At 43.0% G+C, this 119521-nt stretch overlaps 1 protein-coding gene and 1 pseudogene across 1 annotated transcript; both read left to right on the top strand.

Moving 5' to 3' along the window:
* The first annotated feature begins 9766 nt into the window (after positions 1 to 9766).
* Positions 9767 to 115405, top strand: CEMIP (cell migration inducing hyaluronidase 1). The gene is made up of 29 exons (XM_008491983.2): positions 9767 to 9868; positions 66726 to 66833; positions 69204 to 69356; positions 69966 to 70104; positions 70884 to 71120; positions 71513 to 71692; positions 74565 to 74635; positions 75360 to 75455; positions 76083 to 76204; positions 78314 to 78455; positions 79242 to 79433; positions 87734 to 87909; positions 88485 to 88694; positions 94161 to 94366; positions 97625 to 97694; positions 98531 to 98659; positions 99365 to 99450; positions 102153 to 102284; positions 104001 to 104036; positions 104116 to 104271; positions 105789 to 105969; positions 107597 to 107812; positions 108898 to 109109; positions 109581 to 109766; positions 110454 to 110658; positions 111464 to 111550; positions 111837 to 111994; positions 113905 to 114005; positions 114884 to 115405. The coding sequence occupies exons 2-29, from the start codon at positions 66758 to 66760 to the stop codon at positions 115009 to 115011; spliced, it is 4083 nt and encodes a 1360-aa protein (XP_008490205.1). The 5' UTR covers positions 9767 to 9868; positions 66726 to 66757; the 3' UTR covers positions 115012 to 115405.
* Positions 10176 to 59478, top strand: LOC103526914 (annotated as a pseudogene).
* Positions 115406 to 119521: the final 4116 nt, after the last annotated feature.

Here is a 119521-nt window from a genome sequence, read left to right as displayed (position 1 = left end):
AAGTGTGAGCCTCTATGTACTGCTCTGGGGAATTTTTATTTCATTAGGCAATGGTTTTTGAAACCCACTTTGTACTTTGTGTTGCTGTGAAAACTTCAGCCAACAATTTTTTTTTCCTCATGCCCCCTGAAGCTACCATTTTACTTCAACGAACTGGTACTTTGAACCTTTCCCCTATCATGATTTTTATTTAATTACTAGTTTCATTCCTGTAGTCATTTTGTGGCTTGTCTTTGCATTTGCTTTGCTTTTCACCAGCATTCCTTCATTCTGTTAATGAGAATCCCAAACTTGAATTCAGCATTGTCATAGATGTCCATTGATCTCTTCACATGCAGCCACATTCACAGTATTCAGGCTGCACATGAATTTCCCCTTGTGCTGTCTTCTGTTTGTCCAAATTCCTACCTAACAAGTTCTCAGAGTTGCCTTGCTGTTATTCTGACTTCTCTTTATCTTTGCTTGCTTTGCAAAGTTCATCTACAGATGTTTTGCTGTTTATTAAAATGTTAATGACTAATTAGTGATCCACTGGTATGGATCTTCTTCCCTCTCTCTTAATTCAATTATTTATTTACCAGTTTGTTCCCTTATTTTTTCATTCCCAAATTTTCCTTGTAGCCCTATTTCCATCCAGTAGATAATAACTGAAATCTAAAATGTTTATAGTTTCTAACGTTCCTTTTAGACAAAGTAAAACAGTAGCAGTGAGCTGCTATTATATTGTAAATTTCTATCAAAGCAACCCTGTTTCAGGCATTTCAAAATATTACTGCTGGCCAGCATCAGAATTACTAGCTGAAAAAATTCATTCAGATCATGGAACTACTTATAAGCCAGAGTATTTCAGGTTCCCATTTCCTTAAAGAAAACAAGGTTAGAATGGATATTTTTAAATTATGGAAAAGGGGGATGATGTGAGGTTATGAAAGAAACGTTGAATTGGGTTAAAAAGTATTCTACTCCAGCAAACTGCTGCCATTCTGTCATTTACATATATAATGTAGGCCTTTACAAGAACTTGTTATGCATATTTTAGAGCTACCAAAGTGTCACTGTAAAAACGGCTGTCTGTGTCTGGATAAATTATGCAACGGGTCTTCCAGGGTGTAAATGATCACTAGCATTTTTTTCTTGATGTGGATGCTCTATCCAGTTTTCCTGGGTGACACCATCTTTGTTCACACAGTGCAGCCATGTATGATGCAACAGCTTTTTTTTCAGACAGGTAAGGTGAGACCCATCTGTTTTTCTACCAGTGGTTGTCTTATAGTTGTACTTAGAAAAAAGCCAGAGGAAAATACTTGTTAGGACTTTAAAGATAGAATTTTCTTAAGAGTTTGATATCCGTCCTTTCTAACTTAGAAATTTAACTTGTATTTGCATGGAGACCCCTTAACCCTTGTTGCCTCTTGTGTTCTTCCCTGTTCTTTCATGTTCTTGGTTTTTTTAAGTGATGATAAACATAGAAGTAGAAAACTAATGCACTTTTCCCCCCCCTCTGGTTATTCATTCAGCAGTAAATCTTAATTATTCTTGGAAAATGTTTTCTTCTCTAGGTCCATGAATATGAATTCATCCTATAGTCATGAATATAAATTAATGATCTCATTTATTTCCCTATAAGCTACTTTGTGGAATTTATCAGCCATTGTAGGCCTGAAGTTTCCTTTGTTGCAAATCTGTCGTTTTGTACTCCCAGCCCTGATTAAGGGTGGGGTAGCCCTTTGATGGTGGGCACTCCACTGCTGGAAACGAGGTCAAGCAGAGAAACTCCCTGCTTGCTGTTTATTGCTTCCAGAATCCAGCAGCAATTCTTTGTTCAGGTGGGTGTCAGTATAAAAGGGGGATTTTATGTTTCAGCCGTGCAATGTTTGGATCTCATAACTGTGTTACAGCGGGAAGAAGGACGGGCTGGTGCTGACAGCAGGAGAGTGAGGACCACCACTTCTTGGCCACTTCGCCTCTGGCAACGTCTGGTTTTGTAAATGGGTTCCTGCGGTGACCAAACTAATTTTGCAGGAAGTGTTAAGAGTGATGTGCCTGCTGCCTGCACAGGAAAAAGAAAAGAGGAAAACAACAAAAAAGAAGAAAAACCAAGGCGATCCTCAGAGGTTCAGCACCTTAATTGTAAATTACTTTCTGGTTGCTCTGAAGGCAGACCTGCTGTGCTCTGGGGCTGCTTATGCCCCGGGCATGGGGGCAGACAGCGCGTTGCTTCCTGCAGTAAAACCTTGGGTTGTAGGTCAGCGGGGGAGAGGGACAGCCCTGGGCTGGGCCACCCCATGCCCTGGGTTTGTGAGCTGCCCTGGGGGGGCCCCAGCCCCAAGCGCTGCCCCCGCTGCGCTGCCTGGGGGGACACGGCTGCAGTTTGTTCCCTGGGGCAGAGTCCCGAGCATCTCCGCTCCCTCCGTGCCACCGGGCAGCGCCGGTAAGTGCCGGTGGCCGCTCTCCACATAACCTGCCCTTGTGTCCAGGTTGGGGAGGAATCCTGGGCAGGCTCCCAGACTCCTGGGCTCGGTGCCCCGGAGGCTGCCGGGGCATACTGCAGGGCCGGGCCGGACGGGCCCAGGGAGCGATGCCGCCAGGTCAGGAGCTGCCGCAGCGGGGATGGGAAGCGGGGCAGGGGTGGGTGAGGGTGTCTGCGGGGCCAACCCCTGTGTCTGTGTTGCAGGAGAAGCCCCTCCGCCTCCCGGCTGCTGCTGCTCTGCCGGCCCGGGACGCAAGCGACGGGTGCCCAGAGTCAGTAGTGACACGGTGACAGTGTCCCCGCGGTGCTGGGGGGGGGGGTGGGCACTGCTGGGGGCAGGGGAGGTGCTTGACCCCCCCCTGTCTCCTCTGAGCCTCGGCCGCTGCTGCTCATACCCCGGCTGCCAGCGAGGCTGTGGCTGTCCCGGCTGGAGGAGGAGCGTGGCAGCTCGGGCTAACCCTCATTTTATCTGATGAAAAAACGGAAGGGAAACACGGCGCTGGTTTCCAGTTTGGCTCCAGGACACAGATAGATGGCACGATTTGACTGTGGCTTTAGAGGTGACTGCATGCAACAGGCCCTGAATTTATTTTTTCCTTTAATTCTTCAAGGCTTTTAGAGTTTAAGGGTTTCCTTTGAAGACAAGACATTGATCCAAATTTTTGTTTCTTCTAAATACCGTTTTACACAGGAGTTTAAAAAACAAAGCTAAGAACAGACAGAACTACTTGCCTATCTGCTTAAAGATTTAACATTGCTTACAATTCCGGTCACTCAGCTTCAGCAGTGCCATAAGGTGCATTTAGGGGCACTTTAGATCTGCCCCAAAGCCCTTTCCCTTCGGCTCGAGCTGGCTCCAGTTAGGTGGCAGCAGTGGGTGCAGTTCTCCTCAGCATGGACCTTCTGTCCCCCAGCCCATCTGTGGGGGAGAAGAGGGTAATATGGACCTTGATATTCCTGAGGTCCTCCTGGAGCTGCTTCCTCCTTCGTCTCTCCTCTCTCCTTGTTCCTCCCAGAGACCTTACACAAGTGGTTTGCTCCCCTTCATGTCAGTAAACTGGTGGAAGAGTTCATTGATCTTCTAGGACTCTTATGAATAGGCTGCTTGCAATGGCAATTGATTGCTCTGAATGAAAGATGTGGTAAAGATGCAAAATGCTGCTTGTGCTGTGACATATTCCTGAGTTACCCACTGCCATCCAGTAGTCCTAGCAGTCATGTTTTTCAATTTCTAGGTAATACAGGGGTGTGTTTCAGGGATGACTTACAGCCCAAATTGTGCATTTTGGTATGTAGAATTCCAGTGTAATACTGGAATGCTTACCTGGTATGAGCACAATATGCAAGTAGTCCCCTGGACATAAGTCACAACGACTTCAAGCTGATAACCTTAATCATGAAATTAAATGAAAAAATAGCTGAAGCATCTCAAGCACGCTGGACTGGGATCCACCTCTAGGAAATAGAAGAACATTCTTAAAAATCTTGTTCTCTGCTTAGCAATGAGAGGGAAGGCTTCAGGCACATTCTGAGGCTCCTAGGACTGTTACCTTCAGTCTTTAGCAGTGTGCTGTTATGTTAAAAAAATACCTGTTTCAAATGCTCTTGCCAAGATGCAATTAACTTTTGGATTCTTTGTCCCTTTTAATTGTTAGAGTGTTCTTGTGTGTTTGCAGGTGTACTAGTACTAGTACCAGCCTCTTTATGCTGCATTTAATTGTTTCATTGATCAATTCTCAGGGTGTAAATTGAAGGGGCTTCAGGTTCAGCCCCAATGAAGGAGAGCTTATTAGGGGCACTGCCTCAGAGCAAATCTGAACTCCAGAGGGTCCTGATTCTCCCATACTGGTACCTTCCTGCCTCAGGGTGAGGCTAATGTGGCCTTTGAGCTGACAGAGTTTAGCCCTGGTATACCAGGCTAATGGCTTTTATCAGCAGGCAGAGACCTGAGAGAAACTAAAATCACCTAGGAACTAAAACTAAAGTATTTAAACCCAATCTATATCTATTGGAAACCTGCAGGACCTGATGTGCAAAACAGCCCAGCAGGAGGGTAGAAGGTTCCATTCTTAGTAAAGTATGAAAAAGGCTTTTATAATCTTTAATAGGAATCACAATTTTTCTTAATGTTTTTCAGAAAATTTACATGGAAGAGTACACAGTCTTTTTGTGACTGAGTTGTGGAGGGTTTTTTGTTTGGTTTTGTGGGGTTTTTTTTATTTAGGAATTTGTGTGATTTGGAGTGAATGTATGAATAGCAAAAATAGTTTTCCTGAGCACTACAGAAAACATTAGTTCACATAAACAATTGCAGATAATTGTTACTACTTTATAGAACCTACAAACCTGTGCAGCGATCATGCAGTGAGTTTGTCAAAGCACTGTAGCATTCTGCACTCTATCCAGGGCTACAGCAGAACATTAATATATGTAGATATATATCTATATAAATTAAAGAAACAACCACAACAGGATTTTTTTCTGTTTATATTTAATAAGTTTTACTGTATTTGTGATTATTTCAGAACGTAGCTTGAATCCCAACAGTTCTTTGTGGGACAGATTATGAAGGTCTGTTGCACAGTAAGAAAACCCTTCCCAGGACTTTGGGCTCATACAAACCCTCCATCCTGTTCAGGAACAGCTCTCTCTTGAGTCACCAGGGAAGGAGAAGTTTGCTAAGCCAGCACCTGGGCCAGAAACCAGAAGAAAAGCACTTGTCCCGTGACATACTTCTTAAACTTTCCACATATGTTAATGGATACCTTCAGACCTGGTTTGGCCTGGAATCTCTTTCGGTTTTATAACTGTGATGAAGAAGACAACCTGCCCAAAATTTGTATCAGTCCTCTCAAGGTGGCCCAGCACAAGGTAAAGCCATTCTTGCTACACAGGTTGCTTCAGCTCCTCAGGAATCTGGGAGTGTTGTCTGAAGCTCAGCAGTCCAAGGCATTTTCTCTGCTCAAGAAGCAAAAGCTTATACCAAGGAGGAGACCACTAAAGCCCAAAGTGGAGTGAAGTGGTAGGTATATAATGAGGAGATGTGGCTTTGGATCTCAAGTCCTTTCTGGTGCTGGCTGAAGGCATGGGACTGGGCTCTGTGTTGCAAGGCTGAAGGGTGCTGGTGAGGGGTGGACATTACTGGGTGCAGTCCAGAACACGGTGGTCCTGTGTTGTACTGGCAGCTGTTACTCAGCATCAGTGTTGTCTGAACTAAAGCCAGGGCTCAGATCTCTCAGCCCTAAGCAGGAAGTCTGTGATAGGGTGGGTAGGAAGCAGTAGCTGTCTGCAGAAGATCTGATGCTAGATAAAGTCTGGTAGAACGTGCAGAGGGCAGTGGCCACAGAGGGGCCATTATAAGGAGTCTGTGGGAGTCAATACAGGCACTAAAAGCCACGTTGTGGGAATGCAGTGCAGGGCTCAGGGGGGCTGCCAGGTCCATGGTGGCCCTGAGTGCAGCTCTAATGGTGTTCTGCTTCCTTGGGGTGCCAGTACCTGATGTGCTGCACTTGCTGGCTCCACGCTGAGAGTTCCCTATAGAAATATGGCCATGATATATTGAAATATTGAAAATGTAAAATCGATTATTTTTTAAATTTATTTACTTATTTATATTTAAAGTGGAGGGAAAAAAAAAAAAAAAAAAAAGGAACCTTATTTCTTAATCAGTGCTAAGGTAGGAGCTAATGGCACGTGTCCTCTGCCCACTGGATGTAGTGGGCTGGGAGGATGTAGTGTGGGCATTGTGAGGCAGGGCAGGCAGGGGTGCAGGCAGCGGTGAGGGCAGCAGTGCGGGCACGACAGAGCAGGGCAGTGCAGGCAGGGCAGAGGGTGCGGGTATCAGTGCGGGCAGGGCAGGGCAGTGAGGGCAGAGGGTGCGGGTATCAGTGCGGGCAGGGCAGGGCAGCAGTGCGGGCAGAGGGTGCGGGTATCAGTGCGAGCAGGGCAGGGCAGTGCGGGCAGAGGGTGCGGGTATCAGTGCGGGCAGGGCAGAGCAGTATGGGCAGAGGGTGCGGGTATCAGTGCGAGCAGGACAGGGCGGTGTGGGCAGCGCTGTGCAATGGCGCCGCCTCCCGGCCGGCCGCGGAGCCGCAGGGGCAGGGGGCAGGACGCACCCCGCCGGGCTCTGCTCCCGTTCTCCCGGTGCCCACAGGAGTGGGGAGCTCCGGGCAGGGAGGTTCGGGGGGAGCTCGGGGGTCTGCCTGAGCTGGCGCTGGCCCCGCTGCGAGAGCTCCGCGCCTGCAGAGCCAGCGTTATCCCGTGATGGCTCCGGCTCCCTGGTGTGTGGGAACGGGGTGTTGCCCAGGGGATGCTGACTCCGCTTCTCCTTCCTTTCCCCGAGTAGAGAGAAGGAAACAGGAAACCTTCCGGCGAGGGTGTGTGCCTGGAGAAATCACTCCGAAGGGAGGAACCGTCCTCTGCATTCATTTATGTGCAACATGTGTACCTCTGGTTTGTGGTCCAAAGGGGATTTATTGTGTACCTCTGGGAAGAGGGGTTTGGGCTCAGGGAACTCATTTGGAGAACTCAGTTGGAGAAGGTTTGGTTTCTGCCATGGCCCTAAAATGAAACCTTGCCAATCATCAATACCTGTTACAGACTGTTACAGCGGTGTCTGTAAGGCTATGCATTTAAGGCATGTTGTTGCTGAGACACGAGACAGCCAAACTTGCCTCATACCTGGTAGCCCGACACAGAAAATGACCCGTTTTTTGTTTGTTTGTTTGTTAGAAAGGTCGATTTAAGTTTATAACCAGCAGTTACACTGGAAGGAGGGATTGGTTTGGTTATTTTTGTGAGGAAGCATTACACCAGCCGTGTATGTTTAAGGCAGTGTGTGTTAGTCATGATTTCCCACTCGCAGGCGTGAGGATGTTTGGGAATATTCCTGTGCTGAGGATGCATCCTGTATCTGAGGGCTGTGGAGCAAGCTTTAAACTGGTGCTGCTGCAAATCAAAGATCATCTGAAAACTTGGAGCTTGGAAAAGAGTGAAAGGAAAATAGCTTCTGAGCACCAAACTACAGAAAACAATGTGCACTTCTTTGTTCTGCTTTAAAATGAGATGGAGGTCTTTAGAAAACCAGGATGATAAGTTCAGTCTCAGTTACTCTGAAATTCTCTTGCTTGGGACACAGAAAACTCAGTATGGAACAGAACAGCACTGAAATAATTCACCTGAAAGTCGTTCTTTCTGAAACGAGGATTAAATCAGTGTATTTGTATAGATTTTCAGGCTATAGAGGGAAAATTGCCTTGAAGGGTTTAAACATTGCTTGCACCTTAAAAATACTGGATTCTTGTTCAGGAAAAGGCCCATGTAAACAGATATAACTTTGCTGACTATTTCATAAGGCCTCCACAAAATTTAGCATGAAAAAAAGCTATAGTCATTTCCACTGTTACAATGGTAGACTAATAATTTCTGCCTTTTGTTTAGATTGCAAACCTCTTCCAAAGAGTAAATATTTCACATAAAGATGGATGAGATTTCTAGGGCCACAGCAGGTGTAACATGAAAATTCAGTTCAGCTTCTACCTCAAATTTTGCTTTTATGGAACAATTGAATTCAGATAATTTACTCAGGGGAGTTTAAGGAAAAATACTCCTTATTTGCCTTGTCCTGCCTGAAACTTCCACAGGTAGATATATTTTTCTCAAAAAAAATTTTGGCCCATCCTCCTATTCTGATAATAATTCTGTTTTCCCATGACCTGCATTCATATATGTCATATTCAGATAAGAAGGAGGCTCAATGCTGAGTAATGCTGCTTATTTTGGAAAGAAAAATGACAAAAGCTATTTGAGACAGGAATAGAAGTGCCAGCATTAAATGATAGATGAACAGCTGGTAGCAAGCATGGCAGCTCTAATGTTTCCCTATGTTTATGGAGTATTGAAATGAGGGAGTGTTATCTGGATTTGTTTCTCTAGGCTGGATGCTTAAGTTCAGATTCAGCAATACCCTGGGTCCCAGGACAAGCTGTAGGAGTGTGGATGGTTTCTGTTTAGCATACCCGTGAGTGTTGCTTCTACTCCAGAGCTGTTGGAGTGTGGGGCATGGCTGCTTCCAGTCTGTTCCCATATTTTGTCTGTCAGTACTCGTTCCTTATTAACATGACTATAGCCTCTTTGTGCCTTCTGTCAGAAGAAACCTTGCACCAGAATAAATTTCAGAGGTGGCAGATTGGAACAGTTTGGCCAGATGATGGCATACAAATGTCTCTGAGATCAGCAGCACCTGTGGCTTTGCACCTCTTTGGTTGTGGCCCCGGGCAGGAGCAGTGGTTGGCACTGTTGCCTGCCCACTTCTAGCTCATCCTAGCTGGGTGTTGGTCTGTGATGAGGGATAAGGGATTGTGTGTCAACTCTGGGAGGGAGAAGGCAGTGGCTGCCTTAAGCAATTTTTATGAGCTTCCCCGGGAAGCTCAGTTATGATGTATTTTAAAGCATATATATATATATAAATATATATGTATAAATATATATATATATATATATAAAGTGATATCCTGGTTCACAGGAAACAAACCAGTGTGTTGTGGTCCTTCCACAGGAGGAGCCATGTCCTGTGAGACTAGAACCCAGGCAGGAACCTGCAAAAGCAAGGAATACAGTCTCAGCGCACGAGGGTCAAAGCATCTGGGTTTCCTTGAGGCCATGTCTTGTCAGAGCACCTTCTAAGGTTTTTTTTTTCTTTCACCACCAGCTCTGACTACAGGTACATTTGGTCAGGTGGTGGGCAGTGAAGATCCCGGTACTACTCTGCTTCCTCACTGTCAGGGTAACTTTTGCAACCCCTGGGTTACAGTGTTTTCCATAGATATGCCAGGCACAGGACAGCACAGGTGAACACCCCTGTGTGAGGGTGCCGGAGGGGCCCAGGAAGGGCTCAGGCATGCCAAGCCCTCGTAACCACATCGGGGTCTGGCGTGCCTCAGCCCCTGCCCTTCTTGGGGATGCAGTTGTCGCCCCAGCTGCACACTTTGTGGGGTTTGTGAACCCAGCCGGGTGCTCCGGGGGTCTGCACAGATCCCCTGGGCTGAGACTTTCCCCCCTCCCCATTCCCCCGGGGAACCCGCAGCCCCCGAGCTGGAGGAGACCTTTGCATGCGGGCATCGAAGCGCCCGTGGCAGATATACGTCCAGGCTGGAGGGATCGTCCCCGGCTGGGAGGAGTCAGCAGCTCCGCTGCTGTAAACAGTGCGGGCACCGCCAGCGGTTGGAAGATGGATATAAATAGGGAGGCGGAGGGGAGGCAGCGGGAGCGGAGGAGCGGGAGCTGCCTGCGCCTGCCTGCTCCTGCCTCCACTGCCTGCAGCCGGGGTGCCCAGCACCCGGGTCGGGAGCTCCCGAGAGGCGGAGTACAAAGTTTGCGGCTCGGCGCTGCCAGGAGTAGGTAAGCGGTCCTTGCAGCCGAAGTTTGAAATCCTCCGGTGCTTCTCGTCGATCTGCCGCTGGGGTTTTCTCCTCGCTGGCTCTCTATTCCTACTGCTCTTGCGGTTGCTTCGCCGTGTTCGGGGTTTTGTGGAGCTGGGGAGGGGGGATTTAGGTTTTCCGTCTTGCTACGTTAAGTGAATGAAAAAAAAGAACGCAAAAACAAAACACAGCAAAACAAACAAATAGGAAAAAAACACAAACCAAACAACCCAAACACCTCGAAAGCATAATGTGCCTTTGCGCCGCCTCCGTGCAAAGCTGCGGCGATGGACCCGCTTCAGTTCACGTGTTGCGGGGCATCTGTCCCCCCCCAGCTGGGGTTAGGAGGTACCGGCTGCGGGGCCACTCGGGATGCGCCAACCGTGGGGAGCCCCGGGGAGCCGAGCTCCTCCTGGCCTTTAGCGTCGAACCCGGAGCCGGTCCCGGGGCAGCCACGGGACTCGTCGAGGAGCGGCGGCAGTGCATCAGGTTGGTACCGCACCCTTCTGCGCCCTTCCGCGCCCCTCCGCGGCCGCCGCCTCTGTCGCCCGTCTCTTGCAGGGTCCTGCCCGGAGGCCGTCCCGCACCTCGCCCCGTGGCGACCCGGTTCCGACCCCCGCCGCGCCGATGTGTTGGGCCAGGGGGCGGCCCTGCTCCTGGAGAGCTCCACCGAGTTCCACTCCCTCGTCATCCGCGACGGAGGTAAGCGCGGCCGCCCGTTCCTTCGGGGCCGCCGGTTGCTCCCGGAGCCCGGGGAGGTTGGGGGGGGGGAGGACGGCCCGGCAGTGCTTTTCAGCAGGTAGCACCCCCGGCAGTGCGCACCCCTAGCCCCGCTCTTCTCCCTGTGCCTATCAGGGAGCCTGGTGTTCGCCGACCGCCCCCACGGTCCACCCATCACCCTGCGGGCTCGCTACATCCTCATCCAGGACGGCGGGAAGCTGCACATCGGCTCGGAGCGCTGTCCCTACAGTTCGCGGGCCACCATCTCTCTGTATGGGCGATCTGCCGAGGGGGCGGCTGTGGAGGGCTTCGTGGGAATGGGTCGCGGCGGTGTCCTGGTACTGCACGGCCAGTGTCCCCGCTTCTGGACCTTCCTGGACAAAAACTCGCACGCCGGCGGGCTCCCCTACGGACCCTATTCCTCGGAAAAGCGTTGGGGCAGCCGCGGGCTCAACCTCCGCATCCTGGACTCCGGGACGGGGCGGGTGCTGGCGGCCGGCCGCTTCGACACCCACCTGCGGTCCGGCGAGTGCCGGTGGCTGATCGCCTTCCTGGCCCGGCCGGCTCCCGGCAGGCTGGTGGCGGCCGCCGTGGGAGACTCAGCCGCCCGCAGCCTCACGCTGGAGACGCGGCTGCTGCTGCGGGACCGCCTGGGCCGCCGGTTCATCGCCCGCCTGGGCTACAGGTGAGGCGGGCGGGGGTGCGGAGGGACCCGGGGGCGGGAGGAACGGGGCGGGGGGGCCGGGCCCGCGGTGCCACCATGGACAGCTCCCGGCCCGGAGAGAGAGAGACCCGGCCCGGCAGAGAGCCCGGGGGCTGGGCTGGGCCCGGGGAGAGCCCGGGCTGGGGCAAGAGGGAAAGGAGGGGAGGCAAGGATGCCACGTTGCACCCTCCCCTCCTGTCGCTGCTCTCTGGGGGATGGAGGGTTCGGGGAGTCACTCGCTTTGATCCTTCCTGGTCTCCTTCAGGCAGCCCTGGGCATTGGTGGGGATTCTTGGAGGAGATCAACTTTCCATAGCAGAAGAAAAACGGGAATATCATGGGAATGGAACGGGGTTAGCTGTTGTCCAAAAAGATTTCCTCACCTAAGGCATGTACTGCATGTTGCTGTTACTGCCTTCAGAGGATGGATAAGAGGTTTAGTCTTCCCTTACAGTTGCTAGTCTTCTGCTCTTTGCTCTGATATTTTTTCTAGCTGCTATGAATCTGAGCAGTTCATTGATAGTAATAGCTTGCTCACATTGGTGGTGACCAAGCTAGCAGCGGTGCCCGCACAAAGTAACATTTTGTCTGCCTACAAAGAGATGACAATGACAAATCTAATGGCTATAGCACTTCTATTGCACACAGTTATCTAGATAAAAATCAAATTAGTGTGCTCTTCAGCTAATTGCATAATTCTGTCGTGCACAACTGTAAAAATAATTGCTTCATTTTTCAGGGGTGTCTTATAATGGATTTAGAGTGGAAGTGTCCAAAGGAATAATTCTTCATTTGGTAGATGAAGTTACAAGTTGGTTGCCTGGTGACTGGATTGTTATGGCCAGTATAGATTGTTCTGTGCATCAGGCTGAAGAGTTTAATCTCTTCCCTTGCCCTGAATGTAAAAAACAATCAGGTGAAAATTGAAAAATTGATAGTATGGAATATTTTTATCGAGCTAGTAATTTGTGGTAAACATTTACTTTGTCTTGACTTTCATATTTCACATTTATATTTATTTACCATTTTAGCTTGTTTTTACCCCATGAATACTTGGACAATTTTCATATGAAAGATGAAGGCTCCAATATTGGGATTTTAAAGTCTGATTAGGGCAACAGCCCCTTGTAGAAGTCAGGGGAATGGCTGTGATCTCCTCTGGGATCAAATACTTATAACTGGGTGTGCACTTGCTTAGAACAATGTGATAATGAAGACACTGTGCTTACTCTGAATGAAAACCTGTCTGATTTTCACAGGCAGCCACTTTATCTTCACATTGGAGAAGTCATAGATGGGCAGAGGTCAGTGTGCTGACTAGAAATACAGTCATTCAAGGAGAAATGGGAGACTCCTGTTATGGACAAAATCAATGTCAGTTTTTTTCCTTTGACACGTTTGCTGGACATATTAAAGTGAGTAATTTTTAATGCATATGCCTGTAGGTGGATTCAGATAGTACCTTTCTTGGTTTGTAAACAAGCAATATGTGTGAAACTCCCATGGTTTCTGAGGAGAGAAGTATGAGGAAGTCTGTGAAGGTAAGGAAATGTTGTTAGCAAAACTGGACTTGAGATGAGGCTGTGCCATTTCCTTCACTGCATATACAAAAAAGTGCCCTTCCCCAGGATGGGTCATCGGTGACATCTCTGTCAGTAAGGTCAGTGTGAATTTACATAGTTCATGAGGTGTCACAGAAGAAATTTTCTTTCCTCAGAGCAAGCCTGGTCCCTTCATGGCTCACAGAGGTGCTGACTCTCATCCTGCTGTGCTTTCCCTCCTCCAATTGCCCCGTGTGTTCTTGGTGGCAGTGCAAATGTTTGCAGTTGTAGGGAGCTGGTGTGAAATTACTCCTCTACCACTTGGTGGAAAAGGGGGAGCTGTGCAGGTCTCACCTCAAAATCATTGGACAGAGATAAAACAGAGCCTGATGTTAAGTGCTACATCTTTCTGTAGCTGGCAGGAGCACTTTGCTCACAGCCATCTCAGACAAGGCTGTTGAATGCTGCAGAAAGTGTTTAGCAGTGGTTCCTTGGCAGCCCCGTGCCCTCAGGGATGCAGCTGGTGGCACACAGCTCTGCAGGGGCTGCACTGCTGCGAGTCCCAGCAGGGACCTGGCAGCTCCTCCTGGGATTGGGCCCAGGTTTTCCCTGGAAACATATTGCCTAATGAGGAGGTGGTGGGGGAAGTGTGTTTCTTTTTGCGTGTGTTTATATGGTAATGCCTTACTTGGATCTATGTTTGTCTCAACAGATCCTAAGGAATTTTAGCTCTGTTCACATGGCAGGAGTGGAACTAAAAAATATGGGGCAGCAAATCCGAGGCAGATATCCTGTACATTTTCACTTGGCTGAGGAGGTGGATGAGAGAGGAGGATACAAACATCCAACGTACCTTGATAACCTGGCTATCTACCACTGCTTCTCTAGGTGTGTTGCCAAACATGGAACCCAGGGCCTTCTGGTAGGAGACATGTTTTATTAATACCAAGTTCCTTTTTTTTGATTATGCACTGCTAAACAGTCAGAGCCACTTGTGATGGAGAGAGAAAACAGAATATTGAAGAAAGGCATCTTTTCCCCCCAAAATGTCATAACTTGTCAACTTCATTTGACTGTTGTTCAGACTTTGACTGTTGCTCTGGTAGTGCAGCTCCGTAAAATTAATTTTAGATCATTAGTATTGCCTAATTAATATTAGTAAAAGTGTGTTCAGGTATTGTGAAGTCTTTGCCATGATTTTCTGGACACTTTGTGATAATAAGAACTTCCATTTAAAATAAAACAGTGGACTTTAAATGGACCTGAGTGAAGCAATCAACCTTTAAGTTGCAAAGGAGATAAAATAGGCAGGGGTTGTTCAAGTCAGGGCAATGTGGAATACATCCACAAATACTCACATGACAAAGGGAATGGAATACGAAACGGACAGACCCAAACAGTCCCTTCAGTGCCAGCAAAACCCTCAGAAACTTGGCTTTGACCTAGTTCCTCACAAGCACTTTGTGGAGAATAACTTAAAAAAAACACAAAAAAAAGCCATGCATGTTGTAGCTGGAAAATATAAATTCCCATTCAGCTACTGACATGCCCAGTTGCTTCGTGCTCTGCAGGACCCTGAATGGTGTTTTGGTGTCTGTGGGAATTTCCTCATTTACCTGAGGTGTGCTCAGGCAGAGACTCTCCCTGAACTATCCATGACCTCCTGTGTTTTTCCTACAACTTTTTCTCAACTTTGGACATTAGGCTGTGTAAGATTCATCATAAATACACTCTGGTGGGACCTTTGTGTGAAAGGGTTCCCCCAAAAAAGATGTGTTCATGAAAATGTGATGCTGGACTTTAACAACCATGATCATTTTCCTTGTACCCTCCACTGGATTTGACTTCTCCAGATCACTCACAATTATTGATTGCCTTCTCACACAGGTATTTTTCTCTGGTTGAAGAGCCTTTTGTGTACAGAAACTTTAGGTGGCAGGAGACTTGTCCAAAATATGTGGATATGGTTTAACTCCCTATTTCTTCCCATTGGTATTAAACCTCTGAAATTGAAGGAACCTTCCAAGGATGAAAAAAATAAGCCTTGTGTTAATACTGGTTCTGACAAGAATGCTGTAATCTCTTGCTCTTTCTCAGAAGTGGGGTTGCCAAGGGTTTATCTGTATGCTTGGTATTCAATAATTGCAAAATAAGAATGCAAGAATGTGAGATCCAGTCCCCATCCCATCAGACTGCTGAGGGCTTTGAGTCCATAGATCAGTAAATAGATTTTACAGCAAAGGTTAAATATGTGTTTCAGTGGATGAAACCTGGTTTCAATGCAGTTATTAGAATGAAGAGTAATTAATAGAAAGCCTTTCTTTAAGTTAAATAACATAGATGGGTACCTATGTTATCTATTTTAGCATCAGATTACAGAACTTCAGCCCTTGAGGCAGACTAAAACAGGTGGTTTTCCCCTTTCCTGATTTGAGGGTTTAGAGGATGAAATTGCAGAAGTATGTCACAGGAGTGCTGTGGTTTGTGCTTTGCTGTGCACAGGTCCTGGGGTGCTGTCTGCCAGGCCTTTCTCCCATCTGCTGCTGGGGGTACCAGCCTTGTCCTGGTGCCTGCAGCTCAGGTCCCAGGTCCCTGCCCCTGGCTGGAAGCTGCTGCCACACGTCTCCCACTGCCCTGGCACATGTCAGATGCTCACAGACCTCTGTAAGCTTTCATTTCTAATGTTGCAGTGCATGAAGGTCACTTATATTGTGTTGCTGAACTATATATAATTCAGTGTCTAGTGGCATCTTAATTGTCTGGTGTTGGGCACACCAGAGGGGCCATAGCCTGTATTGGGGGTGATGTTTGCTGCTGCCACAGACAGTAATCTGCTACTGCCACAGTGCCCCAGGCAGCCTGTCCTTCCCAAGCTTTTTGTGCTTTTTGTTTCTATCTGTGATATGCCGGAACTGATCATTTATTGAGGGTTTGAGCTAATGGCATGAGCCCTTATCTTTCAATGCAAATGCAAGTGAGCTTTAAGTTATGTTATTTCTGATTAAGAGAATGATCAATATGGTTTTATGTATGTAAGTTTTCAGGGCTTCCATGAGTGCCTGAAGCTGTGATGAATGATAATGTAATTAGAACTAAAATCTAGTTTTGGTTAGAAGGCTGTTTTCAATTGTACCTGTCTGAAGGACAGGTTAGCCAAACCAGATAAACCCAGAAAAATAACACTCTCCAACTGAAACACTGTGTAAAACAGTAAGCAGTTTGCTGTTTGTTTCTTTCCAGAACAGTCTTCCATGGCTTCCTTAGTGCACCTTTTGCCCCTTGTTTACAAGAACAGAAGTAAGCCAGGCTTAAGGTTCTTAGCAGGTTGGCAAAGAGAGTTGCATTTTTGTCTAAATCCATTTCATATCTGTATTTCCAAGACTCAGCTGGTCGGGATAAGTTCAGTGTGACTGCACATAGGCTCTCTGTTACCCTCCATGTAGCTAACCCTAAGCTGTTACACCAGTGTGCAAGGTCTTAGTGGATTTCCAAAAGTATATCAGTCAAGACTTGGGTACCTGGTTGTGCTGTGCCTTATTTTTAACTTTCTCTTGAACACCTCATTAGTGCAGAAACAAGAGCAGCAGATGAGAAGTTTGAGGGGTGACTGCCAAGAAAACACGGAAATCCAGTAGAGATATCCCTGTGGGGATTATACCTTTTGTGACTTCAGATGTTATGTATGGTTCCAGCCCATAAAGTGGAAACCAGAGGATATGAATCTGAAATGAATTTAATTCAAGTATCCTTCTGTATACAGAAATAATGAAGCAGGTTAATATTAGTTAATCTTGCAGTCTTACATGGACATAATTCTGACGTCAACAGGAATTTTGTATGCCTGAGGAGTGAATAAATATGCTGACAGGGATCATTTGAGTACAAGTTAGGTTTCAGTAAGATTTAGTAACAAATAGCTGGTATTTTAACAGTATTTACATTTAAAAGAAGCATTTCTGAATTTGTCTTCATAAGACTGTACATCAAAGGAGGCTTGTGCTAAGTCCTCTCGGTCAAATTAAGGTTTAAGGCAATATCCCTGTGCATGTCAGTTAATCTTAAATAGGCTGAAACAGTAAAATACCATCTCTGCCCAGGCTGATCACTACAGGAGTGACAGGGCCCTGCACCTCCTGAGAGTGGAGGAGGAAGAACAGAAGCCTTCTTAATACAAATTACTTCATATTGTATCTTTTTAAAGAATTTCTTATTTTATTTGGAAAATGTTGCAGACATGAACGTTTCTGGAGTAACCAGGGTAACTTGTTGGTTTATCAGGCAAGACACACTTAACTTTCTACAGGTTACTCCATGGTGCTGAAATGAAATTTCTCTCCTAGAGCCCAGGGAGGACAGTTTTAAATGCAGTATTTTGCAGTTTTCCTTTAATGCTGCATGTGGTTTTCATCAGAGTAATCTTAGTAGCAGTTCTGCTGCATAAGAAGATAAGCCCACAGTTAGATACAGACTGCCCGTAGTTTGAGGCAGCTGCAGGATGCACTACTTGTTGTGCAGAGGGGTGGCAAAACCACTCCATGAGTGTTTTGGGAATTTATTGATAAGCAAAACACATCAGGTATAGCTCCTACTGCTCTTAGTGTTGCAATCTCTGGCCTCTGTGCTTTCTTTGCAGGTAAAAGACACCATTGGCTATGACACTTTTGGGACACTGTTTCTTCCTCAAAGATGGGACAGAGAGAGCAATGCAATGGGTTTCAGCACAACCTGGGCCTCCTCACAAGGCCAGGGATAATTTTGCCTTTGGATCAGAACGAGGCCATGTCCTGTGACATCCACAGCCACATCCATGGGAATTACATCCCTGTGCCCAGCACTGACTTCATGTAAGTGCTGCAGGACCTGGTTTTGCATCTCCACTGTGTTTTACTAGCTGGGTCCCAAGGATTGCTGAGGTGAAGCTTTTGAAAGGTGCTGTTTGATATTAAACAAAGAACTGTAGTTTTCCCTAATATTTCTCATTTTAAATTAATTTAGCTACTTGACCAGCTCTTGCTTGTGAAGAGACCTGTTAACAGCTGCATGAATCCTAAGCAAGGACTATTTGCTGCTGGTTACTCCTATCAATCTTCCCTGAAAATCATAAACACACCAGAGCACTTTGCTGATTTCTGAAACTTTTTTGGTTTTTTTGTTTGTTTAGGTTTTTTTTTACATAGGATGTTGAAAGCTCCATGAAATCTATCTGATAGATGCAAGTTGCATCAGCTGACAAAAATATCACTTACTACAAAGGGAGCTTTTGCTTTTTCCTCACCAGGACTGAATTGGGTCCGGAGCACCTAGCATTAGCTGGTCACTAGTACCCAAGTGGATGAAGATGTGGAGTACATCAGGAAGTTTAGAGTGAATGCAGAGATCAGCATTCTCACTACATAAACTACAATAACAGTTACCTGATACAGCTGATGAAAGTCAGCGTCTGTTTTGCAGACCTGTCAGCTGCAACATGGGCAATCAGTGGGGGTTGATGGTAAAGTTAATAGAGATCAATTTTACACCTTTTTAGTGGTTCTGTTAATCCCAAGGAATGTGGATTCTTGATTACTCAATAGTTAAGGTGGATAAAAATATATCAATATTTTCTGCTTAGAACAATCAGATTAATTGGTATGGTAACGAGAAAAGATTTAGAGTGTTTTTACATGTGGTATTTATTACTGCAAAAGATGTTGTCAACTAAAGAAAGAAGACAGATGATAATATTTTAATATCTATTATCTGGCTTCTGTTTGTGCCACTGCTGATCTTCCCTCTGAAACAAAAACTCCTTATTTGAACTAACATTAAAATAAAATCTCCTTAGCTTCCTACTTAATGAGCCATTTAGGGTTTGCAAGGACACTTTTCCTCATAGAAGCTTCATGAATCCACAGAGAGTTCCCTGCTTTCAGGCATTACCTGCAAACATCCAAAAAACAAAACAGAAGTTCACTTTTTTTTTTTTTTTTTAAACAAAAAAGAAAAGACACTGAGTTTCCTTAAGCTGCATTTAACAGAGCATGGATTTTATGTTAATGGTCTCATATAATTTACAATAGGTTCAGCATGTGGCTCCATAAATGAACATGTCTGATATCACTAGATGTGCTTTTTTTTTCCTTAAAGAGTATCATTAAAAGGTTGTGTGGAGTTTTAAAGCCAACAGGAGAGTTGTGGCTCAAATCCTGTGCAGTGCTATGAAAATGTATCCCTTCCTGTTCAGTAACTGCTTAGGATCATTCTGATTTTGATTTTTCAGGGCTGTCAGCACATTCTGGATTGCAAATTCAAATAACAGCTTAATAGAGAATGCAGCAGCTGGTGCTCACTTAAAATCATTTAACAGCAAGAGCTGTACTTTGCCTCCAGTTCCCATATAGTCATCTCCTATCGATGTCATTAGTATGAAGGCAATGAATTTTCAGTTAGCCATTGTAAAATCTGGATATGTATTTCTGCAACCTTTGTCTCTGTTAGGAACAGGTATTTGCTTACAGTCTCACAACTGTGGCTGGAAATGGTGTGTGGTGTCTTGTAGAAAAATTTTTTTTATTGGTAGTTGATAGTTAAATGCCCAATAAATTTTAAAAATATATTTAAATATATACTCTCTCCTTTATCTCTGATGTTCAGCCAAATAATTTTTAAAATCATGTTTATGTTTAATGTGCCTGTACAGGGAAGGCCATGTTTGCTAATAAACCACCTGAATTTCACACACAATCCAGGCAGCTTTAAAACCCGTATGTGTGTGCCCCTAGAACCCACTGTCCATGCCAAAGGATAAGTCAGGAGGTGTAGGAGCATGGGCTGAGGGGTGTCCCCTGGGAGTCACACGTGTGGCAAGCTCAGGTTGGAAATCTGGCCAGCATAGTGGGAAACCCTCATGGGAAGTGCCTAAGTCCCTAGGATGTCCTATATGATCAGCCATAGTGTTCCATTTCTCAGACCTCTCTTTGCCTTTTAGGATGTTGGGATATGGTACCTCTTCCCCCTGGTTCCAACTGGACAGTCTGAAGGGCAATATCCAGAGGGCCAGGCTGAACACCTCCCCTTGGGGATCTTTTACAACAACAGAGCACACTCCAATCTCAAGGCATGTAAATGATTTTTATATGTTACTATCAATAAAATAGTATGGTGTTGGGCTGATGTGTCTGGTGCTCTGAAATCCTATGAGCAAGGGTGTTGACAGTGCTTTTATTTTTAACAGTATATAAGGAGACAATCAAATTTTGAGGCTGATGCTCTTTTTAATGATCAGAGAGGATTTGAGCAGAGCAGGCCTTCCATTTCAGGTGCTTCAGTGCATGCCTGTGTCATAGGGGATGTACACCTACTACTGAGTCAGATTTACAGAATGACAAGCAGGATGCTGAGCACTGCTGTTGGCCACAGTGGTTCAAGGCTACAGGGCACTGAGCAAAAGCTATTTGTGCCAGGGGCTGCTCATCACCTTTGAAAAAGGTGACCAAAAATTCAAGGCTAATTCCAAGAAAAATCACTTTCCTCCCTCCCCCAGTATACTATTGATACGAAAATGGAAGCTGTAAGCTGTAAAAAATATTTTGAACAAATTCCTCAGGATTCTAGCTTGAACTTGGTGCTCTTCTCCATGCTCTGTGTATTTTACATCTTGGCCCATGACAGCTGCTGCTCTAGCCCAAAGTCTTCATCTTAGCTACAGTGGCTCATGTTCTCTTTGGACTGATGGGGGGACTCATCACTCTTTATTTAGAGCCTTACTTCTTAACAGCTTTCTTTTTCCAAAATGTTATCAAGAGCTTGGCAGAGCCACTTTTTGCTTTCTGTGAGGACAGGAGAGTGGGGGTTCAGTGCCTTGCTTTGGGTCAGAAGGCTGCCCAAGATGCTGATGCATAACACATGGCAGGGCAGGTTCTGTCCTGACTCCAGCCAGTCATATCCTGTGCTAATGTCACGCTGAGCAGGGACAAGTGACACCAAAAGGGAAGAGAAAGCCCTGGCTGTAGGCGCTGGCCTTGCCTGCATGCACAGGCTGCCTGTGTTCATTGATAAAAATCTGGGATCTCTGGTCTCTGCTGGGAGGTCCTGTTAAAATAACTGGAGCTCTGTGTGTTTCCAGGCTTTGGTTTGTTTATTGGAAAAGGAGTAAAGACAACGAGAGCCAGCGCTGAAGATCCCAGGGAGTATCTCACTGTGGATAATGCCAGGTAAGCACATGCTGTATGGCTTATTTTGGATAGTTGTATTGCTGCTTGGCTTCTGCATTGCATTTAGCAGATCATTAATGCCTCATTATGGCTGGAGCGTCTCAAAGAAGCCCCACACGAGCTATCTCTGATGCGCAGAGGCAAATACTTCTTGGCTCTGCACTGAATTGTTTGTGTTACTCCTGAACAAAAATGAGACACGAGCACTTGGGGTTATGAGGACTAAGCAGTGAAGCATGTGAGAGGGGATCCAGATCCCATTAGTCCATTAGCGGGTTTGTAAACTCCAAAATTTCTTATTAATTACTTAGGAGAACATCCAAATGAAAGATGACGTAAGTGCCTGCCAAGGTTGGTGTAGTATTAATGAGGAAAATAAAGTAGCCTCAAAGCTTTTTTTGTCAGCTGCTTTAAAATCCCTGAGCTCCCTTTGGCAGAGGGAAAGCAGATAAACCAAGGCCACTTTCTGGCTTGTTGCAGCCCTGTGGGGCTGTCAAGAGGATGTGGCAGGAAACAGCCAGTGCTCTTGGTCAAGCCTTGGCTTTTTCCTTTTTTCATCATACCCTGTCTGTGCCACATATGGTGCACCTGTATGGATGAAAAGAAAGGGTGTCTTTGTGTCCCTTTGTGAGCCTTCCCTGCCAGGTTCATCTCAATGGGCACTGAGGAGGCATGTTCCTTAGTACATCAGCTGGAAGAAGTAGGGGGTGAGGGCTGACACAGGAAAAAGCAATGGGGATTTTATTCCATGGCACAGATGTACTATTAACAGCCAGCATGGCAAGAAGTAGCCTGCAAGTCATTGAGAAGTGCCCAGTTCCCAGGGTGAATCCTTTTTTCTTATGACAGTTTCTCTTTCAGCAGAGACAGAAGCACGTGGAGGTCTGGTCTGTGCATGCAAAGAAAGCAGCTCCGATTACTCTGTTATCCTTGTTGAATGAGATTCTTGAAAGCACCTAATTGATTTTCTAGCATCAGTCCAAGAATTCCCAATGGGTCTTGTAAGGACAATTACAAAGGGATGCAAATGACTTGGGAAAAATGTTTTCTATGCCTCTAAATCACACTAAATAAAATTAAGGAGTAGCTGTGAGCCCACTGAAGTCTAGTGAGAAATCTCCTACTGGTTTCACTGGGGCTAGGGTTTCACCCTTAGGAATGCCTCTCTTCTTTAGATCTCTGTGCCAAAGCACAGAGATGAAATCAAGGTGATAGCCTGACTGTGATCCAGGGTATTTCACCTCTTTGGGGCCATCAAGCTGATATTTGGAAGCCAAACAAGCTCTGCCAGGCACAACCTCCTCTGCCTGAAATCAGTTCCTATGTCTCTTGTACTGCATTAAGTAACCTTCTCCCTTCAGGTTTCGCCCACATCAAGATGCCAATCCTGAGAAGCCTTGAGTTCCTGCTGTGATCAATGGTCTTATTGCTTTTAAAAATGACACTCAGGGTAGGTTACTGTAATTTTGTGTTATACCATTTCCCTCACAGCAGAAGTGAAGAGGCCTGTAGGTCAAATTCACTGCAGACATTCCTCATCATTTACACCCTTGTGTTTCTTCTGCCTCAGGTTTCCAGACAATGGAATTGGACTCACTCTGGCAAGGTAATTTCTCACAACCAACCTTCTCCCTGTTTTTTTCCCCTCAATGTAAAACGCTCCAGAATGGAAGCTGAGACACTGCCCTGTAGGACATGAGAAAACCTCATGTTTCTCTGCTAGACCACATCAAGTCTTCCCTGCTCAGGCATTAATACAAGGGGCAATTTAGCCTTTCAATCTCTTTGCCACAGCATGTCTGGGGAATGCATTGTAATTCTCAAATATTTCCTTTTGGATGGTAGGTCCTGAACCATCAGACTAAACATCTGGTTCTGCCTTTAGGGAGACTTTTCTTCAGCTCTAGCCTGGTGGAGTAATATTAACCATAGCTCAAGTCTGGCTGGGTGGCTGGGATGGTCACACGTGGTGGCACACCACATCTCCTGCCTCCTCTACTGGTGTCAACCATCATCCTGCTGCTCTTGTCCTGACCCCTCTTGCAAAAAGACCTGCAAAAATAAACCATATCCACAGCCCACAGCAGACTATGAGATTCAGTGACATTTGGCTCTAGCTTCAGGGGTGTAGCTAAAAATTTGTGAGAAAAATTTCCTATAGAACTATTTTATATATTTACACACATATATAAAAACATATATGTAAGATTGAGGTGTTTGTAACCAGGCTAAGTTACCTGTATTACTGATGCCTGAGTAGTAACCTACCTTGGCACCAACTTGCTGCTTTTTAGAGAGATTTGTAAAGCAGGCTGTTATGTTGGTACACACACTTTTTTCCAAACTAAGACAGAAAGTTTACTGTGTTTGTGGTGTAATTAAAAGTGTTAGTTAATCAGTTGTGCTGTGCTGCACAGTTAACTGGTGTTTCTTTGCATGTAGTGATGGGACTTTCCCAACAGATGAAGGCTCCAGCCTGGAGGGTTACACACTCCATTTTTGTTGGAGAAAGCAGCAACTTTGGCTCCCAGGGAGGCCAAAACAGCTACTGGTGAAAAGGGGCAATTGAAGAATACAGAACACTGCAAATGAAGAATACAGGGGGCAAATGAAGAATACAGAAACAAGTGAGTTGTTCTTCTGCCATATCTTCTTGCTGTCCACCTAAGGTAGAAGAAAAGCCTAAGGATGTGACTACCAATGAGTAATTTATGCTGAGTGTTTAAATTATTGTACAGGCCAGAAATAATAAGCATCCAAATAAACTCACTCTTCAGGCCAACAGCTTGAGAGCATTCTCAGCTGAATGTGTTTGATTTAATTTGCTGCTTAATTTATTAGTCACTGGAGAATGGATTAGAGAATCTGAAAGATACCAAATGGCTTTTGTGTACTGCTTCAGTAACACAGCATTGAGATGATGGAGCAGCTCCCAGACAACATCCTGCTGTTCCTCCTGCCGGTGTAGTTGGGCAGACGTGGATGGTTTAAAAAAAAGGGGAAACCATTTTTCATTATTGCACCTTATTTCTCTTTCAATTAGCTGCATATTTTTTTCTGTTTTGGCAGCAGCACAGCTTCCTGCCTAGCAACCACTGTGCCTACCCACATCCCCATAGCAGGCTGCACTTCCCAATGCTTTAATTCTGTCCTAATGCAGGCTTCTGGTGTTGATCACCAATCATTAATCCCTCTATGAGGGATTTAAAATTAAGGAATAAGCAGTACTCAGCAGACATGCCATGCACTTAGCCCTGTTTATACATGTCTCAGCCATAAGTGACAGAGGAACAGGATCTGTGTAGGACAGCAAGAATAATCAGAGCTCTTCTCCATTATTATCAGTGTTGTTATTTTAATTGCAATTGTAAAAAAAACCCAGCTCCTTTGCAGTTCCAAAAAGCTCAAATCATCTGTGACATTGTTAAACAATGTACTCTTGGAAAGGAGCATGCCCAAAGGTCTTGATATCTGTCCTTTCATTAAGCCATAGTGCAAAATGGGAGGTGGGGGTTTTACTAGACACAGCTCTGGAAACTGAAGAAGATTTTTTTGGCCAAGAACCATTGTTTGTGCCTTGTTTTTCCAATTGGCAATGTGTTTCTGGAGCTCTAGAGCCAACCAGTAAGAGAAAACATCAGGGCTGGGGAGTGGATCTGTGCCTCAGTGACCTCCAGCCTGGAGGGAGCCTGTGTACCCATGGGATGTCCACTTTGTGGCTTTTATGTCTGAACAAGTCTTTCTGGACTTACTCTTCCATCCCACTACTAGCCAGCTTCATTACCGTCTGCAAAGCTGATTCATGCCACCCCTAAATCAAACACATCCAGGGCCAAGCAAAACTTGGCACCTTCTCAAAACAAACCATGGAAGAGGCAGGTCCTTACCTGTGACTCCAGTGGTGTCTCCTTCAACTCTGATGTCCTGACAACATGTCCGTGGACTGATGCTGCAGAAATCACCTTTCTGTATGGAATGCTGTGGGCTAGGTCCTAGGGATGTCCTGTGGAGTGGTGTGTACAGAGGAGAAACTGCTGCAGTGGCTTTCAAGGAGACACTGTTGCCTCCAGGGAGGCAACATTTTTTTTTCAATCAATTTTTTCAATCATGCTGATGCTTTCCTGAGAAACCCACCTACCTTGGTATAGGAAACCTGATGGAAATTCTGTAACAAAGCTCTTTTGGGTGTCCTCGTGATCTTGAACCCCTGAGTTCCTGGGGACATGGGTTTTGAACTGCTTTACCCCATCTTACAAGCCTTAGGCAAGTTGTAAGAGTAATTTTTTTTTGTCCTTGAGCCTTAGCCTATAGAGAATGTTCAGCCAGGTTTTGTCTTGCATTAACTGTGTCAAACATCCAGCTTGCAGTTTTGGAAAAGGTGGTTTAGCTGCTTGTTAATATCTTTCTGTGCCTTTAGGAGAAGATTTGGAGTTTACCCAAGCTTTTAACATAGGCTTCTGTTTGTTTTTAAATATCACAGGACATTCCCTATCCGTGGGTTCCAGATTTATGATGGGCCTGTCAGGATGGCAAAATGCACTTTCAAGAAGTTCACCCCAACTGCTGACAGATACTCAAGGGCCATCAGGTTCTTCATGAGAAACTCCTGGCAGACAAGCCCCCAGAACAACGTATCACAAATCCTGATGAAGAAAAGTGTGAGTAAGAAAAGCAGGAATTCATGCTGACATATGTGCAAGCTTTTGAAGTTTTCAGAAGCAGAGAGAGCTTTATCCTAGAGCAGGGATTTCCAGGCAGTGGAGCATGTTACATGGGTCCAAATCATCGATTTGTCTTTCAAAGCCTTTTGGTTTTAATGAAGGTTATTTATAAGCTAGTAAAATGTGAAGGTAATTTATTTCTGAGCAAACATGCATTAAAAAATTTGGATTAGAGGAAGGTTTCACCTTGTAACCAGAAAATCCAGAACATCACTCTTGAGCTGATGCATCATTATTAGCTTATATGAGGTGAGGATTAGTGAAGATCTGGCCTCACAGGCTGAGGGAAACACAAATGAGATCTTAGGAGGCAGTAAGCTGCAATACACTTCTTATATAGCAATAGCAAATGCACTTAGAAGCAAAACCATGGCTCAGTTTCTGGGATCAGCAGCAAAATTCCTGTTGAGCACAACAGGGACTTCCCTTGAGCAGTGGCAGCAGAATGGGGCTCTGTATCTCTGCCTTGGCAGAAGCTGTAGGATGCTGAGAAGTTCCAGTCCCTGTCCTGGATTCCTGCAGGGATTGTGGCTCTGCAGATTGGCTTGGGAAATGATGGATTCCACCTGGCTCACTCCCAGGGATCATAACCTTTCCTTAGCTTGTTTCAAACAAGGTCCATGCTTGTTAGGATGTCCGTGAACTGCAGTAACTTTGGCTTGAGGTTTGGCTTTATCTTGAGGAAAATTTCCATTGCTCTGGCATTGACCAATATCACTCTTTCTGGCAAGAAGTTAGTTTGTCTGTCCCCTCTCTGGTACACTTCAGACCAACAACAGGAGGGTATTTCATGAAAGGATGATGTTGATTGCTCCTCTAAAGAAAACACAGTTCCTGTGCATTTCAAAAAGGCATCTTAGTTGCCCTAGATGCTTCAGGGAGCTTTGGAACAAAGATAAGGGATAACTTGCTGTACCCTTGTATTCTCCCTTGGGGAGATGGTTATAAGATTATCACAGGGAACATGAATGAGAAAATCAACCTGGAACTGGGGAAGGGAGCTCAGAGAGAAATATATGATGAAAAGTTCAGTGGGTGGATTGGAAGAGAGTGGGATTTTTCCTCCAGTAATAGGTGTAGGACTCTGTCCAACAGAATGGTTTCAGACAGATGATATCCCTGCACATTAGCAGAAAGGGTGATTACCTCTTGAATAGCTGAAAATGCAAGTCTTCAGTACAGTTGCACCATTTGAGGCCAATGAGCCTGTTAAATATCCCAGCAGTTTTTTGTCTGAGAGGCCATTTAGCCCTGAAGGTCTGAGGTTTTCAAGGTAAAAATTGGTCAGAAGACTTACTAAATAGTTCTGTAAAGCCTATTACAAACAACTTATGACATTATCTCAGAGATTATTTCTTGTATGTACCTTTCCAAGAAATATCTGTTTCTGAAGCTGGTATTTTGCCAACTGTAAAACTATTTACGGTTGCAGCCACCTGCATCTCAGAACTTTTCACTTTGATTCTGTTTTATCTGGATTGAACCCAGATGTGCTGACTCTGATTTTGGACTTGAAGGACGAGTTAGTTTATTGTTTTGTTGCTAATTGCTATATGGGACAATACATCTTTGAGTAGTTAAGATAGAGCCTGTAGACCATTTTAATTAATTTTCCATCTCCAGGCTTCACTTTATTACTTTTTAAAGGGTAGCTAAGTAGTAATTCCCTAGAGGACAATCATTTTACAGCTGTTTTTTTAAGAAGAATTTAAACATTACTGCAAGTTATATAGTGATGACAAAACTATTAGTCATGCTGAAGGAATAATTGTATAATTAATCAAACTAATCAGCAGATTGGTTAGACAACAAAATAATAAAGTCAGTCAAGTGTTGTTTAATTCCACTTTAAAAAAACCAGTTGACTAGAACAGAAGACCTAAGCATTACACTCCACAAAAAGTATTTTAGTTGCCTTTCCATTGAGGATCCTGAATCTCTCATATAAAGGTACCTGTGCATTTATCAATAACAGTGTTATTGCTAAGCTGGTTGTCTTTTGTTTGCTTTTAAAAGGGTATTTTAAAAAAGTTATTTTAAAGCAGTGGAAGCTGTAGTTGGTCTTAACCCAGCTGAGGGCATGGCTGATGGTTGGGATCTCCTGTAGATCTGGTTACTGTCAGTCAGCAGGACTTGAAGGGCCCACAGGAAATGGCCCTATGCCCAAACAGAACACTTGTGCATCATTTCTTAAGAAGACTTTACATACCTCTTGTTAGTCATAAAATGGAAACCTATTCATCCCTCTGCCTCTTTGATGCACAGCTCCTGTAGAGTGAGGTGCAAGAGATCTCTCTTGCAAGAGATGTCTCCTTTTGGACTCCCATGAACAAGGCCACCTTCATCAGGTGTAGGAGACACTCAGGCTGTCCAAATCACATCCATTGCTTTGGTTAGTTTGTCCCTGCATCCAGGAGTTAAGAGAAGATTTGAGCCTATTCTGCTTCTGGCTGTGCCACCACTACAGCATCTCTGTAGTGATGGAAATCATCTGAATTACATGTGCCAAAGAAATCCCAGGGGTCGATGTTGAGTGGGTTTGTGGTGCTCAGAAATTCTCTGTGGGGCCAGAACTGGCTCTTGACTGTGATCTTGCAACTCCCATGAGTTTGCAGTTCTGCTTAGCTAAGGGATTGACACTTCCTAATGCTGCCTGTGCTGTGTTTAGTCTGCGTTGTCCTAGTGCTGGGTCTCCACATTGAAGAAGAAGTTGGCGAATAGTTTATGGTGGGAAAAAGAAAAGCAGACACTGAGTAAAAGTGCAAGTCTCTTACCCCCTGAAAGAGAGGGCAGCAAAATAGAGACAACCCAAACCCTAAAGAGCCTCCTGACCAAAGGGAGTGTGTAGGGCAAGGGTTTGTATGACACCAGCAGAACAGAAGCCATGCCAACGAGGACAGAGATGATGATGCTTGAGAGTGGTTTCTTCAAAATGATAACAGTCATACAATGAACAAGCTTTTGTGGAAGCTTGTGCCAACACTTGAATTTTAGAAAGAGTAGCAAGTTATGATGTTTTACAGCACATTATTCATTTTTAATATAAAAGGTGTTTTCCACTGCAGTCTTCAGGATTTGCCTGCAGCTGTGTTAGGTGTGCTGCCTTTGGACAGGTTGAGTTAGCACATTCCTGAGAGATTACAGACTCCCATAGCCATCATCTGTCAGGACTCCCTGTCAGGCTTCAGACAGGTAATTCAGGTAACCTTTATACTGTGTCACTCCCAGGTAGTCCACACCTAAAGAAAATTAGGTGTCTGAATAGTAGTGTGGTAGCTAGACATGACCTGTCTCTGCACCCTCTTCTACTTCATTCCTCACTGCTGATGAGCACACCTGACAAGCTGAGTCTGTTCTCTGTTCACTTATATTCACTTAGGTAAAAAAAAAAAATAGCTATTTTGTCATAGCTGTAATTGCAAACTCATTGCACCCCAGTCATTCAGTGTATAAAAGTAAAGTAACCTTGAGACTTAAAAGAAGTGACACTGCTCAGTAACTTTTCCTTTTCATTTCTGACTTTTTAGAGAATGTTAGAATGTTTTAGAGGAGAATCTGATTAATGTTAGCACCAAAACTCTCTGTTGCTGGATGGAAGCACTGGGTATTAATAAAATATAAGCTGTACTGGCTGTGCTTTAGTTTGTTTTTGAAGCAGGACTGACTTTGTTCTCCTCCTCAGTGCAGTGCCCATTTCCATATTCAACTCCAGAAGTGCAGTGTCACAAATATTTATAATGGAGCTTTGAGCTGCAGCACAGAGTTTACATTTTTTAAAATCTCTTCTTCTATAAATTAAAATGAAAGAAAAAAAATTCAACTTTTGGTATCCTCCTACTTTGCCAAGTAGCCTTTTGGCAAAAATTTCCTGTGGTGCAGTAAGAAAAGGTTTCAAAACACTCAAAAATACACATTAAATTTCCATGTGTATGAGCCTCCTTTAAATGAGACAGCTTCAGGTGTTTGCTTATGAGACTCAGACAAGAAAGTGGCAAAATAAGATGGTTCTAGGCTCTAATTTAATTTTAAAGGAATAAAGACATTTATTCTGCAAGTAGTTCTTGAAGCACTGGTCATTCTTTTTAAGCCAATGGGACTTTCCATCTAACTCAGAAACACAATGACCCTCCTATTCTCCTAAGCTGTTCTGTTTATTATTGTTAAAATAAAGCCTTTAAAGCCCTTAGTAAACTTACAGCCTAATCCTTCTGACCTGAATTCTTACTCATGTGCACAGTCCAATTAAAATTAGTTGTGCTAAGTGGAAACAATTGCAGTTTTTTGGTCGATGTGATCCAGTCACTGTTTCTTCCATCTACTTTTCTACACATTGCTGCAGGATTCATTCAGAGTGCTTGACCTGGAGTAATTATTTTCTTGATTACTTCAGAACTTAATTGTCATACACTGTAATAATTTCCTCTGCAGACATTCTAATATTCCATGTCTTTTTTGCTGAACATCTGCAGTTTCCTTGTTTTGCTGGATTTTCATGTCAGGACAGATTCTTTTACTCAGCTACTGAAAAATCCTGCAGACAGAGCTATGCATAATGGAGATAATGCTGCTTCCTGTTATTTTGCTTTCCTAAAAAAATATATAATTCTTTAGGGGATTTATTAGAATGTGCACAAGAGCCAATTCTGGAAATTGCTGTCACTTTTATGAGTTTTGTAAGTTTTTATGGGAACAATTAGGAAAAAAAAACGGCACTCAAAGGACCACTTAGAACAGCCATTGAAAATGTATGAGAAAATTCCCTATATATTTAGTAATTTTTCTTTCTTTGATCACAGCTGTGACTTTCCTCAGCAAATTTCATAATCCTTCAGTATTTCCCTGCCCTTTGAGTCATCCTCTTCCTTTTGCCACCACACAATTTATTGCTGTGTGATTTCAAGGAATACATCGTTGTGCGGGTGCCTTTCAAAGAACCAAAAATCTGATTTTTGTGAGAATATCTTCTGGGATCAGGAAATGAGGGGTGAGAAAAGCAAGGCAGTAAAATTTTTACTAGATAGATGAGGCAAAACAAACTCTTCCTCAGACAACAGAGCTTTCTAGTCACAGCTATACCACTGCTCTGGCTGTTACAAGAGTGCAAACCCAATTCCTTTGGGCTAACCAGTAATTTTTCATCTTATTTTCTTCTCCTAGGTTGGACTGAAGGTGTTTTTGGCAGATCGGGGCAGTGATTTGGAAACAATGAAAATGATGGTGACAAAATGTCTGCTTTCCATGATCTGGATGGCTCAGTGACAGGGTACCCTGACACTTTCCTAGGAGGGGAGACAACTACCTGCTACAGCACCCCGGGTGTGTCTGACTGTCCCACACTGGAACGGGGTGATGTGTACTAGGAAATTCCCACAGGTAACTGGAGGAACGTTGCTGGGGGTGTTGGGTGGGTGTTCTCAGGGACTGTGCTGAAAGGTGATGGAGTGAAACCTACTTAATGAGGTTATTAAGTAAATAGCCTCATAAAATTATATTGGGTATAATTTTACCCCTCTCAGTGTTTTGTGCCTAATTCCAGAGTCTCAGTAAATCTCCTGTTTTGCTCCTGCCTGCAGCTGGGGGCTCTAAGGGGAGCCCTGTCTCTTCCCATTGCTCCCAAGAAGCTGCAAGTTGAAATCCATTGGGGCAGAGTTTGGCATTTCCTAGTTCTTTCTTCCAGGTGTTTGTCCAACTTATCATGGGGCTCTGCTCTAGAAGTCTGGTGAGTCAAGTTTCAGTGATGGAAGATGTTCCTCCTCTGGCAAATCCCACTCTGTTCAGGATGGTGAAAGGAGTGGCTGAGACACAAGCTCACACTCACTTCTTAATTCCCACCCTGAAATCACTGGCTGAGGGATGGTCAGTCTTAGGTCAGGGTGGTCTTAAACCCTTGCAGCAGTTTTCTTTAATTAGAGACCTTAGCTGAGATGTTAACACTTTGGTAGAAAGGGCTGCAAATTTCAGGTGACCTTTCAGTAGGGAAAGAAGGGGAAAATGGAGGGGAAAAAAATGGAGGGGAAATTTGACCTCAAAATCAGCTTGTGGCTCATGGCATGTTGCTCAAATTTTAACTCCTTAGTATGTAGGTAAAGAATACTGTAAATATGTGACTCACCACAGCTTTCAGTGGCTCTCTTTCTTTGCTTCTAAGGGATATTAATGTAGTCACAAAAAAGGAATCCAGGCCTGTTTTAAAACTCCAGTTCCTCAAAACATCTTGCCAGGTCTCCTCCCTGCTTGTACCGAGCAAGCCAAATATTTAAGACTGTGTGATGTGCACACAAGCACCATGTGGATGAGGTTGAAGAGTTGGTACTGGGAGCCCTCACACAAGATGTGGCTTTGGAAGGACCATTCTGTTCCCCCCACTTCTGAGGACAGCCCTGTACTGTCACATAAAGTCTGCAGTGGGGTGACTGCTGGCTATGAAAGGCAAGCATGAAATATGGAGTGATCTTAAAATAAGACCAAAGTTCATGAGTGAGAGCAGGTGTTACTTATTTATGTTTTTCTTTATTAAAAGCATTCTGTGCACTTGGGAGCCTGCTGCAAACTCGTGTCTCACTGGGAGCTGGAAACACTGCCCAGGCATCAGCAGCTTGGCACAGGATGAAACTGCCTGGAGTCCCTGAAGATGGGGCAGCACTCAAGTTGCCTCAAGAGGAGCAGGCTGTCAGGTTTCCTTCTGCAATTTTGTGAGGGAGTGGATTAGCAGAGGCTGATTTCCTACAGTTGCACCTCAGGATTGGTTTCAAACTTAGACTCATGGATTTTCCACATTGGGAGATTTCTGGCTGTGGTTCCTCTGAGGCTCCTCTGATGTTCAGTAATGTGTGGGCTTGCACTTTGGGCAGTCAGATGCAGCTCTTTGCTCTCCTTTCCCCAAGAAAATTTCTGCATCAAACTTTTAGGAATGCAGTTACCTTTGAGACCCCTATGTACATAGCTATATCCAGATTGTGCATATCTCCTTGAACTGAAGAAATTGTACACATTTGCTTTAGCTATTTAAGTGCCTAGACACTGGACCAATGTCCCCCTGGTTTGGTACTGATTGAACAAAACAAGGATTTGGCTCCTACATTTGCATTGGATTAGGTTTTTGTGCTTGGGACTTATGTTTTGCTCTTTGTCTCTGGAGAAATTATGTTCTTGGCTCTGGCAGCATAACAGTTAAATTCAGAATTGTAAACAAGTAGGCATTTATGTTTTTATTTCTATTAATACTCTCACAGTTATGGCACTCTAGGTGGTGAGGCAGTTTTTCCACCATAGAAAATTTCCTTGGCTAGGTTTGGGCAAGCATAAACATTTGCTTCTCTGGGATCCGTTACCAAAATTTTTCAACTAATCAGCATCCAGCAGGATGAGTAAAGTTCATATTAAAGGCTTCACTTTATGGGTTTTATGGCTAGGGAAACATATATGTGTGTGGGGTAGAAGGAACTGGTCCCGTGCAGGAGGGTTCTATTTAATTTAAGGGTATATATGTTGGAGTGTTTCAGCTTAACCCTGGTTCTCATCTCCTTGAAAAACTGAGGATTTGTTTGTGTGCTAAATTCCGAGTGTCATATTTTAGATCAAAAGCCTAAAAGAGTGAATCCAGTTATGGAACAAGATGGTTTGCTTTAATCTCAGAAACTCTATTACAGAATCTGTTTTTCTTTTCCTTTTCATGTAGCCCTGGTAGACAAGAACTCTTATGCTCACTGGTGCAAACAGGTGAAAATGTCCTTTTGGTCCAAGGAAATACTGACTCTTATATTGCTGCTGAGCTGGGCCCAGGATAGTCAGCCCAGGGATGGGCTACTTGGCATGGCAAAATGAGACCAAAGTCCCTCAGCTAACATTGCAGCCAAATCCTTTCTGAGCAAAGTGCCTAAAGTTCAGTTAATTCCTTTCTGCTTGGTTTCTTTCATTTGCTTTTCATGCTCGTCTTCTCCTGGATGTAATTTTCTCAGGAAAGGAAATGCCTGGGGAAAATCTATTCCTCTGGTAGCTTTTCTTGTTCTGTAAAATCCTGGGAATGGACTTTCCTGAGGGTGTTTTAATCTGGCGACTCAGGCTGACATTCCTACCTTTCCATGGTTGGTTGGTTCATGGCCCTTCCTCTTCACTGTCCCCAAGAAAATTCATGTTTCCTTCCCCATGTGGTGTCCCAGACAGCAGGAAGCACTAAGAAATGCCTCATGCTTTGGCTCTAATGTTGCCTTTCACCACTGAAGGAGTTCTGGCACCAGCTTAAAATCACAACATTTACACAAGCAAGAACTGTCAGGTCTCTTTGTCCTCTCCTTTTGATTCTGGAACTTGTAGGGATGGTGTTGTCCAAACAAGACCAATCCCTTTGCTTTTTAATGACAGATGAAACTTTCATGTTGTAATGTAAATACAAGGAGGCTCTGAGGGAAGAAAACAAATAGGGGGAGACTCACAGGGAAATCACAGGAGTTGGCAGCACCACATCTTCTGAGAGTCACTCAGACTCTGTCAGCAGAGTGTGGAGGTCCTTGATGTCCTGTCAGCCTGACTTTCAGCTGTTAAAAAGGCCAGTAAGGAAAGAAAAATCTAGAGAGAGGATCATCCCATAGTTACCTTCATGTAGATGGGTGAGATTTCCAACAGCACTGAACTGGAGACTCTTCAACACCTGCCTTACTTGTTAAAATATAAATGAGATTCCTAAACCATTCTTGAATTTTATATAAATTGTAAGGCAAGTGCTTTGGCTCCTGCTGGGCAGTAGAAGCTGCACACTTAGCTGCTGTCTCACAATTTCATAGCAAGTCATTAGGAGAGGCTGTGAAACTTCTTTTTTTTGTGTGTGTCTTTATTAGTCTTTATTAAAATAAGCAGAGTTTTTGGCAGTAAGTGCTATTTTCTTTTATAAACTTAAAAAGGTGTTAGACAGTCATAAGGGATTGCCACAGAGCTAAATAGTGTCAGTTCTGAATAACCAAAAAATTGATGCCTTGCTATTATAAAATACTTCAGGCAATGCTGTTGATTTTTCATCAGTTCACTTAGTGAATTGCTGCTGAAATAGAAATTCTTCCACTTCTGTCAGCTCTGTTATTGCAGTGGAAGTTTGCAAAGGCACTTGATCCTGCACCTCTGAGTTCTATCCCTTCAGCTGGTATCCCCTCAGACAGATGGTTTTGCTGCTGATGCTTCTACATACAGAGCATGCATGAGATGAAGTAAGCAGCTTTTCTAAGCACCAGTAGAACTGTACAGTCCCAGGATATCTGTGATGCTTGAGCATTGTCAGCATCTCACAGACTGGGAAGAAGGAAATGCCTGCAAGATATATTCAGCCACAGGTCTCTGTATTTGGAGAAAGAGCTCCAGTTTTGATGTCTGGTGTACAACACGGGAAAATCACTGTAGTTTTGCTGATGTCAGTGACAGCCTGGCATGTCCTAGCATGTGCTAGGGAAAGAAAGATGGATTTTTATGGCTTTAAGTTCTGAAAGAATTTTAGACTTCACTCAAAAATTTCATAGGGAAAATGCTGTGCTCTGGGAAATGAACATTTATCCAACAGTCAACAAACCAGAAGGTGAGGTTATGTTTAGAGCTTCTCATTTTTAATGTATTTTGTCCCAGGCTGGCAGATGACAGCACAGCAGGACAAAAGCAATGGTAAAGAAACCAGAAAGCAAGCAAACCTTTTCTCAGAAACTAAGATTTTCTGGTCCAATATTTTGCATGTTGCTTATCTGCACACTCTCTATCCAGGTGAATGGCAGATCTCCCATGAATTGTAACTTATCTTCTCAGTTTCACAATTTACTTGGGAAAATTGCCATGTAAGCACAGGGAAATCTGACACATCTTTTTAGCAAGATGTGTTAAGCAGCTAAAATGACAACTATGTCCATTAAACCCTTCAGGAAAGTAGAAGGCTCACATTTTATAATTCTTTAACTAGCTTTTCTCCTACTACATTAAGCTGTCACCACTTCTCATACTTTTAAGTATCTTTATGACCCACTTTCTTCTTTTAAACATTTTGATAGAGCCAACCAAAAATTATGGTGATAGTGCTACAGAAGATGGATTATTCTTGTTGCTTTCCTTTTCACACCTATTCAAAAGTGGTTTGTTCCTGCAAATGTAGATACAAGTCAAAAAAAAGTGATAAAACCTTCCAACTTCAGTTGAAGTTAGTAAAGGTGTAAAGTAAAGGCTGAGGAAGAAAGAGGCCATATTGTGACATCCTGAGAGCACTATGGTGTGACTGTGGCTGATATTTCATCTGCTTGGGGCTGGTGGAGCTGAAAGTGTTCTTTTTACTTCATTTTTCTTACAGGGGTTAAAAGGAGGCTTTTACTGGGTGAGTCCTCTGAAATTTTTCTAATCTGCTGGTCTTGACTGCAGTCCTGAAGGGGTAAAAAAAAGCAGGCACCAGGCCTGACATGAATCTGCACCACAGAAGGGAGGACAGGGATTAGATTACCCCTCTTATACCTTGTTACCTCCAAAGGATGCAAGGGAGGAATGGGAAACTGTGGGGTGTTGCTTTCTTTTGGTGTGTTCAAGAGGGAACCAAACCACCATGACTGTTGTTCCAGAGCTGAGCACAGTTGCTGCAGGAAACATTTCAGCCATCCTCTGCTCCCAGTTCAAAGTCCTGCTGACTTAGTGATGCTCCACCTGGGCATAGGAGTCTCTTCATGTAGGATCTGGATTGCTTCATCAGGACATTTACCTCCTGTGGCTTTCTTTAGTGATAAACATTTTGCAAGACCCGCCAGATACGCTGCGTTTCTCAGGGACTGAAAATCTCATCTCTGGTAGCTTGCAGTTCCAGGAGGCATTCACTCAGTGACCACTGTTGGTCACTGCAGGAGACAAAGTCAGTTTATAAATATTTCTGTCAACACAGAAGTGGCATTTTAGCTTGTTAGAGCAATTACTGTTTCCTTCTCAAAACAGCTGCCACCATTATCTCTAGTGTCAGACCTGTGACTTGGTCACTTGGCACCTGGGGGGGAAATATCACTAACAAATCTCTGACAGCTTTCCCCTGTATCTTATTGCCCCATGATGCAAACCCTTCCAGCACTCTTGAACCCATTAATAATCGTTGTAGTGAGCAGCTTAAGCCATATATTGTCTCTTTTATTCCTGTTGCACAAATACCTTATAGTATATCGGAATCTGTCGCTATTGGTAGTCAGCAGTAATTTAGAAACTCTTGGGCCTCACTGAATGCATTTCCTTCCTTTCTTGGCTTATTTTATCATTTGAACATTTAATTTTGTAGTAAGTTACCTAAATATTCTGTGCTTTCTGAGGACACATATTAGAAGGAAATAATGTCAAATGTTACAGTAATAGGACAAAACCTCTTGCCTCTTATCCAGAAAGACAGAAGTGGGCAATTATTTTGCAGTACCAGGGTTCTTTCCGACTTTTTTTTTTTTTTGTCAGAAAATGTGGTTTTGGTTTTAGTACCTTGATGGCATTTCAGGTCCAAAGGAACCTCACTGATCACCTACTCTGACCTAAGCACTTAACCATCCAGGGGGGAAAAATGAGATTGAAACTTGATTTATTGCATTAGACAAAACCAACTTTTCAATCATGGTTTGAATGTGAAGGAAAATAGGTTTTCCTCCTTGGTTTCATATACAGGAAAGGTCTTTTATCAGACTAAAAATAATTTATTCTTCCTTGATCCATCAAGAATGAGCAAACAGACTGTTCAGAAATGGCTGGGCATGAATTACTTCATCAGTAGTTTCAGCCGTCAAGAAAAGCTCGTGTTTAATGCACTTCCAGGACTCACTTTAGTCTCTAAAGGTCTGCAGATACCACTCAGGATAGCTCAACATTGAAGTGCCAGGGTGTGGAAGGAGGAATGGACTGAATATCCAGGAAACATTTAAACCCCCTTTTTGATGTGAGACACAAATTTTTATCTTAAGCATTCACCATGAGGCTGCTGAATCCAGGGGTGAGGTGGGGGGTAGGCAGAGATGGAATGTCTTTTGGGGCTGCTGAGGGAGCTCAAACTCAACCCCAGGAGCAGCCACAGGTGCTGAGTCTTTCCAAGTATGAAACTGAAACTGGGAGCTGAACTGGCAAGAAATCCCAACTTAAATAAGCACATATACAAAACAGTGAGAGACAGACTGGTTTTGCTTGGCTTTCAATCTGCATTGGAAAAGTAAGAGAAGTAGATACTGAGATGTGATGGATGAAGTCCTCATAGCTCTGTGTTAGAAAGAGAATATCCTTCTAGATGGAGTTTTACCCTCTCTGCTTGTCTTGGCTGTGCTTGCATCCTTGCCTGTGGTATTAAAATCTGTTAAGAGACTCCATTTTGCTCTACCTCAAAGACAGAAATCCAAGTTAAAAATAATTTTACTGTATCGATGCTCATGTAGCAGCTTAGACTTTTCGGAGCTAAAATGGATTTTCACGTTCAGTCTTTGAAGTTCTTGATGTGAAGAGTGTTATTCTACATGGCAGGAGAGGGAAGGAAGCAGGATTATGTATGTCCTCACTTGTCCTTGGTGCATTTACAACCCTTCAGGGAATATGACAAGCTGCCTGCTGCAGCCCTGCATGCTCTGACAGATCTGTACAACTAACCGGGCATCCTCTTTTTGTGGTGGAATTTCACAGGGGGGGAAGCAGGTGAACATCATGTGTTTGCCATGTGAATTGGCTTTTGTATGTGTGGTGGCCAGACAGAAAAAGCAAGAGCATAGTTTTGAAATTGCTGTGGGGGATGAACTACAGGCCAAGGGCATCTGTTGGTCCTTGCACAGAAGAGATCTGTGTTCAAGCCTGTGGAAGATGGGGTATTTAGTCCATAAGAGCAGAGAGTCAGGCCAACAGAATTTTACTCCCCAGAATTTCAGCCTACTCTGCTACTTCAGAGTGAGATGTGGATTCCATTAGATAGCTGGCCCTGACCCAAAGCCTGTTGAAATAACTTGAGTTTTCTGTATTTTCAGTGGAATAAGCCTATTTTCAAAGTACAGCTATTTGAATTAATAAAAGAGTTTGTGATATTTCCTTGATTACCCTTTTCCCTTAAGACTTTGAATAGTGAACATTTTTACAGCACTGTACAATTCATATCTCACTTCATGGTGTCCCCACGAGTGGCTGCAGATGCTATTTCTGTTTTACCTTTTTATTTGAACTGGAAATGTTTCAGTGACTTTCCAAATGTTCTGAGCTCTTCATTGGCAAAAACCATTTACAGGCAGCAATGATCAAATGCACATGTTATTGCTGAGCCTGGCTGGTTTCATGGATATTTTTGTCATTTTCCTTTCACCCTCAGCTTTATATTCAGGCCAGACGCCCTGAGAATCTGACCTTATTTATTGCCAGAGCAACATTCCATTCCCATCCCTTGAGGTTGCAAGGGGTGAGCAGAGGAGCACCATACCAGCAGTACCAGACTGTTGTCATGCTTGAGCAAGCTTATATCATCCAGTGGGATGGCAGAGCACCTGAAGATGTTATCCTGTACCCAATCAACTTCAACAGGTACTGCCCTATGTTGTTAGAAAATGTTCTGTTCTCAAAATGTCTGGAGCTCTAGCAATTTCCCAGGTTATTCACAAGTGACCTTACAAATGACTCAGCAACTTCTGAGAGTGTGGAAGCAGGGTGTTAATGGCTGGCACTTACTGATGCAAAGAGATACCTCTGCTGTCACTTTATTCCAGAATTTTTGATGTGCAGAAATGCTTCTCTTTCCAGAAAAATTTTTGAAACAGAATCCAAGTTAAGTCCTGGCCTGCTGTCCCTGAAATCCCTCCAGAAGCGCTCTGGCTCTTGTTCGTTTGTTTGTACTCGTTACTACACACATAATTTATCTCCCATATATATATAAAGTGCAGAAATACATCAGAATGTGCACAGATCTTTGCATCTCCTGTAATCCAAACAGCATTGCAATCGCTGTTCCTTTTTATATAAAGTTTTAAAACAGTAAAGCAAAAATTGTAGGCTGTGCTGAATTTATTTCCCATGCTTTCTTCTAGCATTATGTAAAATGGGGTATATCCATTTTACATACTGCTTTTTTCCCTTGCGATCTGGTTTGTTTTTTTTTTACACAATTTCTCTTATGATTTTTAGCACTGGTTCTTCTTACTTTTGTGAAATGTGCACTGCATTGGTTGCAACTCTCGAGAGAGGGTCCTGCAACCCAGCCAGCTCAGCAGTGACACATTGCCACAGTTTGCACAGATGAGATGCTGCAAGAGATGAGCTCCATAAAACAAGTGACCATTAACTTGGGTTCTCCAGTTTATGTGATCCCTCAGTAATAGATAAAAATGCAATACAGTCAAAGGACAATTATGAAAATGAAATCTTCCATGATTACACACAACCCAGCCATGCACAGGCTCAGATTTGTAAATCAGGTTTTAAATTGTTGACACAAAACAAGTCAGAGGCACTGAGGGCATGAAGCAGCAGGAATTGCTGGTAAATCTGGCAGGTTCACAGTATTATTCACTAAATCCCACACCCATCCTCTGGAGTTCCTCCAGCAGAGTGCCACTGCCATGGTTTAACCCTAGGATAGTTTTGGCAAAAGCTTGAACTCTATTTGGTTCTCCGGAACTTTGAAACTGAAGAAATCTGGGGAAAAATACTATCCTTAGTTCCCATTATGAAGCCCCTTGGGAATGTAGTTGAGACTGGCAATGTTTCCCTTTATACATGCCCATTACGGAGAGTGACACATCTGTTCCTCTTGATTTAAAGATCTAGTAGCTGTAGGGTCATGACTGAATTGCTGGAGGATCAGTATTTGGACACCTCTGTCACAGAGGAATTATTAGAATTAAATCACTGTTTTCCATATTAATGCATCTTTGTGCACTTTAAGCAGAGGAAAACCCATTAGTCACTCATGGACAAGCTGAGCTTTGCAATTATTATCTGTCTTAAAATTCTTAGCTATTTCCTTGCAATTGCAGAGCTAAGTCATCTGCTGGGTAACTGGTGGTTACTCTGTCACTGTGCCAACTCATATGTGCCAAAGATTTGGCCCACGGTCTTAAGCACAGATTTAAATTGGAATGCAGCACTGAGTCTCTGGTAAAACTTTGCTTGAAGTGTAGCTCTTGTTCACTCAGCAACTTAACTACGTTTTACTCTTGAAAACCACAACGTGGTTGTGATTCTCTTTGTCTTGTGTGAAACCAATTATTTGGACAGGGCAAAAGTTTGTAGATTTTTCTGATCCAGAAATGTTTGGCAAGGTGTGTGCTTTGAATAACTATGAACAAAAGAAATACACTGTAGCAAGGGAAAAACCACAATTTTACTTCATTTCATTTGGGGCATCTTGCAATGCAATGTGTGGCTGCTGTGTGTACACCTCAAGTATGCTGGATGGTTGTGACTGTGAGACTTAGGGCTGATGCAATGGCAATGGTGAAATGTCCAGACTACATTCAAAACCGTGGAGAAATGAGATTTCAGTGGACAGATAAAGCAACTGAGGTGAAAAACAGGGTTGATGGGTTTGAAGGAAAACAAGTGACTGCCTAAGTAGTTGCATTTATGACCTTTATTAAAGATTTGCTTTCTAATCATTTCTGGAATGGAAGAAATCTCAGATTGTGGAGCCCAGAGTAATCAGAGTTAGAATATCAGGGATGACTTCTGCCTGTCTCAAGTAATTTTATGTTGTTTTTTTAAAAAAATTTAAAATCCAAAATACTGAATAATCTGCCAAAAAAAATGAGCCTTAAGATAATAACATCTGTGCAGAATGTATGATGTAAACCAAAAATGTTTGATGAACTTGAATAGCAGTAATCTAGGATAAACCATTTCATACATAACCAAGTGAACAACTAAACTATTTTTAGTCTTGTCATGTTAAAATGATGGCTGGATACAACCAGGATGCTGCCTTGCAGCTCTCAAGCTTCCAGAGTGATTTTCTGTGCACTGGCTGAAGGAAGGTCAGAGGGGAAATAAGGAATTTGACAGGGAGATGTGTACCAGGATTTGGATTTCTATGGAGGTCAAGCATAGCCCTGATGTTGAATACTTGCATGTTTAACACTTTCCCTGCCTCTGAAGCCCTCTAGAAACACCCAAGAGAAGTCATGCCTAGTTCAGATGTCTATTAAAGGACTAGAATATCTGTATTCCTGGGTTAGGCAGGAGCTGGTTGGGTTGAATTCATATAACTCAGTTGAAATTGGCTTTTGAAACAGAGAAAGCTGTGAGCTGTGAACCTTGTTCAGTGAGTTCAGAGGCACAGTTTGGGTGGGTTTGATCAGTGGAGGAGGAAGACACCAGTTAGAGCACCATCACTGAGCAGATCTTTTTCTTTCTATCATAGGCACCTGAAGGGCTGCTGCAGTACTTGTGTGCTCCTCACACTGATTCAAAATGTATTTTGAGTTTTTCACTTCCATCAAAATATGTAGATAACCAAATGAAGCTGCTGTGTCTTCATGTGCTGCCATCTGCAGCCACATGGTGCAAGAGAGCACCAATTTCCCTCCCAACCAGAGGTGCACTTGTTTGCATTTGCCATTAGGTGACTGATGGGCAAATGTGAAACTATGCTGGAGACCTGCAGGCTGTGTTCTGAGACTGCTGGGGAACATTGCTGCCTCAGCAGAAATGCCCGAATTCAGCTCTAGGGAGGGCTGTCTGCCCCAGGGCTTGGAGTTTCCCAGTGGGAATGAGAGGGCAGCTGGGTAGTGATGCTTCTGGGAGAGAGGTAATGCAGGACAAGAAGCTTCTGATCGTTTTGGCAAGTGAACAGAAGGAGAACACTGCCTGGAATTTTAATGACCAGGAATGAAGTGTGCTCCAGAAACAGCCCAGATCTGCTGGGGATTGTTCCCAATTCAAGCATAAAGGGTGTTCAAAACTTTGATGAACGGGACCTCGGTCCCCTTCTCCATGGGCTTCATCTCTTTGTTGGAGCAGTTTCCACCCCCTCAGAGCTATTTGTATGTTTCTTGGACTTTTTTTCTGCTTCACAGAAGAATGAGAATTATCTATGAGACTGAGTTAAGGGCTTTGCTCCAAATTGCTATACTGGAGCACAAAGGTCTGCAGAGAGCAACAAGCTTGTTACAAGAGGAGGGGAGAGGCCGGTGAGGCAAGAGAGGATGGAAAACATTATTTGGTTGCAAGTAAGTGCCTCTTTTCGGGTGCTGGAAAACGGTACAAAAAGTGGCACTTCATACATTAAGTGAAGTCAGAAATGAAGCCCTTCAATTTAATGACTTAGGCTTTGTGTGTGTGCAAATTTTCTAATCGCAGAAGCTAAGGCAAATGCACAAATCAAAGGCACAGGGCTCTTCAGGGTTCTTTGTGCTATCAGCAAATCTAAAGATAAGAATTAAATCTCCTCAGACGACATATCCGAAGCACAGTGTAATAAATTGAGTTGCTGATGCAGCCTGGGTAGCAGTTGCAATTAGATGAAACATTCTTTGGTTTTAATAAGTACAGGCAAATATCTCTGCACTTGCTCTGTTAAGGCTCAGGGGGGAAGGGTTTTCCCTTATTAGGGCTCTCAGCTCTGGTTTGTCAGAGAATTCAGGGAGATGCGAGCAGTTAATAGTTTAAAGAGCATATTTTTTTGTAGGGAGGTTGCCACAGTTCTCCAAAAGCAGGGGCTTTCCTTTGTACTGCAACTCTGCAGTACAGTGCCTGGCTCCAGGGGCTGCCTCCCCCAGTCTCTCCTCAGCCACACTCTTTTAACCTCACCTGGAGAGGTACAGTGGGGCTCTGGATATTCGTAAACCTCAGTGCCTTGCTGCAGGAGCTAAATCCTTATGAGAACTTTTAAAGAAAAAAGTTGGCAGGGAGAGGGCCTGATTTCTTGTCAACAGCAAGGAAAAGTGCAGATATCCGTGTGTGTGCTTGGGGGTGTGTTCAGTCATTTCCCTTGCTCCTGTGTTTGTGCAAGTGGACAGGGATGTGCTCCTGTGTTTGCTAGGCTGAAGGTCTGCAACTAGGGCTTGTTATCCTATTCACCAGTGAATAATCTTAATAACCTGAAAATCTGAGATTTTGCAATGAGATTATGTCTAAATTCTTTATTAAAAATAGTGGAGCCTTTGGACACTGGATGATACGAAGCCTTCAGGATGCTTCAACCCATCCAAAGGTGGAGATTTCAGTGCAAACAAATGTGCAGCTCATGTCTGCACTGAGAACTCTGGGGAACTCATTATATTTGTATTTGTCAGGGTTGTGTAGGTAGGTGTTTCTCCTCTGGTTTCTTATTCAATGCCAGTCTGATTCATACTTTCAGCTACTTGTCATTTTTACGATTAAATTCCTTAGCGATGATAAGGTCTGAAGGAAAACAAAGATAACAAGACAAGGCTAGAATGTGCTTCTTGCAGACTCGCCCAGTTTATGGGTATTTCCTAAATTGTTTCTTTTTCAGATCAATTATAAATGAGCTTTTCCTCTTGCTTCCCAAAATGTCAGATGCACAGGAAGGCAAAATTATTATCTCAAAGGGGAATGAACAGTTTAAGGCTGTGACTGCTTTCTTCTTGTTCATACATGAGTTCTGACCTTGATCCCCCTATCTGGCAGTAATACAAGTAACACCAGCACTATTTCCAATAATAATAATAATAAGTAAAGTGCTACTTGGGTTTCATAGCCCACCCCTCCTGATAACATCTGTAATTCAGAGCTAATCACCCACACACCACAGAAGTCAGCAGATATCTTTGAATTCTTTCTTCTCTATTTAAATCCTTTAAATTACTCACAGGTTAACCCATGGATGAAAGCCACAAGATACTTTTTAAAACTGGAAAGAAGCTGAAACATTTGCCAGAACACCAGGCTGCAGATTGCCCTGTTTCAGCACAGCTGGGTCAAAGCAGGTGCTGACATCTCTGTGCTGGGGTAATCCTAAAGCCCCCCTTTTCCCTACCCTTTCCCATCCCTTGCTACTCCCTGTCCTCTGTGACTTGTACTTGCAGCTGGCCTGGTGGCAGTGGCCAGGATTAACAAGGTGACTCTAAGGATAGATGTCCCTCCTGAGCTGCTCATTTTACAGCATGAATTAGAGCTATCTGAGCACCAGACAGTCCCCAGATGGCCGTGGCAAACCAGGCCACTCATCACTTTGAAGCACAGCATATGAAACCTGAAGGTTTTTCCCTGCTTTTACTCTTTTCCCAGCCCATAGAGTGGGGCCTGGGGCTCCTCAGGGCTACCAACCTCTCCTGATCTGATGGGCATCTGGGGCACAGCAGCAGGAAAATACAAAATACACAACAAGGCCATGATAGAGTACTTGGGAATGCACTAAAAAGATGCACATTTAATTGAGATGGGATTCCTTCATGAAAGCATGTAGGGTGGGAAAAGAGATGATAAAACAACGTACTGTATTTAAATGCAGGAAGTTCTTATTTTTGCCTGAATACAATTGTCTGTGAGCCAAATGCTGTCTGAGTCAGACCCTGTTTCAGGAGTATCAGCAGAAGTGTACCTCAGCGCAGGATCCCTTCTATGATTTGTTGAGCTTCACAAAAGCCAAAATCATTCTTTTTGCCTAAGAAGGCACATGGGTAAAACAAAAAAATTGTAATTTTTATTGACATAGTCTGCACTTTGAATTTTTAATGGTATTTCCTAAATGACAGCATCTAGTAAAGGCAGTTAAATCCCAATACACACAACTGGACTTAGTTAAATACATCCCTAACTTGTTCCATCCCTGCAGCAAGTGGTCTTCCAGAAGAGTCCATTCTTAATAACAAGGTCCTGAAAAAAATTGCCAGATATTCACCCAGTAGCCACTTTGTCACTGCAGGGGGTTTGGATGTGAATTGAAGGCAGAAAATTAAAAAGAATTAAAAAAAAAAAAAAAAAGAGGAGCAAATGACAACTGGAGCTGGTGCAAAAATTGGGTTCAAGGGAAAGAGGTTGAGGTGCGAGAAAGCAGTGAGGATATGGCCAGGTTTCTTGCAATCCTTTCTCCACTCTTACCACTTGTGAGATACATGAGTACCTCTTGCTCTGTTTTCCTCCCCAGAGATGCTGGCTGGAGAGGAGGTGGCCTGTTGGGAAAGCAGGTTTTGTGCCAGAGGAGACTCAGCCTGGTGCGGGGCAGGTTGTGACCTTGGGAGACGTTTTTTGGAGAGAAAAAGCAGCTGTATCCGGATGGAGAGCAAGGAACATTGACCTCCTGTGATTAGTTTTTGGCATTGGTTGGAGGCTGAATATTGGCTTTGCTTTTTTTTTTTTTTTCTTTTGAAGTTCCAAATTTAGCTGTTGAGAGACAAACTTACCAATGTAGTATGTGGGGATTTCTGCTTGGTTCCCATATAAAAACCAACAAAGTTTCAAATTCCCTTTGAAAGTTCAGCTCGTGTAGATGTTCACCAAAATGTCAGAGGTGTTGTTTTTAAATAGGAGTAATAACAGTTGGGGGAGACTGACTCACTGACAGGAAAAAATAAGTAATTTTTCGTTGTACTCTGCAGCATTCCCTCACCAGCTTACCCCACATTTTCATTAGTGACATCAGGGTTTGGACTGTGCACTTCCAGGGTCATCAGCTACATGACACACCACGTCAATAAACATGGTGGAGCTTTTTTCTAAAATAATATTAATCAGCTTAGAGGCTCCCTTTGCTAAAATACATCCAGGATTGACATCCAGCATAACCACGAGCCCCAGCACTAGATCAGACCCATTTGCCCAGGGCTGACAGTCCACCTGATGTAGTCAAGGGGCAAGTTCACAATATTGAAGAAGTGTTATTTGTCCTCTCCCAGGCAATGAGAGTCCCAAACATACACTTTTTCTATATTTATTCCCAGCCAATTCTCATCTCCAAGTTACATGACTCACTTTACATCCCACCACTCACAAAAGTCTCCCCTCCTTTGCCTGCTTGATCATGTTTCCCTGAGTGGCTTCACCTTTGGGAGTTTGGGGTTGAGCTGTGGGGGTTGTTCTGAGGGTTGTAAATGAGGTATGTATGTGTGTACGTGCAGATCTGTATCTACCACGTGTCCAAGAACAGGAAACCTCTTGCTTGTTTTTTTGCCTTTCCCTCATCCTTTTTTTTTTTCTTTTTTTTTTTTTTTTTTTTTTTTTTCTTTTGCTTATCCCTGGAATCCTCCTCATTGCTAAAATGTAAGAATAGTTTTGTAACACTTTGCCTGATGCTTTTTCTTCACCTGACAGGGGCAGAACTGTAAAAGGCTAATATTCTGGTGAAAAAAGAAAGGCTTCTGGGGTTTGTTTCATCCAGACATCTCCAAAAGGAAGTAAACAGGCTAAATACATTCATAAAAATGCATGCAATGCACTGTGGGGATTGTTGAATGACAGTAACAGAGGGGCAGAAGTGTCCAGTTTTATATATGCTGGTGTTGGCAGTCTCTCAAAAATTTCCAAGTGGTGTTTGAAACTGTTAGGACCTGCTAAAATTTTGCTAGTGTATATTTAGCTTCTTTCCTTCAAATGCCAAATTATTTTTGTTGTTGTTTTTAGAAACACATAGGAAAATGCTGGCATCATTAAAAGTAAGAATGAAAAAAGAAAGAAAGAAGAATGTTCCTTACTTCTAAAATGTATTGAACTTTATCACTGGCAAAGGTTGTTATCACAGGTATTTAGTTTTGGGGTGAAGACATCTTAAATAGCTCGTTAGTTTCTTACTTCCAAAGTCAGAATTTCCACCTAAGAATATTTTTATTTGTTTCTCTGGCAAGAAAATCCTAAGAATGGAACTAAAAAAAAAGGAAAAAAAAAGTTTCCTGTGTATTGCTACATTTGGAGGGAGAATTTGTGTACCCATAGTCTGGCTTCTGCCCTTCGGGTTTTAAATTGTTTTTTCCTTTTGTTTGTGCTGGCCTTTAAGCATAAGAGCATCTAAAGCTACTGCTGTTCCCACAGTGTTCACCAGGCTCTGAAATTACTCTGAATTGATAATTTAGGATGTACTATAAATTCAATGTTTTCCCCTCTTGCTGGTGCTGCATCTGTCCCCAGTCTCTGCTGATGTGCTGGTACATAGAACAGCAGGATAAAGACTTATTTTTTTATTCTGACTGCAAATATTCATTTTGAGTAGCAGCTGGTGAATAAGACAGCATTGAGCAGTCTGAGTGACAAAATAAAGTAGGACCCACAGTTTGCTGACCACCTCTCAAGGCTTCCTGCACTACAGACCCAGCCAGGAGGAAGGTGCAGACAGATCTGATTTATTTTGAATACAATGCCCAAGGTGTTCCATACCTGATTGCTGCTCCTTGCCTGAGGTTGCTTTTCTCCCTCAGCTATGGCAATGGCTGGAGAACAGGCAGCTGACCCTGGCTGCAAGGCATCCTGCTACCCTGGCTACTGCCACCCTGCAGTAGCACTGACATTTCTTTGCTTTTCCTGGAGATGGGGAAGCTCCGTTCAGCTACACAGCCAGGTGTCTGCGAGGGTTTAAGGTGGATTTTGTACAGGCTGAAGAAGCAGAACTGAAGTAAAGAACTAATTAGGAAGCAGTTAAGATTCCACTGGATTAAAGAGAAAACAACCACCTTATCCTTTCCTATATTTACATAAAGGATAACTTCTAATACCTCCCCTTCTCACATCTTCTCCTAAGCCCTTTGTTGTGGGATTGCACTTATTTCCATCTCTTTCCCCACAAACTCCAAAGAAAGTGCTTTTTACTTGATCCATTCAGTCTTGATATAATTTATTTCAGCATTTCATTCAGCCTGCTCAGACCCACACTAGGCTCTAACACTTGGATTCTCAAATTCCCCAGTGGCTCAAGATGGTCACAGCTGTGACTCTTTTCACTATTTTTTATTTCCTTTCAGCCTCCAATTGCCTTTTCTAGTACCTATCTTGTTTCTCAGGAGGCAGCAGTCAGTATAGGATGGCAGCAAAGCCAGTTCCCAGCATCTGAGAGAGATGACAAGCCCTTTTTGTGATGGTGTCTTGAAAGGATAAAATATGCTAACACAATGCAAATCACCCTTGTGAAACAGCCAAATATCTTGGGACTCCATCCTAAAAATATTCCACAAACATGGCTCTGGTACATTTCTTTCATTTCCTCTAGTTGGAGGCCAAATAATCTGAAAATATATCCGTTTTCTAGCTGTCCTGTGTTATGACACAGCTGGAGTTGGTTAAAATCTAGAGGGCAGTATCTGGCTTAAGCTGATGGCTCTTTGTGCAGCTTTGATTTATTATCCTAGAACAGCCTGTCCCATCTCTCATCCTGTAGATAGTTTTGTTTTGTTTTAATGAGAAAACCAGAAAAAATCTGAAATAGTTTTGCTTTTGTGCTCTCCATGTGTAATGCAAAGTAGAGGTCTAGGCATGCAGGTACCCAGATTTCTCCAAATTGCAGCAGTTTTCCCCCATTTATCACTCTGCAGGTGGTGGGTCATTTCAGGGCAGCCTTTAGGGAAACTTGGGCTTCCTCAGCTTTTCGGGGTCCAAAAAGACAGCTGATGAAGGTTGTATTTTTCTCTGAACCAAATTTGTATTGTCACATTTTAACCAGGTAGCCAGGCAAAAAGAATTAAATCAAAAGAATACATTTAAAGCCTGGATGATTCCCTGGATAGGGAAAGCTGATCAGCTCCTGGTTCAGGTGTGCCATCTTGGTGTGGCACATTGAGCCACCTCGGAGGCTATCAAGCAAGCGAGAAAAAAAAAAAATCAAGTTGATTATCTTGGTATTCAGTGTTTCTTTTCAAGTGTAAACTTCTTGTGGCTTCCTGCTTTGCACAGCACAAGTACACCCCACAGACAGGGATGGGGCTCAGGTTTTGTGGAAGACCCTTCCCACCAGCATCCCGAGTGCACCTTAGCTGCATCTTTTGGCTCCGAGTTGTATAAAAAAGGTTTCTAGGAGCCAGTTTTTCTCTCTGTAGAGGTGGCAGTGTGGATCACAGGATAAAGGAAAGCCACAAGGACAATTTTTCTTTTTGGTAAATGTGCATGCTGAACTTGTGGTACGCAAGAGTTAAAAGATGGTTTAGCTTTACCCTTAGTTATTCTAAACTGATGCTGAAGAAAGAGAAGGGAGATTTTAATGGAAACCATAATAATAAACTCTGCAGGAAAGTGGAGGAAGCAGGTCTCTTTAGACTGTGGCTCTGGTTCAAGTCAGAGATTACTTTCTAATTCCTGAATCTGTGCCCCTGGTGAAATGTCTGCTGGATGCCGGCTGCCTCTCCCGCAGCAGCTACGGATGAACTGCAACAAGCAACTGCCTCAGGAGATGAGCCCGGGTATGTGACTGCTTGTACTGCAGCCTTATGAGGCAAGGAAGAGAAAATCTCTGATTTTAAACCATCCTGGCACTTGACTCAAAGTCCTCTGAGGTCAGCTGGGGTCCCTGGATCAGACCTTCATAATAAGCAGCCGTTGATTCCAGACAAAGCAAAAAAAAAATCTGTTTTTTTTTTTTGGCTTTGAGGGTTTGTTGTGTGTTTTTTTGCTTTGCTTTGTTTTTCAAGGAGGGAGAGAATCTCAAAGGGCATTTCTTTGTTTTCCCCTGAAGACTGTACTCTTGGCTGTAGACCATCTGTCCTGTGCTTGAGCCCTTAAGTGCATTTTTCTTTCCTCCCCTGGCCTCCCCTTCTTGTTCTGACAGAGGAGACTGGCTGCATGTTGCCCTCTGCTATCCCAGGGAAGCTGTTTTCCAGGTGGTGGCTGATATCTACCCGTGACAGACAGGGAAGGTGCATGATGTGCATCACTACCTTGCTGCTCCCCCCTGGGCCAGCGCTCTCGATGGGACCAGGCAGTGGCTCTTCTACTTCAACAGAGCATCAGGGTGAGCCTTGCACTACCCCTGGGTGGGCATTACCTTTAAGAAAATTATTGATTTCTTGCCTGGATTTAACTCCTTTGAGGGTTCCCTGCTGCTCAGGATGCTGCAGGTCTGGATGCACTGTAAATAGTTGTTAAAATCCACTGGACCCCAAAGGGCCGTGAATAGGAGTGCTCTCATGACAGTGGCAGCTCCAACACTGAGATAGCTTGGGAAGTTTAAACTTCTTCATATTCCCACAAAGAGACATCTCTAGAAACATCATATTCTAAAAAATTAGACTTTGGGAAAAAAGGAGAGCACTGCAATACATCTCTTAATTTGAAGGCATGAAGTGAGTCCTAGAGATCTTGCACTGCCTTTATGAAACTGTCAGACACCTTTGGTTAAAAAAAGCATATTATGAAACTATGTTTCTCAGCTAAAAATGGTTTTGTGGTCTAACCATGGGTCCCATGATGCTTTACCTGACTAAGTAGATGGTTCAGTAATCAATCCACAAGTGCCAGATTTGAAAATATGATGGGATATATTTATTCGTTCAGCCCTAGCATATGAGCAATCAAATCCCGGAATGCCTTCCCTGCTCTCTGCTGGTGACCAGGTCCCTCTCATGGTAGGAATTGTGAAATAACCACTTGCTAATTAAGCCTCCTCTTCTTTTTTTATATGAACAAAAAAAAAAAGAAAAAAAAAAAAAAAAAAGAAAAAAATTCCCACATTCTGTAAACAGGTTGTTTACTACTGAAGAGCAGGGAAAGTGGTTACACACATGGGACTGAGGGGGAAGAGCCATTAGCTGCCAGCAGCCACCTGGACCTGGTACAGCAGATTGATGGGTCTAACCTAACCTAGCTGTGGCAGTACCAGCTCTTTGGTTCTCTAGCTCAGTAGTGATTTTTTTTTTTAGCCTTTCAGAGCACAGAAGTCAGCAGATTGGGGTTTTTTTTGTTTTCCTGTTGTTGTTTTTTAGATTTCATAATGAGTGGGATGTTTCCCCTTCTTTTTTTAACCCCACAAGCTGGATCTTTGGAGAAGAACCAGGCTTACTCATTCTTCCAGAAAAATAGAAACAAATATTTAGTTTTAAAAGAAATAGGAAGAAAAATCCCTCTAAAGCTCATGTGTCTTTGTGATCCTAGAGCTGAACAGAGCTGTTTATATAATTTCCTCAGTCTGAACTGCAGAATGGACAAAATTGAAAACATACTTAGAACAGCCAGAGAAAAAACATGCACTCCAAAGGCCAGAAGACCTGGCTGCCTTTGAGCTTTGGTATGCCTTGGGCTAAGCCCTGCCTGTGGGCCAGGACCATGCAGTGCAGAGAGCTGCAGGGGAAATGATGATATATCCAGGCAAGCACAACAGCCTGAGCAGCGTGGCTTCTCCTTCTCTGCTGGGATGCCACCACACCTGGGGTAGCATCCCATGGGGGGCTTGGGGCTGGAGAGAGTTTTTGCCCCACAGTGCCTGCCTGGTGAAGGCAGCTGGGCTGGGCAGAAGGGCTGGAAGTGCTGCAGGTCTTGTCACGCCAGGATGAGAAGGGAGGTCCACCTGCATCCTTGCAGGACCCTTTTTGCAATGGGTGTGTGCTGTATCACACCAGTGTAAGATGAAGTTGGTTTGAAAATGTTGGGCAAATAGGAGGATAATGCAATTTGGGAAGGGCAGACCCAGTCTCTACTCAGCTTTTCCCCTAAGCACACAGTGGCTCTGATACCTCTGCTCAGTCTCATTGATAGGTACCTATTTCTTCATCTGCAAGCCCATGAAGCTCAGAGGGGGCACAGTTACTGCTCTCAGCAAGGATGTGAATGTATCAGAATCATGACTCAGATGTACCCAGGGGGGTCCTGGAGCTGTGACCCAAACCCCTTCCCACAAGGGCCAACAGCTGCCCCACACCCTGTGTCCCAGCAGCCAACTGGGCCACTTAGGACCCCCCAGGTACCCAGCCTGCTGAACCCTTCCTGAGGCTCTGCATTGTGTGGGCATCCACAGGGAGGGTGGGAGGGGGCTGTTCATTTTCATGGTGTACCTGGAAAATTCCCACTCGTGAACCTGCCCAGCATCTTGTAACTTGTACAGGGGGAAGAGTTTTGCTTTGAATTTCTGCAGCTTTTTGTACCGTGCTTCAAAGATTGCCTAAAAGAAATTGCCTGACTGGCAGCCATGTGAATGCACATTCATGGCACCTTTTATCCCCATTTCTTTCTTTTAAACCAGAAAGAAAAGACTCTTGAGAGGGCTCAGATGGGATTAGCTTTGAATTCCAAAGTATGACATTGCTTCTAAATTTCTGACTCTAGAGTATTTCTAGTTAACAGGAATAACTGGAAAATTTGGGACAGGGGGGCAGGAGGAGTGAAGTTTTTTTCTCATTTACTGTGGATTTAACCCTCTTGAAAACCTGTAGAACTGTTCCAGGCTCATAGAAATCTGCACTTGAGTTTAAGGCAGGCTAAAAATACGAGATTCATATAAACTTGTAAAGTTACTTACAGTAGCAGAGTGACCATGAGAGGTCCCTTCCAACCAGCATTGCCACAATCCTTTGATAAAAGGTGTCTTCAGTAATTGTGAACCAAAATCACAGCTTGAAAAATGAATTCTTAAAAGTTTTGTCATCATATCTATGAGCACTGGGACCTGGTGTCATTTTGTTGCTGAAAATCAGCCAGCAAGCCAGTTTTTAAGTTTGTGTCTCTGGTGTAATTGCAGCTTGCTATCACTAGCACACCCTCTGTCAAGTCTGTAAGGATCCAGATCCAGTCTCAGCAGGGCAGAGAGAAAAACCCACTCAGCATCTGCATTCGTTAAGGTATGTTGTGTTTTACTGTATTTGAAATGGTGATTAAACAGGGGAAACTTTATCTCCAAGGAAAGTTACAGCAAAATCTTGCTGAGTTTTGGCAGAAGGAAATATGAAGTCCTCCTGGAAGAGGCAAGTGCATTGTTTTCCCTTACAATTAACTCCATTAAAGTCACTGGGACTTTGTATTCTATTCAGATGAGGATTTGAGCCCTTAGGGGAAAAAAAGCCTTTTATCACCACAGAAGAATTAACACCACCACTTTAATGTGGAGGAAGGGGGTGGGCAGCACACCAGAAGTCACTGTTTATCAAGGATGTGGGGGGAAAAAGCAAGTTTGTTTTTCTGATTTTCTCTGTTGACATTGTACTTAAAGATGAAGTAACTTTATTTCACTGTTTTACTACTGAATGCCCTTGGAGCTGTCAGGTTATCCCCTCACATGCACTTATATGTTGCCTAGATGGTGAAGGGTGATTTATATCATGTTTGCAGGAACACTGTCCAGACTGACATGCCTGTGTAGCACTGAATTATAACAAATGCTAACAAATGCAGGTCCAGAAGCTGGTACAGCATCCTTAAGAAGTCACAGCAACTGAGATTTCATGCCACATGCACTGGCTGCATCAAAAATGTATTGCAAACCATTAGCAAGCAGGTGTTACTGGAGGCAGCATCCTCACTTGTGCTGAAGGGCAGAGACCTGAGTGTGTGCAGCACTTCTGGGGTTGGCATAGGATCCTCAAAGCCTCTTCAACTTTTCTGAAGATTTAATGCAAAAGACATTATACTTCCAACACTTCCTACCTGCAGTAAAGGTAGGGCTAGCCAAATGATACAAATGAGTGTCTAAAGGGGGATTCTTACTCTAAGCCTTAGAAGGCACGGGAAATCTGGAAACAAAGCAGTGAAGCAGGGGAGCCTCCACTACCAAGGCCTGGTTTGCTCTTGCTTCACTGAATTAAATGCAAAAGTCAGAAATGTTTTAAATTCATAATCCATTCTTCCTCAAAGGCTGGGGGAAGAGGGGTGGGATGGTCCCAGGGGGCCACAGGAGGCCTGGTGCTGGTTCCTCAGTGGGTCTGCAGTGTGGGACACACACCAGGGCTGGGGCTGCTGCCAGCATCTCACCATGAAATCAGTTTGGAGTGGGGGGTGCTGATTGTTCCATGTGCATCCAGACTTTGACACACTTCCCAGGCTGAGAAGTGTGAGACAGTGAGGATGAGGCAAAAGATTTAATTTGTCTTTGCTTCTCCTCACTCCCCTCTGCCCAGCCATAGCCATGGGTGTTTCCCATGGAGATTGATGTTTCCCTTACCCTTGACCCCCTGTTACATTCAGCAGCCTCTGACATCTTGCAGAAGGCACTTTTTAACACTTGGCTCCCTCTTTCAGTCCTATCATATTCCCTGGAGGGAGTAACACATCTCAGACTGATGGGATGTATCTGAGACCCTGGTACCTGCAGGTTTTGGACAACCATGTGAATGACTGTAGGGTGCTGTGTATCCTGGGCCCAACTTTCTGATCTCCTTGCCCTTAGTATGCTGTTGCTCTCCTTGGTAGAGTCCTCCCAGTCTGGGCTGTCCTCTGGGATGCTGGGAATGCATCAGTGCTGGGCACCTCAGAGAGCCTTTTCCTTTCTAAAGACAAATATCACAGCACATCCTGAGAGGCTGAACTGGGGAAGGGGCTCTTGCTGTTAGAAAAGGAGGATAGGAGGAGCCCCTTGTGCAAAAACTTCAAGGCACTGGGACAGCCCTACCAAGAAAGAATATTTTGGGTTTGATATTTACATTTCCAGGGTAAACAAAAAAAGTCCACGTGGTGCTTCTATTCCCCCATCTGCTGTCTCAGCACCTCTCCTTTGCTCTGTGGTCAAATCTGTTTTGCCAAATGACAGTAATTTCCCCCACATGGGAAGAAACTGTATTAAGAACTCAACCAAGCATTTTACTCCCAGTATTCTCTGCTTCCCAAAGGTATCTTCCTAATACACAAAAGATGCTGATGAGCTCATTTCTCATGTTTTTGTACCCCACTGAGAACTAAAGGGTTTGCTTCCTCTCACCACTGACCACCTATCAGTGATGTCACTGCATCTCTACTAATTATACATTTCAAATTATAGGGTGCACATCCTTGATATTTCCCTGGTTTGTAACTGCCTTATGGAAAAGCAGGATCAAAGTCTGAAGCTCTTCCATAAAACCTGCCTCTGTTTTTTTGCTGCAGATAAATGACACTGTTTCCTTGCTCAATAGCAGTGGGATAGCTTTCATGGTGCTGGATGTGTGCTCAGGAGCTGCTGTGAGTAGGTGGCACTTTGACACAGTTAATTACTGGTGAAAAGGCTGCCAGGGCAATAACTGATTATGTTCAAACATCTATAAAAAAGAGGTAAGCAAACGGCTGAGAGCCCAGTTCATGTAGCAACCCGTGGCTGATAGACAAAGGAAGGAAAATTACTTACTTTCATAGCTGAACCTGTTCTCTGAAGGAATCTGGCACAGATTAAATATATACAAATCCCAACTATAACCCAGATAATAAGAGAAGCAGCATCAGTCTCCCAGGGTTGCATAAATTAGAGCAGACAGAGAGGTTTTCTGGAAAACTGATACTTCCTTCTAAATTAACCATTTATTTCCTGGCATAAAGCAGATAAGGTCCTTGCAATGACATCTGCAATCCTGCACACCTCTCCTGGTGTCGAGCAATTTCCTGGCAGCTGATGATTCAGTTTTCCATTTCTGAAACGAGTTGTTTTCTGTTTACTCTTACTGATTGTTTTTGCCTCTTGTGACAGACAAAGATCAGAGCTGTGCCAGATTTTCCAATAGGACTTTTAGACCCTCCTGCAGGCTCTTTTACCTTGCCTGTGTCCTGGCAATGGTCTGGACCATCTCTGTTTGTGACTGTCCCACATTCCTTGTGGTTTTATGTGTCGCCACATAAACATGCAACAACAGAGATTTATAGATAAATTCTTGGCTGCTGGAAGAAGCAGGTCAAATAACCAGAAAACAGACTTTCAGTCCAAGACACTTCTGAGCAGTTCATGACCAAAGATTTGAACACTCCTGAATTATTACTCCTGTCTTTATGCACATCAGTATGGACATGTACAGAAAGTGCATGAACTGACATATAGCCACATGATGTCTGGATATTGGTTTCCTAGGAAGATGTGCATTTTGTAAGTCTAGACATTCAGCTAAATGCAACCAGTTGTGCAACCTGTAATTCACTGCAGGTACAATTCACTGGGGGCTGAAAGCTGGACGGAGGCTTGACTGAAAATCACAGCCAAGATACAGATATTTTCAGAGTCTCAGGACTGTACAATAATTGAATTTCTTCTGCAGCTGAGTGTCACACACTCGCAAACAGTCATTTGTGCTCCATGTGAAGCACAGGTTTAATTTAGGAACATTTAAACAGCCTTAAAATTAGGGAGGCTCGCATGTGATTGAAATCAAAGGGATTGAAGCATGTTCTTGAAGTTAAGCAAGATGAGAAGTACTTTTCTGAATTGGAGCTTAAAGGTCTTGCAGGTTCTTAATGAAAGTAATATTTTTCAATCATGCAGTAATTACTGTCCTTCTTTTCAGATCTCTTGTACTTGTGTGCTCCAGAGATATCACAGAGGTGACGGGGAGCTCTGAAATGTCTGCTTTTACCAGGCTAGGTTCAGCAAAGCCCATTATCTCCCACAAGGAAGGTAAGTGTATTTATTCTACCATGTTTCTTTGTCTTAAGAATCACTGGTGTGTTTACCTACCAAAAATATACCCACAGTTATATAGTGCCTATCAATATACTTGCTAGTATAATAAAATCCTTTTGGCTCGCTCTGGGATGGTGAGAAGTAGGAGAGTTATTTTGGGATTTTAAACCTACCTCACTGGTGAGAAGCTGCATGCTGCAAATTTTTCATCCTAAAAAAAGCTTGTTTTCTAACTGAAAATTTTGAATAATTTGATAAAAATTTTATCTTTAAAATTGAACTGTTTTGCAAGGAAAAACAATCATAAACTGAAAGACTGATGAATCAGAAAATAGCCTAAATTGAAATAGGAGCTATTTATTTTTGGGGGTTAAAGGAAGATGAAATCACCAGTTTTGGGAAGTTCTAGTTACATTTTTACCTTGGATTGCTGCAAGAATACCACTGGTATCCATGGTCCAGGAAATCCATGCTGGGTATCCTACTGGAAAACTAGGGGCTATTGAGTCCAGGTTTGGATTAATAATTTGAGTGATGAGGAAATAAGGAAAACAGTCAGGTTGATTCAGGTTTCATTTGTAGCCTCTCAAGCAAAGATCAGATGTAGAATTTGCTGTATTTCCAGCGCTCCAGCTTTTTGATTTGTTTTGTTTTGTTTTGTTTTGTTTGCTTTGTTTTGTTTTTGGGGGTCTGGGGATTTTTCTCCTTTACCACTATATTGAAATTATTATCAATTTCTGGTTCAAGTTTCAAAGGTCATTGCATGACCATCCAGGGGAGGACAGCACAGTTTTTACAGCAGAGACAGTGATTTCATTTTGCTGCCTGTCTGATTCCCATGGAGCTGTTTTTTATCTTTCATCCAATTAAGAGCAAATGTTTGAGGGTTTCTTTTTTTATTATTATTTGTTTTGTTTCATCCTGAAATTTGATTGCTTCTTTCTTTCATCAGGGCCTTGAGTAATTTGGAAAGGAATTTTTTTGATTAAAAAAGGAATCTTTGCTGTTTGTTTTGCCAAACTTTGTTCCTTCAACCACCTGTGCCGCCAGCTTGGGCGCAGCGCTTCCAGGTCCTTCTGGGAACCTGGTTTAGCCTTCAGTCCTTGACACATTCTGGGCCATGAAAAGCAGCAAATAGGGCCACCAAACAGGGACATCCTGGTTGGTGGGTGTCCTCTTTGCCTTGCCATATGAGTGGGATGCTGGTGTCTGTGGCAGTGGGACCAAGTCGTGCTGGTGGATCATGTGCTGCCCTTGTTTTTGATTTTTCCCAAGGGCCAGGGTGTGCACCCATGTGTCTGTCCTGAGTTCCAGTCTGGGTAATTAAGTTCTGCTTCATGAGCTTCCCCCTGCTGACTCAGGTATGTGCACTATTTGACTTCACAGCTCACCCAAAGTGATCATGTGCAGGGCTGGCCCTCCCCAGGGGGTTGTGTTTCAGAGCAGGCTGGAGCATTTCTTCCAAGTGCATATTACTTCTGCCAGGGACAAGGCAAAAAAACCCCACCTGATCCCCCTGACCCTAATAGGATCAGGCTTCTAGGGTCTTGTTGCCTGGTTTTGTAAAACGTTATTGAAATTAGGAGTGTTTACAGGAATAGTCTTGATCCAACCAGCTGCAAATAGCCTTGGGAGTCTTTGCAATGAAAAGCATAATATAAACACAAGATTTCATTATTAAAATTGAAGAATACATAATGCCTTTGTATTTTGTGACAGCAGAGGACCAGAGCAGAGTCAACAAAGGGAATGGTTTAGGCATAACAGGAAGAAAGTGATGTAAACTAATAAAAGAAGGATTCGAAGTGCCTAAGCATTTTCACGTACTCAAATATGGAAAAGTCCCAATGCTTAAAAATACAGAGGAAAACAATATTCTGGCTAACTGACACATGGGAGCCTATCTTAGCTTATTGAAATACCTGCAGATCTGGGATGCACTGAGGTTACAGCTTCAGTGAGTCTCATTTTCATCTCTAAGGGCTTTCATCACCCTTCTCTCTCCTGAATGTTCTGTTATTTTAATCCAAGGAAAAAAAGGACTAAGAAGTTTCTGTGATCTGTGGAAGGATCCATGCTGTGTTGCTAATAAGTGAACTGACCCATCAAGAGGGTCACACTCTTTGTGTCTGTTTTTCAGGGAGTTTTGCCATGCTTGGCTATAAAGAACAGGCCAAACCCTCCTGGATTAAAGTGCTTAATCATGTTGGTTATCAGAAAGCTGCCTCTCTACAGCATTATGTTCCCTTGAAGCTGAAAAAATATCAGTGTCCAGTTAATGCCAATGAATTGTTAAAATTTGCTTTTTCTCAGAGTCACTCAGAGCTCATCTCCACAGACCCCCAGGATTAGCATCACCAGCCCAGCAAAGCCCTCTGCTGTCAGCAGCACCTCCTCTTGTTTTCATGGGATTGTACCAAATGTGTGGTGTTCACTTGTATGTTTTATAACTAATAAATATATCCTCATCTTACCTACTGTGGTAGAGCTTTATTTTTCCAGCAGTGCCTCACAGGGCAGGATATGAAAAGCCTGCAAGCTGCCTTTCCCAAGGAGAAATGTTTTGAAATATCCATGTTTTGGTATCAAAAGGTAAGTTTCAAAGGCAAAAATGTGATCTTCAGTATCATGGGGACTGGAAATTAAATTTGGCGTAAAACCTTTAACAACATCCAGGGAAAGAGACAAGCTTCAGCAGAGGTAAGGAATTCTCCTTTCAGACCTCTTTTATCTCCAGTAATGTCTGCTTATGAGAAAACAAAGTATTCAACTGCCATGGCATCTTAGGTGACCTCAGTAACATCTGTTTGCACTGATGGGTAAGTGTGCAACGATCTTAGGATGACATCTCAAATGGAATATTATATAGAGTGCAATAAGGAGTTATAAATAAGGAGTAACTAATGACTCTTGAAATTATGTTTGTTCAGCTGATGTGAATATTTAATTAAAGACCAACAGTAATAAAACCCAGGATAAATCACATGATACATAGGGTAAAATCTTGTGTTCCTTTCAGACAATGCTTGTATTGAATTTCTGCTCCCATTGAGGACTGAAATACTGCCAGTATTAGTGGCTAATTTTCTCTGTTGTTTTGTTTATGCTGTTTTTGAAGTAAAGACAAAAATAGAGGTTTTTATGCCAACTCAGAAACAACTGATGACCTCACTGAGTGCAGCTGAAGCTCAAAGTTACCCTGAAATGGTGACAGACTCCTTTTGGTCTGAACATGATGTTAATTGGTGGCAGTGGGGAAGGGGCACGTAACTTCAGACTATCCATGTCTTCATCACAGGGGTTACTCAAACAGGTATGTGACTGCTTTGTAACTGATGTCCCATCATTTCTCTGAAGTTCTCAGAAATGGCCAAGCAAGTTGCTGCAGGGAAAGGTTAGTGTTTTGTTGGCCAGACTTGTGCTCCCTGGTGAGTCAGTCGCTCTGGCATCCGCGTGCTGACCAGCTGATATTGTGCTTCTGAGAGAGGACTGACCTCCTTGGCTAGGACACTTGCCTCCATCAGACACATACTGCCCAGTGGTCCTTGGATGTGGGGTGAGAAGACACCTGACAGGTGTACAGGCAGAGAAGGAAACAATGGTTCCATCCCCATACCAGGTAGGAGAGGTGGGAGTCTGTTTTGACCAGGGGAGAGGTCCCAGCCTGCTAGAAAGTGTGGAGAAATCTCTGGTGCTCCTTAGTAAAGGTGAGATGCAGAGTGATGCACAGGACATCATGGGCCTGAGCTGCCCCACATGAGGAGCAATGGATGCTGATGTGCTCAGTGGAGATGAGCAGTGGTACAAGAGCCTGGCTGGGGATGAGCCTCTGAGGAGCTCCCTAAAGCCCTTTTGAACTCCTACTATTACCTAATTGTTATGATTCCTGTGGCTGTGCAGGGAAAGAAAAGTAAGATGAATTAAGCTTCTGAGCATCAGTCCAACATTGGAACTCGTGCTTACAGAGCAAGCTTTTAGCTTCTTAGAGATTTATTTGATAATCTCTGACAGGTCCAGACCCTGGATCCCAATAAAACTTTGCAGAGCTCTAACTTCAGGATGAGACTAAACAATTGGCAAAGGAAGAGCCTGGTGAAGGAAGGAATGTGCCTAAACCTCTGAAAAATCTCTATTCCTCCTCCTGCCTCAGAAGGAGAGCAAATGGCAAATGTCCTGGAGAGGAAGGCGTGGAGCCGTGGTGAGCCAGATGCAAACAGTAAAGTACCACAAAAGCAAAAAGAAAAATATTTACATCCTGATGCAGTTATTTGGGTAGTTAAAAGCAGCAGTTTGAAGCAGATTCATGATGCTGTGATCCTCTCCAGCCACTGCACATGCTTTCCTTACTCAGGAGGGAAAAAAGGCTTCAAAACCAGGGATACTCTGCAGAGGGTACAGTTCCTCCATGGACTCTTGGGATATTCAAGACCATGTTTGCAAGGGCTGTCATTAGCCTGGCATGCACCAGAAGTCTGCGTGTGTGAAGCTGCAGGGGTAAGTGTTGTGTGAGTGTTGGGTTTGTGGGAAGCTGAACTATTCCTCCTGGGGGTTTCCTGAGCAGGATCTCTGTGCTGGAGTCCACACGGGCTCTGCATGTCCACATGGACCTGCAGGTAATCCAGGCACTTTTAGTACCTCTAATGAATCCAGGACGTGTGGGTATCCTGGTTATCCTGAGAGCATTTCTGCAGTGGGCAAACAGCAGCACTGGCACTCCATGAAAGCATTAGCTGGGGTATACCCTGAGTTACTGTCAGCAGGCACAGGGAATTCTGTGGACCTGAGCCTCCAAAAATGGGGTTCAGCTTTCAGCCACTTGGATGCTTTCAGAACTTCATGCAGTGGCTGAGGGTGTAATTCAGTGACCTGCCAAGCACTTTGAAAACATATGAAACTGGGAGTCAGTCAGCCTCTGAGGGGTGGGGTGATGTGAACTGCAAATGATTTTGTTCTAGCTGAGCCAAAAATTGCTTCCTTTCCTTTTAAAGGTCTGTAAGCTTGTGAAAAAAAAAAATAAAAAAAATTGTGTATAAAAAAGCATAGCTTTAAAATAACTACTTTTCTCCCTTTTATTTCTGTCCTGAAACAGCTTGCTGTGTTACAACAAATTCACAAACAACTTTATTTCCTTTAATTTATTCACTGTAAAATTTTCCTATAACTACTGCTCCTCATTCAGAATTTGTTGTTGTGAATGCCAGGAATTGGAGAACTTGCAGAACTTGCAGTGATGTTTATATACAGAAGATGTGATCAGAACTTTCTTACTTGTAGGGAAAAATATTGGATAAATTAATAAGAAACTAAGGTTCATTGGGAAAAAGATTAGAGTGCTGCTTTGTATTCAAGTATTAGTTTTAGTGAGAAGTGAAGTCTGCTCCTGAGTTGAATCCTCCTCTATTTGCTGGTAAAAAGGAGCAGGGTGGCAAGCACAAGATCAAGATGAAAAGCTACACAGCCATCATCTGCTGGGGATGGGGAAGTATTTTCATTAGCAATGCCTAGAAAAGTGTTTGTTTATTTGTAAAGCCATCAGAAGGCTTTAGCTGTGCTTGTGGCCGGGTGTGCGGAGGCTTTCCCGGCACAGGAATGTCATGGCAGCAGGAGCTGGTGTGGCCTTGGGTCAGAAAGGCCAATGTGCTCCTCAAATCCATCTTCTCTGCTGGGAATAAAATGTAAAATTCCCCGAGTGGGGCAAAAGGCCATCCGTGCCAGGCAGTGTCAGCAAGAAGGTAGCTGAGGCGCTTCCTAAAGAACTCCTCCCTTTCTCAGGAATTTGCTTCCAAATTGGCTTCTCTGCCTCTCAACGTAGAAACGTGCAGCAAGGCTTCAGGAGTGGTCATCAAACCACTTGAACCTCAACATCAGCTGAGGGGAGGACCAGGGCTCATGGTCTGCTCATGTATCTGTGCAAATTAATTTCTGCTGGGAGTTCACTCTCCACCCTTTCCATGTGAGCAGTTCCTACTCCTCTCTTGGAATGGCTCCACATTTCAGCTCTGTACCTGCACAGATCTGTGTTCTCTCCTGTGAGGCAGGAGCAACAGCAGTAGCTGAAAGGTTTCTTGCCCATTTGACATCTTTTTCAGGGGAGATCAGGGAACTGCTGCTTTTCTCCCATCTTTGATGGGTTTGTAATGGTTAATGCCTCTGTTACACCCTGCTAGGTGCTGAAGGTGCATCCTCTGAAGTGTGTCAAGCCAGTCTTTAAAAACATGCTAAGACACCATATATTAGGAGTTACTTATTAAAAATTTTGGTGCCAGGCTTGGGTTGTTGGTCAGCCCAGAGCTGTGCAAGCTGTGATTCAAGGTATAAGCCTGGTGTGTGTTTCTGAATGGCTGGCTGTGCCACTCTGAAGTGCTCTGCTCTGCCACCTGGGACTCAGGGTGTCTGTATGACCCCACCACGAATTCTCTGACAATTCATCTTCCTTAGAACCTTTCTTCAGTGCTTTGCTCTTGGGACTGTCTGCTCTTCGTTGCCTCCAGAATTAAAAAAAAAAAACTCAGGGCAGGTGATGTGCTTTCTAGTACAGTATCTCTGCTGATACCTGTGGTAGCAGCCAGCTGAGGACTAATAGTTTCCTGCATCTACTTTTAGCGTTGTCTGCTGCTTTTGTTCACTTTTTGGAATGATCCAGCAGCTGGGAATCATTTCAGAAGTTCTGCCTTGCCAGATACAGGAATATGAATCCCGCTTGCCATTGCCAGGCAGTTTTTAATGGCTAGATTAAAAAGCTTTTCACACCCAAGAGAGGAGTCACAAATAGTATTTGAGAAACGCTGGAGGAGACAGACTTTGGAGGACACTTGTATGGCCCTTACACTCTAAGAGTGCCCAAATCTGCAAGGAGGTTTGTTGACAGAGGTGGTTGCATCAGAGCTGAACTCAGCCACGTGGCGCCTGTTCAAGTGAGATGTGGTGTGATTGCTGCATCCCCTCGTGGAACTGAGTGCTGGACTGAGGAGATGCTTGGCTGGCAGGAGAGAGCTCTGGGTCCTCTCCAGCAGTGACACTCATGAAAAGAGTCGCTATCTCTTCCTCATCTTAATAGTAAAAATCAAACATGTCACCGTTTGTGTCTAATACTTGGGAATGATGCTTAGGGGAGAGCTTTTGAAGGAAAATTCCTGAGATTATCCTCGGGGCAGCATTTTTCCAGCAGTGTGTTAGTCAGAGCTGAATCAGAGCAGTCGGATCCTCTTGGCCCTCTCGGCTCTCAGCATTTCCAACCCCAGTGCCAGTTAACACTAACACTGCAATGAACTCGGGCTCGCTGCGAATCAAACACCCAACCTCAGCCACAAAATAAGCAGGATATTCTTTGGACTGTGGCAGATCAGACACTACAAAAACATTGGAGCCTGGCACATAGCTGACGCTTCCAAAAATGACATGGCTTGCCAGTGTCTGATTGCTTGTTTTGATCCCTGCTGATGAAGATGGATGTAATCAGGGAAGCAGTCCCCAGTGAGCAGCTGGGGATATAATACCAGAAGCCATTTTGCACAACCTGATGGTAAGTACTGTGCAGTTCTTGGCTTTAAAGAGAGCAAAGGCTGTGATATTTCTTACACTAATTTTCTATCCGTTAGCTACAGGTTACTGTCAGAAAAAGGATCTTGAGCTGGACAGAACAGAGCTTCTCCTCTGAGATTTTAATGGGCCAGAGCAAATAAATGTCTTTGCCACCTATGAAGCAACAGGATGGCAAATGCATGCCAACACTGTCAAAAGAAAAAAAAAAAAATCAGTCTCTTCTTTTTATTCCTGTGAACTCTTATATCATCTGGTTGTATTTTATGACCAATACCTTACCAGTTGGACTCTGGCTTTATGCAACACTCACACACAGCTGTGTCCATGCTCTCAGAACCACTGTTTATCTGTAACTCGTTTAGTTTTTCTTCTACCCTTAAAGCAGAATGAAGTGATTGGGTTTGCAGATTAGGCTGTGCAATAATCACTAATAAATCTTGACATGTTAATGGTGACCGCCGTACTTTGGGACTGAGTCTGAAAATGCTCCTTTAAAAGAGCCCTGGCTTATCAAATGCTGATGGTTAATGCTGTTAAAATGTCAGATGTGTGCAGCCCCATTCTGGAACAAATTCCATGGTGATGGTATTGCTCCCTGATAATGTATATAACTCAGAGTTATAGCATTACTAAGTGCATTCCTCTTTTCTACTGTTCTGTAACAGCATTTCAGCACCTGATAGCCTGTACTGAACCCTGTGTCTATGCTGTTTCCAGAGCTCATGGCTGTCAAATGCACTATACTAAAACAAGCAAACATTTTCCTTCTGGAATATTTCCTGACAAATCTGCTTCTAATGGTATTTTTAATACAATCATTGGATTACATGTGGCTTGAACATATTGTTGCACTTTGAGCTGTGTCACCTTTATGAAAAGTACAGACATGTGTTTTGCATATCTACAATAATATTTGTTCCAGACTAAATCCTGGCTTCTTGCATGTCTTTTTCTCACGTTTTTTGGTTGGTTTGTATTAACAAGTGACAAAAAAAGTAATGTGGTTTTTGCCCTAAAGAAACTGGAGTACCCTGGAGGATTTTCTTCAATTATTTTGGGGTTTTTTGTGTCTCAGCAAGCTGTGCAATGCATATATTTACCCTGCTTCATCACTGCCATGTGACATGACAGCTACAAATGAGAACCTTTGATATTCCTCAGATACTGGGTTACATAACAAAACATAATTGCTCCGAGGACCACATATGAATTTTAAGCAGTGCCTTATGAATACAGAGCATTGCCACTTAGGAAGTGGGTGTCCTTGCCCCAGTGTGAATATGTGTGTCAATAAACTGTCATGAGCACAGGGCTGAGCTGCAGAATCAATCACAGCAGAGAATCACAGTAATTTTGACTTTCATGACACTGCTGGTTTGTTTTTGCTGGGGGTTGACTACTGAAGAAAGAAAAACACCAGGTAGACTGGTTTAAAAAGCAGCTTTTGGTTTTGCAAGAGAATTCTGGGCTGGCATATTAAATAGAAAATGTTTTCTTTGCTCTGAAATCTAAGAAAGTACACGCTTCCCACTGGATGTGTGAGTGCAGTTTAGCTTGGGGGTGCATGGAACAGCATTGCTAAAAATGTGTGGGTAGTATGGGGGAAGAAAGGTGCCAACAGAAGGTTACATGTTGGAAATTTGTCCCTCTGCAAACACCTTTTCTGTTGTGTTTCATTATTTTTTTGCACTTGTGAATATGCAGCCCTAGAGAGTCTTGACACTGAATGTGTTTCTACTGCATTCCTAAGGTGTTTTTGGTTACAACTGGTGGTTGCTTTTAGAGTGTCTATTGGATTCCTAAGTGGGTTTATCCTAAACCAAACAAAGGGTGAGGAGCTGCCCATGGTTTCTTGCTGTTCGGACTGATCCCAAAGCACCAAAGCAGTGTGAAGGTATTTGTAGCCACAGAGCTTAATGGGAGTTGAGCTGGGCTGGCATAAAGCTGGGCATGACCTTTTTTTGCACAGTGAATGGTTTTGACTTGACCTGGAATTAAAAAAAAAACCAAAAAACCCCAAAAAAACAAAACCTGACATTTTCTTGATATTCTTTCTTCACAGGTATCCATCCAGAGAATTAAAAATCCTGAAGAATGGCTCTACCTACCTCCAAGTATCTGGCTGAAAATTTCATTTTTCTTCTGTTTGTAATCTTTTTTGTAAGCACAGGTAAGTTTTCCTGAAAAAAGATGTAAAATTACATGGTTTGTAATAATATCTTTTATACTATTTTTTTTGTTTGTAATACTATTTTTTTGTAATACTATTTTTAAATTAAGACATTTCTGGGTTAGATTGGGCAGCTTTCCACTTTTCTTTATATAAGAAAAAAGTGAAGGACAGAATGAGATATCTCAGGAGAAAAGTTTTTTGATGTGCCAATACAGTTTTTTGATGTGCCAATACTCCTGATCAAGGGCAGCTGGAGTGGGAAAGGGTGAAATCTCTGAGCAGGTGAAAGCACTCTCAGGAATCCCTGAGACACTGCAATTCATTCTTAATACAACCCCCACTCCAACAAACTGCCCCCAAGTAATAAAAAAGGAAACGTCAGGCCCTAAAACTGTGGCTCTTGGAAGTGAATTGTATTGGCTTTTGCTGATTGTCATCCCAGTCATCAGTGTCAATGCCTCTTGATGTCCCTTTAGGCTTCATTGCCTTTCTCTCTGTTTCTAAATAACGAATTCTGGGGACACAAGTCATCTTTTGAGATTAGAGGAAGCTCTCTTGGATGCTAGCATAACCAAGTAAATGGAAAAATTAACGAGCTTTTATCCTGTCCATTTAATCTCATTGATAAATTATACTTCTACATTTAAATTGAGTCTTTTGGTTTTATTTAGATTTTATTATCCTTATTCCTATGGGAATAACAGCTCGGGTTTTTTAATATGTCGTTTTCCAGTTATATTTGAACATATATTTACAATGCAAGCCTCATTTCCTGCCAAAAGTATTTATCTTTTCCAACTCTTATTTATTCTGTGTGTCTTCTGGTACAAACCCAAAACCTCCTTATTTTCCTCAATTACTGTAAATTGGAAAAAATGCCTCTGATATTACTGATATACTTCCAGTTTTCAGCTGGCACAAGGGGTATCAAAATCAGGCCCTGAGTGTTTGTCAGTATTGGACTTGCTACCAGGGGGATTATTAGCCCTCTCTGATATTATCATTTCATGTATATGGAAAAAGTTTGCAGAGAGCCAAGGCATATGCTACCCACATGAAATGGCTCTTGCCTACCTTGAATAGCTGGGGTTTAATGGGTCTCTGGAGACACTAAAGCAATGGCTAGTCCAATTCTATTATTTTCTCAAGAAGCTGATGGAGCAATCTGGGAGGAAACTGAATGCAGATGAACAGGTTTTGTTGCTGTTGCTCTGGAATTAACAGATGTCCCTCAGGTTTCACAGTGGCAGCACACAACAGCTTGCTATCAGCTACACCAGCACCAGGAAATGTTTCCTTGCATGGATTCACATCGTTGTTCTTTCCATTAACTGAATTCATTAGTATCTATAGGACAAAACCCACCCAAATTTACTATACCAAGAGCCAGAGACAAAGCTCTGCTGCAGTCAAGGTGTTGATCCTATGTCTATTATCACTGATTTATGGATCCTGTAGCTTTCCTATGGTGCTTTTGTTCTAAAGGATAAAAGCTGGAGACTTGGTGAGAACTCCCAACTCTTTCTGATGGCAAAAGTCTCATTGTTCAAACTTCCACTGACCTCAGCTTCCTAGGATTAGAAAGGTTTCTACCCTCAGAAAATATGCATCACACATGCGACTCTCACAATCCTGTTGATTAGAGTAAGATGTGAGGCTCATGTATCAAGTGAGATTATATCAGGGAAATATTTTATCTTAAGTAAATACTTACAACATGAGTCTCTTGGATTTGGTACCAGAGCCGTTTAGACTAACACGTCATGGCAGTCTGTAATCAAATCTGTGTGTGGAGACTGGTGATGTCTGATGATGGTGAACTGAGATTCCTGTTGCTCTCTGTTACTGGGTGGACTGGTAATTCCTTGGTGCTTGATGTTTTCATGTTAGTTTGAGCACTTTTACTTTCCATCTCCAGGGAAAACAGAGTATGCAAACATATTTTAACATCTTTACGTTACACAAAGCTTTGCAAACCCCATGGGTATCTGGGGGGCATTTTTAAAGGCAGTAGCTCTTTTATCCTTCCACCAACATCTTTCTTGGGCTTGGCAAAGGCTTTGTGTCTAGATGGTATGAACAGAGCTGAAGGGCTCAGTCAGTCTCTTCTTGGGTAGTTTTCTAGAAACTGAATCCCTTGAAAAGCTCCTTTGCATCAGGACCTGGGTTTTTCCATGCATCCAGAAAACAGAAAACCATACAGCCTAAGCTGTTGTTTGTTTTCTTTTGGTCATGACCCACATGTACTCTGCTGCACTGAGATATCGCTGTGTTCCAGGGAGGCAGCGAAGGGGCATGCTGAGATTGATCCAGATAGGTCTTGCACTGAACAAACAGTCATTTTTTTCACCCTCCATCTCTACCCAGCAGAAACAGCTGTCACATGCCCTGATAAGGATCCTGAGTTAGAAAGCTGGAACCCAGGTCACGACGAAGAAAACCGCATTGAAATCCGTAATGGCAGGAAGCTCCTTCTCTCTTCTTCTGCAACTGTCCACTCAATCCACATCACTGCTGGAGGTAAAACATGCAGGGAGAGCTTCCTTGCTTCTTGCTGAGAACTGGGTGGCTACTGGACAAACACAGCTTTAATTCAGTACCAGGGTGGGTGGTAAATGGGATGCAATAGGTTCTTCAGCTGTTACATTGAACCCATTTGCTGTCCCTGCTGGAGAACTTACACAAGTAGCTCAGTATACTCATCAGTTCTTCTTTTGTGATTTGCTTCAAAAACATTTTTATACTAAATAATTGTTGCACTAAAATCATACTGCAATAGTTAGGTTCTCAGGGTCTCTGGACAGGGCAGATACATAGGTGCCTCTTTGTCTCTATGAACAGAGCCATAGTGTTCTGCTTGCATGAATAACATTCATTCATCATATTCTTTCTGTCTCAGTTTTGAATGAGTCCTATTCCTCTCAAATCTTAATTGCATTCTTCAAGAATTGGACTGAATACAAAAGGATGGCATGTCTTTAGGATTTCTACTGGGGCCTGTTTGGGGGAAAAAGTGCAGAATTTTTCAAAAACTGGGACATAAGCCCAGCACTGGGGTAAGCACAAAGTGTTACAACCTGTGCTGAGCTGATGTGTGTTAAAGCAAATGTCATAACCTTTTCTACTTAGGAAAATTGGTCATTAAAGATGATGTGCAGCCTATCATCTTGCGTACTAGACATATACTCATTGAAAATGATGGAGAGTTACATATTGGCAGTGAGATGTGCCCTTACCAAGGCAATGTGGTTATCATCTTATATGGGCGGTACGTATGCATGATAAAATATTATCTTAGAGCTTTCTAGGATCTCTCTTCCACAGCAGGGAAAAAAGTTGTTCCTTTAAATTACATTTTCTCAGATATACTTATCATCAGTATTCTACAGAAAGATCTGTAGCTTTTTAAACAATTTAAGTGGCCTGTAAAAAGTTGACATGGTTTTGCTTCTGGATTTCAAATCCTATGAGGAGATGAATTTGGGCATGCCAGAAAACCAGCATGCACAGTGCCACCACTCAATCTGATTTTCCAGAATAGGCTTAAAAGCCAAGGAGCCTTTATTCTGAAAATTCTACCCAAACAATCTTTCTTTCTGCATGAAAGTAGTGAGCTAAAGGATAATACATTTATGTCTTGCAGATTGCTACATCATCTCTTAGAATTTCAAGAATATCAAACTCATATTTAAAAAACATTAGAACTCCTTGCTTCTGATTAGGATCCTGAAGTCCTCCAGAGTTCAAGAAAACAAACCTGTTGTTCAGTCTGGGCTTCAAGCCTCCTCTGAATATATAATGGATATAATGACTAGAGCATAATCAGTGTTCCAGATTGCTGCTGGCCTTCAGTACTTGCTATTATTTCAAATTCAATAATTCAATAATTCAAATAATTTACTTTCTGTACAATGTGGGAAGTTACTGTTTCTTAGTCTACAGAAATTAATTGGAAATCCCTCTAGGCCACAGCAGTACAGGGATAGAGTTTCCTTGACTGTTACAAACCCAAACTTGGTTTCTTTCCTCCCTCCCTCCCTGCTGCAGGGCGGATGATGGCAGCCAGCCCAATCCCTACTTTGGGCAGAAGTATCTTGGAGTAAGTAAGGGTGGCACTCTTGAGATCCATGGGAAGAAAAAGCTGTCCTGGACTTTCTTAAACAAAACTCTTCATCCTGGTGGCATGGAAGAAGGTGGATATTACTTTGAAAGGAGCTGGGGCCATCGGGGTGTCATTGTCCATGTTATCAACCCAAAAACAGGGGCTGTTGTGCATTCAGACAGGTGAGTGACTTTCAAGGGTCTTGATGTGGGCATCTTTGGGAACAGGTTGGGGACAGCACCTCGGCAAGCTCAGAAATGAACATTTTAGCATCTGGTTCACATTGCTACTGATATGTTATTGAATGTATATACAATTTTTTTCTAGATCAGTAATGTCTGAACCCAACCAATGAGTAGTAGAACCCAACCTTCCTACTCTGCCAACTAGAGCTTATTCAGTTTGGCTTAACAGAACCCCAAAAATACCCTGTTAGATAAGTGCTTTTGCAAGAGGATATTGTCATTGCTATAACCAATACAGAAGACTTATTTCTTTTTAGCACTTGCTTTTCAATACATAAAGCTGCAATGCTCACTGAAGCAAACACTTTTGGGTTTTTTTATCGCTTTAGGTTTGATACCTACAGAGCAAAAGAGGAAAGCATTCGTCTTGCTCAGTATTTAGGCAGAGTTGTGACTGGCATGATCCTGTCAGTTGCAGTAAATGATGAAGGATCGAGAAACTTGGATGACACGGCCAGGAAAGCAATGACCAAACTGGGCAGCAAGCATTTCCTCCACCTTGGGTTTAGGTATGTGCCAGTTCTGCCAGTTCTTCCAGCACAGAGGCTTTATTATGCTCCTGAAATGTCCAAATAATTCCAGACTCTCAAAGGCACAAAGTTCTTTCACATGAAAAAAAAAAAATTAAAAAAATAAAGAGGGCAACTTCTCAATGTGAAGTTTTGAAGTTTTAGCAGTTAATTAGATAGTGTTAAGATGCACTCAGTGTCTATATTGGGTATTTTTATTAGCAGATTGAGGAACAGCATATGATTCACATTAAAAAAGATGTTTTTCCAAGATATTGTTTCCACAAGTTTATTTATTCCAGTTTATTTTCAAGTCATTCCCCAAATATTTAAGAAGCAGATCTACACACATGCAGTGGGTTGGAAGGGCTGTACATTAAGGAGGGGGGAATAATATCCATGTAGTCTTTGCTAGATACACACATACAGATTATTCTTCAGCTTCCCTGCTGGATACATGTTTGGGGAGTTGCGCAGCACAGAAATTTAGTGAGCATTTATTTATGCTCTGGACTGTAAATACTTCTGTGATAAATACCGTGTCTGTGTTGGCACACACACTCTTGAGAATATTTGCTATTTGCCCAGCTGTAGCTATTATATTTTTTGTGTTAATCTCAATTTATGTAGGCATTTTTGTTTTGGTTTGGTTTTTTTTGTTAAAGGCAGTAAGAGGGTCTCTGCAGAACACACACACAAAATAATCTCCCATATTGGGAGAAGTGATTTAATACAGCAGTCTGAGGGAAGAGAGAAGTGTCAACTGGGAGTAAGATTTGGGGCTGTTGATGAAGAGATTGATTCAAATATTTACAGGGACTTCTGTGAACCAGATAAAAGAATCAACCAAGGCTGCAGAAACATCCAAACCCAGGCTGTCTCCATCAACGTAGTGCTTGCTCTCAAATACCCAGACCCCATATTAAAGCCCAGTAGCCTACTAGGGTTCTTTTCAAAGACTGAAGTTAAGGAAACAGAAAAAAGATTTTTGAACTTTTTTTTTTTCCCAACTGTGCAACAGGAAGAAATTGATGGGTTTGGCATATGTTTATTACAGGAAATTGCACTTGATGTTTTTAGGCTGCTGTGGTATTTTAGTGCTAGTTTCTCACTTCTTTGCTATAAATCCCTGTAACAGAAATACCATAGAAATTCATCTGTGGAAATGAGACTTTCATCACTGCTATTATCTGCAGTCAAAGTTAATCTTTGCCATCCTATTATCTGAAATACCCCAATATCTCTAAGTAACAGTGACATAGTGGATACCATAACGTGGCAGTAGTTGCTACATATATGCTCCCCACAAGCACAGTGCTATGTGGGAAAGCATCTGCATCTTGATGCATTATTTAAAAGACTGTATTTTCAGGAGTGTTTTCATTGTTTAAGTTCATCAAGTTTCAAAAAAAATAATTGTCTGGAAGGCAGCTGGGTCCAGATTTGCAAAGACAGTTAGATGGCAGGCAGGCAGATTTGGCAGATGCATCCAAGCTTTTTCACTTATGCAAATCAAACCTCCACTTCACTTTAGCATAACAAAATTTAGACATATAGGTTTACATTTCAGACACAGCTGTAACAATGAATAAGGATGTAAATACCTGGTAGATTCGTTTCAGAATATTTTTTTTGCAACATCTTAAAAAAAAACCTGTGCAGGGTGAAAAAATTGGACATACTGTGACCTGTATGGCAAAGGAAGGCTCCAAGAGAGTGGATGGATTTTTCTTTCTAACACACCCGTGTGCCCACTCTCACCAAGATGGGGTTGTTTTCTGACTTGATGGTGACAGGGACAAATTTCTGCCTATCTCCAGTTGCTTCATATTCAGCCAGATTTTAAAGTTGTGCAACTCCCCCTTGCTGTAGCAGAGCTGATGAGCAATGCTAATTTATCCAAAAATGTTTCTGTGCTCCTGGCATCACCTTCAGTTGCCTACTTGCTGAGTTGAGAGCATCAGGAATGAAAGGAAAATCTTGCATTCTTCTTCTATTGTTATTTTGAAAAGTGAATTTACTCTTGAAGTGTGAGGTTTGGGTTTTTTCCCCTTCTACTAATAAATTAAAAGAAAGCCTTTCTACACTTGATGACAGAGTTGTTCTTTTTGGCATCCCACCCAAATATAACTGGTTTGGCTCTGGAATTACTGCCCTTTTCATTTTGTATTGCATTGGTCCTTTTATGTCAGGAATGAATGACTTGAAAACTATTTTTAAGGGATAAAATAACAGAGAGAAACAAGTATTTTAACACATGAAATTGGCTGAAACCTTTAGCTGCAGAACTAGACAGCTGCTTATTCTTCAGATTATTTATGAGATTATTTTGGGGCCATCATCCTTTTTTGTTACTTGTTCCCAAATTGTTGACCTAAAAAAAAAAGGAAAAAAGAAAGTAAGAAAAAAGAGTAGTAATGAAAAATAATCTATCCTGCCTGTGAGTGATAATGTGGCCTTCCTGCCCCCCACTCCTTTCCCTCCCTGGACAGAGATCCCAGCCCAGCAGTGCCTCCAGCAGTTGGAGCACAGGAGGGTTTTCCAGTTGGAGCATCTGGCTGGCTGGCAGCTTCTGTGGGGCTGTCCCCTTCTTGGGCTGATGGCACAGAAGGAGGCCATGTGTCCCCTTGAGGAATCACATCCAGTGCACTTCTGGGGCCTCAGCATAGTGTGGGAGCAAGTGTCCTCTGTGACTGTCACACACAAACCTCTTTAAACACTCATTTATTTAAAAGAGAAACACCCTTATAGGAACGTTACAGGAACGACTGTTTTGAATGTGATGTCCCTGAGAAATGCAAGAACACTGAGCTATAAAAATTAAGCATCTATATTTGACAGAACTCAATCATTTCTCATTTTCATTTTCCAGGCACCCATGGAGTTTTATTACTGTCAAAGGAAATCCCTCCTCTTCTGTTGAAGACCACATTGAATATCAAGGTAATTCATGCACAAAATGCTGTCTTAATGTTATGTCTGGAAATTACTGGAGTTACAGCTGAGATTAATTTGATCAATGGTGTTTTCACTTGACACAGCATTGCATCAAAGCTGTGAGCCACTGATGGTTAGACAGATTTAATTGGATGCTCTCTGTATCTGTTTTTCCTTCCCATTAATGCAGCTGAAGCAGCCAAGTGTGGTATAACCCCTGTTATCCAAACCCTGAGATAAAGGGTGGGATCCTGCACCAGTGTAAAACTGAACTCAGAAACTGCATATCTTAGACACAAAGCTGTGGAACAAACCCAGCTCATGCTGGATACATTCAATCAGTGTATCCTGTATTGGTGGCCTCAGATACTCCTGTGAAAACATTTTCTTGCAAGTTGAAGACTTCTGAATCTGTGTCGTTTCATGACATTTTCAAGAGCAGCTAACAACATGGCTTGCTGCAACATCAAATAAAAATAGCAATATATTACAGATCACTGGGGTTTTTATCCTCTTTTGGCTTTTGAAGATTTTTCCTCCTGATTGTCCAAGAAGTTACAAAAGTGTCTGAAGTCTCACTCCAAGATCAGTACATTTTTCTGGACACTGTGCAGAGCTGATTTTAAATAATATAACCAAAATTTGCAAACATGTGTGTAGACCATAACCTTTTCAGTTTTGCCTTTTATCACCTGCATTCTGTTTTTTAACCAATGTTTGTTTTTTACAGGTCACAAAGGGTCAGCTGTGGCCAAAGTATTCAAACTATTCAAAGCTGAGAATGGGGAACATTTTAATGTCTCTTCGACTAGTGAGTGGGTTCAAGGTAAGCATCTGTGTGCCATGTAATTTAGTGGTAGACAGCTGACAAATAGGGTGAATCATCCTTTTTATTGCAATACTTTTCCATTTGGGAAGAGCAGACTTGTTAGCTGCTATTTACATCGCTGCAAACCCAAGCAAAGAGCACTCAGGGATTCTTTCCTCAGTTGTCTCCAGACCATTCTGAATAATGGGGAACCTTTTTCCTTCACTGCACTGTGTATCAAATTCCATTTCTTAGATCATATTAGATCAGACACAACCTCTCAGTTCTTTTGACTGCATAGTCATCATGTGGATGTTTCAGACAACATAGAGTAACTGGTCATGACTTGATCTGACGATCAGAAAAGGCAGCTAAGAAGGACACAGATCCAAAATCCATGCCTATACAATGCTCATACTACATACTCTAGTTATGTAGGTTTTAATAACTCTGCTTTCCCTTGGCTGGTTACGCTTTGTAGCATCATTAAAAGCACCTGACAGACTGACAGGAAGAGGCAGGAATCAGGTCAGCAGTGAAGAAACTTGTGAATGATACCTGAGATCATATTAAGCTTCATGTGTTTTTGCTGTATTCATTAAGCTTGACTTTCAAATCACTTTTCTTGTTTGCACTTGTCTCCAGATGTAGAATGGACAGAGTGGTTTGAGAAGCCTGATAAAGCGAGATCTAAGGACATGGAGAAGCTTTCTGACTTCAAAGCTGCTCATCCTGATAAAATCTGCAGGCAACCCGTTGACATCCAGGTAGGTTAGCTTACCACTTGCTTTAGAAGGGCAAGTCCTCTGTAGACTGACGCTGAACCCCAAAATTTTACTGAACCTCTGATTATTTTACTGCTCTAATACATAACTGACAAGATCTGGTATCCAGTCTTGTATCATTCTGAGAGAAAAGTCCTGGCTTCTGTCATGAAAAGGAGTACAGATGGGGTCATGGACAGCACAGATGCTATCATGAAATATGTGATTCCTGCTGGAAGATTAAAAGGCAAAAACACATGAAAATTTCAAAGTTTTTTAGTGGTTCCAGAATGGACCCTACCTAAAAAATTAATCACACAATGTAATGAGATGGTAAAGCTACCAGCTGTAGCAGATTGGAAAAAATATCTGTGAGCTTGCAGCCACCTCTTTTCTCTGTGGAAAGAAACTGGAATGCTGTTGAGGGCTAAACGTTATAATTATGCCACCAGGCCAGCATGATGATGAGAAATCACACCTTTTCTGAGACTGCCAAAGCCTCTTTAAGGACAAAAAAAAAAAATCAAAAACCAATCTTTTTTTTTCTTACATTCACCATATGTTTTTTACATCTACTTGAAAAAATGACTGCAGAAGAAGAATTGTCTAGAAAAAAGATAATAAAATGCTTCGTATCTGTCAGAGGCTGAACCTAAGGTTCCTGAGTATCCTGAACCAGTGGAGTTGTCCTTATTCACAAGAATGTGGCTATTGAAATAAATGGGAATACTGACAGTATGAGTGAAAGTTTCCAGGGCCAGATGTTACAAAGAATCTCCTCTTGAACAGAAAGGGAAAAACTACCCTATAATTTTCTGCTGGGTCGTAGCAAATCCCCATTCATTTCTGCTTCCGTATACATATATTAGAACTGACAACTTAGTTCAGAACAGGGGTCAGATGTTTGTTATGATACAGGCACTTCAAGCATCATCTTGAAAGAGAAACAAGAGAGATATTCTTCTGCTCATGAAACAAACCTTGCTCTTCTCCTTTTGACAGTCTGGTTTTTTTTTTTCCCCATGTATATTAAAAGTGAAACAACCTTTTTTTCAGTTCAGACCCTGCAGATCTTAGGGCAAATCCTCAGGCAGTGTAATCTGCTGTTGCTCATTGCCTTCATAAAGTTACACAGCTTTGTACCATCTGGCCTGCTCCAGCTATGCTGCATACAAACCCCCTGAAGATATGATGATAATAACAGGAGTGCAGCACAGCCGTAGGCACATTCCTTCTGCTGATGGTGCTAATCCCATACGTGGCATTAACAGGGAAGGGCTGTCTGAGTGAGAGTCAGGATCAGACCCTTCGCTGAAAACCAGCTTTTCTCCTGGTGCCTTGTGAAAATGCACATGTTATTTGGGCTGCCCAGTGCCATGCATCACATTTTTGTGAAAGGCTCGAGAATCGCAGGCTGTAGAGATGGACTGTGAAATTTAACATGACCCTGAGGGGTGACACTGCCCCAGCAGGAACACGAGAGGCCACATACTGCAATGCTGCTTGGCTTGATACAGCCTTTTTTTCTCAAGGCAGCTCCACAGACTGGTAGTTGTATATAATACCAGGCCACTTCTTCTTGTTCCTTTTGAAGCAATGGGTATAGGAGAACCTTTTCAAACTTTTTTTCTTAGAGAGACTGATCTGTGCAGAAAAGAAATAAGATCTTTATCTCTTTCTTCTGCAACATTCAGACCACAAGCAATGAAATGAGTGCTGTGAACAGGCCTGAAACCATGAGATCATTTGGGTACAAGCATCTGCGTTCTGGGTTTTTATCTGCCCTCAAGCCAATGGCCAGAGAAAATCTAAGACACCAAGGCAGATGTTAGTGAAGCTCAGAATACTACTCCCAAAAAAGCACATCATCTTAATATAGATACAGCAGAAATGCATGCACCAAGCAATAATTTGTGGAGCTTCTGGATAAAACAGCTGTGCCTGAGTTCCAGCTGCAGTGCTGGCTGGGTAGGACACAAAACAACCACCCTGTTTTCTTATATAACTGCTGTGCAGGGCTCAAAAGAAAGCCTCTTCTGATGGCATGGATGTTTTGGTGAAATCTCTTCACCTCAAGCATTGACCTGTTTTATATTTCAATTCTCATTCCAGGCAATGACGCTCGATGGAGCAAATTTAACAACTGAGGTTTTCTACAAGAGTGGCCATGATTACAGATTCCTGTGCCATGGCAAGGACCAGACAGGCGAGGGCTGCAAGAACTACAGAGTCCGGTTCCTGTGTGGCAGATCTGGTATGTGCCCCACAGCTGAAAAGCAGACCAGGCAAAAGCAGAAAAAGCGTCATCTGATGCCTGGCACTTGTTCAGTCTAAGAAAAACTTGAGTGATTTCCCAGGCTAAAACATTGGCTGGGCTACTGACATGAACACAGATAAAAGTGACTGAAGATTTATCTCAGGAAAAATTCCTTAGCACTAACAGAGGCAACAGGGTGGTGCCTCAAAAACCCAGCAAGGCTGTGGCAAATACCTGGCAAGTCCCTTCCTGTAATATCTTACCTCTTGCTGGAGCATTTTAGGATGGGGTGTCAATCAGAGTGTGTGAAGACAACAGGCTTTGAAACCCATCCTTTGTTTTGTAGTTATTGAGTCCAACACCACTGCCTAACCTGGTCATGTTGTTAGGATCCTTTGGTGCTCAGCTGGCAGGAAAAGAAGGGTGGAAGGCAGTTGTTTTGCTGGAAAAAACATTCACTATGTTAAAAGACCACTTGGCTGATGGAAACAACAGTGCCCAGTGCCCACAAGTGGTGCTGTGAAGTGGGTGTGGTGAAAATGAGCCACTAAGAGTTACATTTAAATTTAGTCCTGGGGATAGTGGAAAATCCACCTGCCTGCAACTGGAGAAAAATAGTTTCTTGTTTGCTCACTTTCCAAGCCAAAACCAGTAAAAAGCATGTTTGGAAGAGTTAACTGTTTTTTGTTTCATGAGGAAATAATCTTTTTTTTGGTGGCATTCCAACAAGCATTTTCTGATAAGGTTAACTGAATTATTCACCCTTCCATTTTGGCGTTTCAGTGAAACCAAAACTTACAGTGACCATTGACACCAATGTGAACAGCACCATCCTGAACCTGGTAGATGATGTGAGCTCATGGAAACCCGGGGACAGGCTCGTGGTTGCAAGCACTGACTACTCCATGTACCAGGCAGAGGAGTTCCAAGTCCTGCCATGCAGAACCTGCAGACCCACCCAGGTCAAGGTAGCAGGTAAGGGGCTTCATCTTGCCGGGCTGCCCTTATCATTTGTACTGAGGTAACTCCAGTAAGAACTGAAAAGGTTTGGAAGACACCTGAATTTAATGGTGAGCTTTTAGATGCTCTTGGGAAAAATATTTTCCTTCTTGAAAGCCATTTCATTTCCTTCCAGTGCTTTTCCATCTTCCCTTTTCATAACTGGATCTATTTTTTTTCCCTGAGCACACTATTAAATTGACATATTTATTTAAGAAAAACAATATAGGTCATGTATTTGAAATGTTCAGTTATAAATAACTGTATTTGAAAATTTATCCCTTCCTAGAAAGCAAGAGATGAGCACAGCTGGTCTGAAGAGTGAGCTAGGGCAGGGGCAGACCATGAGAGGCTGTGAGGCTATGAAGTAATGTGTGGCTGGCCATCTTCCTGAGAGAGTTACATCTTACAAGAACTCTAATCTTATATTTTAGAAATACTGTTTTTTACTACTGAAGCTACTGTTTCTCTTTTACTGCCTCTCTAGACAGCATTGCTTAGAGGTGATGTATTAACCAAACTTTTCTGGCTTCACAAGACCAGCAAGTTTTCCTGAGCCTCAGCCCCAAGGGAAATGGAAGCAGCAAAGTGCTGCCAGGGCTGGGCTGAGCAGGACCAGCAGGAACCTTTGCACAGCCTCAGTATTGTTCTCTTGGGGGTGCCCAGATCAAATCCAGAATAAATTGCTGTTGATGAAAAGACAGTGCAGTCCAAAGATTGTGAAGTCTCCTCCAGATACTAAATCAAATTAAGTAGCATAACCATGATGAGGTATTACTAATTACACAGTCACTGATCTGAGCACAGAAGTGAAATCCAGAGTGGGAGATGTGCATCTCCACTTTAGTCTGGGAAGTGGCCTTTTCCTTTGAGAACTAGATTTTGGCACATTGATAAACAAAGCATGGAAACACCACAGATATAGATAAAGGACTTTCGGTTTTATACTTTACAAAGGCAAAAGTTATTTTACAATACAAAAGTTGTGTATAAGAATTTAAGTATAAAAGCTACATATAACAGCTGTGGCTATATTTCAAAGGCAGCATCTGCCTGGAGGTAAATCATCCATGTTACATTATCATTTGTCTGCACATTGGCAATTACTCTAGGCAGAAGTTTTGTCTGCACTTACAGTAAGGTCTTTCTGAGAAACCATGAAAGCACTTGGAACATCCAATACACCAGGGAGCTTGCTCAGTTCTGTGAAATGAACTACTTCATCATTATCTCTGATGCAACATCTTCTGGAAGGTACGAATATACTTCCTTTGGCAACTGCCTCCCGGCAGAGCTCTAGCCATTCATTGTTGGATGGCCTGAAAGAGAGATGCTCATCAAGCCAAGAAAAACCTTATTCACAGTTTGAATGTATCATAGTCTTATGACTTTACATGAGCAGTACTTTCAAAGACAACACATGTCCAAGTTGAATATTTTTCTTGAGCAACTTTTGAGCTATTGGAAAAACTGTACCAGACTGGTATGATACAAGTTGCATCAAGAAGATGATCTTGGAAGATTGTCAGTAAAAATAAAGATGACATATGAATATTTCTCTTAGGCCTCCCATAATCTAATGGATCTGTGAAATTAATGTAATTACCTTTATCTTCTACAACAGCAACTAAGTTAGTTGAAGGAAATGAACACAGGGTTAAAAATAACAAAAAAGTTCAAGTGAATTTCAAGTTGAGAAGCAGTGGAAACACTTGTTAAAGTAATTGTGCTCTTGGTCTCCAATTACTCTTAAGGAGAATCAGGACATTCCTTTTATTACCACAAATGACATGAACACCAGGGCCAAAGTCTGCCCTTACTTATATCCAGGCAACTTCACTGACGTCAATGGGATTTCACTGATTATATAAATCATGGCAAAATCTGGTCCAGGAATAAAAATCACATCCAAATTACTTGTAACAAGAGCACATTCACACTAGAAAATAATACAATTTGCCTGTTCTAAGTTCAGTCTAGAAGAAACAAAAGTTGGGGGAGGCTGAGATCTCCCATGTCTTTAGGAGCCAGGAGGTCTCTGAGCTGCTCTAGGGTCATGGTGTAATTCCACCCATTGCCCCATGCCATGGCATGCAATTAGCCAGAATAAGGAGCTCTAATCAGCCAGGGGATGGGTGTTTCCATGCCTCTTCCCTTCCTTGATGCCTGTGTCTGCCTGCAGCCTGCACAGTTCTGCCTTTTTTAACAAAACCTAAATGTCTGGTCTGAACTGCTTAAGTCTCTGTTTAAATAAAAGCAGAAAACCTCTTCTATGTGAACAGACAATTTGGTGTGGTAGCCACTTGGCATACCAAGGTTTAATTATAATTGATGCTCTCATCATTTAATAATATTTTAATAGACATGGTTTAGCACACTGTGCCAATAAGAAACTCATTACTTAGCTCATGTCCTATTTATATTTGATATTTCCTGCTGAAAACTCATGAATGCTTTTCTTGCTAGAAACGGATTGATCAGAATCTGGTTTTTTCAAAGCATCTGAAGAGTGTTAAGACTCTGTTCCCGTCAGGTTTCAGTAGGATTTAGAGGTCTAACTGTGAACTTCTGCAAATCTCAGTGCAGAAAGCAAGGGAGGGCACACAGTTACTGATCTTGTGCACTCCTTTACAGGAGGAGTTTCACTGCTCTCAAAACTGCTGCTCCCCTGAGGAAGTGCAGTTTGCATTAAGAGTTAGCTCTTCAGATTCTGCTCCCCTTCAAACAGTCCCTCACTTAAATGGGACTTTTTTCACTATTTGCCTCCACTGTTTAATTTTTTTTCTTTTTTTTTTTTTTTTTTTTTTTTTTTTTTTTTTTTTCTTTTAATTTCTGTGCCTACATTATTTTCCCTCTGGGAACAGATTAAAACTGTTTGATCTTCCAGCTTCACAAGGTCTGGGGAGGGATGACTGTACAGGGCAGAGGGAGGGAGGAGGAAGGAAGGAAGGAAGGGTTGTGTTGCTATGATAGAACTGGATAGTAGGAAAGATCAAGTATTTTGTCTAGTTTCCCTGGGAAACAAGTCTTATCTGCATCTCGGTTGCTCTGTATGAAGTTACTACCAGTGCTGATAAGTTTCACCATGGAACAAAAATGATGAAATACTCTTTTGTGCTCCTATATGCTCTTGATAAAGCATGAAAAAACTATTTGTGCCTGGCATAATTACTCCAGTTATCCCACATACTGGTGAATCTATGATTACAAGCCGACATATCTTAAATCCTGCTTACTGGGTTGCAAATACTATAGAGATAGGGAGTTTACTGTGATCTTCTTCATGCAGAGAACTTTGAATTAAAATGTAAATACATAGTTGTCTATCAACTTTACAACTTCTGTCAGCATCCACCTTGTGCTGTAAAGTTGGGAGAAGTTACTTTGCTATCAAAATTCAGATACTTTTAGAGATTTAGGGGGTTATGCTTAGAAATTGGCATCATTTTGGCTGGAACTTGCCAGAAGGTCTCTTTTTAAAACAGCCTTGAGGTGCTTGAGGACAGGCATAAAATGTCATGAAATGGCCCCTTCAGACAATCTTTCAGAGTTCTGGCTCCTACCTTTGGGCATTGACTGGAACCAAAGTTGAAAGAGGCATAGTCCAATGTACACAGCATTTCAGAAGGGCTGAGTTTGGGCCTGATTTAACTAAGAATTTGGCTTGTCCACGAGACCTGCCTAATTTTCCCATCCCTGCTGCAAGGATTTACATGTCAAGATAAGAGTGGAAAAACAAGGTCATAGAGAGAAAACCTCACATATGTAGAAGTGTGTCAGTGGATTGCCAAGTAGCTGCTTCAGAGAGAGGGCATAAGGTGGGACAGGAATGGGCTGTGTGACACTGTCATTGGGACAAAACGCTGAGACCTTGCAGGGACCTCTCAGTGCTCAGTTTAAAGCTGGCACGAGCAGGTACACTGCCCTCAGTCCCCATCAGTCCTCCTGTCGCACCCACCTGCAGCAGCAAGGTCCACTCATTTCAGCCTTGAAACAAACAGCTGCAGAGGCTTTGATCAAACACAGCATTTAAATATAAATTTAAAGATAGTAGAGAGTGAGAACTCAAACAGCAAATGGTGTATTTCCAGCCTTTGTGGGACACCGTGCAGGAGCCTGAAAGAGAAAAGGGACGAAGAGCTGTAATTATCCAGCAGGAATTTGTTCCAAGAAGGCTTAGGTAGCACTGAACTCCTTATAAAGTTTCATCTTTTCTGCTATATGTCTTTTAACTAGATACTTAATTTTCCATGCAGAAGTTATGAATTCAAGGAATATTTATTTCTGAAGATGTCAGGTTGTACTGCATGACTCAGGAAGCTGGTCAGCTCACCCAAACCATGCTGCCTTTATTACAGGCTTGTGGCTTATGAATGCAATAGCAAACCCCAACAAGATAATTCAGAATAATGAGGATTTGACAGGATGCCTGCATGAACATTTGTTGGTTATTAAATATAAGCAATAGGGGCATTACCACCACTGGTGACAAATGTTTGGCAGAATTGCTAAGTCTGAGAGAGGTCTGAGCTGGTATCTACAATGACTTGCACTGATTTTAAAGGTGCCCTGAAGGATTCACTGTCACTGGATTATGTGGGTTGAACAAAGAAGTTTGTGTTTAGCATTTTTTTAAAAAAAACTTGTTTAGGAAAGATGAAAAGACTATGAGAGAGAAGGTCATAGCCATTGAGAGCCCAAAAGAGAACATTAGAGAAAAAAAAAGCCATGATCATCTTAGCTCCACTTTATCTTCACCAAATCCAGACCTTCAAGTGCCTGTTGTACTTCTGAAAGAGAAGTTCATCAGTCTGGGTCATTTAGAGCCACAGTATTTAGGAATGTGTGAGTGTACCTGGGATTGTTTTCAGAGAAATAGTTCATCAGTCTGGGTCATTTAGAGCCACAGTATTTAGGAATGTGTGAGTGTACCTGGGATTGTTTTCAGAGAAATCTGTACAACTTGCCAGAGCCGAGCACCTTTCCACATCTGTAGCAGCTGAAATACTTTTAAAATCCCACCCTTTTGAGGTCTGATAAGGCCCAAGACCCAGGTTTCATGGTTGGGTACAAGTATGGCAGGTTTTCCTGGAGCTTTGTACAGTTTGGAGAGACTCTGCTTTGAATTGCTATGTTGACAGAAGTGTGCCCAGATCATCTGTTTATCTTAATGCCTACTTTCTTTTAATAATAACCTTACTTTTTAATAGTCCCCGTCTTGAGTAATAAGCATGAAAATGCCCTCATATTTTGCTGAATCAAGACTTCCATGAAGCAAGCCTATACATTAAAGAAGTTGTTCCCTGCAAATTTATGTTTTGCTAACTGGAGGCACTGGTATGACAAATAGAGCAGCAAACCCAGGGCAGTTTTCCCAGTCCCTCACACATGCCTTTTGTGGGAAGAAATAATCCATGTCACTGCAAGGCTTTGTTTGGTTTAGATTATAACATGGCACAAGCTTAGATTGCTGGCAAGGCAACATCTGTCTGTGAGGGATGCAGCAAGACCAAGCCCAAAGGAGGAGATGGTGAATCATTGACCCCTGGGTTTGTTAGAAGTTGGGCAACCGTAGGCATCAGCTTTGATGCTGAGGCAGCAGACACATTCCTCCCATGTTCACAGCTGAGTGTTGCTTTTCTTAGTATCAAAGCATTTCAGTGCTGGTTTGCAAACCCCTGGCTTGGGTTTGCCCATGTTCTGTGCCCAGGGTCTCAGATATCACAGCTGCTCCCTGGGAAGGCTCCATGAGCTGGCTGTGAGCTGCAGCTGAACTTCTAACCTGCAGCTCTGCAGACTGAGACACTCCCATCCCCATATGAACTCCCTGAACTCTTTTAATGTTTTGGGGTTTTTTCATGCCCGTCACTAAACACACCCCAGCGGGTTCCTGAAAGTGCCACACATCTATAAATGCACATCATGGTGCTCCGGGCCCCCTGGGATGTGCCTGTGGCTGGTTTCCAACAAGCATTTACAGCACCTGAAGGGCTCCTGTGCCAGGGGGCTGTCTCCTTTGAGCCCTTTCAGAAGCACAGGCTCCCATTGCCACGGGGAGCTTGAATTTCTGGATAACTCAAGGAGAGATTTGTTTTTCAAAAGCGCTGTTAAATGAGCTATTATTCAAAATCCACTTTTACACTGGAAAGCAATTGGTTCCCCTCTGCTTTTATCTCCAAACAAGTCAAGTCAGCAAAAGCACAAAGTGGAAAACATGCACCCAAGAAGTTATATTTAGAAACTGGTTAGTCTGTATTTAACATTCCTGTCAGTGCTTACACTATTTTGCATGTCTGGACTGGTGTTAAATTAAATTAAATACATGCAAGCATGACATTTATTATTCTAGAGCTCAGCACATGAATAACAAAACTGCCTATCTAATTTCACTGCTGCAAATCCTGGAGATGTGGCTCCTTGAAATAGGATGTTCTTATGATTATCTGAACTTCTTCCTGAATTTCAGTAAATCAAGGGAAGGTCAGCTCTGAGGGAAATGGAAAAATAACAGCTTAAAACCCAGTCCATATGGAGGGGCTCTCTTGTTTAGCAGACTCACTCGAGGGTCCAGCATGAGCATCCTCACATGGAGGACACTCACTGAAGCTTTTCTTTTTTAGTGTATGTGAATAAGGGTAGAGCTGCTGTTTTTTGGATGGGCTGAGTCTTGTTTTGGCCACACACCTACTGGCCTCAGGCCAACAACACAGGGTAGTCCAAGGTCTCTCTAGGAAACCAGTTGCAAATGTGGGTAAAGTGCAAACCCATGGCCCCTTGCCTCCAGTTTCTGAGGCTGAGCTTGGAGTTCAGAGAAGCCTCCTCTTTCCACTGCAGCCCTGGGTAAAACCATCCACCTGTCTAGGCATTGCCACTTCTCTAGTTTATGATGTTTTTTCGTGTGATCACTTTATTTTGAGGTGCCAATGTAGAGGGCACATGTAGCAGCATGAACCCCATCCTGCAACACAGCAGTCTTGGAGCAAGGCAGAGCACTCACCCTTCCCAAATCCCAATGTTGCCATCAAGTTACACTGCTCCCAGGTCCAAGAGAAAGAAGGAACGAATGGTGTTTGCTTATCTTTGTTATAAAGTCAAAGCATCATGTTTGGGTTAAACCCAGGACTGTTTCAATGTTCAAAATCCTCCCCTCAACTTGGCACCTCTCCTTAACCATAAAGTCCTTCCCAGATTCAGGCTTGCCATTTGTTTCTAATTACTGCTTTGAATGATTCTATTGAAATTAAATACATGCAAGTGTAGCATTCCTTAAAGATCAGTGTTTACTTAAAGAGTTTATTACTTATTTTTACTGGAATAATACAGAATGTAGTCAGTAAGGTGAACCTTTTCTCAACTGCATTCTCTGCAGAAAGCTGCGGAAGGAAGGAGGGAGGATGAATATGTTTGAATGAAATTACAGCAAAGAGATTATTTTGCTTTCTAGTCATCCACACTGCCTGGACTTTTTGGTCAGGCCAGGGAAAACTCTCTGTGCTTGGATTCCTCCGTGGAGCTGGGTGTGTGTGTGTGGAGGTGGTTCTGGGCAAGCTGGCTTGGGAGATGTGGCTTGGGGTAGATGAGTTCCCATCACCTCCAACAACACCAGGGCAGAGGGAAGTGTTGGGAGCAAATTAGAGATGTGCAGACAGGTCTAAACTTGGGAAGTTTAGGAGGGCAGGCAGCGGGAGGTTTTGCAGCCCACAAGCTGGATAGGAGGTTGCAATGGTCTCAAGCCACAATTTCCACAAGGCTTTCTGCCCAGTCCTCTCCTTGCTTATATGAGCAGCTATGGTGTTAGCAGGATCAGACTGATGCTCACCTGTAGGTAGTGCTGTGGGATCTGAACTGCTCCCAGAGTCTCACTATAGGAAGTGCTGTACTAACCTTGGGGATTTAGACTTTTATTAGCTCCATCATCAATTTTCTTTGCATTGGATATTCCTACACAGCTGATTGTAATCCAGAGTAAAAAGATCTTGAGTGATCACAATCCCTTTCAAGGTAGGAAGTGTGTTTTGTCTAATGGTCTGTTGATTTAAGTCCCTGGCTAAACGAAACAACTTAAGACCAAAAATCCCACTTCCTTTATTGCAAATGTCTCAGCAAGACCTTGGGTTGCACCTGTGCTCCAGCCTTCTCTCCTTTGAGGAGTCAGCCAAAAGTTTTTGCTGACTCAGTTACTCCTTTCATTATCATGCCAAGCCCACCACAGGAAGCACAAGGGGAAACCAGCAGTGTTGGCAGAGTAACCTTGAAACTGGATCTTTTTCCTTTAGGGAAGGCCACATACCTCCACATGGGTGAAGTTGTTGATGGGGTCGATATGCGAGCAGAAGTGGGGCTGCTGAGCCGCAACGTCGTGGTGATGGGCGAGATGGAGGAGCAGTGCTATGAATACGGCAACAAGTTATGCTCCTTCTTTGATTTTGACACCTTTGGGGGACACATCAAGGTAGGTATCCTTGCACCTTCCTCTGCCCAGCCCCACCTTCATGTACCAAAGAAGCCAGGATGCAGAAAAGCAGAAATCCCCTGTGTCAGCTGCTGAGTAAACAGCCACTCCCCATGGTACAGCAGACCCACCCTGCTTCTTCTGCTTGTCCCTGAGCTTTGAAGTGCACCTCACATCCCTGGAGACTCTGCTCAGCCAGCCAGTCTAGTACTCAACCCATCTGAGATACAGTCTCCACATCCTGATCCCAGTTTTCCCTGGTTTCTGGTGGTGTTCAGCCCATAGAGTTTTATTTGAGCCCATCTGACTGAAACACATGGTAAACTTTAAATGTTAAAGGTTTTCTTTATAAAATTAGGTCAAATGTGGTCACGGCAGCTGTGGTGGGATTAAAGAGCAGCTATGGTCCCCTTAGTCGCCCTGATATTTCTTTCCTCCCTCTGCAGCCTTATACTTCCTTCTATACAGAAAACCTCTCTAGCAGATACCGTGCAACCTATCCTACCCCTGTATTCCCCTCCTTCTTGGCCTCAGCAGTCTTTTGTGTTTTTAACTGTTGTTCTGTTATTCTCTAGATTGGTCTTCATTTCAAGGCTACCCATATCGAAGGTTTAGAACTCAAATATATGGGCCAGCAGACAATGGGACATTATCCAATTCACTTCCATATGGCTGGAGATGTGGATGAGAAAGGAGGCTACAACCCCCCAACGTATGTGAAGGAGGTGTCCATCCACCACACTTTCTCCCGCTGTGTCACAGTCCATGGATCCAATGGGTTACTGGTAAGAAGCTCCAGCATCTGTATGTCTACATTAGAGATCAAGGCACCAGTCAAAATATTTCTCCAGACATGAATTGTTTCAGAGTGATGTCTTTTATTGTTAGTGCTAGTGTCTGACTTCTTGCCCCATCCTGACCATGTGGCTAGATATTCCAAGAATATTCCAACCAACATTAAAAAGTAGGAGGCCAATGTGGCCCCTTGTAGGCTGCAGGGACATAGAGTGGGCAGAACTTTTGTCTGTGAGCAGCAGTGTCTGCAGCCCAGCCCAGCTCTAATGAGTAGCTGGATCTATCTATAGACAGAGAGCTTGCTATTTAAAGAGGATAATCAGAGGGTTTAAGTGTGCTTCATCTTCCTTGTAATGAAGGTTTGTGTTTGCAGTGCCTTTCACAACATTAGCCACTCAAAGAGACTGGATTTGTCAGAGTTGCCCTCCATAGCAAGAAATCCTTTAGGACAAATCTCTAAAATAATTATGCTTACCAGACAAGTTGCAGCACACCAAAGATGGTAAGAACACCTTCAGATTCTCCCCAGATACAGGGTCATCTTCTTCTTTGGGGTAAGGACGCCAAGGGATAACAACACTCTCTCCCTGAGCATCCTAGCACATAACTCCAGAAGGCTTTTCTCCCTCTCATCACATCTCTGGTGTCTTCTTCTTATCCATATTAAGGAAATGTGCAGAAAAAGCAGACCTGCTAAAAGTTTGAAATAAACATCAGGTTTGACTTGAAAAGTTTTCCCTATATATCACCTCAAAGTCTTAAAATGAAAGTTTTCTGTAGGCAAAGGACTCTCACTGATTCAATGAGACTGCAGTGCCTTCCAAAAGGAAAAAAAAACAACAGTGTATCAGAGCCCCCAAGAGGGGCACTGGTACATCCAAGAGCCCTGCTACCAAACATAACAGAGTTATAAGAGAGGAGGGACAGGAAGTTTTAACCTAGGTGGTCGCTGGGCATCAGGAGTTCATAACCATAGCACTGTTGTAAAGTGTCCCTACCATCTCTTAGCAGGAGCCTGTAAGAAACTGGTTTCCTTCAGCTTCTTTGGGTAGTAGCACTTGTTTTCAGCACCTAGCTAGGGCATTATTTTTGCCCTTTACTTTCTGGTAAAGGCTTCCTCCTTTACTGACTCTAGCACGTGGAGGGCTTGGTCTTCCAGCCTTCATTTTGGCAAGGGCTGCAGGCTATGACCTCTGAAAGTGGCAATATTGGAAGGGAAAACCACAGGCATAACTCACATGGGCAGGAGCTGAAGGGCATTGAAATTGCAGCTCCAGAAGCAGAGCAGCTTTTACCTGCTATTTATAAATCTGAGGATTTGGTTTTGAACTCCTATCTTTCTAAGTTTATACCATGATCCTGGAAACACAGCTTCTGAAGGAAAAAATACATCCTACTGTATAAATTGTGTAAGGCATTCAGGGTCATACAGCATCTTCCCAGTTGGGCTCAGCAGGAAGTCCTGTGCAGAGTGGGAAGGCAGCATCATGGGATTCACCTGCCCCACACCATGGGCTGCTACCAGTGGCACCAGAAACACATCCTCTGGCTGCATGGGGGTTGCTCATGCAGAACAGCTAAAGCCCTCTCACTGGATCTAATGCCAGCTATTCCCTATTGATTAGTGCTTGCCAAATCAAATAACCAGAGCCTGGCTTTTTTCTTATTGGACAGACAGATGGATTGATATAGAGCATTTGGAAAGAGTTCTGTCTGTTGTGCTTTCTGCAAGTGACAATTTTGCCATGGAGGATCCATGACATAGAGATTCCTTTGCTCAAGCACGTCCAGCCAAGATGTCATGATGAAATTTAGACAGCCTGGTGTTGCTGATGAAAGCAGCTGGATTCTCTTGCTGTTACTCAGCAGCCACAAATCCCTGGATGACTGTGCTTTGCCTCCATGACAAGGCTCCCGGGAGAAATGTTAGAATTTAGGACATATAAGCTCAAATATATAGTTTATCAAAATGTTTGAGTACCAAACTCTACTCATAATACTTTATTTTTAAAAATTATTATTAGTTTGACCATATAATTATTGCTGACAGCTGCAAAGAAAGCCTTAGTGAAAGAAAGAAATCTGATCAAGTTTGTTCAGTTGCATCACACATGATTCAAAGGTTGCATCACTTAAATGTTTCATTGCTGTGTGATAGAAATCTGCAGTCAGCAGGTCCAGGCCTTACTTTATCAGATGATCCCACCACAGTCTTCTCATCTTCTTTCCAACTCTGTTTTCCTTCCTTTCCTCTTCCTCCTTCCCCAGATATAGTCAGACACCCACTTCAGTCCCTACTGATTGCAATAGTTATTCTGTACATTTCCTACTTGCCTCTTATCTTCTTTTTCGGGCAGCACTACCTGTTTCTACAGGCATGAACTCCATTTGTGCAAACAGCAATGAGCTCCATCTTCCCCCAGGTAACATCCATTCCCTTGGAGATCAGGAGACCAAGGAGATCAGGTCAGACCAAAGCACCCTGCTGAGGGAAAATTTGCCTTGATGATGCACATAAATCACACTTTGGAAACAGCCATACAAGAAACCTCAGCATAGCACAGCACTTAATGATGTCCTTATCATTAAGCCATTGATTTCAGAGGGACTTCTGGCACGATGGGGGCTGAGTATCTGTGCAAATGATTTAAAAAATGGAAGAGGGGCATCAGCTATTTTTAACTGTCATGAAAGCAGGCTGGTCATTTACATACAAGCTTCCCAGCTTGCTTTGCTATCACTTTTCCCATGTCAGCTCAGAGTTACTCATACAGAAAGCAGTAGGAGAAAAGAGTGTCTGGTGATTCCTGATGTTTGAAAGATTTTTCTGTGGGTTTGCCCAGTGTGCTATAGCCACTACATCAACATTAGACCATTTCCACTGATGGCCTGTTCAGCACTTGTCTGCAAATTCATATTCACTGGGAAGCACAGAGGGTCATTCTCATAAGAAATCTGTAGAAATTATTTTCTCGTCATAGTTATTGTTTGAAAATGCAAAAATTACCCAATGTTTAGTTTAATATATTGGTCATAAACCCACCTTGTTACAGCACTGCAATACCAAGGATGCAACTTTGCTCTGGTTCCCACTCCCTTCACTGGATCCCAATGTCCAAGCTGAAATAGAAACTGTCACTGGGGATGGAAATTAAGTGGAGGTCAATAAACAGTCTGGCAGAATCCAGGGCAGAGCTGATTTCTCGGAAAAAGAGGCTGTGCTCTCTGACTGCATCAGTGGTGTCTGCTTTTACTAATCCAGCTATTTTACACAGCAATTGTTTTACCATGAAGGGCATTATCTGGCCATAAATTAGTCATGGTTAAAGTAAGATTACAGACTATTAGGAAGGATTTAATCAAATAAAAACTTAAATCAGTTGGAAAAAATATTTTGGAACAAGCATCTTGTGTGTCACCCAGACATTTCAGTGCTGGGCTTATGCATGTAAACACACAAAGGAGACTAAGCCAAAGCATCAAAGAAATGAGATATGGGCAAGGTGATTAATCAGAGGGTGACAAATTCATTAGAAGCCAGGACTGACAACATGTTCTATGGGTTTTCAAGGCATACAGGGCATTTGCTGCTTCTGAGCTTCTCTGCCCACCTGCACCCTTCTCTCTGCATCCCTCCTCTCTCACTGTACTGGGAGATGTGTTCCCCTGCCATGATCCTCCCCATGTACAGGGGTGGGCTTTGCCCCAGCTAAAGTCTGGTTAGTACAGGTTCTCAGGTCCCAGTCCTGGTGCAGTGCTATGCTGCCTAGAAAGATAAATGGCCACACAAAGTGGCCAGCATTTCTCTAGGGAAACTGTTTCCATCACCAAAAGGTCACAGCACCATTATGTATGTGTCTTGCCAGTGTTACTGTTGTGAGAAAACTAATAGGTTTTGCTGGCAGTTTCTGTGCAATTCTGACATCTCTGTGGCTAAAAGTCTTCCTCAGCATGTTGAAAAACTTCTGAAGATATCCTACTCTCCTTAAATATTCTTTGCCACTACAAGATTGGCATATGGCATTCTTCCAAAAGGAGAGAGTTCAGTCCAGTACATAAGTTTTATACCTAAATAAAGAACCCTAAACCTTGCAAAAGCCATCATCTAATTAGACAGGGAAGCTAGCAGTAAATTTCCGTGAGGAAGCCTGAAGGAATGCACCACTTTGCAGCTCATTTTAGCTGTGTTTAATTTGCTGTGGTGATTTGTGTTCAGAGATTTGAGTATTCACACTGGAGCATGGATGATACATGATAGATGTGTGTGCAGATGTAAGCTTGTAATAGATTTGGCAAGCAAAGTGTTCTTTCTTATGTGAAAGCATATTTGTAATTATTTCAACACTAGTCCTGGGTTTTTATTTGAAATTGATGCTCCTTGCCATGAGACTGTGACTTGAAGATGGCAGAGAAGTCTCAGGCCTGTTTACAACAGTAATTTGGGTGCTTGAGCACCCAGGTGTCTCGATGACACCACAGAGAATGGGGTTTCTATCCAGCTTAATATTGTCTTTTGTCCCTTGGCAATTGCTATTTAATCAGAAGAATTTTTAGGAACAGGTTGATGTGAGGCAAACTCTTCCAGGAAGGTTCCCTCAGTACAAGGTGATCAAATGATGCTGTTTGATGGGGAGAGGAAGGAAAGAGCCCAGGAAAGCCAGCACTTCACTTGGCCAATGGTGACATGAAATTAATTTTCCACATCCCAGACATATCCACTAACAACTGACTTGCTGGACAAGGTGTGTCCAAGGGCTGTTGTTTCCCAGCCAGTCCTGGCCTTAGGATTTGAATTCACATATCTGTTCCTGAAACTGTTTTCTCAGCTCTTTCAGTGGGGTGGTGGGTATTGTGCTGTCCAACACAACGGTGTCCCAATGTTAACAACATTCAAACCAAAACCAGAACAGCACTGATTAGCACCAGCTGATTCCTCTCAAGGTCAAGCAAAGCTTCTGTCAACAACTTGGAAAAAGGAATCAGGTCAAACCTAAAACAAGCCAGCCTGTCTGGAAAACAACTTGCTGCCTCTCTGATAGTCTGAAAAAATATTTTTTCAGCTCAGCTGCATTTTTCAGATGCATTTTATGTAGCTGCTCATGTAAGTCCACGTGAAGATGAATGAGCCCAGATGTGATCTGAACATTTACCATCCTCCACTTACCTCCACGTCATGTTTTTTTCAGCCTCTCGCTAAGAGAGCCTCTGATTTCACAGGCAGACAAGAAAGTGGAATGAGCATTTCCTAGGTGATGACAAATCCTAATTAAGTTTAAGTGTTAGGATTTTGCTTAGATTATAAGCCATAAAGAGCAGAGAGTGATTTGTTTTTCTTACACATGCTGAGTTCAAGAGGGTCCTGAGTTTACTGCGTGCCAGTGCTGTGAAGTTTCTTCTTGTTATATAGTGGCTGAAGCATGAAACCTGAACACTGACACTGACTTTTGTCCATACAGGTGAAGGATGTTGTGGGTTATGATGCACTGGGCCATTGCTTCTTCACTGAGGATGGACCAGAAGAGCGCAACACGTTTGATCATTGCCTTGGGCTGCTTGTGAAACCCAGCACTCTGCTCCCCTCCGACAGGGACAGCAGAATGTGCAAGCTGATCACAGAGGGTGCTTACCCAGGGTACATCCCTAAGCCCAGGCAGGACTGTAGGTGAGTGGGAACATCCCTCTTCTTCTATCTTTTATTTACAGGAATTACCCATAGCATTACATGGATGCAACTACATGGTCGTTCATAGAGGCCTGGGCTGCATGCCCAAAAAGTTGGGAAAGGAGTCTCCTGGGGTTCTTTATCTTTGTGTTGTTCAGATACCTACACACGTAGGGTGTCATCTTCATTTTTAGCTTAAAGTCAGTTGAGTTGGTTCCTACTTCAGACACTGAAAATCTATCTTTCAAAGTGCACAGTGATGCCTTGTGCCTTATGGGGTATTGATCCCAAATGGCTCAGCAAAAAGCTGCAGAGCTCAGAATGGCCTGGGTTCTGCCATTTGTCCTCATGTCAAATGGCAGTTGATTTTGAAAATATCCCCCTTAAGTCAGAAGTCATTATTTTCAAAGAACAGTGACTGTTTAATGATACAGCCTTGGCATAATACATTCCTTTGGCACAGTCTGCCCAGACTCTGGACTGAAACCAAAATGATATAATAAACACAGTTCAGTGCAGAATTGGAAGCTGAAAATAAAAGATCAAAGACTGTATGCATGCACTGGATTTCTAGTAGTCTGTTTACATGAGCTCATTAAAATGTTTCCATGAGAACTTCTCAGAGCTTCTATTTGCCATGACTTGATCTGACTTGTGTGATCTGACTTGTGCAGTATTGAACTGCAAGGTCCTTTCCCCTAAGTGTCCTTGCAGATCTGCCAATGGAGCTTTAGCTGAAGATTATAAAACCTTTGCAAGAAGAAGAGATTTCACAAGTTCTTTTTGCAGATCTGTTGCCTTGCAGAAAAAAAAACAAAACAAAACAGGTGAAGTATAGAAGAAATACAACTGCCTTGGCCACACGGTTAAGCATTAGCATTTTTCCCTAGAGGAATGAATGGGTTCCTCATTAACAGTAATTTTTAAGCACAAGTTAGAGAAATGTCAGTCACAAATACTGTAGTTGCAGGTGATCCTGGTATAAGGCAGGGTATGGACACACTGAGCTCCTGAAGGCCATTCTAGCCTTTCTTTCCATGATTTTACAGCTGGTTTTTGGCCCAAAAATTAAGGTGCACAAGGTAGGAATATGATTTCATTGCTAATCAATGGCTGTTTAAGGAACATACTAATTTGGATGCATATCAAGCAGCAAGCAGCTACTTAGCTTTCTTTTTGTTTTGTTTTGGTTTTTTGTCCCCATCTCCCTGATTCTTCTTGAGAGTGTGCTAAACTCTTAAAATAAAACCTGTGTAATTAGCAGCTGGGCAAGCAGATCCCTGACTGTAGTCCAGGGAGCATAGCAAGTGGTCTGGAAAAGATCCGTGAAACCATGGTATTTTGGAAGGGGAAAGGCTGGATGTCAAGCTCACCTTTTAGAGTTTAAAGCTGATGGTGGGTCATCTGGAGGACAAGACCCCTGTGCAACAGAATGGGAGGTCTTCCATGGCGAAGATTTGTCTTCAGCTCACAGAGCTTTGCTGATGTGTTGAAGGTGCTGGGAGATGGGAATGCTTTGACCTGTAGTCTGGATTTTTCTCCTGGATTTTATTCTGTGGTTGGAGGGGTGGAAATCAACCATTTAAAAAGTGCTAAATTTCTGACCCACAAAAAAAGTCAATGAGAGTCTCTGGAGCCAGGCTTCCATCCTGAAAATAAGACAGATGCTGATTGATGTCTGACAGCTAAAAATCTTTGGTGTTTTTCTTTTATTTGGAAATAGTCTTGGTTTGCCGAGACTCTATCAGTATCACCCATTCTGTCCTCAGAACAAACTGGGGTTTTGTCCAAATAAATGTATTTTTAGCTTTTTTCTTTGGCAAGGGAATGAGATGGATTCATGCAATGCTCTTTTTCACATCTGTGTTTGTTTATAAATTACACTTAATATCCCCATTCATAAAATAAAAGTTAATCAGCTATTGTGCTCATTTTCCACTGATAATCCACTTAATAGTCAGAGGGGATATATTTTGTGTCATTTTAAGAAGTACAGGCTGAGGTCTCAGGAAAAGGCCCTGTAGTACTTTGATCTGTGATGACTGCCTTTATAAAAGAATTCAGGTTCTGATTAGAAAAATAACTTGTTTTGCACTGAGCTCATCCAGCCTGAGAGCACTAACACTACCCCTGGGGCAGCAGCCAAGGCACCAGCACAGGGATGAGGGATGAGGGACAAGCTCTGGCTGTAGCTCTGTTGGCTTGGAAGAGGCAAGAAGGCAGGAGCTACCAGAAATTCAAACAGTATTGTGCCAAATGACACAGTAACCTGCCCAGTCCTCGTGGCTCAGAGGAACAGGATCAAGCTGATAACCAGGTCACTGTGGAAATACAACGGCCTTGCCCTTGCCTATGCAGAAGGAGGTAGCCTATAAATAATTCCAAACTGTCTCTTTCTGGCCAGTCCTCTGCCCAAAATAGAAAAATTTTGCTATGATTTCATTGTACAGTTGCAGAAACAGACCTTTATCTTAGGCCAGCAGAATCAGTTGGCCTAAAGCCCCATGAAGTCCTTCATAGCAAGAGTAAAATAGACAGAAGGGTTACATAGGTCCATCCCCTGCAGGAGGGTGAATCATTCAGGGAGCCAGGCTGCTGGTGGTGAGTGCTGGGTGTTTTCTTCCCAAAGTTCATGTGCTGGTTGATTAATGAATGCTGTGTGTCACAGGATGGACAGTGATGGATTGATCTTCCTTCCTTGATGGGAATCTTTCAATTAAGAGTCTTTTATGTGCATTAGACAAATGGAGTCCTTTTGTCCCAAAAGAAATGCATAAGAGGGTGGGAGCAAATAAAGTTAATGAATCACAGCCAGTCTTGGAAACAGAAGGTACAGGGGTACACTTGGAATGCCCTTAAGAGGAAATTCATTGGGTCCCCTGATTGACTGAGTCTCTAATGAACCTGAGGGCTTATCTGGGGGCAAAGTTCTTTTCTGTGTCTTGTGCAACAGTATATTTACCTTATCATAAAACATGATTGACATCTGACAGCTTCATAGCAGGCTTGGAATTGCAGTTGAAATTCCTCATTTAATACTCAGGGTTTAAAAAGATAACGCTGTGCACTCTGTCAAAGCACAGAGGACAAATGTGGTATGGGAAGAGAAAGAAAAAGCAGTATTCCCTTTGCCCTCTAGGCAGGACCCCTTATCTGGGGAGTTATCAGCCCTGCCTGTACCGTGGGGAGATGGTTGGTGACTCTGGTGTGTGCTTGAAGTGTCATTTTCATGTTATTCTTTGTTTTCCTGACCTGCAGTGCCGTATCCACATTCTGGATAGCCAACCCACACAACAACCTCATAAACTGTGCAGCTGCAGGATCTGAAGTGAGTGCAGAAGTTTCTTATTTGGTAACAACTCAGACCGGTTACAGCCCTGCAAGGCTGAGGCTCTTGCTGGAATAAAACCTGCTTCTGTTACTCAGGCGTGTTTGAAACTGTTAGATCTAGACATACACTAATGTGCCTAGTGCTGCCAATAAAAAGTAATGCTTTTCCTTTTGCTTCACACTTCTTGTCACTTGCTGTTTCTAGAGCTGGATGGTTTTAGCAAAAAATCTGAGCCTTTGCACAGTGTGTAGCCTGAATAAATCAAACCAATATGACTGAGAGTCCCAGTGAAGTCATTGGCAGTGATTCTATTGATGGCAGTACAGTAATGGTGCTCTGAAATTTCAATCAGCACTAGTGCTAATTCCACAGGAATTCTTGGTCACACCAGAAGCCTTTATTTTCCAACAAAGGCAAGTAAACAAGCAAACCAAGACTTAAACAAAGAGATGTAGTCTTTACAAGGCTTCTAAATCTGAGTACCTAGATTCAGGCTCCTAAATAAAAATAGTCTGATTTTTTAAAATGCACACATACAGTGATAGGAAGACATCAGTGTGTTAGGGATTTCAAAAGACTCAGTTATAGCTTCAGTATGGATGTCAGATCTTAAATTAAGACACCTTGAAGATGCTGGTCAGTAGCCTGCATGTGAATGTATGTGTGTGCTAAACTCCTCACTGCATACGGCCAGACAGGTCGATGCTGCTAGCTGTGATTTGCCCTGAAATCTTCTGGCTTACCTCTTGTGGCTTTTACTGGTAAATACTTGGGCTAACGTAGACCAGCAAACAAGTTCAAGCAAAGGCTCAGATGTCCGTTCTTTTTGTCAGGAAACAGGCTTTTGGTTTGTTCTCCACCACGTGCCAACGGGGCCCTCGGCAGGCATGTATTCCCCTGGCTACTCCGAGCATATGCCGATGGGGAAATTCTCCAACAATCGCGCACATTCCAACTACCGGGTGAGTCTGCATGCAACGGGAATGCTGCCCTCAGAAAACCCAGCATCTCCTCACTCCAGCTCTTTGGGTCTGCAAGCTATTAATGCCTCTGCTTTCTGTTTCACTGGAAGTTAGTGTGAGCTTGTTTGTGTCTGCAGATAAAGGAGCTTGCGTGCTGGCGTGGGAGCCCTCGGAGTCAGCCAGCGCCCACTCCCTTGGCTCCTTGGCATTCAGAGGTTTTTGCCTCTGTTCAGGATGCTCCTCTGTTTCTGCACTCCTAAAATAGTGCCGCCAGGAGCATCTATTGGCAGCTTGTCTAATTATAGACTTCAACTGCCAATGTTAGCAATTAACTCAACAGTTTCTGGAGGGATAAATACAGGCCCGTGTGCCTAATCGCCTGCTCTTCTTTTATTTGCCCTTCGCGTGCCATGGTGTGGGGCTGCATGTTACTGAGTGGCTTAAGTTGCATTCTGTGGGGATAAATGCATTTGCAGGAGAGGTGAAGTTTCTGGAATGAGTGGCAGTTTTGGGGACTACATGCTGGTCTGGATAGACTGGCAACCCTGTTTCACATACTACTGCCATACGATACTGCCATACGAAGCAGACGATAGAATTGTAGAGGTGACTTGGGCTTAGAACAATTGGAGGCAGAGCCTGGAGATGGAAAGAACAGTAAAATATACACATATATTGTGATACTGCATTTTTCTTTTCTTGTAGGCTGGAATGATCATTGATAATGGTGTCAAAACCACCCCAGCCTCAGCCAAGGACAAAAGACCGATCCTGACACTGATTTCTGGCAGGTAAAGTGTTTTTCAAGGTTTGGATTGGAAAAGACCTCTCTATAGCACTGACTGAAAGCTTTGAAATCGCTCCCCAGGAAGCTGACAAGAGTCATTACAATGCCTTTTGGGTGGCTCTTTTTGATTGGGTGGTCTTCACTTAGATTTACTACTTTATAACTTCTCTTTTTCCCTTCCTAAGGGACCCCCAGTACTCACCCTTTTGGTTTTGTTCTTGCTGTTCAGCTCTGAGCTGAGCTGCCATGAATGTTACATCAGCTCTAGATGGTTTTCTTTTTTGAGATAAGCAAGATGATTAAATGCTTCTGGCCAACAGCCCCACTGGGCAGAACTTGCTGCAAGAGTTTCCCAGGAATAAGAAATTAAATTATTTCCTAGGAACACTGTTGATTTTATTCTTTTAGGACCTGCCTGAACAAGCACTGCTTATGTGATGGAGCTCACACTTTGATTTCAAATTTCAGCCTAGCTCCAAATCTGTCACTGCAATAATAATTACAATTAAATACAGAGAGTGACCCTTCAACCCTCCTGCTGTGCACAGCCTCTGTGCAGCACAGTGGAGTCATTTAGAAATACTGGAAACCTCTCCATAGAGTCTACTGTATCAGCAGACCTACCATAGTCTGGTGGCTTTTGAGAATGTCCCCCCCTTCCCCCAGAGTTGACCCCAGGGATGAGGTTGATGTAAGCAGAGGGCTTCTTGTGGGCAAAGTGTAATAGCATACAGGCTGCACTTACACCCTTTTATCTCATTAGAGGTTGAGTCTGGCTCTTAACTTCATTACCAACCCCAGGGATAGAAAAGGACATAAACATTCTCAAGTTTCATAGTTATCTTTCCTGACAGACCAATTGCCTCCAGTTGCACCCAACTTGCATTCCCCCACGTCTTGGTTTCTTGACAGAAAAAAAACACATAGGGAAAAGAAACCTGCTGAAAACCTCTGCTCAGCAGGGCAGGAAAACAGTTTTTTCCTTTTCTCCTTTACACCCCTGGATGTGGGTTATCCAGATTGCTGTAGTCATGCACTCAGCAAGCACTGTAGGGGTGGGATTGGTTCTTCTCTCCAGGGGAACCCAGCCAGCAGCTCAGATATTAGTTACCCTGGGATCCACATTACACCAGTGCCCTGCCTAGCAGCTAATGCTCGAAGGTGTTCAAAAGTGAATATTATGTGCATTATTTTAATGTTAAATTAATTGAAATTAGTAATTCAGTAGTAAAAATAACTGCTAAAAATACATTCTTAAGAACAGGGAACCTGATGCAGCTTTTCCATAAGCTGGACACATGCTTTGGGAATCTACCTGCTACCACAGGCACATGAAGTGATTACAAAAGGCAGTTTGCCCCTTGCCATAGAAAGGCAGGAATGACCTCTGGAAGCCAAACTCTTCATAATGCAGTCATGTTTATGCTGGAGGATTACCCACCAGCACTGGCTGCAACTCAGGTTATTTACATCATTTTCATGAGTCAAAACTGAGAGATTGAATAAATGATGATAGCTGGACTGGCTGGGGCAGACTTTGAGGAACAGAGCTGGTGAGATTATTCTGTGCTCAGCTACAGCATTAAATGTCTGAGTCAAATTCTGTACCCTGCAGTGTTCCTCCAGCTACACCTGGATGTGAATAGAAGTGGAATCCTTCTCAAAATATCTGCGTTTAACAATGCCTGGGGAATTCACAAGGGCTGATACTAAATCTCCCTCTGAAAGCAAATTCACAGTGATGACACTGCCAAAGCAATATTCATTTACTGGAACCCTATAAGCCTGATGCTCAGTTTCAGATTGATATGATGGGTTGTTAAGCCAAGCAAAGTGCTATTGAGTGTCTATTAGTGATCTGACAGCTTGGCCTTGCTACTCATTGGTCAGGCATGAATTTTAATCTCTGGACCATCCGTTGCTGGCACTGAATTGGATACTCATCTGTCAGGTTTCTTTAAGCTGCGTTGTATGATGGAAGATGCTCCTTCAGTAACAAAAGGGAGAGCTGTACCTCAGGACCAGATAATGACAGCTGAGCTCAGCATCACCACAGGGAGCCAGGGGTGGCCAACGGGTAGCAGCTGAGGGCACACGTTGCTTCAGCTGCCACTTGTGTCTGCTTTTTTCTTACATCAGGCCAATATTTCATCATACTTGATAACTTCAGAGTTAATAACTGTTATACGTGTGTCCTGAGTTATGTATAGTGGGAGTAGTGAAGGACATACTCTCAGCCCCTCTCCAAGATGTTTCAATTGCTTTCCACAGCAAGGAAAATTTGGCAGTGGTACTCATGTCCATTGTATAGCCAAGGTTAGGAAGATAAGAATGCTCAAAAGGGGAAAAAAAAAAGGATATTTATCTAAGTAACAGGACTATACTAATGGATAACAGTAAGGGATTAAAACATATCTCAGACTTTGGGGAGCAATATTAAACTTTCCATGCATTCAGCAGTCTATCAGCAATACAATAATGGAAAGGTGAAAGGAAACTTGGAGAGTGCCTTTACAACTGCCTCTCCTGGACCGTCCTTTCCTTGGCAGCTGGGTCTGGCCATCCCTCTTGGCTAGACACACTGCTTGGCTGGACTCTTGTCCCAAAGCTGTTCCTGAGTTAGCAGAAACCAGATGTTTAGCAGGGCCGTGTACTGAGTGAGGATACCTCCCCTTGCCAACCTTTCCTCTCTCCTCCTGGTTACAGATACAGCCCACACAAAGATGCTGATCCTTTGAAGCCCAGGGAACCCGCAATAATTGAGCACTTTATTGCCTACAAGAATCAGGATCACGGGGCCTGGCTGCGGGGTGGAGATGTGTGGCTGGACAACTGCCAGTGAGTTTTGCCTTATTTCAACTCTCAGAGCTCAGCCTCGTGTTTATGGCAAGCATAGCTGTGGTTCAGATTATTTATATTGCTTTGCACCTTTCCTATGGCCAAGATTGAAATAAAGATGAAATGTTAAGTAAACACAGGCATTATTTTACATAAACAAAACCTGCTTTGTCTGAACTGAAGATTCCTCAGATTGTTTCTTTGAGTGATGTTGACCTGTATTTAAAAGCGGTCAGACACACAGACACAAATAAGTGAATATAAAACCTATTTTTATATGAAAAATTAGGTGCTTTGAAAAGGAATCAGCAAAATCCACCACCTTCCCTGGCTAAGTCTGTTCACAGTTCCGTTTTATGTGGTTCACTACTCTGCTGAATAAGCGAGTACTGATGAAGCAGACACAAAGCTACGCATCACAGCAGCAAGGGAGAGAGACTGGGGACCTGCATGTTGTGCTCTTTGAAAGTCAATTCCTGCACTGGTCAGAACAGATACTTGTTTTGCCCTTGAAAACAAATTATCTTCTACAGTTCCTTTTGCTGAGCCAGTCTCTTAATACCAACCTCAATGAAGAGTGACAGGAAAAAGGAAAAATCTACTTTAAAAGGCATATTGTGATAACCTTACTAGGAATAGATGTCACACCAGCCAGAGCTGCCTTACCTTTGAGTGACCCAAACCTCCTAAAGCAATGAGGTCAAGTTGAGTGGAAATGAGGCTGCAGCAGAACAGTCAGAAACATAATATTGAGCAATATAGTTTGTGCTTCTTATGAACTGATGAACCAGGAGTGTCTAGTGAACTCCATGGCCAGCAAGAACTGTCTTTGCAGACCACACTTGTGTAATGCAGGCATTTGTGTGAGGCTTGTGGAGCAAATGCAGCCTCTGGGGGTTACTAAAAGCCCAAGGAGTCCATCAGTTTCCCTCAACAAAGCCGTGAGTGCATGGGAATTCGAGGAAGCAGCCATCAAATTGTAATTGCCTTTATAGCCACGGTATTTCTGGTGCTACAAAAAAGACTTCCTTATGACATCAACAAAACAAATGTTAATGTGGCACCCAGTACCTAAACTGCAGTGGCAGCTCTGGGGCTGGGGCAGGCCCGGGAGGCGATAGCCTGGGAAGCGCTGCCACCTACAGACAGGCAGAGAGACAGACAGACAGACAGACTGCTTTCTTTTTTAATAAGGAAGATCTGTTTTCTATTTTGCTGTTGATGAAAGAGAAGCCAGGCTTCTCTGCTTTTATAACATATCCTCTTGTAAAGTTATTTCACAGAAGCAGTGTGTGACACAGGAGCACCAGGGAGTACAGAGGTCCACGTGAGGCAAAGCACTACTAAATAATAAAACTAGTTGGAGTGAGAAAAGAGCATGGGCTTTTTATATAACAGTTACAGAGTGTGGACACAGAGAAAAAGCTTTATCAGACTAGTAAACTATTCCCTGTAATCATCACCATAACCTCTGCTTGGAGCAATCTGGTGCATGTCTGCTGCTTCATATCATTTGCATATACTGCAAGATGTACCAAAAAAGATCCTCCAAAACGAGACAGGGAACAAACTGGGTGAAGCCTGAGCCTTTCTGTGAGCACTGTTCAGTAATCAAGCTCTGCTGCCCTCTGCCTCATGGATTTGGTTATTTTAGTTTGACATGATAAACCAGAGCAAACCCAAACCTCTGATGAAACATCCATCTTCTCTTTGCAGATTTGCTGACAATGGCATTGGCCTGACCTTGGCGAGGTGAGCGTGGGGCAGGCCGGGGGCAGCTGGTGGGGATGGGTGTTGAGCAGCCCTTTCACCCCCAGCCTTTCCTTTCCAGTGGTGGGACTTTCCCTCATGATGATGGCTCAAAGCAAGAAATCAAGAACAGCCTGTTTGTTGGCGAGAGTGGAAACCTGGGCACAGAGACAATGGACAACGAGATCTGGGGACCTGGAGGCCTGGATCACAGGGGAAGGACCCTGCCCATCGGCCCGTAAGTTCAGCTCAAACCCTCTCTGTCCCCACTCTCAGTGCATACTCCAGCCTAGTGGGATTTCTTCAGCATTGCTCAGTTTAATAACCATTACACAGAAAGGATTTGGTTTCATCTCTCCCAATCCCAAAGTCCTCGCAGTGCAGCTGCTGCTGGCAGGTACATACTTGCAGGATGCCAAGACAGCATCCAGCCCCTCTTTCCTTCGCCCTCCCCTCTGCAAACAGCTGAGAAGACAGCAAGAGCAGTGTGTGCTAGGCTGGGCACCTCTGGGTATGTGGGCAGCAGTGGCTGAGCAATGTGGTAATCTCTGCTCAGCTGCCAGGAAAGCTCACGGAAGCCCTTCCCTGGGCTTGAACTGGCTCTGATGTGGTCAGAAGTGTCCTGAGAGCTGCTGTTACTATTCCCACTGTGCTACAAGAATTTGTTGCCTTAGTTAAATAGTTCTGAGATGCCACTGCATTTCATGTGGGGCCTCTTTTTAGACCTTACCCCTGTGATGGGTTCGCAAGTGCAGTAATATTTTGTTGTTTTTCCTGAAAACAGTTGTCCTAACAGCAGCCCTACAGCGAACAAACAGCTCAGCTGCTTTTTTTCTGCCATATTATATGCCTCAACTTTGCCTGTCAGTTGTGATACAAGAGGCTAATTTTTAACTATAGTAATAATGAAAACCCAGCTTGCTGTGACTGTCCTTTCAATATCCTTTACATATATATTTGTGTATATACATGTGTGTGTATTTGTGTGTATGTATAAGTGCATATCTCATTGTGTGCAGAAACTCAGAGAGGCAGAACACATGCACAGGAGAGAGCAAGTCTTGTCTAACGGAAATGATTCATATGAGGAATTTTTTTTTTATCATAAGTGAAATATGAAGCATTTTCTTTTATTCTCTTCAGGAGTTTAAGCATTTCATTCACTTAATCAGTGTAAAAAATTGTCTTCCTTACCTTGCAGATGGTACCAGAGAGGTCTGTTAATAGAAGTTCATTAGACTGCTCTTTTCACCTCTTTCAGCCCTATGGATTGAAAGACCTCTTCTTGTTTTCCAGTCCATCTTTTGTTGGGGATGAGTTGCACAGTTTCCGAGTCCCTTTGAAAGATGCAGTGGGACTTCTTCTAGCCCCACTGTTAACTGGCCCAAGAAGTCTTCATAGTTCTGATGAGTTTTAGGTTTTCAGTGCTGCAGAACTCTTTTCTGATGACAAACATGGATTTATTCAGTTTTAGGTCAATGCTTTGGCCTTGCTGTAAGTTTCTTCCGAGAAGGAACACAGACCAGATAAAGATGATCTGTTCAGACACAAGAGAACTTGAGTTGAACTTGCAAGGATAAGAGGACTTCGCTGACATTTCCAAAATATAAACTCAGGAGTTATCCTAAAGGGATGTGGAAAATGGAAGCAGCTGCGAAACAAGTGCTGTGGGACTGTATGTGTCTAGAATACATTCTCATCCTCCTGCTAACATGTCATGACCAAGTCGTTCTGTCTCCTTGGAATGTGTTTCAGGGATTTTCCCATTCGAGGGATCCAGTTCTATGATGGACCAATCAATGTCCAGAACTGCACCTTCCGCAAGTTCGCTGCCCTGGATGGGCGGCACACGAGTGCCCTGGCGTTCCGGCTCAACAATGCCTGGCAGAGCTGCCCCAACAACAACGTCACTGACATCCATTTTGAAGACGTCCCTGTGAGTTCTCCTTCACAGTAAAACCTTTTCTACTTGGCTTGGAAATGGGATTGTGGGCAAAAAAGTCGTAGCAGCCTTTGGGAGAAAAGAGGAGACCTTCAGGAGGTTGCCCATCATCATTGTCAGAAGCTCAACAAAGAGGGTGGCAGCTGAGAGAAAAATTGGATGGGTGAAATGACAAGAAAATCCAGTTCTCTGACAGAATAAAATAGTGACATTCAAGTGGAAAATTTTTCGATTTCTGTGTGCCTCAAACTGTTGAAACAGGGAGAAGGATCTGCCCTCTTATTTTCAACAGCAGTATAATATTAAAGCAACCATGGAGCGAAGTCTGTTTTGAAAGTTCTAACTCACCTAGAAGTAGAAAATACTGATTTGGGGCAATCAGCAGTGAAACTGAGCCAACAAAGGGTAATTCTGGAGCTCTGCACACCAGGGTAATTCCACAGACTCCAGTTCTGCAGACATAAATGAGAGCAGAACCCAGCCAAAAAGCATCTGCCAAACTTCGAATTATAGAATGAACTTCTGGGTGCTGGTCTGAACTTGTCCCAGGGTCTGTGCTTTTGGGTTATTTTTGTATTTGCTTGCACAATTATTGCTAACTGGTTTGCTGAGGTTCACCTCTAGCAGCTGTTAAATCCAACTGCCAAACATTACAAATAAATAAATAAATAGTGGTTGGGATTGAAATTATTTGGGTTGCTTAACTTTCAAACATTTAGCAGACTTGTTCGCATGTCAGTAAAAGTGCTGACTGGCAATCCTTGTGCCAAATGGGATGAGAAAGGCAAAATTCCCCTAAAAGTGTTGGTCGGTCACTCTCTAACATTGCACCAGGCAGACTGGTGACATGACGTTTATTTATTCTGGATAAAAATATCAGCCAGAAATTGCCTGAGCAGCCATTTCCCACGGCAGGTTGCTGGTTGTTCTCAGCATCAGTGTGACTTTATGTAACTTTGGAACCCTAAAAATGTATCAGCAGACAATGAATAAAGTGTCTCTGGTGAACTTACTCCATCTCCCAAACCTTTCTCCAGAATTTTAAAACAAACCTTCATACAGCTGAGCTGAAATTCTGGTTGTTTCAGCCTTTCCCTCATGGCTAGCAGGGAAATCTGTGTCTGCTCTCTCTGAAAAACCCTACACACCTTTTCAGTGCATGACTGAGCTCTGCACTGACCTCAGACTTAAAAGAGAGGCAGTGTGCTGCCAAGGAGGGACAATCCTAATATTTCTGTACCGAATGAAACTGCTGTTCCTCCTGACTAACCAAGTGGGTGCTCAGGCTCAGAAGCTGATATTTTATTACTGTGTTATCTCAGAGGACCTCAGACTTCATCTGGAGCTGTGGGGCCTCAGGGCATCAGTCTTACAGTGTCTCAAGCTGAGCAGCCAAAATCTGTGGCTGTTTAAGGGAAGGTGGTGTTAGAGCATGCACAGATTTCTTCATGCACAATTTGACCCACAAACCCAGCACTGTTTCTTGTCCAAATTACTTTCCAATGCCAAATAAAATCAGAAAATGGGTCCTTTGAGCCACTTGAGTGACCACAGCTATCCTTTGCTCTGTACTGTGATTAATTCCTTTCTGGAGATGTAAATGAGTTTCTGTTCTGTTTAGATTACCTCAAGGGTCTTCTTTGGAGAACCTGGACCCTGGTTCAATGATCTGGATATGGACGGTGATAAGACATCAGTTTTTCATGATGTAGATGGTTCTGTGTCAGAATATCCAGGCTCATACCTGATAAAAGAAGATAACTGGTTAATCAAGCACCGTGACTGCATTGATGTGCCTGACTGGAGAGGTTCCATCTGCAGTGGACACTTTGCACAGGTAAAGCTGTTTACCTTGCAGTTTCATTATCACTTTATTTTGTTTTAAATTTCTTGTCATTGTAAAGCTTGACTTTGAGAAATGGACTTCAGGGTGATCAGGGTTTATTTATCTACCTGTCTGCAGAGGTGGTTTTGAACATGAGAACACTGAGGTACATTTTCAGGTACTTTGGCTTTGGATATTAAAAGCTCCAACAGCTGCCTAAAGTCCCCTGAGAGCTCCATGAGAATTAACAGATTAATATTCATAAATCTATGGGCTGTCTGCTAGCTATTTTTCCTTGATTTATGGAGGGAAGTGTTGCTTGCTGTGTTATGGGAAATGTGCTGAGGAGTCAAAATTAGGCATCATTAGACTTCTCATGATCTTTCACCCTGCTGTGTAACCACTAAACCATTCATCCTACCCCACGAGCTCCAAGTTCTGCTGCCTTGAGGGAGTCCTCACTTTCCTCTGACGAGAAGAGCTTGGTTTTGTCTTAGGTGATGCAAATGTTGGGGGTTTTTCAGTGTAGTGTCATTAAAGCCAATTTGTAACCACTGAGCTGGTTTTCCTGCTTCTGAAACCCAGACAGAAGGGTCCTTGTTCAGCAGCAGTGAGATGTCTGAGGTAGATACTGTCCCACTGCTGTGGGTTGCCACTAACACTGTGAAATAATCCAGCCCTAATGCAGCTCTCTTTGAAGCCTTCAATGGCACATACTCCTGAACTCAGTAGATGAGGTAATGATCCTTTTCTCTTTTTTTTCTTTTTCTTTTTCCTATTTCTTCTTTTTCTTATTTTTTCTTTTCTTATTTTTCTTTTTTAATTTTTTTTCTTTTTTCCTCTTTTCTTTCCTTTTTTTCTTTTTTCTTTCTTTCTTTCTTTTTTTCAAAAACCTCTTTGTTGCAAAGTAAGAAAGTGAATATATGGGTACAAGTGTATGGTGCACAGGCTGCAGCTGAAGACCTGAAGTCACAGACCTCATACCAGTTCACATCTAATAAGTAGATGCACCTTTAATGTTTTACTGCAGTTCATTAAGCCCTTGGTGACCTTTTCTTTTTTTGTTTTGTTTTGTTTTGTTTTGTTTTCCTGTCTAGATATACATCCAAGCCTACAAGCCAGCCAACCTGAAAATGAAAATAATAAAAAATGACTACCACAATCACCCACTCTACTTGGAAGGGGCTTTGAGCAAAAGTACTCATTACCAGCAGTATCAGCCAGTTGTAACTCTGAGGAAAGGCTACACCATCCACTGGGACAAGACAGCCCCCGAAGAGCTGGCCATATGGCTCATCAACTTCAACAAGTGAGTGATCTGACTGAATTCCAACATTCCAGCCCAATAATGTAAGTGCACATTTTTAGTGGATGAGGTGATCCCCTCGTGAGCTCTTCCAGAATGAACGTGCTTGATCCAGGAAGTCCATTGAGTTCACCATCTTTTCATTTGACATCTCAGATTCCTGTTTCCTCCCCCGGGAAGCCTTGCAAGATAACACGGTTCATTTTTAGAAGCCCAGAGCTAATTCATTCCTGGTGAATGGAAGTTACAGGTGTAGAAGTCAGGAGCAAATCTGACCCAAATTGCTTAACTAACCCATGGTTGTTATGTCTAATTTACATTGCATTGATTCATCCCAAACCATTACAATTTTAACTGCTCAGGAAAAAATTAGGTTCTGTTTCAGAGTGAATTATTTAGTTTGGCTTTTAGCATGCCCAGGAAAATAATAGTTATGTGTTGACTTGCTATTATGTGGGTCTTTGCTATTTTTAGGAATGACTGGATCCAAGTAGGATTTTGCTATCCTAGAGGGACGACGTTTTCCATCCTGTCAGACATCCACAATCGCCTTTTGAAGAAAACGTACAAAACTGGAACCTTCTATAGAACTTCCCAAATGGAGAAACTGGAGCACAGATATCCTAGCAAAGGATACTACTACTGGGATGAGGACACGGGGTAAGGAAGCAAGCATTGCTGGTTTGGACACCACATTGAGAATGCTGCTGGAATAGGGAGCTGTTTGGCTAATGCCATCAGCAGGGATCACAACAAAACCAGAGAGTCTTTCTGGGAATGTGGCTGTCATTTAATTTTCCTGGGAATCCCATGGCTGCCAGTCATTCATAGCCTCTGCTGCACTGCAAAGTATTCTGGGAAATATTTTGCTAAGTGAACACAAATTAGAAAAAAAGACAAAAGCACAAACCATGAAATTGAACTAGGGACTCACCCAAAGCTTTTTGTTTTGAAGAACAACCATTTTTAAACACCATGACAGGAATGCACAGGAACTAGGAGTGTGGTTGTTTTTAGAATTAAAATAACGGGAAAGAAAGAAAGACCTAAAATACAAAGAATATAGTTCTGTGTAAGTGAATCATTATAAAAAAGAGCTCAAAGGGAGTTTAGGTGTCATCTAATTTCTTTTTAAGTTTCCTGATCTCTCCAAGACACTTCTGAGATGTGTGTCCCCTTCCATTTGCATGTGGTATGTCAAGAGTTCTAAAATGCAGACATGTGCACTGAGGGTTTGCATTATTGCAAAACATTAGAGAGGAGTTGACCAAAACTGAGATTTTTTCGCTAGTCATTTTTTGCATAGAACTCTGAAGAATGTTGTGCACTTCTCTCCCCTTCCTGCAGGCTGCTCTTTCTGAAACTCAAAGCGCAAAATGAGAAGGAGAAATTTGCTTTCTGCTCTGTCAAGGGCTGTGAACGAATCAGGATCAAAGCTGTGATCCCAAAGATGTCTGGCATCAGTGACTGTGAGGCCATGGCCTATCCCAAGTACATGGAGACACCGATAGTGGAGGTGCCAATGCCCAAGAAGCTCTCCAGTGCACAACTGGTAAAGCAAGTTATTTTTAATCACAGAATAATTGCCAGTGTAAAGGTGTACTTCTGGCACATATTGTGCCCATAGACACAGAAAGACTTGGTACCAGGTTCACTCTGTCTGGTGCCTGATTTTCTGAAACCCTTCAGATGTGCAGAGCAGCATGAAAGAGATTTTTGTCTCTGCAGGTCCTCAAAGGACAGAGCCACCCAAGGCTTAGGTTGACATTCAAAATATAGTCGTGTGGGGCTCTGTTGTGAAGTGCTGTGCTTCTAAAAGCACAGGGTGACAAATGATGTGCTGGAAGACAGGTTGGCCCAGGGAATGTGATTCTGGAGACACACAAGCTTTCTTGCCTGGCCTCCAGCTGGAAGAACATCAGCATCACAGAAGGGACTCCATAGCTGAGTGTCTCACCCCTACAAAGGATTTTGTGCAATCCTGTCTCCTGATTCCAATCTGGTCTGGTTCTGGGGAAGGGAGGGAAATATTCTTCTGGGGTTTGGGTTTTTTTCACTCATCACCCTTGAAGCAGGAACATATGGCAAAGCCTTAGAGAATTATGTGTCAGCCCTGTAAAGTGAGACGCGTTCATACTCTGCCAATTGATGAAGTGATTTGATCACTGACAGGGTGAGCAGAGAGGTTACCATTGTGCTCAGTCTCATTAGCAATGTAATTTGGCAAGACAGTGATTATTATGTAGCTTTCTCATTAATTGAATTTCAAGATTTAAAATGCTTTCTGAAAAATGCAGTATTCAGGTAATGGATGTCTTCACTAGAAACTTGTCTCTCCCTTTTGTTTTTGCAAACAGAAGACCAAGGACCACCTACTAGAAGTGAAAATAGAAACTTATAAGAAACAATACTTCCACCTAAGGGATGATTTTGCATACATTGAGGTGGGTTCTCACATAATTTTGTAGGACAAAATTCTGAGATATTTGCTTTGTTTTTATGGAAAACTTGTATATGGGGTTACTATGGAGAATTAGATTCAAGTCACTTCTGCTTTGTCCCCATATTAACAAAATGCAGAATAGCTTAACCCCAGAGACCTGAATTCTGCCCTCCGGTAGAAAGAGCAGTCCTGTGACTGCTGCTGCACTGTTACTGCTTTTAACAGGTGGCTGTTTCCAGCTGTGTTACTTTGACATATTCAGAACATTCCCCTCCTCCCCGCCACAGGTTGATGGTGTAAGGTTTTTCCTCACTGATGAGGGCATCCAACTGGTTGTGATTGATGGATATAATGGAAAAGTTGTCGACCGAGTAACATTCAAGAACTCAATTCTACAAGGAATCCCAGCACAGATAGAAAACTATGTCAACAACATCAGAGATCAGTGAGTATATAATCTGGTGTTACAAAAATGCAGTGCAAAAGAATGCAGTACAACTCTCCTCTTTTTCCTGGTTTTTATCACTCAACATGGGCCAGAGTGACCAGGTGAGCAATTTGCTTTTGTACCTGATGACTCCAATAGAGTCCAAACACGAGCAGGAGGTGCAGGCAGCAGGAGGATGCAGAGCCTGTGATTTAGGAAGTGATTGAGCCCCAGATAAACTGCAGAGCTGTGCCTGATTCATAATCTGCAGATCTACATTTATGTTTGGGTTATAGACAAACTGCAGACTTAAATTCACAAATAAAACCTCAGCACTTACTGGTACAGATGTGCACAGGCTACATTTTTCTATTGCCTGCAGAAAAATCCACTAATAAAATACATTCCTCTTTGCACATGTTCCCTGTCCAGACCCAAGGACTGGATGCTTTTATTTTTTAAGTACAGGCAGCCAAAAATGCAGAGTTTTTAAAGTAGGTGGCAAGTAGCCAATACAGATTCCTTCATCCTGGAGGACAGACAGCAGGTTCATCTGCTGGGATGGGAACATCAGAAGCCCTTTGACCAAAGGGGTTGTTCTCTTACTGGTTTGTAGAGTCCTACTGGGAAATGAATATATGTAACTGCTATTAAATCTGTTTTGATTTTAAATCTGTTATGTAACATTAAAATCAAATATAATAGCTTTATTGATGAATCACCTGAAATAGCTGTGGGTAGGTGGACAAGACTCTTTTTAACCCTTTTGCTTCTCTTGTTCCTTGGCCACCACCTGTTCCTATTTTTCCCTGAACATTTCCAGTTCCAGCTGAGGTGTTAAGATACAACTCCTACTCTCAGCTCAGGACTTGAGCTCTGCAGGAGGAGCTGACACCTAAATAATTTTAGCCCCTTGCCTGCACCGTGCTGCAGGAAATCAGACCCAGCAATACTCTCCTGGAAGGCTGCAAATGCTGTTTGAGTCAGGGAAGTTTCATTCATGGAAAGCCTGCAAGGTGGAACGAAGTAATTTCATCCACAAAAGTGCTTGCTCACTTACTCTGTGATGCAGCTTTTAATTAGGAGCTGAAAAAGAATGATATCCCAGCTTAATAGCCAAACTCACACTGAATTCCCTGGAGCATAGCTCTTCCTCAGTACACTTTGAGAGACCCCTTGGAAGCATTTGTACATTTTCTGGGAAGTAAGGGAGTGAGTGATACTGAGTGGCTTGTATTTCTATGTGGATGTTTTTTACTACAAGATTTCCCCCTCGTGTTTAATTTGGTGTTTTATTCTATCCTTTTTTCCTACCTAATTAAGCCTAGGCAGCCATCAGTTTTAACCCAAGCATTTACAGATCTGCATTAGCTTAATGAATTTATCTTATGTCTTTTGTTTATCACTTGGCATTTGGAGAAGACCCTGAGAATTTTGAGGTGAAATACAGTACATGCAAGTAAAGCAGCAGTAATATTAATAGTAGTAAAAGTAATGATAATGACAATAATAATAGAAAAAAATTTCACAAAAGCACACTGAAAATTAAGGAAAAAATTCAAGTCAGCAAAACTCTCAAAGAAATTAATTTCTTCAGTCTTTATCCTGCTAATGATGTAAGAATAATAAATGATTTGAGACTTTCTCAGAGCGTCGCTGAGCATATTCCTTTCTGACCAAAGCAGGATGGAACAGCTGGTTTAAGAAACAGAAGTGTCTTTTGTCAACTTCTTAATGGGTTTTGCATGATTGGAAAAGTGAATATATGACTAAGGTGTTGGAAAACATTGACAAAAACCACTGAAGCAGAAACCACTGTAGTTTGAGGGTGCCTTTGAGTGACAGGGGCAGGAGTTACCAGTGCTCAAGACAGGTAAGAGGAAATTGGTCTGACTTCATCTGTTTATAAATTACTTTGTTTCCTTCAGCTCCATAGTGCTGGTGACATCTAAAGGCAGATTCATTTCAAGAGGACCATGGACTAAAGTTCTGGAGAAACTTGGAGCAGAAGAGAGTTTTAGGCTAAAAGGTAACCTCTATTTTAAAATGTATTTCTAAGCCCCTTAGATCTATTCCCCTTCTATGGTTCCAGTGAAGGGAACTTATTCCCTCTCTACCTAAACTTTGTCTTGCTTATTTCATGCTTACTGTTCTTGCTTATTATTATCAACATGTGCTCAAAGATTCTGGGGCCAGTGATTTATTTGTTCAGTCATGTTGTAGCCACTGCAGCCTTGGATAGCAGCACTGAGTTTAATGCTAGATATGGAAAAAGTGCTCTGGCAGCTGTTCTTAGAAGTGAGGAATTCAGAGAGTTTGATTGTCCAGATTAATTTCAGATAAAAAGACATTTTAACAATAGGAATATTGGTCTTTGTCCCACTAAGGGCCCCAAACCAGGATTTTTACTTGTCTGAACTTACTTATGGCTGATTTTCTTGTGAAACAAGATTTTATTTTGATGGCACAAAGCATATTGATTTGGAAGTATCACATATTGCCCACATATCTGTGTGTGTGCTGTCCTCACTGGTGTAGGTCTTGTCTGTCGTCCTGTCCCTCAGCATCCCTCCACCTTCCTCAAGCAGGAAAGGGTTGTGAGTGCCACCACCATGCAAATGATGGGAGCTTCACCAGAGAGCTCAATCTGCCTGCTTGGAAGGGGTTTTCCTTCTCCCTTTCTCTTAATTAATGGCAGCATACAACATGGAAATAAAATAGTAATTACATTTCATTAGCAAAGCATTTCTTCACTACCTGGAGAATGCATAATTGGGCAAGTTTGTGGGCAGATGTGTGCTCCTGTCCACCAGCACCCATCCAGCCCTGTGGATGCAGCCCTGCAGATGGTGTGTTTATGGTTTTATGGCCCTGAAATGGTCCTAATCTATTTGCTCTGATTTGCAGAAAAAATGGCTTTTGTGGGCTTCAAAGGCAGCTTCCGCCCCGTCTGGGTGAAACTGGTCAATAATGAGGACTCAGCTAAAATCTATCAAGCACTGCCAATTCCTGTGGTGAAGAAAATGAAATTATGAGGATGTACTGCTCTGCCTCCTGGCTGCCAGCACTGCCCCATGGGATGGACTACTGACTGCTCACCCAGGCACCTGGCCAGCTCCAGAGGTGTAGCATCTTGTTGCTGTTGTTGTTGTTCAAAAAGAAATCTTACTGTAAGTAGCTAGAGTGGCCACATGTGACAGAAAAGCCTTCCTCTGTGACCAGCATGTGTTCTGTGATCTCCAGCTCCTGGCTGGCTGACTTGCTCACTGGTGCCACGTTGACTCTCATGTTACTACGCAAGGTTTGACCTAGTTTGCAAAGTGCTGGTTCTATCAGCAGCCCTGTGACAGACTAAATTATGTGCTGCCTCTTGAAGGGGGAGTTCTAGATTTGAAGGCCACCAAAATTTATTGGTTATACCAGCCTCTACTTTGTCCAAACTTTTTTTTTTTTTGCCCCACAGTGTAAGTAGCTGCTCACATACACATGGGATGGCAATTCAAAGGCTGGTTGAAAAATCTAAGATAGAAAGGGTGTATGTGAATGATTACCTGGATGCTGGGACTTACAACAGGACAGTTAGAATTTTTGCTGAAGCTTCTATGATGTTTGCTAAAGCTCTTTTGGGATCTGTGTTGTACATGCTAATAATGCATGGCACCTAGTAGGGGAAGAGGTGACAGAAAAAGATAAAACATGTCAGTGGAGTCTGATGAAAGCACATCTTTCTGCTTGCTCAGAAACCTGTGTTTTTCCTCTGGATCAAGTTTTTTCAACGCAGTGATTGTTCAAATGGAAGCTTTCTTTCAAGAGTAGCTGTAGGCAAGAAGGAAAGCAATGTCAGTCAGCACATGTATTTTCACATCCCTTCCTGTGTGGTCCCATGTAATGATGTTCAGGATCAGTCTGGATGGTTTAGCCTGGGTAGCTCAAGTATTCCAGTTTTTAACTGGAATAACAGTTAACACTGGAACTCACCTTTTTCAGCCTGAGGTGGGATGAAGGGCCCTTGCCTTTCCAGGGATGTCAGAGGGACGGGAAACTGGCTGCTCTGCTGTGTCTTGCTTTCTGATTGTGTCCTAAGGCACAAGTGTCTTTGTCCTCCTGGGAGAGCTGCCTGAGATCTGGATGGGAGGTGGCAGAGAGCTTACCAGGGAGCTGAAGAGTGGGAGTCCCCATCCACGAGCTGGCTGTCTTGTACCTCCTTTCCCTCTTCTTCAAAGCAATATCTGTGTAATGAAGGCAGAGCAGTGTGTATCAGGACTCCTCTGGGCCATCTCTTGAAGCTGGGACATAAAACATTAGTTTGTAAAAGGTTGTAAGCTCTTCCAGTGTTCAGTGATATTTCTGTTGCTCAGAAATGCCACAAAGGCATCTCTGGAGACTGTGGCTGTTCTAAGAAATCTGAAATGGGTTAGGAGATAGGATGAAGAGCTTTTCAAAGCACACAGAATGTCAATTTTGCCAATAATATTTGGGTTTTTTTCCCCACTTTGTCTCTGTCTGTCCCCATTGCTACAGAAATTCTGGTTGCTGATGGTTAATTAGTTTTGCTCCATTTTAATTAAGGCTCATGTAATTAAGTTGGTTTTTCCCCCACAGTATCTGAAATGGTATCTTGCAGCTAGAATGGAAGAGCAACCATTCTGTGTGTCATTCCAAAGGGTGAGCAGGCATTACACTTTATAAGCCCAGGTTAGATCGGTTGCTCTGAAAGTCAAAGCAACCATGAGTAAAAGCTAAATAGTACAGTAGATTTCAGTCTCCTCAAACCTCTCCTGGGTTTTGAAACTGGAAATGTTCTTTTCAGTCTTATTATATAGTTGTTTTGAACTTGCTGAATGTATTGTGTGCTGTATTTTTGTTTTTTAAAAAGAGCCAAGCTTTCCCCCCCTTTCTTCTCAACAAGAGTCTGTGATGTGTGCTCCTTAGGCATTTGTGCTATTTCCAGAATGAATGGGCAACACTTGTAAAAGGCAAATAAGGTTGGTTGTTTTCCCTCCCCCAGTGGTTGGTTTGGGTTGTCAAACCAACAAAATGTTTATGATGGTTTGGGGATGTCAAAGTCAGTCTCATTTATGGTTCAACCATGATTTTCCAAGCATCATTTATCTGACATTCTCTGATAACCAAAACAGAGCCAGATCCCTGAAAACAAACAAACAGACTGAAAAAAACAGACTCAAGTCCCTTGAGTACATTAGTCTGGGTTATTTGAACCTCTTTGTCCTGAGGCAGGTCTGTTCATGACCACTGCACTGGAGTTAGTGGAACACACTTGCTTCCAAGAGATGGGCCAAAGCAGGAGCATTTCTTTCATGAGCACTTGACAGATGGTGGGCAGGAAAGGTGGGTTCAGAACGTGCCTGGTTTGGGATGTGGCTTTCTGTGACCCTAAGGGCAGAGGTTGTGCTCTGCCATGCACTGAGCTGCTGGGCACCAGGGACTTCTCTGGTCCCCTTCTCTGCAGATGCCTGGAAGAATGGTGCCCTTCAACTGGTTTGTTCAGCCTCTATGAGCAGGCTGCCTTTGTGCTGAAGTGTAGCTTTTGATTTTATTATTTTGGGAATTCTCAGGGTGAAATCATAAGACTTGGCTCTAGGAAGAAATTTTTTTTTTCTTTTTCCTATCCTCAAAAAAAAAAATCTCATTGCATAAAGAGAAGAAAACTTTTAAGTAGCTTGTTGTATCATGCAAAAAGCTTGTCACATGGGGCCTGTTTTGGAGCTCAGGTGGGACTCGTGCTATGAAAATCGAGTATGAGATCACTGGAGTCTGGAAGCCTGAGGGGTAACAGAGCATCCTAGCAGAGTGTAACAGGGAAGGTGTGCCTGTGAAATGCAAAGGGCTCTCTTTGACCTGCATGGGATGAAGTCAGTGTGTTGCTCTGAAAACAGAGCGAAGCCTAACATCATCACCAGTCAGCAATAGTTTTGTGCCATATGATTACTTTTAAATCTTTGTTCTAGAAATTGCTCGTGCACATTTTGACTAGTGAATTCCCTGGCTGCTTGTTCTTTGTACGTCCTTTTAACAGTCCCTGCACAAGCTGCAGTTACTCTCTTTGTAACAGGTTTTATTACTTCAAATGTTTCCATGTTTGCCTACACAGTTGCTATTGATAGAGTGGGGTTTTTTGATTGCATTTTGTTTGTTTGTCTGTCTGTTTGTTTGGATGTTTGGGTTTTTTGCTTCTGTTCAAATGCTTGTGTTACCTGTTGCCGAAATAGCTGGTCCTTTTTCGGAGTTAGATGTTTGTACATTTTCTTAGAGACTTTCCAATGAAAAAAAAAAAGATATATTTTCTATTAATTTATTACAATGGCACTAAGACAACGAAATTGCAGACAGAGGAAGCATTTTTACTGGAGTTTGGCATTATCCAGGATGTTAAGGAGGTCAGCAGGATGTCACTTCTGATAATCTGCTTTGCACTTGAGAGGTCTCTATGTCTGCAGACTGTGGTGATGCATTGACCGTCTGGGTTATCATGACAAGAGCTCTTGGGACGTTGGTTCCAACAGATTGTGGCTTACAACTGAAATAACTTGTAGTTGTCTGGAGTACACAACGTTTATAAAAATAAATATTCGGTGCAAATTTCTTATTTTTGTCTCTCATTTCTTCAGCGTCTGTAACAACAGACTGGTGTTAGCTGGGTGCACAAGCACAAGACTTTAGTACATCTGAGAGAAAGGCACACAGCTCCCTGCCTGGCTCAAAAGACAGAAGCCAAGGGGCCAAACCACCCCTGTGTGTTTTTGCTGGCAGCTCTGCACAGAGGGCAGCACATCCACACCTGCAGGATCCAATATGGGAAGGGAAGGAGGTGGGAGTGGGAAAGGGGATACTGCCCTGGGCAGACATGGCAAAGAGATGCATTTGGAGGGGGACTATTAGTAGATTAAAACAACAAATGTGTTCTTCTGTTCAAAACACTTTTTTTATTCACTGTGTCAGCATGGAATAAAAATACATATGGAAATAATATATAAACCATGTATAAAGTTTTTGTAGCAAGCAGCTATTAAGGCTTACAAGAATCTCACTATCAGTTCAAGTATGACTTCGACTGAATTTTCCACCCTGGGATGGTGCCAGCTGGGTAGACTCTGCTATAAAACTTCTTGGAGGCTCCAAAACTGGAATAGGATATTTTTGGTGGCAGAAATCAGCATTTTTAGCATTCAAGCACATTTTTTTAAATCAAGTATCAAAATAGTAGTTGGTGAATTAGAAGAGATCACCCACCTAATGCCTCCAGGCCAGGAAACCAAAACCAGACCCTGCTTACCTATGTCAGATTGAAACTACAAACAAATACGTTGGACTTTTGCAGATCAACTCCACAGGGAAAAGAAAGGAAAAAAGCTGAAAAGCAAGGCAAAAATCCAACACCACACCACCAGTACTGGCAAAAACTGAAGCATTGATTTAATGGTGCAGTAAGATCAAACCCTTCCCTGCTACAGAGGTTACTGCGGGGGGCAGGGAGTAGCTGAGGTTCAGCCTTTGACTGCTGCAGAACAGGGAGATGATGGGGAC

The sequence above is a fragment of the Calypte anna genome, chromosome 10 (genome assembly GCF_003957555.1).
Source record: "Calypte anna isolate BGI_N300 chromosome 10, bCalAnn1_v1.p, whole genome shotgun sequence".
In the NCBI taxonomy this organism is placed as follows: Eukaryota; Metazoa; Chordata; class Aves; order Apodiformes; family Trochilidae; genus Calypte; species Calypte anna.
This window is presented reverse-complemented; position numbering and strand designations above follow the sequence as displayed.

What these genes read in the sequence shown, in the direction of transcription:
- CEMIP (XM_008491983.2), top strand. Translation starts at nt 66,758, where the DNA reads ATGGCTCTACCTACCTCCAAGTATCTGGCTGAAAATTTCATTTTTCTT. An exon ending in AATCCACATCACTGCTGGAG is followed by an intron (nt 69,357 to 69,965) that starts GTAAAACATGCA and finishes TTTTCTACTTAG; the next exon opens with GAAAATTGGTCATTAAAGAT. An exon ending in ATGGATCCAATGGGTTACTG is followed by an intron (nt 88,695 to 94,160) that starts GTAAGAAGCTCC and finishes TTGTCCATACAG; the next exon opens with GTGAAGGATGTTGTGGGTTA.